The 144179-nt window shown below is 44.1% G+C and overlaps 5 protein-coding genes across 7 annotated transcripts in view; all 5 read right to left on the bottom strand.

Moving 5' to 3' along the window:
- Window positions 1-33220: 33220 nt before the first annotated feature.
- On the bottom strand, window positions 33221-50467 carry slc6a5 (solute carrier family 6 member 5). Its single transcript, XM_056412509.1, has 11 exons — window positions 50305-50467; window positions 49928-50060; window positions 48504-48638; window positions 48283-48386; window positions 47259-47383; window positions 47037-47149; window positions 40704-40835; window positions 40279-40378; window positions 37679-37779; window positions 35565-35732; window positions 33221-33403 (listed from the first exon to the last, which is right to left on the bottom strand). The coding sequence occupies exons 1-11, from the start codon at window positions 50382-50384 to the stop codon at window positions 33248-33250; spliced, it is 1347 nt and encodes a 448-aa protein (XP_056268484.1). The 5' UTR covers window positions 50385-50467; the 3' UTR covers window positions 33221-33247.
- An 11315-nt stretch (window positions 50468-61782) lies between these two features.
- Window positions 61783-111418, bottom strand: prmt3 (protein arginine methyltransferase 3). Its single transcript, XM_056412625.1, has 16 exons — window positions 111397-111418; window positions 111022-111160; window positions 110144-110226; window positions 109996-110045; window positions 109724-109829; window positions 108394-108553; window positions 107712-107853; window positions 104985-105050; window positions 103563-103684; window positions 100057-100156; window positions 88267-88345; window positions 81057-81244; window positions 79189-79275; window positions 70016-70066; window positions 69186-69273; window positions 61783-62066 (listed from the first exon to the last, which is right to left on the bottom strand). The coding sequence occupies exons 1-16, from the start codon at window positions 111416-111418 to the stop codon at window positions 61957-61959; spliced, it is 1593 nt and encodes a 530-aa protein (XP_056268600.1). The 3' UTR covers window positions 61783-61956.
- A 454-nt stretch (window positions 111419-111872) lies between these two features.
- On the bottom strand, window positions 111873-117060 carry htatip2 (HIV-1 Tat interactive protein 2). The gene is made up of 6 exons (XM_056412696.1): window positions 116862-117060; window positions 116036-116225; window positions 115828-115935; window positions 115259-115396; window positions 115094-115155; window positions 111873-113455 (listed from the first exon to the last, which is right to left on the bottom strand). Exons 1-6 carry the CDS (start codon window positions 116975-116977, stop codon window positions 113194-113196), a joined length of 876 nt encoding a protein of 291 aa, XP_056268671.1. The 5' UTR covers window positions 116978-117060; the 3' UTR covers window positions 111873-113193.
- Window positions 117061-128308: 11248 nt separating this feature from the next.
- On the bottom strand, window positions 128309-132298 carry LOC130192778 (RING finger protein 223-like). 3 transcript variants are annotated; one of them, XM_056412923.1, is made up of 2 exons: window positions 132050-132298; window positions 128309-130598 (listed from the first exon to the last, which is right to left on the bottom strand). In XM_056412923.1, exon 2 carries the CDS (start codon window positions 130458-130460, stop codon window positions 129729-129731), a length of 732 nt encoding a protein of 243 aa, XP_056268898.1. In that variant the 5' UTR covers window positions 130461-130598; window positions 132050-132298; the 3' UTR covers window positions 128309-129728. The 3 variants fall into 3 exon arrangements, with proteins under 3 accessions (XP_056268898.1, XP_056268899.1, XP_056268897.1); XM_056412924.1 differs by having other exon boundaries at window positions 128309-130460; XM_056412922.1 differs by lacking the exon at window positions 132050-132298 and adding an exon at window positions 131784-131961 and having other exon boundaries at window positions 128309-130460.
- Window positions 132299-136790: 4492 nt separating this feature from the next.
- The window catches only part of nav2a (neuron navigator 2a), a 100164-nt gene continuing 92775 nt past the window's right edge, over window positions 136791-144179 (bottom strand). The window contains exons 21-24 of the mRNA XM_056413684.1: window positions 138399-138469; window positions 137405-137990; window positions 137163-137346; window positions 136791-136836 (exon numbers count right to left, since the gene is read on the bottom strand). Coding sequence (XP_056269659.1) covers window positions 136791-136836; window positions 137163-137346; window positions 137405-137990; window positions 138399-138469 — 887 coding nt within the window. The remainder of the gene's footprint in view (window positions 136837-137162; window positions 137347-137404; window positions 137991-138398; window positions 138470-144179) is intronic.

The following is a 144179-nucleotide window of genomic DNA, read 5'->3' as shown; positions in this document are numbered from 1 at the left end:
CTTTCAGAAGACGCACTCGTCATAAAAGGTGCTCTTCGCATTCATAAATGTGCACTCGCAGTGGACACTCCATCATCATCATCATCATCATCATCATCATCACGGGGGCATACTGTACATAGCTCAGTGGGCACAGCAGTCTCTACTGTCTCAGCTGCTGACATTCAAACAAAGCTCCGCTCCTCTGCAGGACCCCCCCCCCCCTCCACACACACACACACACACACCCACCCCCCGATGAAAAACAACCACAAATGAATCACAGGCCACGGCAGCCCACTTTGCTCCCTTCACAGCATATAAAATGTCAATGCGCACAACAATCCCTTCCGCTGATGGATGGCTCGGAGCCGCGGCTCAGAACATAGAGTACAGACTACCTACACGTTTCACACCTCTTTGTAAATGCCACGAACATGTTTTCACCAACAGACGGCGTCTCATCGTTCACGAGGCGACTCGAGCCAAAGGCAACTAACTGCAGTGTGTAGCTTTCCAGCTGAACCCCAAACCGAAGAGGTGCCTCTCTGCATGATGGAGGTGGGGAAAAAACTAAAGTAAAACGAGACTTCCTATTTTCTGAACATACTCCTTTATTACCGTTTGCTCGCTGCTTTTTGTTAGGAAGTTCCATCTCTAATATCCATTTTACTTGTGATTTTGCGTGTATTTTATTCTATTTGAATGTTTTGTGCCATCCATTATCCATACCGCTTATCCTCATTAGGGTCGCGGGGCGCTGGAGCCGATCCCAGCTGGCAATGGGCGAAGGCAGGGAACACCCTGGACAGGTCGCCAGTCCATCCAGGATGTTTTGTACCTTGAGGCTGAAATACAAGTTTGATTGATAGATATGTCACAACAATCTTACGAAGAGTGGATAAAAAAAATAAACTTTTATTTTAGTTACAGATGCTGAAACCAGGCGAGCTCTTCAGTGGGACGTCTGAGTCATGTTTTTGATTATTATCTTTTCAATCAACTTTTTTTCGTCACATTACAATTTAAAAGCACTATCGAGTCAACGCTTCTGGGTGTACACCGAGTTGTGTGGCGTTTCATAAACTACTGTATGCATATACTTCTGCTCAGATTGAACTAAATGGATGTGAGACATCGACAGTGGGATAACGTATCAGTGTGTTTCTTTCATTTCAATTCAAACCTTGTAAATAAAGTAACAACACACGGCCGAATTATCTAAGATGCTTTTTTGTAGTCCTTCGTAACGTTGTAGTTTCACCACTGCAGACCGACGTCACAAGCATCATGATTACGTATCTTAGTGAGGGAGTCGCGTCGTCTTTTCCTAACTCCTTCACAGTTAGGAAAAGTGGTTAGAAGTATACAAAATATTTGGACTATGATTAGTTAATAATTGTTTGGACTTAAGTCCATAACAATAATAAATAAATATAACAATACAAAATAAAAATAAATAAATAAATAATAAAAACATAATTAGTTAAGATTTTGGACTATGCAACCAGAGCCAGGCCGTGACAATCTTTTTGATATTGTTGTGACAAACAACTAAAGTTTCTCACTAAAAAACTACATTTTATAAGATGCCATTTGATCAAATAACATAATTTACTTTCGTCTAATACTAATTGTGGCAGCTGTGGGGGTGGGGCCTCCAATTGGCCTCAGCTGCTGGCTGGTTGGCAATCAGCCAGCAGTCGACGCTGCTCCCGAAAAGGAGCAGTAGAGAGAGGGGTGAGGGAGAGTGGAGGTGAGCAGAGGCGCAGTCTTGCGGTCTGCTGTGAAGCAAATAAAGCATGTTACCTCACAGAACCTCGTTGGTGCTGGCTAGTCCTGGCTGCTTGAGGGGGAAACCTACGGGTGACGGCCCGGAAGCCGTTACGCTAAAGTTTACTGAATAGCACCTGAATGCATCATAGTGTAACTCAATGGCAGCTCCCGTTAGCGACATAACTGATTTCGACAGCTGATATGAGCAAACTCTCGTCCTGCCGTTTCCAGCGTTCATTTGATGCGTTGTATACGGTGCGTGCGCCTCCTGGACGCATCTACAGTGAGTGTCCTGCGTCTTACAAACATCTTTTATTGTCTCTGGGACGACGTTAATCTGACGCCCTGGCGTTACGGTGCTGTAGAAAAACGAGTACCGTCACGTCGTCAAGATTTTTGGCTTTGACTCGACACCCGGCTATCAGTTCTCGTGACACCCCTTCCAGCAGTTCCCTTTCGTTTAAAGAAAGATGAGCGCTTCTCCACAACGCCGCGAGCAGGAGCTACGGGGGCCGAGGCAATCGGCCGGCTCCAAGCGCGCTTGCGGGCGCCCACAAATCAATCAAATCGATAAATGGCAAAACAAACTTCAAGCTGCAAACAAGAAACAGCTTCCCACAGACATTACAACTTTAGGTACCTTTGTGGCAGGATTGTTCAGTTGCCATCAATCCACATGGAGCTTTTTCACAATGAGAGGAATGATTAAGATGGAAAATGAGGGAAAAGGGAAAAAAACTAAATCCTGTGTTTCTTCTTCACAGTAGAAAATGTATATGGGGATTTATAGTCACGTGTTTGGTATTCTTCTCGTTATGGGGTGTTTTTCAGGGGGAATGCTGTGTATGGTTCAGGACGTGGACCCAAAAGCAGCAAAAAGGTTTATTTCCTAGGAAAAAAAACGATCCGACAAAGAAGAAGCAGTAGACAGACTAAACAGCTATTATATCAAAATGTTTATCTGTTTCACTCATGGGGACTTGTAGCATTACCATTGTTTAGAAAATGCCACAGGGGTATAATCCAATACCCCTAAACAACCCCAAGCCATGCTTACTTACATATGCACACAGATGCCACTCCATATAATTACATTATTATAATTTGTTTGTCTATCTTATGCATTTTTCATTTTATGTTTGTAATTTTGTAAAATATTATATAGGTGGAGGCTTAAAATAATCCCAGTTGGCTTGTTGTCTCTTGCTGCACAGTGATATTCATTTATCTCTGTTGTGATTTTCATTTTCGTTTTATTGTTTGAATTGTGCAAAAATAAATAAATAAATATACCGGGGAACGAGACACAGGTCGAAACATTGGGGGCGGGGCTAGCAATCACACAGGAGGAACCAGTCAGGAAAAAGGCAGACAATCACAGGGACAGGAAGTGCGGGGAAACAGAGGACACGAGAGAGGGACTTTCAAAATAAGACAGGACAAGACAAGAAACAAGACACAAAAACTCCGGATCATGACAGAGGGACATCCAGAAGGACCTGAGGGAGACGCTCGTTTGGTTTTGGTCAGTGGTCATCAACCCGTCCTCTCCTCTACCTTCTCCACACAAACAGCAGGTCCTCCAAACCGAGCAGTGACATGACTCGTCTGTCATCGCTCTGCAACGTGGTCGATATGACCGTTGGTGGCTCTGTCAGCAGGACAGCGTCGTTATCAGAGCCTTCCAACACTGTTACAAATGACCAGTCGAAAAAAACTAATATTTAGCTATTTTCTTATCTTTTAGCTCCAAGATCACTATTTTCAACTCGATTTAATTTGTGTCGACCAAAATCACAAATTAGCCTCTAGCTTTACACCCTGGACACACACTCCATCCTGTGTCCTCACATATGTCGTGACTACTTTGTTCAGGCTAGGGGACCATGTGATCATCGTCATAAGTAATTGCCATCTTTTTGTTTTATATTGTTGTCGCTTCTATTTTTTTGTCTTTATTTTGTAAAAGTGTCTTGAGTACCTTTTAAAAGCGCTATAAGAATACCATTTATTATTATAAGAAAAAACAGGATGGAAACAGTCTCCAGTGTTTTTTATTGAAAGATCTATTCTCCCTCCTGTTCATTATTGTGAATCTGTATATTAGTGAGTATTTGCTCAACAGTCAACTTTGACATGGATTCGAACCATCACACAAAGAAATAAATTGTATTGTTTTCAGTATACACTTCCCAGCTTAGTGTTGTTCCTGAGGCTTGGTCTGCGTAATAAACTGTGTTCTCGTATGAGCAGACAAGGCGAGCTCGTTGTTGCAAATATATTCGTTAAAAAACGAAGTATCAGCTACAGTCAGCAGCCCTCGAGTGAGAGCCTTCGGGAGGAAAAAAAGACAATTGTGCCGAGTCCCTCATCACAAGACAGGTCGAACATGCTAGTTATGCTAGTATATGCTAGTTTTAAGCTGAGCTATTTGGTTTACAGGGTCCGAACCTGCAAATGGTCCGCTGATGAATATACAAGAGTCAAATGCAGAGGACTTTTATTTTGGAAAACAGAGGGGATGTCACAGGGAACGGTCAATGACAATGGGGCAGCAGACAAACAGGGTGTCAAGACAGGAGGATTCAATGATGGAGAAGGCAGGAAGTGAAGGGAACAGAGGACATGAGAGACAGGGAAATCCAAAATAAAAGAGGAAACCAAAACCAAGAATCGTGACTACAGTTTAACATTTTCTTGTGATGTTTTTTTTGTTTTTATCAGCAGGAAATGAGAAGACGTGTCGTGGGGCTGCAGGGCATCGCCCATCATTCTGTAGGAAATTTAAGAAAGAAAAAAAAAGCACATGCCCTTGAAAATTTGTCACACTAATCACATCACGCTCTTATAGTCTGGAATGAACGGTGACCTGGGGTCACTTCCTCACATTCATCTTCGGCTAAGCAGCAAAACTTCGAAAGTAAAAAAAAAAAAAAAGGTGCAATGTGTAATATATGGACAGAAAACCATTTTAAAATTCATATTATCAACAAAAGTTGTCACAGTGTTGACGTGACATCAAAATCGTGTATTCATTGTGCGGCAGAGATGTCGACAGGACCCTCCGGGAGGATGGCAGGCATAATGTAAGCATGCATGGAAAAATAATCAGCTCCATTCTATTGTGTTAAATATGTAGCGCGAGGAATTAAAACCAGTCGGTGGCCCTGACCTTTAGAAAATGTATAGACACACTACGAAGGCATTTATCTCTTTTTTTTATTAAGTTACGTGGCAAAGGCCCGTCTTGTGTGCTTATAAAGTCTGTCTCCATCAGTATGGAATTATTACAACCCATGTTTAAATTAATGAAAATATGACCCATGTGTCAGAGCTAATATATCAAACAGAACATGCCATAGTCTCAGACAAAGAACGAGGGGGCGTTCGCTTGGAAATAACATGAAGGGAGAAAAGAGCTTTATTTTTGGCCTGCGTTGACTGGATTACACCGGCTGTAAAATGTGTAATTGACTTTTACAGAAAGCTCTTGGGATTTTCTTTTGTTTAAATGAATAGTTAAAAGAGGAAGAGCAACAGTGCACTGGCAGAAATTATAATAATAATAATAATAATAATAATAATAATAAATATTGCTCCCTTGTTTTTCCTGTTTGTTTTTAAATTAAAATGACTTTTTTATTTTTTATTTCTGGAAAAATTGGGCGCACATTTTTTCTGCCAGACCGCGTGTCCACTAAGGGTCTTGGAGGATGCAGTAGCTGGATGTATCAGTATTAATGATGTCATTTATTTTGTATGTTGTTGTGTCTGGTCAGTTGTGTTGCCACATCATCGTTCATGTTTTCAGATCCCTGACGGCGGCGCCTGCCTCCCACACGCCATTCATTCCATAAATCTGAGAATGAAATCCAATTAGTATGCAATCTGCTTTTTAAAATATATTTCGCTGATAAGTGAAACCTAAAACATAATTTGTTCCCATCAAAAAATCTCCAACTGTGGCATCTACATTTGTTGGTGTGTTCACTCGTGCTCATCTGTGGGGCCATATGATTCACTTCAAAACTGGGATTTGTTGTTGTTGTTGTCAATGTACCAGCCCTTGTTGGCAGCACACAACGGCCACTTGTAACATGCTGGGCATGAAAACACCGGCACCTATTGCAATGTTGGTCGACACACCAGCACACATGCCCCGGTTCTGTTCCCAAGCATCAACGTGAAGTTGCATCACATTCACCCAGTAAACTGTTTTCTTTTTGCACTCTCCCCAAACTCAAATTTAAAAAGAGGTCTGAAAACCACCGCTGGTGTCTTTGTCACACCAAAATTGCTGTTCAATCAGACCCCCCCTCCAAAAAAAATGACTTTGTGGAGTTTCATTGTTAACTGGCACAGACCTCAGGGTTAATGGGCCGGTGCGTTCGCTGGAGCAGAGGGATTGTGGGTAAGAGGCGCTGAATCCTGCAGGTGCAGAGATAATAAGTGCAATTGAAAATGATTTAGACATTTCACACAACGTCACCAAATTGTCGGCAATGTTAGCGTTTAGCTCCGAGCACTGATGTTTTTTTAAGTACAGATTATTTAAACATTTTTAAAAAAGGTCGGCCATCAAAACTAGCTGAAAGAGGAGTTGCCATTTCATACTTCTGATGAGCACATTGAATCAATAATTCAATAACTAGAGTGAGCACCTACAGTTTTTTTTCTTCCTTCTTTCTATTTTTCTTATACCTGCATCAACGTTCATCTGTTCCAATATTATGAAAGCATTAACCTCCCACGCACAAGTCATTTTTCAGCATGGATCCTGATGTTCCAGCAAAAAAACCCCATCTTTTGCAAACATGCGGCGGAGCGGCGATCCCCCTCGTGCCGCCATTTAGAGCCGGCGTTCAGCAAAACCACATGGAAGACATTCATTGTTACACTTCAAGAGCCACGACTTTATTTATTTGTACGGTTTTCTTCTCTTGCTCAAACAATGCAAACGTCACTGCGTCACTCTCCCATAAGACGTTTAACCGATTTCTGTAGGAACTAGAACGGGCACTCGGTAGAGCGCATACCTTCGCAGCAGCCACATTTTGGCATTATTTGCATGCCAATTGGAAAAAAATTGACTGCGCGATGGTAAAAAGAAGATTTTTACCTTTTCATGACCTTGACCTTGACCTTTGACCCGATCGATCCCAAAATATAAGCAAATGGTCCACGGATAATAACCAATCATCCCACTAAATTTCATGTGATTCGGTTTAATACTTTTTGAGTTATGCGAATAACACGCAAACACGCACACACACATACAAATAAATTCACAGCAATCAAAACATAACCTTCCGCATTTTCAATGCAAAGGTAATAAGTGACGTTTCACCGAGAGGACACTTTCAATGAAATGGAGACGGTCTTCTATAGTTTGTGGCTTATTCTCCAAAAAGCTTTGATACAGAATATATATTATTTGACTAATTTGCTTTGGCTAAAATTTGCGAATATACTTGATCCGATACAGCCGAGCATCACGGTATTCACATTACATTTCATGTAGCTGACGCTTTAATCCAAAAGGACTTGCATATATAACCGTGCACACAGTTACGGGGAGCAATTCAGGGTTAAGTGTCTTGCTCAAGGGGTGGCAGAGCCGGGGATCGAACCACCGATCCTCCGATTGAAAGACGGGCCTGCTAAGCACCGACACAGTTGCCCACCGGGAACGTGGCGTCACGCGGCGCTCCTCGTCTTCCCGGCCTGTGGAACTCGCGGTACCGCTATCTGCCTCGTGGCCTTGCGTACACCTTGCGCAACACCCCTGGATTAGTTTGCCGCATTAAATCAGCCGAGTCGGTTTGTTGACTCGCATACAGCAACACATTAATGAGGCAATTTCCCTCGACAGCTCACTCTTTTTGATTTCCCTGACAAAAACAGACTGATGCCGCCACCGCCTGACACTGTGGATCGTCTTGCGACTACAATGCCGTCTCCGACTTTGTGAGATGAGCAGACAGACTGCAGCGCAGACAACAGGATCACCACGCGCACACTGGCAGGATTTAGTCCTCAAATCTTTTGCATCCAACTCTCTCTATCTAGCTTCTCATTGAGAGCTGCAGGAACGAGTCCGAAAACCCGTCGCAGAGTCGATATCGGCTTTGATCGATAAGCTGAAGAGATTTTAACGCTTTGTTATGCGACATAAAATACATTAATTAGTACTAGTACCCCTCTCTCGTGATTTTTAAACTTTTACGCGTCTTGAGAAAAGGCCGTTGCTAACGAGAAGCTAAATGAGACGACTAAAGTAATGTGACTGTGGAGTCTTTGCAATTGTAATTACGATTTAAAGATTGTAAAAAGTGTTTTTGTAAATATTATCAGTCAGTATCCTGAACTTTTGTTTGCCACAGAGTTTATTTTCTTCAACGATCCCAAACCCCATCGGCCTTTTTGTCGAGGGAACCATTGCGTGACGACCAAAGGGCGTCGTCCCTGCAGCACTTAATTTGGTGCTGGTCCGGTAGTGCACGGCTATCAGAACTTGTTTGCTGAAAAACAGCCTCAGCTGGGAGGGGCGTCACGACGAGCGCACCGAGACTGAACTGTTGAGGAAAATTGCTGCACAGAAAATACAATTTGTTAAAAAACAAAAAAAGGTTTAAAAGTTCCGAAGAGCTGCAGAGTTACTGATATTTCTGACATTACTGTGAAAATATATATATACTGTATATATATACATATACTGTATATATATATATGTATATGTATATACAGGCACGTACACAGACATTTTGGGGGGCAGGTGCTCAAACCAAAAAAAATTCTGACAGAGTTGAAGCATAAGCAGCAATACACTGATGATGCTGTCCTCAACCTGCGTCTCCTCTGGCAGCATCAGACCGCTAGCTTACATTTTCTTTATGAATAAAGATGAATTATTATATAGCAACAACAGTACAAGCGTTCTGATTGGCTAATGGGTCGTCATGCCAGCCACGTATCGCCCTCCTCGCTGGTCTGATACAGATCCGTATCGCCCTCTTACGTCATTTTCAAAATGAGCGATATTGATAGACATCAACAGCCAAGAGCAGTGGTCCTCAAACTAAGGCCCGCGGGCCAGATACGGCCCGCCTCCACATTTGGCCCGGCCCTCTGAACAAAGGCTGTATGATTTTTTTTCAGTCTGGCCACGCAAATCCTAGACGAGCCCCTGTTGAATAGAACGGAATAAGAATTCTCTCTCTCTCTCTCTTTCTCTCTCTCTCCTCTCTCTCTCTCTCTCTCTTCCTTTTCTCTTGAATTCTCTCTCTTCTCTCTCTTCTCTAAACATAACTAACGTCAGTAAACAGCTGGACGAGGCTTTGAAATCACGGAATTTTAGTTTTTTATTTTTTTAGGAAACGTCGGACCAGTTGTGACGTCATGTTTTCAGCAGCGCTAATGTTGTGGTTGATTTATCACAAAACAACGTCAGGGGACAAACACCGTCAGGACCTGTGTGTCTGATGCGCGCGGGTCAGAGGAGAAGGAGGTGCATCCGTTCGGTGGCGCGAGGAGCACTGCGCGGAGGAGGAAGTGGAGGAGGAGGAGGGAGGGGCGCGGCGGGGGGGGGCTCGTGAGCGCCGCGGAGCGGGTCCAGGCGAAATTCTCACAAGAACTCAAATAAATACCCCGTCGGATATTAAAACACATTTGGGGGGGACTTGATGACAGAAAGAGTAACTTTTATTCTTAAATACGGATGAATTAAAAAAAAGTGTCTCCAGCAAAAAGGGCACTTTACTCATCCAGGGCAAAGGGGCTGGTGCTTGAGCACCACAAGGGCTCTATCTGTGCACGTGCCTGTGTATATATATATACACTGTATATATAAAAACATATATATATATACTGTATCTGTACACACAAATTTAAAAACAGTGTCTTTCAAATATAAAATGTTATTTCCACAAAGTTTTGATCCAACAGTGCGTTTAACTGAAAATGTCTTTGAGGCAACTATTATAATCTTGTTATGAAATCACCTTTCCTCCATTCTACACTGCAGATTTGGGCTTTTTTTCTCTCTCCAGTTAATTAATCTCATGAAACTTCAGGAGAATGTGGATTCCGTCATCCTGTGTGTGTGTGTGTGTGTGTTGTTGCGCATCATTTGTTCATGCATGCGTGTGCACCCGCGTCTGCAGAATATGAAACGGAGAAGAGAGAGGAAGACTTCCTCCCCCTCCTCACTGCAGTGCCTCAACTCTCGGGCCTGATCTCTGAAAGCAGAGGCTAACGGCGAGCCAATTAGACCGGTAATCTAGCTGACATTTGTGTTCACTGCTCTGGGGCACAGACGGCATCAGCGTCTCAATTTTCCGGACTCTGAAGTGGAGGGGTTGATTTACACCTCTATGAATGAGGGCAAAGAAAAAAGGGAGAAAAAGAAATAGCAGCCATGATGAGACGGGAAGGGAGGAAGAAGAAACGGCCAATAATGCTCTCCCGACTCAAGAGATGCAACCGGCAACACAATAGAGAACTGATTTTCTTGTGTTCCTCCCCACTGGCTTTCTGTTCAGCCTCTGCACGGCGGGGTTACATCGTCTCATATCATTCAGAAGGGTTCTGCGTAATGAGACAGAGACGCGGCAAGACGAGCGAAAAGATTCTGACATTTCAGGGAAAACGAGCGAGTGAGTGTCTCACCGGGAATTGGATGAGAGGGCAAATATCAATTCTGTAATATCTCTCTTTTCTGTAGAGAATATGTTAAGCTTCCATGATGGCACCTCACTCATTGCTGGAAAAACTTTCTACGGCTTTTGGTTCACACGTCTCAACCAGACATCCTGTGATGCAGCTTTTAACGAGTCATTTCAAAGAGTTTGCGATGCTCAGAAACGTGTATTCGACATTTTACAGCTGTTCCTTTTGTCATAAATGCGCGCGTGTGTGTGTGGCGCTACAATACAACTTTCATCTCAGTCTCTGAAAGAAAGCAGACACGCTTCCTGGAGTACTCTGTGAACTTGTTCAGAGAAACAACTGTTCAAAAGGTCAACGTTGCATAGAAAGACATCTCCAGTGATCATATCGTTTGGGTTATTAATTACTGGAGTGATTGAATGGATTTAATTAATGTATGACAACTGCAGATGCAGCAGATGGACCGGTTTTGAGAAACTTTTCTAAAATGAGGCGAACTTATTTAAGCTTGGCATTTACAGTTGAAAAACTGATATTCAGTTAATTGGGAAAAAGTCTCCGTTGGACTAAAATGTATATTTAATTGACGGATGGATGGAAACAGGTTGCTCAAATGTGCTCTAGTCATTTGTTTTCATAGACTACGTATATTAAATAACTTACTCGTGGCATCAGATATTTATTCATTGCAGTTAATAATAAAGGATGGAAATGTGTTTCTAAAATCTAATAAAGCAAGGTTAGCCTACTGGGGAATATGTAACTAATGCTGCGTTCACACTAAAAGTTTAAATATTTCAACTTTGGCGAATGAGGCTAATTTCTCGGTTTGTTTTATTTACGGAATTCGCGCCGTCCGTCGAAAAGGTGCGTCATTTGCGTCGGATGTAATTCGCAACGCTTTTGGTGTGAACGCAGCTTGAGAATGCAATGGTTTGAAATAAAACCAGGAGAGTAGTATTAAATGGTTTAAAGATCACAAACTGGAAATGAAAAATGATCCGTTTCCACCTCTTGCACAAAGTGTTGCGGATCATGGACTGTATAAAATGGTATCTCTGCAGTTCACTGGTGCGTTATGTTTTGTTCCGTATTTATGTGCGGATGAATTCATAATTCGGGATGGAAAAACCTCATGGGGAAAAAAAATTGTAAAAGAAAAAGAAGAAAACATGGAAATGTTTCTCAGGTTGCTCCAGAAGTCAAAAGAGGAAAATATAATTTTTAACATATTTTAAAAATTGATGAATATTCCAGAGTCAGGAAGCGAAGAGACGAGCGTCAGAAACAAGTGACACAGGCACAACAAAAAGAAAAGGAAATGAAGATCTCCGCTGAAGGAAAGCCACGTCGGGCACTTTGAAACATGACGATGGCGCCCGATGCCACTCATCAACCTCCAGCAGAGGAGCCGACACCGAATGGATTCACGCGTCTCCATCCAACCCCGATAATGCATCAGCAGATCTCATGAATAACATAATAAAGTGCGAGAATGCAGAGGATCACACACACACACACACACACACAGGGAGAACAAAGGGTGCTGTCCCTGAACACTGGAAGTTCAAAGTATTCATAATACCACGTGATGTCGATCGTAACGATAAATAATTATTTGCGGCTGACAGAATAATCGAGAGAACACAGGAGGGAGGGGCGGGGGGGCAAAGGGGATTTTATGAGAGAACGGAGCTTCCTGCATCCACGAGTAAATACATGTTTAGATGGCAACACGCTCTCCCTTCCTAACGAGGTGGAAGAACCCCCTGCAGTATTTTGTAGACTTTAATTGTGTACACAATATTACTTTGATGAAATCGCTTTCCCTCTCGCAGCAGTTGCTCCTATAAATATGATTAAGTGTATCGGATGCTCCCGCTTTGCCTCGAGAGGTGCATCCGATCCACACGGAGGACTCCTCCGGGCCTCTCTTGAAATGAATACCATGTGGGTGACTGGCGCCTGTCCATCAAAAAGTGGGGAGAAGAGTGAAAACATCCTTTCCATCCTGCAAAGAGAACCTTGTGCTCTTCTTTCAAAGAAGACGACCTCCATTTCTGACAGCACCGATGCTACGCTACCGTGTTTTGAACGAACGGCTACGTCACGTCCTCAGAAAGCAGGAGCTCCTCACGTTACTTAAAGCCTGACGAGTTTTGTTTTTTTAATGAAATCTATCGCGAGAATTAATTGTTAGCGCACGTTAATGCGTGTCCCGCTGGCTAGCTACTCGCCGCTACACTGCACAGCGATCACACGGTGGATAGAGCCGACGATGTCGCCCCCCGGTGGAAAGACTGCGTCGTTGCGCACCCTCCTATTTCACCTTATAGGATACAATCGTTCGCCTTTTGTTTGTCCCGGTGAGAGTCCCCGTCGTTGGATCACAGCCGGAGTCATTTGTTTCTGTAGCAGTTTGCTGTGTGGAACCACGAGGCGCGACGGCCCATCTGGACCGGGCACAAATCAAAGAGCCCCAATAATACAGCAGACAGATGTTGTCCCCTGTCGCCCCCCCCCTCGACAAATATTTCGATTCCATTCACATAATCAGTCTGTGATGGCGAGAAATTACGGACCGAGACAAGGTGACAAATTACAATGTAATTAGCACATTTCACACAGTACACTGTGTACACTTTGTGCGAAATGTGCACAGAATGTCCACACACACCATTTCCCTTCAGGGATACAGCGATCAAATTAAAATGATGCATAATCCAAATTCTACAGAGGGCTTTTTAGGGGCAAGCAAAACTTCCGGGCAATCTGAAAGTCCTTCTGTAAACCGCACACGAGCAGCTGATTCTACTCGGTTAACGTAACTTTTATTTAGCATTTAATTAATATAGATCAAATCCATTTTCGCAATGGCCATCTGGCCAAGAGGGTAAGCAAAGTTAAACATTAAATGCACAGCGATTTCATACACACAACTAAACTATAAACATATGGTTAACATCTGTACCCAACCAATTATTTTCCCGTCTGTTTTGACGGTTACTTTTCGGCATCGTGCTTCTCGAGCCGTACAATGGCGCTCGAGCGGCGACGTGGCGGTAAAGACGAGGCCGATCCAACTTATTCAGTCCCGCGACAGAAAGGACTTTGGAGTTTGGTCTCGGGAGTCCAGACCCCATGAGGACGGAGGACGGTCTTTCTGCGATTGGAACAGCAGCTGACTTGATGTCACCACATCAGCTGTTCTTGCTCATGATTTTAATTATTCACTACAAAGTACTTTTACAGTCAAACAATATAAGACAACCCTGATTTTTTCATTATCCTTTAAATAAAATTATTTTATTTTGAATTGTGTGTGGGTATATATATATTGTTTAGAAATATATATATATACACATGTATACATGTTATATATACATACATATTTGTTTATATATATATTTATATTACACATGTAATTGCAAACAATACGGTAAAAAGTAAAAAGACACCGCTATAGTTCAACGTTAAAGTTTAATTAAAATATTAAGTTATGAATCTTAACCCTCAGTCAAACTGATTTAACGTTATCTGTGAACAAATAAAGTCTTTGTGCTCGTTAGGTCCTCCAAAACCCAATTAATATTTCTCATGTGTAACCGCTATGGAGACATCAGAGCCAGCATCTGCAGCCACACTGAGCGCCAGCGCTGCGGAGCTAACCAGCAAAACCTCAAATCTCCGGTGCAGATCTTTATTAGGCTGAAACATAACAAACCGACCAAAGATTAGATTTTCAAACTATTAACTTCTTGCCTGAAAACATCTATGTGTGTGTGTGTGTGTGTGTGTGTGTGTGTGTGTTCAAGCCACATGTTCACCTGAATCTGAAAACATCAATGACATAAACCCGCCATGCGACCAGACACTCCATGTATGCAGGCTATTAAGCTACTACAGACAGCTTTTCCTAATCCGATTGGTGACAGCAAACTTCCCAAAGATCAGAGGCCAGAGGATCCTGAGGACCTCTCCTTCAGACTGATTTCATTTGGCTGGTGTTTCTGTCCAGTTAAAGCCCCCACGGGAACCGGGAAACCGAGAGCGAATAAACTAAAAAGCGGCACATCAACTGCCAATTTCTTTGTCAGGAATGTCTAATTTTTCAACAAGAAATAAAAACAGATTAACAGAAAAATCTCAGAAGATGCTGTAATGTTGATGTTAATGCCATTTCAGGTAAACACTTTTATAATTTGGTCGAAACATATTCAGAAGCAAAGGCATCATGTGTGTCCATGTTTACTAAAAAGCTAAATGTGTACAGTCACCGAGGTCGTGTGGCAATAGCTACGTAACCCGACCTCTGTAAAGCTGGTGCTCTCAGAATATGGCTTTTGTGCGAGACAAAATGATGGAGACCATGAGGTTCAAAGGTCGGCTGCGTCTTAACCATGTCTCCACCGGCTGTAATTCTATTTGATCCACCTCTGTGATCTGATGAATGAACTGGCTAACCCACTTCTTTCACGGGGGCAAGAAGGTCATTGATTTCTCCTGCTCTGTTGTTGCAGCTCAGCACCGCACCGTAATACACGGGTGATAATTCCAAGGGAAAGGCACACACACACACACACACACACCTCGGCAAAGCCCCGGGCCAGAGGGAATTGGATATTGGATGTTATCTGCCTCAGCCCTGGACCACACGGTGACAGATGAAGGCTTTCACTCTGCTGTAACCAGAAAGTCGAGCACCACACAGCTCCCATCAACGCGTGTACAAATCGCTTTGGACGCCAATATTTCTTCATCAAAAGTGCATCTGCTGCCATTTCCCCGATAATGAAGTGGAAGTAAACATTGTTTCGGATGAGGCGTCTCTCACCATATGGCAAAAGTATACTGTTAATTATTTGCTAATCTGGGACAATGCTTTTCAGCACAGGGACATGTGCCAGAAAATTGATTAAGAAGTCTAGGAAAAAAAAATTCATTAAAAAGAAAAACTGACAAACAGATGAAGAGATGTTCTAGCATGAGGTTGATGGCACAAAGTGAAGCGCCGCATCTCAAGAGGTCACGTGATACGTAAACCCACAAATTAAACCCACAAGCTCGCGAAAATGAGAGACAGACGGGGCCTTAAACGTACGTTTCAGACAACACGCCGGTTTTCTGGATTACAATCAAGGCAGAATATCCTAAAATCGTCAAAAAAACAATGAAACCCTGCGTCTATTTCCAACATCCTACCTTTGTGAAGCGGGTTTACTGCAGTGACAGCGACCAAAACTAAGTTCTGGAGTAGACTGGACATAAAGAACACACTTCAGGTGTCATTGTCTCCCATCACCCTGAGACTCAGGGCTTCAATGCGTACACTGGAGTCCGGAACCAAGACCAAGCTCACTTTACTTCTTCCTTCAACCTGGACAAAAGGCAGCGCAGACCAGATCTACTCCTTCCCTTCTTACCTTTCACAATAAGTCAAGACAAAATTCCTTTAGAGAATATCGCCAAAAGCAAACTCAATAAAGTAGCGTATAGTAGCTCAGGCTAAACAGCAATCCACCCGAGCTAGCCCGACTGGGTGAATAGCATCTGGGTTGGTCCTCTGCCTTCGCAGGTCTCTTTGAACCATCTATTGAAAAAGTGGTGAAAGAGTAGTTTGCATTTCCGAGTCGATAATCGCCACGCCCCCCATTGTGCGAAGGCCAATCCTCTGTTGCTGAGTCGTTTCCTAACAACGATACAGACCACTGTGTGTTAATGAACTGTTGTTTATTTTTATAAATACAAGCATTTTCTAGCACACTGCCAAGGAAAATTGTCAGTTCCAGAGAGGGAACATTCTTGTTTTGCCAAGGCAATTTATTTTGAAAGGCTCATGAATGGATAACATTGTTATTTTCCCTGGCATATTACTTCCAAACACCCCTGGCTCGGCTGTACAACCATAAATCATCATTCCCTTGGAAGTGTGCATGGAAAAACATATGAATTCACAGGATGCAACCGGCAATTTATCTGACCAGAAAAATGTCAAGTGTACGATGTTTATGTCGTGTGTTTCCATTGTACTTCACTTGCAGACGGAAAAAGGGTTTTAAAGGGCTCGGAAACAAAAGGATTTATTGTTGTTTTTATAAAATACAAAAAAACACCCTTGTAAAAAAGAAGCCTTTATAAAACTTAAGAAAAGAAGTGACAAGAACTCAGACTAATATCATTGAAATTACTAGAGGAGAAGGAAGCCTAAGGTGGGACATCATCTTTTATTTTCAGCAGCTTGTACTTCATGCTTCATGATTAAATGCCCCATGCGTCAGCAGCCACAGGAGAAGTTCAAATTCTTCCATTTAAACTAAATGACTTGTTCTGGTGTCGGCAGAGGAGCTCGCTGATCGCCGTAGGAGTCCTACGGTCTATTTGGCTCACATGATAACACACAAAAATCCCCCAAAACACGTTTTGCATGCTTGTGGTCTAGACTACTGGGCAATTATGGATCATATTCACGCAATCGAGCATTACGGCACCGGCACGTCCACATAGGTCGGACGAAGCCGTTGCCAAGCGGGGGTCAAATATGGGCCAACTACTCATGAGCAAAATCACAGAGTAACCAATCGCACAGCTTCCGTCTCGCTGGCTCGAAGGTGTGAACAACGGCACACAGCCTCCTCCCTATCCCCGCCCCCAGCTCCACGAGCCAATGGTAGCCAGGCCTACCGACACCCTGTTCCATTGTGTGTAAAGATTCGATTACGGCCTGATTTAACGAGCGACATTATCGCAAATCGGGATAAAGAGGGGCACTGCGGAAAGATCAGGTACTCGCAAAACAGAGGGATTCATTGTTGAGATATTGTCATTATGGGATGTGCTACGAAATACAGTCGTAGCCCATTTGCAAGAGAAACATGAACGTAACAAAGCTAAACGTGCATTCCTGTCGGATTTTAAAAATTTACTTGCTTCATAAGGAATGTAAGCAGAGGCAACAAAACAAATTCTATAGGCGAATTAATATGGGCGACATTATTTAGCATTCAAAATTCGACATCGGGAAAACATTGCACATCGACTATGTCTCGTTAGAAAGGATGACGGCGCATTAATGTCTTCTCTGGAACTACAGCTTGTGAACTACAGCTTGTGAACTACAGCGTGATGTCCACACATCCGTCACTAATGATTGTGACTTCATGCTGTGACTGATTCACAACCTGAAGACAAGGTCAGGCTGCAAACAAGCGACGTGGAATGGAAGTTCAGTCTATTCATCACGCCGATGTCGACCTTCCTACACGTCTTCACAGTTGTGCAGTATTCAGATACAACGCTGTGACTGAGGTTACGGTCGTGTTATTGATATTTAAAAGACTTATAGACGATCCTTTGTGGTTTCAACATAAAGATGTAGAAACATCTCTTTCTCCTGGGCTTTATTCTTGTCTAAACCCTCTCAGGGGACAAATCTGGACTGCTTCAAAACTAATCATTATCAACTTCATGAAACCAGGGCTGGATAGGCCATCTGGCATACCGGGCAAATGCCCGCTGGGCCGCGGTAGTTTTGGGCCGAGCGGGCCGAAAATATCGCGGCCCGGCCGAAAGCTACCATCGAATGGCCCATAAATCGGGGACAGCGGCCCATTGGTCCATTTTCTATACAGACACAGGGCTGGCCCAATCAACAGAGAGAGAGGTTGGGGGGGGGGTTTACGCACGGTGCTGAGCCTGGATACTTGAGAGATGGAGGGGGAAAAAGCACACAAAAACGGAAGGGAGGCTGGGAAAAAATTATAGAGAAAAGAAAAGAGACTCGAGGCAGATGCTGCCAAATGTGTCAACATTAGGGACATGTTTGCTGCTGCTGCTCCCACAAGTTTAATGTTAACGTTACCACAGCAGCAACAGGTTGAAGAGGAGGCTGGCAGAGAGGAGCAGGAGCAGCAGGGTACAGATACAGAGGAAGCAGGGCCGAGTCAGCCTCTAACTTTAGTTGATCCGGTAAGGAAAATATAGCTACAGACTATAGCTACAGCTGGCTGACGTTACTACACAGCTACACTTGGCATTTTTTTAATGAAAAACTCGCGCTTTTCAGGTAGAAAAGACGCTGGCAACATTTGTTACAAAAAGCCGAGGCGTCGAGCTTTTTGTTGTCATAACAATGTTACTACAACATTTTCGCGATAGTACAAAACGTTAAACAGGTGAATAAGCTAACTACCCAAGACAACAACACTGTCAACATGTTTGAATTCATGCACATATCAATAATCAGTTGATGTGTTTGTCGTAATGCACTTGATGACAATATAATTAGCTAGCTAGCCAACCACACAAGCTAGCCAACCTTTGCTACGCTAGCTACCTTTAGCTTTTCAGGACAGGTCTTGCTTGTGATTGGTCAGCTGTCAAAAGTGCTTGAGGGCGTTTTTCTCTGAGAAGTTTAACTTTTCAACTGGAAAGACGCTCTGAGCTGCAGAAAAAACGCTACCGATGGTGGAGAAAAAAAGGCTCAGCACGGTCTACTCCATAGGATTATAGTAAAACGGACGCTGGCAGCTTTAAAAAATACCCATAGTGTGCACACACTGTTGTTGGGTGTCACATTTTCATATATGTTGAATGTTGTTTGTTTTAATGTGCGGAACTCAGGAAGAATAGCTGTCACCAAGATGGCAAATAAGTTAATGGGGATCCAATTCAACAAATAATCATCTTAGAGGGCTTATAAAGATGTCGATGTGTGATGCATGATGACTCCAGTGATGTCATTCAGTGACCTACAGTATGGCAACAAGAACAAAAAGCTGCATTATTATTATTATTATTATTGCAAAACTAACAAACATACAAAGAGAATAGAACATGTATAGCCTACAAAGAGCCAATGTATACAGACAGCCACTATGTCAAATACAGTAGTACAAAGTAGGAGCAGATACTTATAGTTTTAATAGCTTTCTTATTGTTTTGGACCTTGTTAAGTTAAAGTTAGGCCTACTTGTAATCATCTCTCCTTGACTCTGTATGTCCAGGCAAGTCAAGCTGCAGTTGGAGTGGAGGCTAGAGGCGGAGCAGTGGAGGATAAAAACAATGAGGAAGAACAGGGTGTAGATTACTTTGCCCGTCCTGACCCTTCATTGAGGCAGGCTTTTAAACTACCATCCCAAACAAGAGGCTAAAAGCCCTGTTGTGAGGAAGGTGTTCACCAGAGATGGAAGTTGCAGGAAGTGGCTGACATACAGTGACGGACGTCACAGTTTGTTTTGTTTTGTATGTCTCTCTCAAAGGCTGCCGTCATTTGTTTGAAGAGAAGAAATTTCACTGGAGTGGACTTCACACTTTCTTTTTTGTTTAGCAGTGAGATTACAGTATGCTGTATTTATTACTAGTACTAAATTATTTGAATTTATTATTTAATATAATAAAACATTTGAAATTATTCTTTGACTTCTGGTGCTTTTTATTTGATAACATTTTACTTCTACTGTACTTGAGTCAAGTATGGAGATTGTACCCCATGGCCACCACCGCCAGTCAAGAGTGAGTGAGTACACTGGTCTATTTGCACTGGTACCATTGCTTACTGCATGTAGTCATTTTTGTAGTGGTTTGGGGGAATACTGTATATATATATGACTGTACAGCACGTTATATAAGACGAGTATATAAGGCGAGTATTTTTGTGCTGGTGGGTGTGGTCCGACCGATTGGGGTGGGCCTGTCTGGGCCAAAAATGCCAGAGCCTAATTGTTGTCCCAGTCCAGCCCTGCATGAAACCGTAATGCTTTAAATCTGAGTAAATTCCCACCGTCGTCGCCAATGATTGGAGCTCTGCCAGTCAATTGGAAGGACGCCTCGGCTCGTATAATTTGATTTCGCCCGGCGAAAGCACTCGTTAAATTTGCGCTTGGATCAAGAATGTGTTCAGAAATGTTCCGAATATTGCCGGAAAAATACTAAACGCGTTAGTTGCCAAGAAACAATGTGGCGTAGTCTGACATTTCTGGAGCTGCCTGGCTTCGAGACACAGGAGACCGTCTTTATCTCCGCTCGCGGTTCAGAAAACAACAGCAGCGTGAAGCACAGCGCTGACCTCGAGCGCAGCGGGAGACGGGCACATCTGCACCGCTGTTCTGGTTACGATGGGAGATTTTACTTGAGATTGAATATACTCCCGTCAGCAGACCATGTGCAGTCTGTTAAAGGGCTGTAATACACACAGCGGCAGACCTCAGATGTCTGTCTTGCTCTATTGGATCAGTGGCAAACACGTATTTTTAGATATCCGAGGCGCTCTGCTTTCTCTAGGTCTCTTTAAGCTGCTCACAGATGGAACAAAATATGGATGATAGAAGTCGGCCCGAAAGGTGTTTTTGAAATGTTGAACTGGCTGCCTGCATTAGCAGTCACGCCATTTTCCATTCGACAGAACACAATGTGATGCTGCTTTAATAGAGCTCACTTTCTACAGCTCACTGTCTGCACTGAAGCTCCACTTCCACACACATATTGTCAATATGAGAAAGGATTCAAATAAATGAATTATCATCGCATCAGTCTGAAAATACAAATTTCAGGTGAAACAGGAGGCTTAATCCCTTAGCAGTCAGGTCCCAATGCCACGTGCACTACAGATTAAGGGCCCGTGTCCACACAGCGTCTTTTTTACGGAGCTAAAGTGTCTCTTTTCCCCCAAATGTATTCAAATGATGAGTATGGAGCCCTAAATCCAGGCTAGTAGTTTTGATCATTTGAAAATTCAAGTTTTAGTCTTGAATTTTGAAAAATTCAATACTCTTCTGTTGATAACTATAATGTCGTGTTTTTTATCACTTCCATTTACAGAGCCTTCCCTGAAGACACCCGCCTCACACGTTTGAAACCTCTGGGATCCAGTTTATAGCATATAGATATCAATGCTGTTGCTGATTGACTTTTAGTCTACATATAATTACCCTATAGGCTGTACATTATATCTGTATATAATTGTGTCCAGTACTCTGCAATTTACTGCTTTTGTCACATCTGGTTAGACGCTGTACTGCACTACTTATTTACCTATAATTTATTGTCTTAGTTCTTATCATTTTAATGAACATTCTCTATCTGGTACAATTTTTCTGGGAATTTAATTAAATAATGGCATCGTTTTTAAGTTGCATACTTTTTTGAGTGTTATGGCTTTCGCTGCTGCACGTCAATGGTTGCTTATCACTCTGTAGATACTAAACACTGGGGCTTATATTCTGTAGAGCTTACTACAACATGATCCAGATACACTTTTGAAATCCAAAAGATAGATGTGAATAGAAAATGTATCAGAAATATGTTACGTTCTGTTAAGAAATAAACAAAGAAGCATGACTGATGCCCCCCACCGAGACCAGACAACATCACTGCCTTCAGAGCAAGAAAACCTCCTTCTCAACCACATTGGCATTTGTAATAATACAAATGACTAAAAATCCTGACGCATGACAGATTATTTTGTTCTCTGTGCCATGTTCTTCCTTCCATTTGAATGAATCTTCAACAACCTCTGTTTTTACTGTCCTTTAACAACCCATTTCCCACAAGGCCAAGGCAGAATGAAGCCAGTCGATTGGCTGAGGCTAGTCCTGATACAACTTTAACAATAACCCAGAGGGCGAATAGCGAGAAAAAAAATATCTTAATTTACACTGTGGAGATTATATCTATAAGTAGAAGAGACTGTGGGTACATGTTATGGGAGAAACCACAGTGATGTATTCCACGTGCTGCCAGATACCTTTCCAACCCAAGCCGCTCTCTAAAATGTGTGATGTTGTGAATAACTTTGACTAAAGAGCAACTTTTTTTATTCTTGAGACATACTGTACATTTCACAGTTTAGGAACATTTTGAAGAAATCTCATGTCAGGTGCTCTTACACTGTTTAATATGTGATGTTCACTGGACTCTAGCATTCAGGCTACTTTGTGGTCCTGTGTGTCATACAGTGTGTTTACTCATCTTTACCCACTGCCATCTACCCGGTCTACTTCTGCTTCAGTTCAGAGTTTCTTAAATGCAGCCTCCAGGTTCCCAAAGAAAGGGGCACGATGCATTCAGCTGCAGGGATGATTTATATTTGTAGACACAACTCGAGAAGAACTGGTTCCCCTCGACAAAAATACAAAGGGATTTTGTTTTTATTGGGTTTTGCATTGTTGCAGTAAAAAAAAAAAAGAGAAGCTCTCCGGCAAAAGGTTAATGCTTATATATTTTGTTCAGCTAGATAATCTTCAAAAATCGACACCGCTTTTATGATTTTTTTTAATCGGGTAAAAAGGTACAAAGTTGTGCCTGAGAGCGAATATAAACAACAAGGCTGTGAAAGCGGATTGCTGGTCTAATTTTGTCACTTGTTTAGCACCGTCTCTTTCAAGACACGTAAAGGCTTGGAAATTAGCAGGTGGGGTATTATCTGATATATTTATATCGTAGAAAGAAAACTTTCAAATCTCTCATGCTTCTGTTAACCACAGATCTTTAACTGGAGCATCAAAGCAAACAAAAAAGGTTTAAAAATGGCATTACCTTCGAGACAAGGAAATTAGAAGTGAAGAAATTCTAACTAATTTGGGGGTTTTAGGACTCATTCCTGCTGCACTCTATTCACATGTGTTGCTTAAATGCAACTTTTGTGATGTTATGTTCTCAGGCTTTTGGGTTTGGCACTCTGGGGCCAAAAGGAAAACCTTAATGCCGCGGCACACGTTTATCCTTTTGTTTGGGGAATGTCCTTTCTTGACTGAATAAATTGTGTAAAAAGAACTTGGCTGGCCTGCACCGATCCCCGATCTCACCCCCAACAAACACCATCAGGATGAGCTGGAAGTACAAGCCTGGCCTTTTCAACGGAGACAAAAGTGCCCAACCTCGGGAACCTGTGGTTAAAATCCCCGCAGCCAGGTTCCAAAATCTTTTCTAAAAGCCTTCCCAGGAGAGTGGAGGCTGTGATGACAGCAGAATGTGGGTGGCGCAGACAAAAAGATGGGTTCAAACAGGTGAGTGTCTGGGACTCAGACAGAGAAACAGAGTGCAGCCTCCCTGAAATACAATAGTTCCGTGGCTTTGATTTTGCCTTTAGCTTTAAAAGTGAGACAGAACCTGTGATCATTGTATCCAAACACCAGGAAAGCTTTTTACTCTCCACACAGGGCCTAGGTTATCACAGCCGGAGGGCTACACGTTCGATAAAGTGATCACTCAGCACATTCAATGCAGCTGCCATTAGAAGTAGTTTAAGGTGCTAAACATCGAGAAAATCGATTGCCTTTAGTCGACAGCTGAGCTAGCGGCTGGAAGCTAACTGTACTAAAATAGCCAACAGTGGAAAAACAGCAACAGTGGTCCGCACTGTTGCTGTTTTTTCCACTGTTAGCCTTTAGTAGTCGATAGCTGAGCTAGCGGCAAGAAGCTAACGGTACTAAAGTAGCTAACAGTGGAAAGAACAGCAACAGTGCTGACGTAGTTCGTGTTTTCCTAAAGGGGGAGCAGGAAGTGGGCGCTATCAACTGCATCAGCTTATGGGCGCAGGAGAGAGCGGTGGCGGTGAGCTAGCCAGTGGTGAACGCTCACAGGCTAACATGCACTAAAAGGCGCACATGGTCGGCTCGGCGATGTCAACAAAGCCCAACGAAGCTGTAATTACAACACAGACGGAGGGAGAAGGACTTCAATCTCGGCTCAGACATTACGCCAACGTCTCTGGTCAGCTGTATAGTTGTTGCTGCTGTATTATTGATTAGAGGACATTTAACCTCAGAAAAGGACCACGTATAGTAACAAAACAAGAATTTTAATAAGTGACTCATATGTAGGTCTCTCCAAAATCTATCACAATAAAGCATCTTTACTAGTAATTTAAGAAAATAAATAGTCTATATGCAATAATCAAATGGTGAAGGATACATTTCTGTGTGATTAAAAAACTCATAAAAATGAAAATTATGATTCAGCTGGAAGACAATAAATGTGCATATTCACTGAAAGCAGCTATGATGTGAACAAGTTATTCACTGAGCCTTGTCAAATGTGTTTGCTTACTGACTTTGTGAGAAACTTGATACATTTCTGGGAGTTCAGTGTCTGGCACAAGACATCAACGGGATGCCAGATGCCATTTTTTGTGACTGACATGCGAGAGAGAGAAAAGGGACATGTATAATATAGTGATGTGCAGCTGCACAGCAATATTGACAAAGTCATCATACAATCATTTTCTTTCGGCAGAACTTCAGTGTGACGAAACGTTACAGTATATGAGTCAAGTAAATACCATAATTATGTAAGAAAACATGGGTGTGCAGTGTGGTGAGTTGTCATGATAGATTTATTTTCCTCAGATTGACACACCACTGAGGGTTTACAACTCAAACAGCCAAACAGAAACAAAAAGGGGAATTAAATGTGTGTACGCCTGTCGCTGAATCTAACAATGGTGCAAATTAAAGCAATGTTCCCACAGTGGGTCTCATGAATAATGGCCTCAAGTCAAGGAGAAATAATGAACTCAACACTGGCTGTAAAGTGTCTTTAGACAGTATTCTCCAATTAATTGCTGTTTAATTACTGAGCATATGTTTTAGGAGCAAAACGTCAAATAAATACACAAATAAATAAAATTTTACAAGTGCAGGCACATGCTAAACATGCAGCAACAGATTTATCCACGAGCCGAAAGCCTATGGTAACAACTTGAAGCTGAAACAAAACTCAACTCCAACTAAAGGAGCACACACATGGTGCATTGATAATTACAACAACAATTTTTCAATGCATTGTATCTACTGATAAGTGACAACGCATGTCCCTTGTAGGGCCTTAAACATAAAATAAATATAAAACATTAGGACATTTTGTTGTCATTAAAGTAGTACTACTTGCCGACATACTCATATATACACATACGGATACATGCACTGCGTACACGTACCTAACTGCCCCGAATGATGGAGTGCATGTGGTCAAATGCGTTATCTTTTCTTTGAATGGGAACATTATGGACGTCTGATTGACAGTTGCATTTAGATTCAATTCATACCTGACATTTAAATGTAATTAAATGGCACAGATGGTACCCAAATGGCCAATTTGAAGAGTGGCTCTCCAACTGTGCTCCGCTTCACTTTGTTATCATCAGTCTGAGCTCAGGTGATATTCAGATTCTGTGGTTTTGGACCGCGACTGCATCATTTCAAATAGACTTTCACTCTAAAAAGTGCACAGTTTTGTTCGTCAGAGATAACATCTTTAATGTCTGCTGTGTTCCATCTCCATTTACCCAGTGACATATTTTCTGATGTGTACAAACCTCGACAGAAATCTCACAAGTGTCACCGTAAGCACGACACCAAGATCATTCAAATAGTAAATAAGAAGTGATGTAGTATTGGACATCATGCTGTATTGAAACTAACGACTGAGACCATAAACTCATGTTTTCAGTGTTCACTGAGGTAATAAATCAAGAGAGAAGGAGGGTCATTTTCTCAAGGACTTCCATCCCATCAGACTTCTTTTTGCAATCAGAGAGTCGCCCCCTGCTGGACGTTAGAGAGAGAGACAACCAGAGAACATGTACTATTTAAAGCAGTACTGAAAGCATTTTAGCACCTACCGTTTGATCATGCCACGGCGTTGGTCTCTGCAGCATTCTCATTGGTCCTCGTAACACAGATGGGATGATTTAAAAGCGTGCGAGAATATCTAATCTGAGGGGTTCTGCTCCTCAAGGTCAGTCACTTCCTGCCTTATCTCATCAGCTGATGAGATTAATCACAAAGGATTTTCCTGTCAGCCGAATACAGGCAGGAAAACTGCGAGCAGGGGTCTTGTGTCATCGAGCCGGGGGCCCGGCAACTTTTAACCGATGGTGAAAGTAAACAAACAAGGCCGCTGGGGCGAGAGGCGGTCAGCATGATAAATGTCTGAATGTCACCACCTGCGAAAAAAGGGAGACAGAGTGTTCTCAAACACGGCAAACTTTATTTTTCACTCCCGCAGAGATATTAGATCTGACATTAGCAGGCTGAGAAGAGAAGGAGGGGCTGACGGGGCTGACAGCAGCACTTTTCCACAACAAAACCCTCTGAGTGCGCTCAACAGATGGTAAATGAGGCTCCATCTTCAAACCAAGAGAAGTGCCCCTCTGGACTCTCATCATTTACACAGGTGTGTCGTCCTCTGGATCTTGTGTGAATATCCCTTCCCATGTTAATATGGGTAAATTGCACCATCTGAGTAAATTGTGTAAATTGTGTAAATAACACAACTTTGTTCATGTTACCATCATATTGAATTATAGCTTAGTTTTACCTTCGCATTGAAAATGCGGAAGGTTATGTTTTGATCGCCGTGTATTTATTTATTTATTTATTTATTTGTATGCGTGTTATTCACTTAACAAAAAAAGTTGTAAACCGAATCGCATGAAATTTGGTGGGATGATTGGTTATTATCCGGGGACCATTTGATTAGATTTTGGGATCAATCGGGTCAAAGGTCAAGGTCAATGTTATTGGAAAGGTCAAAATCTTCTTTTTACCATAGCGCGGTAAATTTGTATCCAATTGGCATGCAACTAATGCCAACATGTTCATAATTCAATGCCCAATCTTGTGATATGCAAAGGTATGCGCTCTACCGAGTGCCCGTTCTAGTTCTGTGTGTTTTAGCACTTTCTGGGTAAAAACAGCTGAAGTGGACATTTCTCGGTGTATGTATATCCAGGACTCATCGAGCGACTCGGAATGATACTCCTTTGGTGAACAAGCTACAGCAGCTACGATAAAATAATAAGATGGATGATATACCAGTGCAGCGTAATTACTGCTCTGTTGTAAAATCTCACGCTTACCGCTTTAGTTGAGACGTCGTCCTGGCGCCCTGAGACAAGAGTCTCTTTGCTCCTGGAGATTTCAGGGAGGGTAAGGCCACATATGAGTGGAACAGGTTTCAGGCTGTCACCAGTAGGTTTCCCCCTTAAGCACCAAAGGATCAGCAACCAGAGGGGTATTTGGCAATATCTTGTATTATTCCAGCCCGCAGACTGTGTCTCTGCTCTCCACCACCTCGCTCCACAGATTGTCCTCAGCTCAGCCCAGCTGAGGTCAATCAGACACCGTTCCCTGAACCACACCCCCGCTCCACCCACCACTCTGCAGCCGAGCCTCAACACATCCCCGCTGCCACAATGAGGGAGAAGTTTTTTTTAGTTCTTCTTCACGCTCAACAGTCGATACATCAAAGAAAAAATGTGATGGAGTCGTAACGCTGTGCGTGAGCAGAAAAGAAGAAGAAGAGAAAAAGAGTGTGAGAATGACACCACGGCGGTTACCTTCAGGATTGTGGACTGACATGGGTGTGAGGTGTGAGGCGTCTCTTTTGCGCAGATAACTATCAAGATGTGCCACAGCAGGATAATAAGTGTGTGTGAAGGTTTTTTATTTCAATCAAAAGCTACACAAAGGGATTCATGAGCGACTCCTCAGAGATGGCTGAGTGGAGATTTAACTCAAGCCGTTAACTACAATACAATTAGGTAGGAACCTGTGAAGAGAATTTAGTTTCAAATACATCAGAAACATCTCAAAAAACAGATGGATGGATGCCTTTACATCCTTGTGTGTGCAGATATTCATGGTCCCCAGATACCTGACCATCGTCTGCATTACCAGATAAAAACTAATGTAATTGATTACTCATGTAATTAATTACTAGTGCTAATTAGTAAGCGTGAACGTGCCAACAGACTTAACTTCAACCCGGTAAATACTTCCTATTTACCACTTTAACGTTAGCATATTAGCTTCTACCACCTCTGTTCCTAATTACAGCTTCACACAGCTGCTCAGCTTCAATATTGTTTTAAATGATGTGCAAATCAAATGTGTGTTTTGAATTATATTCATCCCAAAGAAGGAACAAGTGGTGGTATCAAGATTAAATAGTTAGATTGCTCATTTCAGAAGATATCTCTGCAACACAATACATATAACCTCGTCACAATTCTGTCCAGATCTTATACGCAATATGCTTAAATGCAATTTTAAAAAAACGTGTTTGCGACTAAATACCATACGCTTGTGCCAATATCAGTATTGGCAATATTAAATCAAATGCACCCATGGCATCATCTGTAGAATCTATGTATTTTACTGTTTTATTTACTTTATTTTACTTGGCTTTTTTCCACAACAAACCAATAAGCTTTGATGCCACAGAGGCACCGAATTCAATTCTTTCCCAGCATTGTTGAGGGACTTATTACCCGTGCGCATGATGTACTGTACAAACCGGCGTGCTACACGCAAATTAATTTAAATTGCAAATGAGTTTGACATGAAATATGCAGACTTGTCTGATACAGTCGGTGGTGTTCGGCAGCAGCGCACGACACCGACCGACAAACAACACGCCTGCGGGAGCTTTTCAATCCTCTTTCTCTTCAATCTCTTCCGCTTTGATCCTGATTTTCATGCATGCAACAAGCAGTGTGGAACATTTTCAAACAGCCGCCATGCCTTCAGTCGTTTAGCGGCTCAATGCAAACGTTGATTGACAGGTCAGAGACGGGACTTATTGTCTTCACACAATATTTTTGGCGTCATTGTTTATCGCTCCTCTTACAGAGCAGGAGGCTCATATAGAAGACACTGACAACCAAGAAAACAATAACAGTTATTTATTAATTCATAGGTTATACATTTCATGATATAATAGCGATATATTATTATTGGCAAAGATAATATAATCCAATTGCATTTCTATACATAAATACAAAATCTGAGGTAGGGCCTCAAAGATTGATGACACTGAAAATAAATAAATGCATTTCACATATATGATATATATTTCCTTTTCTTTTTTTAACATATCACACCGATTTTAAAACATATTTGTTTTATATATATATATATATGTATATATATATCTACTCTCTATTTTTCAAATCAAAAAGATGTGGTTGGCTGTTGGAGGCACATATCTATATCCATAGGCAGCAGTACCTCACGTAGAACACGCAGAAATATATGACATTACTCAAGTAATTAGAAATGTAACCTATGCATTCATAGGTCAGACAATAAAGTGCCAAAAAGACACAACAGACATAACAATAGGAATACTTGTACCATATGAGACAGACGATAAGCTATTCTGTGGCGTTATTTTTGAAATACATACAATATGATACCATTGGAGGACATCTATAAGGCCAATGGTTACCTGAAGATGTTCTGTAACGTATTGGCAAACATCGAGGAACACTACATGGGATATGAATGGCAGTATCTCAACCTCCTGTACGCAGATGACACACTCCTTTTTTCTTCTAACGTTTCTTTTCTGTTTTCACTACAATCCTAGTTAAAGTACTCTTTCTTTGGTTACATATACTGCCCAAAGTTGACTTGCAGGAAAAGCAAATTGACAGTTTTTTTTCTCTGTAAGAGGGACAACTCTATGTTTCTTAACATTATGTTGAACGGAAAGCTCCCTGACGAAAACATGCACCGACTTATACTATTGAGAGAGAAAGGAGAAGGATTACTGGACATTACAGCAACACAAACTGCACATGCAAGCTCTTCAGTGTTATATATTATGACGCAATGTGGGTTTAACTGAACCCGAAGCTGTTTTCATGTTTGTTTGTTTTCCTAGAAACAAAAGCTTTTCTGCTTTTATTGCGAGGAAAAAGGAAATTCAGAATTAAGTCTTACTCCAAAGCGCATTCTGTCCACTGCATCTGACACATATGCCAGCCTGCTCTTTTGGCCCTGCTCTCAGGTAAATGGTTTCAATAGGATTGATTTTCTTCTCGTTTTTTATTCATGTTTTAGAGCATATCGGCATTAACATTGTTACCCATTTCACAATTAGTGGTCTAAGATCCTCACGTCCATCTCTAAAGAGAAAGGGGAGCATCGGGTGGAGGCGGTCAAGGAAAAGAAAACACTGTAAATCTCCTCCGGGTTCTTTCAGTGAGACTGACCATGCAAACATCTGATTGACAGTTAAGTGGAGTTCAGAAAAAACTAATACACACACACACACACACAAGCATACACACACACACTGTTATTACGTTTGAACAAACAGAGCTAGACACACACACTAAGTCTTAACAAAAGCAACACTGTGGAGCGAGCAAGCTATTTAATAACAGGGCTTTTGTGCTCATTAATAGATAACGCTTTCTTTACAACCTCTAGAATAATATAGCCGCGCTATCTTCATGTCGAGATCACGAAAAAGGACACGGCTTCGAGAAATGCTTCGGGAGACCCTTAAACCTCTGAGCTGAGCTGTAATTGCAACCTCCTCTCGAACCACTCGACATCGTCAAGTGAACGCCTGCAGTGTTAAAAGCATAATAAAGCCAATCGGGACTTTGTGTCAACATGAAAATGCATATCCGACCGGTCAGAGCGTGCAAAGGACTAATTGCTTCTGAGTGGCAACATGGTGTTACTGTGCAGGTAATTGGTTGGCAGCCCACGGAGTAAAAGTTGGCTGCCTGTCATGTCACATTTAAAGAGGCTGCAAAGCCACTCGGAAGCCCGCTGAGCTGCACCGGTTACATCTGGAGATTACTTTTTAACCCACACACACACCCACAGCGATTGGGCCCCTTGACAGCACAACTTAAAGGAACATTATCTTCTAAATTACAATCATATTTATATTCGAATGAAAGCCTTTCATTTTCTGCACTTATAGAATAAAAGTGTGCCCATTTAAATTGAAAGATTATTTCAAGGCATTAGAAAAGCGATTTTTTGTCCTCTTTTTTTTGTCTTCTTCATCTAGTAATGTTAGACAAAACCAAGAGACTTGATTCAGCACCGGTCCGCACACAGTTGGTCAAAATGGATAGTCACTTTCACAATCATGAAGAGGCGCGTTTAAGCAACAGCAAGCAACAACAACAAAAAGCGACCCTGCAGCGAGGTCATCGGGAACGTGGCATCTGGATCCTGCTCCTCGGCAACACACTCGCACACTGCTTCCAATCACGTGTAGCATTAGAATGGCTCTGCTCTGTGTTTCCTATGCACTGAATGCTACTGTTCCTGCAACTACCAGGGGTAGTCGGATGGAATCGAGTATACCTGAGACCCTGTTTTTCACGTGGACATACAGAGAAGCGAGAGGCTTGAGTCTGAAATGGCAAAGAGGTCTCCGGAGGTCTACCACAAACAACAAGAGACAAAGTACACTTGCAGGAAAGAAGGAGGCCATTGTCTAGTCTAATCTTCATCTAGTCACACATAGCAGCTGCTCCTAACATCGTGAGGACGCGACAACACACACACACTTACTACTTGAAGAGGGGTTTTTTTTCTGATTCTTTTTTCTTTTTTTTTAAAGAAGTGTACATTCCCCTTGGGGATTAATAAAGTATATATCTATCTTTCTATCTATATTACACAACTAGCGAGAGAAAGAGTTCAGAGAGACACAAACACACACAAACACACTCACGCTCTCAATCTCTTATTGTTGTAGTTCCCTCCTGTGCTGATGGCTATTTATATATATATCTGTATATGTCATTATTTATATATATATATTTAATACTGTTACTCTACTGATGTGATGCACATTGTAAAGATGGTTTTCACAGATGGCTGGACAAGTTCACAACACAGACGGAGATAAATACGGCGTCTAACGAATATGCACAGTGACTCGGGAATTAAAAAGGTTCAATGGCCACGTCGCTAGAGGAAGGAGAGACGACTCGAGTGATTTCCTACGTTAGGAATGTATCCTTTACATGTACATGAAGGTATCCTAGGATAATACAATAGAGGAGTATACGAGGAGGAATACGACTTACTAAATAGACAAAGAGGGGGTATCACAAATGGTCAATCGGACTCGAGAGAGGAAAAAATAGATCCAAGCTTCCGTCATACTGCAGAGTCATCCAGGCCAAAGGGAATCTGCTGAAAGTGGTAATTAGGAGGCATTCGCTGCTCTACCGGGAGGCACACGTTGCATATTTTGTCATCTATTTTTGACAAAGCAAGAGCGACTGAGCAGTAGCTAGAGTGAATATACATATATGCTTCTTTTTTTTCCGCTTCTTTTATTTTGTTTTTCTTTCCCCCGAGGCAGTTGGATATTATTTGTATTGCCGTTGGAAATGTTATACACAGATGGAACAAAACACCCCGCCGAGCTCGTTTAACCGCCGCTTCTCTGTCGCTCCGTTTTTTTTCTTTCTTCCTCCTGTGTCTGCTCGCACCGAGATGATTCATTATCTCTGCACTCAAATATGAGGGCCCACACACACACACACACACACACACACACACAGACACACAAAAACACACACATACACGACTCCATAGGGAGCAGCCATGGTGCGTCTGATATTGCAAGTGCAGTCTGAGCTGTGTCACTTTGTGACACCATTTTCTCTTGGAATAAAGATCCCGTGGAAGGGTTCTGAAGTAATCAGTGGTCATGTGTGGGGGGCAATGATAGCCCGTTAACCGAGGACGAAGCAGCAGCGGAGGAGTAGACTCCACTCCGTCGTGAGAGAAGAGAGGAAGTGGTGAAGAAGAAGAGGAGGAGGAGGAGGAGGAAGAGGAGGAGGGAAAGGGGGGGCGGCTGTCTCCACAACCTCGATACAGGGGGAGGGAGGGGACAGGGAGCAAAGAGGGTGAAGTACGGATGGGAGAAAGAGAGAGAGGAGGAGGAGAAAGAGGAAGGATAGGAGGGAGAACAAGAGGTGGAGGTTGACCCCCCCCCCCTCCCGGTGCTCCCTGCGGGGGTTGGAGAAGGTGGTGCGGCGCTGCACCGCCGGCTGCTACTGGTAGGCCTCGAGCTGGAAGTCCTTGGGCGGCAGCTTGAGGCCCAGGGAGCTGGTTCCCAGAGGGTCGGTCATGTTCTTGTAGCGTTCCCCGCGGTGCTTCAACAGGAACGGACCCCAGTCCGGCTGAGGGGAGCACACCAGCTTCAGGCGCTGCGGGAGGAGAGGCGACACACAGGGAGGGGGGGGGGCATCGAATCAGACCTGAACCTGGGGGGCGGAGCCACAGAATAGTTGTCTCTCACTTGGTGGTTGAAGCTCCTGATGTAAAAACTGATTTAAAGCCTCTTCTAAAAAATCAGTAAGATTTGGTGCAATTTGGGCACGTGACACTTAATATTATTCAACTTTGAATGGACAAGCGAGCGGCACACATGACACTTAAACACACACACTTACAGTGCCTTGGCTACAGCACTTGTATCTGTGTGCACTTTTTTTTTTTAGCGTATACCATTGTAAATGTCGTGTTTAAATTATTGCACTATGTTGACTGTTGTTTGTTGTTGTTTTGTTTGTCTTATGTACACACCAGCCGCCAAGTCAAATTCTCCGTGTGTCTAACACACGCATCATAAGTAACGGGTAATGGGGACAAGTTTTTTTTGTTTTTGTTTTGTTGATTGTTTTATGTATATGTAGGTATGTGTATTTATGTGTGTGTATATATGTTTATATGGGTGTGTGAATTTGTATGCATGTGTATATGTTTATATGTATATGTAGGTATATGTATATGGTTCTCTAAAATAAGTATTTTCATCAAAACATAGGTTAGGGCACTTATAAGCTTGATAGCTTCAGCCTTGACCCTTTCGGTCAGCCACTTTCTTCTTTTGTTGAAATTTTGATTTTTGTATATTATTGCTGATCGAAATAAACTAAACTAAACTAAACACGTAGCGAATACATGTTTCTGATTCTGAAATTGTTCTGAAGTACACTACTACCTACATTTCATCACTGCATGGACATGATAGCATGTATTACATTTACCCTAAGCTGTACTTGTATTAGAAAAGATGTGTGCGGTAAAATAAACACTTCCACGCAATGTGATACAGTGACGTGTGAAAGGAGGCACAATGAAAGCACAGGGATTATTTTCCGCCATGACATCCTGGTGAGCTGCATGAGATAAGTCTTTGTTCTGGAGGTGCTTGAGCCTGGAGCTCTGCAGCAGGATCTATCTCTTTTAAAGACTGGAAATATGTTTGGACTTTTTATACTGTGACATTCAGAGATAATATATGTCGTTACGGGAAACCCGGCCGACGCTGACTGAATCATAGATGTGCTCCGAAGTCCTTTTTAGAGCTTATTTAACAGTAAAAGTGAAAGAGAGGCATCAGCAGCATAAAGATCCTAAACGTTCTTAAATGGCATGAAGTACTTGCTTGTTTTTATTGTTTTTATTGTTTATATCGTGCGTTTCTTGTGTAATCTTTGAAGCACTTTGGGTTGCCTCTGGGTTTGAAATGTGCAATATAAATAGATTTACTTCCATAAATAACTTAACGTCTGTTGAAAGTAGAGCTTTCAATTCCAACATCATGCCGGACAGACGTATGAACAACACAATTCATAATGCGACGCTTTTCAACAGCACTTGTACTTTTAATTACATCAAACATCACCGGGCCGATTTGGATTCATCATGGCAGACGGTGATGATCACAGTCGACGATGTTTTTTTAATGATTTTATGATGAGGCCTGTATTTGATCGTAACCTGTATGTTTACTGCTTTTTATGATGTTTCTGTGATGACCTTTTTCTCCATTAGTGAAGGCTTGTAATATCTGGCCACATGGACTACGGTTGAAAATGTAGCCTTAGCTAAGACGGACACATTTACCCCTGGGTTGATTGATGTGTACTAATAAATAAATAAATAAATGAAATGACATATTTACACCCAGTGTACTCTTTTCATTAAGTCATGTTTCTTTTTCTTTGTTTCTATTTTTTGCAAAAAAGTTTTGGGCAAAAACTTCCGACTGAGAAACCTCTTTCCTAATGTATGAGTGGAAACTATGATGATTATGTATTTCTTCCAGTCGAAGAAAAGTAAAAGTGCCTGTGACTGCTGTGAGAGCTGCTGGGGGAACAGAGCCCGTTGGGAAAGAAAGCCACGCTCATCATCCTCCATTAATCAGAGCTTTTAAAAAAGACCTATCGGAATCTCAGATGAAAAAATTGTCAAATTAATACTCAGCGAGCAGTCCACCTCGCCCTGCTAATGAGTGAAGGGTGAGAATATAGATTTGTGTGTGTGTGTGTGTGTACGTGACGTCTCCATCTCCATTATTACCTCCCTGAAGGTGCCGGGCGCCAGGTACATCTTAATGAAGAACATGATGGGGATCCAGATGACGGAGCAGACGACCATGAGCCAGCCCATCACCATGGACCAGTTGGGGTAGGTGTAGTCCTCGTACGTCATCCCCTTCCACTGGTACAGGCTCAGTCCCAGGATGCCCTGCTCAGGCCAGAGGACACAGGAAACGTGCGTTAGGTCAGATACCTTCAAGAACCCGTCCTCGAGCTTCAGCTAATGCTTCAGTGGCCACGACTACAAGGCTGTGGTTGTACTGCTCAGGCATAATATATCAATATTATAAAGTGTATATGAATATATATAGAGAGAGAGGGAGTATTATACTATTCATTACTGGTGTGAGGCTGTAACTCTGTGCATGCTGTGCTCATCGACTGTAAATAAGAAGTGGACGTAGTCGTCGTGACGTCACCCGGCGGTTTCGAAGCCTCGAGTTTGGTGTTTTTGGGCGTCGCCATTATTTTTTTTTGCAACCAGTTGAAGGGAAGGGATCGTATTTGCGATGCGGTGGAGCGACGTAGAGAAGCCATGTACGTCTCTGGTTGGGGTAGCAACCTATCAATCACAGTAAGCCTGCCCCTAAAGCATACCCCGCTTTATGATCTATTTTACTCTAAATAAACTATGACTACTGTAAACTATTAATTACTAAATGAATATCATGCTGTGTTGAAGACTTGAAACGAGAGATTGAGACCATGAACCAATATTTACATTGTTTACTGAGGAATTTAATCAATAGAGATGTACGATAGTTTTCTCATAGATTCTATACGATAGGACCTCAGAGGAGTCGCCCCCTGCTGGCCATTAGAAATAATGTAAGTTTAAGGCCCCTCGCCAGTGGCTTCACTTGCATAATTCTATAGTTTTAGCTATTTTGTAACTCCTCTCAAGATTTTAAAAGACATCAAATGAAACCACTAGTTTCCTTGGGAACATTAACGGACATTTGGACAGTTTCGTCCCACAGAAACATCTTGTAGGTTCTTTATCTGAAGGTCACAGTCGAGCTGTAGAGAGTCAGAAAACCCCCAAATCCTTCAAGGTGACAAATCACTACAAAAGCAGATTTGAGTGATTACTTCTGCAATTTATGACTAAATAACTTGCCATTTCAATTGTTTTGCTAATCCTTATTGGTAAGACTAAAACATATCTGTATATCTTAAAGTAATAGCCAACATGTGTGGACTTCTGTGGCATTAAACAAGGACTGTACAGTAGAGTTTTTCCCATTTAACTGTACCGAACTCCGTCAGGACGCACAGAGAGAGCCGTGTCCACTGGTCCATATCAATAAGAGGCTGCATGACAGCGTAAACGAGACCTTCCTTTTCTCTATATGTGCAGTGGGTACAAAGGAAAAGGGACAGGGACAAATATACCTCCTATCTAGCACATTTGTCTGAAAAGGAAGAGAATAAGTGGAAGAAAATGAAAACAAACAGAAAAAGGGGAAGGCAGACAGAAATAGATTAGCTTGGGGTTGTGCTTCAATGGGCTGTTCGAGGAAACCTGAGAGAGAGAGAGAGAGAGAGAGAGAGAGAGAGAGAGAGAGCAGCAAGGTGTCCAGCCGGCCCGACTGCTCCTCCATTTGTCATCATCCCCTCTGCTTTAGAGCTACACTGGTTTCCATTACAATTACTAACATGAAAGCCGCTGAATCCATTTGCATTCGAATGCACCGCGTGCACGACGGCGAGCGAGCATTTTACTGAACATTCGCGTTCTCTCCTCGACATCACACCGAGTTACAGTTTTTGAAAAACAAAAAAACAACTTGAGACTCGCCGACGTGACAGGAATGGGAAAGGAAGAAAATGGCAATTTCTCCTCTGTTTCGTTCCGACTGCGAATCAATGAAGTTGGAAAGGCGGCAGCGGAGATGGAAACATTTCAGGCCGAGCGTGACTAAGCGAGGGTCGAAGAAAGGGACTCAGGGTGTCGTATTGTACGGAAGCACCCCTCAGGCAAATCTGTGGTTTGTTATATTGGGGGGGGGACATATAAATAAAACTGTCTTGACTTTTCAATATGTGCTTTGTGTGTGTGTTGGTGTGTAAAAAGAGCTAAAAGAAATGTACCGTCAGAATGGTCGGCGTCACAAAGGCCCAGCAGACTCTCCAGAACCGGTTTGGCTGGAAACCAACCATCATTTCAATGTCTTCGCAGAACCTCTGCAGACCTGCATGGAATAAAAGAACATGGGACACCGTCGAAAGAGGTTCTCCAAAGAGTGACCTGGGTTTAATTAGGTCCATTAAAAAGGACGAGAGAGAGAGAGAGAGTACCACTTCCTGTATTCTGATATGCTCATTGTTAATGAGAGCCGGGGAGCAGATGGCTTCATCCCTCTCTTCTGACTTTATTGACGGATAACATTGAGTGACATGAAGAGCCAGAAGTCACACAATCATTTCAACCGGTGTCCTCGTATTGTATTTTATATATTGTTGTTGTATTTGTGTTTGTTGTTTTATGGACCCATGAGTCTGGAATAAAGATATATATAATATGTCACCTGAACACACCCGAGGAGAGCCAATCGCTTTGCTCCTTGGTAAACGGCCTTCTTCTGCCTTTGTGTGTGACTTATACATTACAACAGAGACCCCTTGTGGTGACAGCTGGAATAACACGTTGTACTTTTTAGACGTATAGAGCGTATTCACTCACGTGACCACAACAAACTCTGGCGGCCATCTTGGGGTCCCACCACGGCATTGTTTTGCTTGCTTGTATGCCGCTCTTCCCTGAGAAATGACTATTATATCCTGAAAGAGACACGATTTCAGTTCAAAGCGGTGTGCCTTGTGCCTCATTGTTGGATGTGGGACTAATGATTCAGAATATGGGTTTATCAGCTCAACAAGAGGCTATTACTTCAACTTGTCATGCATCTACTTCGGCTTCACTCGGCATATGAGCGTTAGGACTGTTCTCATGTGTTTCTGTTGATACATCGGGTTGTGGGCACGTTTCCATTGACACACTCTCGTCAATAATCTCTTTTTGCTTTTTTCGCCGAGCGAAAATCAATGTCTTTCACTTGCGCAAAAGGAACTGTGGATGGAAACTTGGGAGGAAGCCATGAACATGGCAACTCCGTCGGGCGATGTCTGCCTTTACTCTGTGATTCATTTCAAGGTAAAATAAAACACTGGCTCCATGGGAACAGCATCAGCACGGCCAGCCAAACAGTCACTGCTGGTCCTGAAGGAGCTGGAAGCGGCTTCATCCAGACACTCGTCCTGGAGGCGGAGCTGTGACTACGGATCATATATGAACCCAGACACGGGGCGCTTGATGTTCCGACATTTGTGGTATTTCCACAACAAGTATAACGCAGAAATAGTTGTTAATGTCCCATGGTCGATAGCGGAAATGAAAACTGTTTTACAGGAATGTGACCGGGCTATGTGCTGGTAACTAGCGAATTAACCACAAAGTGTTGAGCAAGTAAAATCAGGTAAAAAAGCGTTGCAAATATTCAATTCCAACCGCTGAAATCTTTCTTTGGTAATGCAGAAGGACATGAGGTTGCTGGGCTCTCGCATAATCAAACAGCGGACACGATAGCCAGGTCAACTTCTTCTGACATTTAATAAGTGGGACCCCAAGATGGCGCGATTGAGATTCTGACGTCACGTGAATACGCCCTATAGGCCCAGTCCGTCCAGGTCAGGGATGGGGGGTTGTCCCACTGAGGGCTCTCTGGCAGACATGTTGAGCACTTCTCGAAGTCTGCTTTTTAGGCAGACTTTACCCAAGAGAATTACCCACAATTCATGGCAACATGACGTCAAACACTGGAGCACGGAGACTTAAAAGAGGACGGCACAAGGGTGTTCAGCCTGGCAAATTACATTAACTCAGAAACATTAAGGGTTAAAGATGGAACAAAACAAAAAAATTATATATATATAGTAAACAGATTTATTTGTCAAACTATTTTATTTTGCCATTGAAGCTCTTTTGACAAAAACTAGGAGATAGATTATTTGAATGTACCTCTCATGCTGTGAGGAAAGAGGTGTTCAGATCAGACAGTAAAAAGTATAAAAACTCAGTTTTTTCGTGGTATTTTGTGACGTTGTCATGGTAACGTGACATGATGAAGCAGAGTGCTGTCCCATTCGTATTTTACCCCATTTCAAGCCCTCCCCGTCTCTCGTGGGGTCAGTAAGTCCCTGAGGGTTCAGGGTTTAAGGCCTTAGGGGGGACATTGGGATCGGGCCCTGTTTTTAAAAAAAATGATTCAACTGAAGACCATTTAAACCTCAAAATAATACTGTATTTAGTTTATATTTCAAAATAAAAAAGCCTCTGGGACAGCATTTAAAATATTAAAACTCTTCATTAAGTCCATAAGACTGACACAAATAACTTTAGGTTTAGCAAATCGTTAAAGGGTCACTCCACTGAGTGTACATGTTGAAGGCAGTTCACTAGTTATGAGGGGGACTGTCTGTGAAAACAGTTTTAAGATCGAGGTCATGACACCTGAGATCTCAAGAGATCTTTTTGACCTAGAAACAACAGAGTCTAAGGATGGAGACGAAGTTCGGTCCGTCCCTCCGACTGAGCCCGCCCACGCTCCTCAAAGACACAACAACAAAACGTACAGTGTCCCGTTGGTTCATTTCCACCTTATTATGGGATGTATCGCAGCAGCTCTACTCACCATAGAGGTAGGAAATCCCCAACAGCTCGCAGATCGCAATGATGACCAAAGAGTAGGAGGCTGCGAACGTGTCCACCAACTGCAGCATATACAGCCCGTTCTGTCACAAACACAAAGAAAAAACTAATATTCAAGGCTCGAACCCGCTCTGACTCGACCATGGCCATCACTTTTTTAACACTGACTTGAAGCACATCAAAAGAAACGACATGAATCATAACTTAAGGCTGGATTTGGCCCTCAGAAGCTGTCTGGTGGGGATTTTAATAAGACTCAGCCTCTCTTGTTCCACTCACTGAGCCCGTCCTCATGCAGAAACCTGTCTGGCTTATTCAAAGACAGGGTCGCAGCTCGGGCCCCCAAAAGTGTCCCCGAAGGCGTGCGTGTGTGTGTGTGTGTGTGTGTGTGTGTGTGTGGCGCCGTACCTCTGTGATCATGGGGAAGCCCAGGAAGAAGAAGCAGAGGCAGCAGATCATGGTGAAGAAGGGCTTGTTCTTCCTCAAGTACTTGGGGAACTCGTCGGACACGGAGGTCACGATGGTCTCGATGGTGGCAAACTGGGATGGAGTGGGAGGAAGAAGAGAGGGGGGGGGGGGGAATGTGCCCGAAGAAAAAGAGAAGAGGGGATAAGGGAGGGGAAAAGTATGTGTTTAATCACATGTAGGATTAAAGATGTTTAATGAAGGCGTAACTCGAACTGATTTTGCCTGAGAAATACGATGACTTAAGTCAACTCTAAATAAATCAATAAAAACTTCTCCAGATCCTGATTGGCCGTCTCCAATGCAGAAGAATGTCCCAGTTTGCAGCAACGTTTCAACCGAAAAGCCTCCAGTCAGCAGGTTGGCCTCATTTCAATCAGGAGCAGGAGAAAACTCAGCATCCCGTGTTGTGAGCCTTCCTTCCGTCTTCTCTTCGTTCAATAAAAAAAATTCTCCTTTCTCTTCTTTAAACCGTAAATTTATTTTATTTCCAAAACAAATAGAGTACATTATCCTAATCCTTTAGGAGGAGTGGATTTCATCAGCAGACGTAGCGTGATGGTTAAATGGGATCCGAACCCAGAGGACAGTGGTTGGATGGATATATAAGTGTGTGTGTGTGTGTGTGTCCTCCCATCATCGACTTCCACCTGAGGTCCCAAAACTAATTTCCCGCCAATTTCCCAAGCCCATTACCGCCGAGCTGCTTTCATCCACAAAGCCCCCCCCCGGAGCTGCCACTGCCAGGGCAAAGCAGCACCATCATTACTATGACTGTTGACTTGAGTCTTAATGCGCCGATGGGCCCTCGGCTCCTCGGCTCCTCGGCTCCTCGGCTCGGGCCCAGGAGCATCGCGGTGCACTTGAAGGAGTCGCTGTTGTATCTGTTTGGACTTATCTGGAGCTGGTCCGGACTTCGGAAAAATCCCGGAGACCGAAGTTCGTCTGTTCACTGAAGTTAAATCAGGAATCCATCGTGACACATTTACATTGTTTGTTTGTTTTAAACTTAGAAGTGTAGCAGAGCATCGATGTATTTAATAGACGACTTGTTGGGCTACTTTTCAGCAACAACAAAAAAGACACAATATGAAGTTATCATGTAAAAATTGCTTATTTACAAATCCATCAGACACAAAGCAACGTTATTTCTCGTTTGAAGACATGTCAGCTTCGACCCCGTTGATGAGGCGTAACATCCACTCGCTCATTAGCTCCAATTTGGTCTCCACCTTCCCCCTGAGGGAAATATCTGGCTCTTTAGAAGCTAAATGTTATTCATTGGCTAATTGCTAATTATCTCATTAAAGCCTGCATGCTGCTGAAAAAATACTAAAATAAACGTAAAGTTTAAAGCATTTAACACACGCTAAGCACTGGGCTGCTGTAAAATTGGGCGTTTCGGGTCCCCGCTTTGACATGTGGACAGGAAGAAAAGGGATTCGAAGCAACGACCTTGTGATGAAGGAACACTTGTTCTTTCCCCTGAGCCCCAAAAACACAGACGGGGCTGAAAGACACGAAAACGATCTGGAGAGCTGGAGGCAGCAGCAGAGTAGGGTGAGGATTCACTATGAGGGAAATAATTCACATTACACAATATAAAAAAACAAAAAACCTAGTTAGTGCAGTTTTAAAAGTGCATGAAATTCGGGTTTTCAATACATTTTAAAGTAAAAGATAAGATAGTAAACAGTATTCCTCTATAGGGAATAAACATGTTGTGATTCCAAATTTAAAGACAGGATAAGGAAACAAAATTAATTTGTATATTTAATGAAATTGAGTTTCGTAATGTATCTATTCCATTATCCCCAAAATAATAATAATGGAGTTTCGTAATGTATCATTCACAGGGCCAGTGTGTAGAATTTGCTGGGCTCTCTAAACTGAAATGTTATGTAATATAATTGTTTTATGTGGTCATTACATTCACCTGAAACTAAGAACTGTCGTGTTTTCGCGAGCTCAAAACGAGCAGTTCATATCTCGAGAGCGGCTCCTCTTCACGTAGTCCGCCATGTTTCTACCGCCATGTTTCTACCGCCATGTTTCCACCGCCATGTATCTGCCGCCATGTTTCTACCGCCATGTTTCCACCGCAGCCCTGAGCGGACTAACCAGTCACCCACTCTCATGAGAGTCTTTCGCCCCCAGATCCTACACCCCGTTTACCTCTGAATCCACTTTAATAATACATTTGTACAAAAGCTTTTGTCAGATTAATTAATTCATTAAAATTTAAAAAATCTCTAAATACTCTGGTGTCCGACTCGAGGCTCCGTGCCCGCTTCCAGAATCATTAAACCAAAAACGGAATAAAGCAGTTTGTTATTATTTAGTCGGCAGTGTCAGAAAATCCTTTAATTGAATTTCAACTTATATTTACGTCAGTGCTGTTGACTTTTAAGGTCAACTTAATTTCATTCACTCCAATCACACAAGACCCCCTTCTGCTCAAGAACCCGGAGAGTCGGAGCGCTTGAGCTGAAATCAGTCCCAGCGGGTTAGTGTTCGGGTAATTAGTTTAATTGGGTCAATGTGTGCAGCGTTTAAACGTGGCTGGGTGCCGCTGCCAAAGTTGAGTGTTTACTTAAGAAAACTCTTCTCTTGACATGCAGGTTGCTGATGTTTCTAAACAGTTTGGAGTCGAAAAGCCACTCGTGAAACTGTTTTCTCACAAACCGAGCTTTAAAAAAAAGAAAAGTGAACTAAAGCACCCTCTTGATTCCTTCATCGTATGATATCGATAAAGACATTAAATCAACTGGTACATAATCTGAGGGGATTATCCACGACTCTGCAACTTCACTGCGGTTTTTTACCCTTTGTTAGCCGATTAATTGGGTTGTACCGCTTCCCACAGTAGAAGGAAGCTGTTTTTTTTAATGTCCTGAACGACCAGCTGTACACGACCGAATCGGCACCAAACAACAGAACCAAACTAATGTTCCACTGGACGCTCCGGTGGAACATTAGCAGCTGCAGTGTTGCTCTGTGTTGATTGACACACTTCTTCTGCTCTTAAGTGGGCAATAAAAGTCTCTATTGTGAGAAGCGGGTTTGTTTTTTTGTCTTGCAATCGGATGAGAAGATTAAACTTGTGCGTGTGTGTGTGTGTGTGTGTGTGTGTGTCAACTATAATTGGAGGTCCAGGAAGTAGCCTACGGTGTGTTTCGCCTAGCTTAAAACAAATATTAAGAAGAGCTTTGCTAGCTTCTAAGAACACGACTTCCAACATCAACGACAACAAAAACTGTCTTGCGACTTCTCTGTTGTTCTTTTAGCGTGTCGAAAGAAGACGCGGTGGATGACAAACAGCCTCTGGACACGTTAACGATACTGTACTTATATAATTAGCACGTTAGCATGCACAAAACCCATTGTACATTTGGATGCATTAGCGGCTAGCTCGGCAGCTAACAACACAACACGTGGTAAATAAACGTAACAGCGTAAAAGAGTTTTTATTTATTCACACACAGCTAAGCTGTTATTAAACCTCTCCTGAAGAAGCCCACTCTGGATCCAGAGGTGTTGGCTAACTACAGACCGATCTCTAACCTCCCCTTCCTCTCCAAGATCCTTGAGAATGTGGTCGCAAATCAGTTGTGCGACTTTCTACATCATAATAGTTTATTTGAGAAATTTCAATCAGGATTTAGAAAACACCACAGCACCGAGACGGCACTGGTGAAAATTACAAATGACCTCTTAATGGCAGCAGATAAAGGACTCCTCTCTGTCCTGGTCTTGTTAGACCTTAGTGCTGCATTCGACACCATTGACCATGACATCCTGTTACAGAGACTGGAGCAGTCGATTGGCATTTCAGGCACGGCACTAATTTGGTTTAAATCCTATTTATCAGATCGATCTCAGTTTGTATTTGTAAACGATGACGCCTCGATAACCACCAACGTTAATCACGGAGTTCCACAAGGTTCTGTGCTTGGACCAATTTTATTTACCTTATACATGCTTCCTTTGGGCAATATTATCAGGAAACACTCCATAAACTTTCATTGTTATGCAGATGATACTCAACTATATTTATCGATAAAACCAGAGGAGAGCAACCAACTCTGTAAAATTCAAGCATGTCTTAAAGACATAAAACATGGATGACCTGCAACTTCTTGATGTTAAACTCAGACAAAACCAAGTAATTTTAATCGGCCCTGAGCACCTCAGAGATCAATTATCTGGTGATGTGGATTCTGTAGACGGCATTGCCCTGGCATCCAACACCACTGTAAAGAATCTTGGCGTTATCTTTGATCGGGACTTGTCCTTTAACTCCCACGTAAAGCAAATCTCAAGGACTGCATTCTTTCATCTACGTAATATTTCAAAAATCAGGCACATCTTGTCTCAAAAGATGCAGAAAAATTGGTTCACGCGTTCGTTACTTGAGACTGGATTACTGCAACTCCTTATTATCAGGCTGCTCTAATAAATCTCTTAGGTCCCTCCAGTTGATCCAGAATGCTGCAGCTCGTGTTCTCACTAAAACTAAGAAAAGAGATCACATCACTCCTGCACTAGCTGCTCTGCACTGGCTCCCAGTAAAATCAAGAATCACTTTTAAAATTCTTCTCTTAACCTACAAAGCCTTGATTGGTGATGCTCCATCATATCTTAAGGAGCTTGTAGTACCATATTGCCCCACTAGAGAGCTACGCTCACTAAATGCGGGACTACTTGTAGTTCCTAGAGTCTTAAAAAGTAGAATGGGAGCCAGAGCCTTTAGTTATCAAGCTCCTCTTTTATGGAACCAGCTTCCAATTTCAGTCTGGGAGGCAGACACAGTCACCTCGTTTAAGAGTAGAATGAAGACCTTCCTCTTTGACAGAGCTTATAGTTAGGGCTGAATCAGGTTCACCTGGTCCAGCCCCTTGATATGCTGCTATAGGCTTATAGCTGCCGGGGGACGTTTTAGGATGCACTGAGTACCTATCTCCTCTTTTTTCTCTCCTTAAGGATGAATTTTCATCTCTCAATCACACCTTACTAACTCTGCTTTCTCCCGGAGTCCTTTTGACTTCACGTCTCATGGGGTCATCGGACCCTATGAGACGGCATAGATCTATCTGCCTGATGGATCGTCTGGGTCGTGGAATTCCTGCTCATGACTACGCCACTGTCCTGTTGAGACTCCGCCCACTGTTGAGACTCCGCCCACTCCTCCTCCCCACCGCCATCTGCCTGATGGATCGTGGAGGTCTCCATCGTGGAATATGCCTACTATGAACTATTCATACACTCTGTCATATTCATTGAATGTATTTTAACTCTAAATCTGTCCTTCTGTACACATTACATCTATTGCATCTGTCCATCCTAGGAGAGGGATCCTCCTCTGTTGCTCTCCTCCAGGTTTCTTCCCTTTTTTTCCCCCCCTGAAGGGTTATTTGGGAGTTTTTCCTGGTCCGATGTGAGGTTTTGGGGCAGGGATGTCTATGTGTACAGATTGTAAAGCACTCCGAGACAAATTTGTAATTTGTGAAATTGGGCTATACAAATAAACTGAAACTGAAACTGAAACTAAGCTAACGTTGTCGTTAAGGGAAAACCACCACGCAGTCGTTCTCCTTCTACTTCATAGGAACTATCTGTTATAAAACCACACCTGTTTTATCAAGACAAGTTGCATAAACCACTTTCTTATGAATCTAAATTCAAACTCATATGATGATGTTCTCCAACACTTCCCTGTACTTCAAGTCTTTGTGCTAAATGAGGCTAATCTTATCCTGGATGTAGGTTTTTTTCTCACCTTAAAGCTTATTTAATTATACAGCGCAAAACAACTTATACATAATGATAATTATGGATATCAATAGATCATAATGGACATGAACAACGACTGGAGGTCAGCACTCAAGGCCATCAAGCCAGCAGCTTGTGGACATGTGCGTCCGGATGTAAAAATAATTGTAATTTTTTTTTTTAAAGCTTCTTAAATGGATAGTTGCATGTTGGAGTGTCCTTGTGCAAGACCCTGAACCCCCAGTTGCCCCCCGGGCACTTCACTGCAGCCTAATAACCAAGGATGGGTTAAATGCAGAGAAGAATTTCAATTAAATGTACATTAAAAATGAAAAATTACCCAGGCTAATTCCTAAAGCTCAGAGAGTGACTTTGAAGCTGACACACAATTAGAAGTGAAGAACCCTCAGTTATCCTCTAGAAGATTGTCCTCGTCTTTATTGTGACGACATAGGAGCCATATAAAACAACACACACACACACATATTGAGGGAGCGTGGTTACCATGGTATCCAGGCCAAGAGTCAGGAGCATGAGGAAGAAGATGATCGCCCAGAAAGGAGACAGAGGAAGTCTGGTCAGAGCTTCTGGATACACCACGAACGCTAGGCCTGGACCTGACACACACACACACACACACACACACATGTAAATGACGATGCACACACACATTCTCCAGCGGACATCATAAGATGAAACTTCTCGCCTGCTGCTTTGGTGTCTTACCTTCATCTGCCACCTCCTCTATCGGCACTTTCAACTCATGTGCCATGAAACCGATGACCGAGAAGATGACAAACCCGGCAAATATACTGGTGGCACTGTTTATACATGTCACAATAATAGTATCACTGCAGGGAGAGCGAGAGAGAGAGGGAGAGAGAGAGAGAGAGAGAGAGAGAGAGAGAGAGAGAGAGGAGAGAGAGAAACAGAGGTCTAATAAGCAAACACATAAGCTTTAGTGAATGAAAACACGGTACGTATAACAAGTAATATATAAGAAGAGAAAGCCGTTTTTTGTTTATATATACAGCACATCGTTGTGTTGGGTACACACCGATAAGAGGCGCAATGGTGCCCTCTGGTGGCAGGAATACATATTGCATACAGGGGTCTCTAAACGCTTTTGGGGATGGTGTGTATTGCTAATTATTGTAAATTGTCAAGTGAAAATAATTCATTTATATATATGTATTTATGCAGGCTGTTGAATGAGGCGTGTGTGTGTAATAGTTGGTGTGTAATAATGGGTGCTATATTTATAATATTTCAGGGTGGAATTTGGTATGTACACATACGATAATTATCTATATATATATATATATATATGTATCAGATCCTTCATTTGCTGAGTTGTGTTTACATAAAACAAATTATAATAATGAACCAAACCACAACAACTTACAATTTTCTTTCAATTTGTTAGCTCACAGCATTTCAAATTGTTTTTATCTGATTTAAACACACAAAAGATGATATGTTTTGTGCATTTAGGTGTTTCCAAAAATCAAAAAAATATTTGTATATGTTTTGAACCGAGGGAGAGATGTGTGTATGAATAAAACACACCAATATTTGGGGGGGGCGGGGATTCAGCTGAGAGGGAACAAAGGAAACACTGAACTGCTGGCTGCAAAGAGTGACATTTATTATTGACATTTATTCTTGACATTTCTATCACACATACAGCGTCTACGGAGACAGTTTGAATGCGTCTGCCAGAAGCTTGGTTTACCTTTTCTGTGTTTACCTGTAGCAGTTATTGTGGAACTTATTGTAGGAAGAGAGAGTGATGAGGCCTCCCCAAGCCGCCGACAGAGAGAAGAAGATCTGAGTGGCTGCGTCTTTCCACACCTGACAAGAGGAAGAGAGGGGAAGGGGGGCTGCAGGTAAAGAGCATGGAGAGGACGGAGAGAAGCGTGCACAGTCACAGTTTTAAATGAAAGCGTGCGGGCACCGGGTACCGGGTACCTTTGCATCGATCAGCTTCTCCCACTTCGGCGTGATGAAGTAGAGGATGCCATCGAAGGCCCCGGGGAGGGTGATCCCTCTGATCAGCAGGATGACCAGCACCACGTAGGGAAACGTGGCTGTGAAATACACCACCTGAGCACAGGAGGAGGAGGAGGAGGAGGAGGAGGAGGAGGAGGAGGAGGGACAAAGAGACAATAAGTGTCTGAACTGGTCTCCTTAAGCGTTACGTATTTTACATTGACATGTATGACTTATTAGTTTTTTTGTAGTCATCATAGCTGCAGATTTAAACGTGATCCAGCTGTCACAATAATACCCTCCAATCAAAAGGTGGCCAGGTGCCCCCCCCCCCCCCCCCCAAACGACAGAAGATGCAAATCTATTGGTGCAGTCTAAAAGTGGCCACAGTGTGTGTCTCATCTATGACCACTAGAGGGCGCCATTACATAATAATTCAGATCTGAATAAACTGTCGAACGTTTCCTTCTGCGTGTTGCCTGTCTGTCTGAGGGAAATAGATCCTCACGTTTCCTTTTTCTTTTACTTTAAACATAATAGTATGACGTTGTTGCATCCAGTGACGTGGTGCACACAGATGTTGTATTAAAGGTGACGGTCTGCTGCATTGTGGAGGTGCAACAATAGGGTTTGGGTTTTGTTTGCAAATGATTTAACTGAATCCAACCCCAAACGTGCTCATTGAATCTGAAATGTTCTAGAAACCACCATCAGAATTATACATGTGTGGGGGTTTTTCTCTTCTTATTTTAATGATAATTATTTTCAGGTCTTGAACAACTTTAAACTGAACGCGGTGGAGCATGTACGGGGATCTCTTTGGCATGAATGTAATATAATATAAAAATAAGAATCGCTGCGGTGTCGTTAACGACGAGCCGTTTTATACACCGGCGGCCATGTTTCTACAGTAGCCCAGAACGGACAAACCAAACACTCTAGGATCAAGTGTTCAAGTCGACCATGAGTTCTTCTGCACGCTTGGCACACAAGGATGACACCAAGTCCTAAACCCATTGGTAGAGCCATATATATTAAGTAACAAGAGTCATAGACACGAAACTCAAAGGCCGACAGTGAACCAATACCGAGTTCAGATGACATCTCCCAGATCGACTCCAAAGAGAAAGACAATCGGGTTCACGGATCACGGCCTTCAGTCTGATCTCAACTCAAGATGTGTGACGTGTAAACACAAAGACGCGCCGATCTAAAACACAACGTGCTGAGCTCAACTTCAAGAGCTGCCCAATACAAACACGAGTGCCTCCCTATGTGGACCCTGCAGGGCTCCCTTCGCAAATGGGCCACTTTTCATTTGTGAGGGTGAAGGAAAGCCCCCCCCCCCCCATCAGGTTGTATCTTCTACACCTGACCAAAAGGTGCAATGAGTGTTCCGTTACCTTCCCTGACGACTTGATTCCTTTGGCTAGCGAGCAGTAGACGATGATCCAGGCCAGCAGCAGACATCCCGCCAGAGGCCAGCGGATGTCTCCCGGGAATTCGATTCCTTTGGAGATGTGCAACACGTTGTACCTGCAGGTGTGACGCAAACAAGAGAAACACATCTCAGCACACTGAAACACAAGAGGATGCCTTTTTCGCCCGCGTGCAACACAAATCAACTCATCCACTACTGAAGAGGAACGGGAAAAATATCTGGCTTCATGTCTCTATCGGTGGATATTTAAAGAACAATGAAAATGTGACTTGTCAGGTCATTTTTTGTTGTTCCTCATTCCAGCTTTAAAAGGCTGTTTCTCATCCCTCCAGAACCCACTTGAAGTACTCCTCGCTGGGGCTGACGTAGATCTTGTTGCTGTCCACGGTCATGTTCACCAGCCTCGTCAGGTTTCCCATGTTGTTGGCGGACAGACAGAACGAGGAGTTCTTGATGGAGGTGATGTTTCTGTCCCGCAGGATGCACGTGTCTGTTCCAATCAGAAACCAACACACGTCAACCGGGAGAGACACGGCAGAGTCGACATACTGTCCGCTCAGCTGTTCACGCTGAGAGCAAAGCCAGTGTGTGAAGGGGGGGGGGGGGGTATGACAGGAGGCCTATAGCTACCCGCATGCAGCCAGATGTGGAGAAATGATTATTCTGAATGTGCGCCTCTTTTCAGATGCTCCGAGATGAGATAAGAATAACCTGTTTTTCTTTTGGCTGCACCATTTTTCATGCAGACACTTTCAGAGTGTGGAGAGAGCTTTTATTATTTATTTATTTTTAATTGAAAACAAAAGAAAACACCTCTGCATATTATCTTTTTTTTTTTAAACAATGACTCAACCACTCAGAGGCCGAGAAAAACAGAGCATAGTGTCACTAAATGGTGAGAAATATTGAACAAAATAGGAGAATATGGCCTAAAAACATTACAACTTCATCACCATCTTTTTGACACTACATTTTTGAACATTTAAAATAAATTAAACATAGTATTTATGGATATTCTTTGCGAGGGCTGTTGTGCAGATTGTAAAGATCCATCATATAATGACGTCCCCCCTAGACACGAACACATGTGATGTGGATGTATTGACATATCACATCTTGCGTAATAACTTTATGTCTCATATTTATTAAATTAATCTGACTTATTGCTCATATTTCCCATTCACAAGTTATTTCCCTTCATGAGGCTGAAAGAGAGTGGGAGAGAAAGAGTGAATGAACAGGCGGCCTGCAGTTCGTGTCGCGGCCAGCAGGGGTCAGTCTCGGGCTCACTGCAGCACTGCAGCAGCTGCACACTGTACAGTAAATTTGTCAAGCAAGCAGTTTCTTTTTTGTGCTGAATTCACAGAATCGCTCAGATTAAATATTACACGAAAAGAAGAGAACTTCGATATTTATTCGACGCGGTTCGACATCAGAGCTCTTTGCCCGCACATTTTCATTACAGTGAAAGCTTGATTTAATCTTTAAAAAATTAAACATTAAAAAAGGCAAATACGACAGCTGTGCACTGCAGATGAAAAATCACAACAACAAAAAGAATCGAAAGTGTATTAAAATGTTCTCTAAGTTGAATATGTCACACTCCTTATGGCCCACATCAAAAATAAATGACGTGCCCTGGATTCAAAATGGGTTATTTATTTTTTGAAATGGGGGGGGACACTGCAGAGATCACAGGTCATGATTCATTATACTGCAGGACACCTCAGCTGAGGGACTCGTGACGCATTGCGCATTGTGGAGAGAGAGCGGGGTGCTTTTAGTGTGTGTGTGTGTGTGTGTGTGTGTGTGTGTGTGTGTGTGTGTGTGTGTGTGTGTGTGTGTGTGTGTGTGTGTGTGTGTGTGTGTGTGTGTGTGTGTGTAGGTGTGCATCTTACCTAACAGCAGCATGTCTTTGTCCTTACATTCCACCGTGTTCCACTCATTCCTACAGTTAGCCCATGGCAGTGAGCCCTTCAACGAAGCGAACAGGTAGTACAGTGTCCAGCACATTATAATATTATAGTATATGGCTATCAAGACAGATATTATCAACATGGCAATCCCGCAACCTAAAATAAATAAACGAGACGAAATATATAAATTACTCTTAAGAAAAAGTGGAGAACTCGTGTTGATAAGAAAAGAGGTGTATTTTTGAATGTTCGTTCATTTTTATTTTATTTATTTTTGTGGCAGTTTACCTTGCAGAGCCGGGATGCACTTCCACACTGACACGGGCCCCTGGCTGGCAAACTGGCCCAGGGACACCTCCATCAGAAAGATCGGGATGCCGGCGAGGCACAGCATAGTCAGGTAGGGGATCAAAAAGGCTCCTAGGAAAGGAAACAAGCGGCTGACTTGAAGCACACTTGAAGAGCAAGAAAAGACTGAAACATCAGCGCATGTATCACAATAAGTTTAACAAAAGATGCTCGTGCTCTGCGTCTCATCTGTTTGTATTTAAACAAACGCCCACAGTGGATGATTAGCTCCATTCATTAATGATTAAGAAACATGAATTAGGTGTAAACGGCTTCAAGATAATTATTATTACACTAAAGCTAAGGATAATAATGATTGTTGAAACACATCTAAGTGGATTTATTATTAAATGCTTAATATTAGAAATATTATGCACCTACCTGATTATTGTTGGTCCATTTGTCGTTATTTTATTTATTTATTTCCATATGGAAATAATCACTTTACAAAATCTCACCTGTACAATCGATTTTTTTATTATTATTACTATTATATGTTTTATTTATTCAGTCATATTTCCTCCTGGTTGAAGGCCTACAGTTGGAGGAAACATCCCAAACACAATCATTCAAACGCTCACTTTTAAAATCAGGCACAATTCTCATTTTCTGAGCTCATTGTTTTTCGTTTGTTGGAGGATTTAGAAGACCTGGAAGTCTTACCTCCACCATTCTGGAAGGCCAGATAAGGGAACCTCCACACGTTCCCCAGTCCCACCGCGTAGCCAACCATGGACAGAATAAAATCCATCTTATTGGTCCAGTTTCCTCTGGCCTTATTCTCATCTCCCTCATCGTCATCATCTTCAGCCTAAGAGGAAACACAGAAGTGTATTCTCTAAATAAAACCCACAGCCTTATCACATATACTCAGAGTTTAACCATGGAACAAATACTAATAAAACCACACAGCTGGGTCTGAACGGCGGGATTTAATAAAGGAAAATAAACATAATCTTTCGTCAGCAACCAACTTTTTTTTTAAGCACACATGCATTTTTACTAACATTAAAAATACTCTTTTCTTTTTTTTAAACACACAAAAAATTGCCATTAAAGAATACAGAAACGTATTGGGGGGAAGTTTCCTTTGTTTGTTTTTGTACCAAATATCAAATGTGTTTTTCTCCATAACGATAATTTCGTTCTCGCAGGCCCATTACTGCCACAAAAACGCTTTAAAGAACCTCCTACATCTAAGTTATAATGATTTTTTTTTAAAACTGCTAATGTGAGCAAATACTAACAGAAATGCGCAATTAGCCCACAGCTGCTCCGCGGGATCTGAGCAGATTCATAAAAGAAACCGCATGAATATTCAGATGCATAAACAACAGCATGCATGGGAATGTGTGCGCGTGTACGTGTGTGTGTGTGTGTGTGTGTGTGTGTGTGTGTGTGTGTGTGTGTGTGTGTGTGTGTGTGTGTGTGTGTGTGTGTGTGTGTGTGTGTGTGTGAGGGGGGGGGGGCTCCCCTCGCGGGGATTGGAAAACATTCCGCAGTCTCATGTAATACAGTGCCGTCTATCTGCCGGGTAACACCTGGGCTTCTGGGCCGTACCAAGTGTGTCTGCTTGGCGCGGGGGGGTTGAGGGGGACACACGGAAAATACCGCGAGAGTGTAATTGATTCCCGTTTATCACAAATCGTGCTCCGATTGGAGCGGTGATCAAAAATCAGGCAGAACAAAAAACACACACACACACAGACACACACTAGTCCGGTTCCCACAATCTGATCATCCATCACGGGAATCCATATGCCCCAATATTGAGCTGACATAAGCGGGTTTGAAAGTTTTGATGCCTGCATGATCAGAATGGTGCAGAGGGATCGGGACGGGACGCCAAATCGCTCGGCATCCACCCACATGTCCTGCTGGGCATGCATGCGTTCAGCTTTTACGCACCACTGCACAATGATCTGCAGCCCCATTAAATCAGCTGTGGACCTATATGGGGGTCTCAACACAGCCTGAACATATAGATACGGTATAGTGTCTTTACGGATTGTTAAATACAAAATAAAAACTTGTTTTGTGTTTAAACATCATTCTGTGGCCTCGTGGTTGATCCGAATTTGTCGAGCTGCATCACTTTTTTAAAGCACATCTGCAGTGAAACAAAAATAAACTCACGCTAGATACACATTACAACTCAGCACATCTGGATTTCCCTCTTTCACTCCATCACACAGCCAGCAGCCCTGATCTACTTTAACCCTGCGCCGCGGTGCAAGAGCCCCGAGGGGTGGAGGGGTGGAGGGAAGGGGGGTTGGCACCATCCCCTGGTTTTTTTGGGTTAATCCAGTGAGTGGCGCAAACATCCGCACCTGCCTCCTCCGGGGCCGCTGCGCTCTCTCCAGTCGCTCTTCCTTAGGGGGAAACGCTTCATGCTGACTTACCCCCGCCGCCGCTACGGCCTGAACAGACGTGATCCCATCTGTCCCCAGTATGATGGTGGTCTGGCTCATAGTCGTCCAGTTGCCCGCGGTGTTGTTCTGCTCCGCCCGGAGCGGGTCGACGCACTGTCCGGAGCCGACGCGGGCCGAACCGACGGAATCCATCCCGAGGGCCGAGTTACCGGCCACGGGTTCTGGGGCCGCCGGCGCGGCGTTTTTAAACGTCCCGTACGCTCTACTGCTGTCCAGCTCTCCCGGTTTATTTTCCGTGTTCGAAAAAGTTTTGCCCTCGTTGCCGCTGCACGGGGGCGGCGGCGCCGGGCGGTGGTGGAGGTGGTGGATGGGGGAGTCCGCCGCAGCCTCAGCAGCAGCAGCCGCGTTGTCCGGTGTGCTTGCTGTAAATCCCGAAGCTCCGTCGGGCTGTTGAGCCGGGACGGAGCTGCCGCCGGCCGGCTGTTTGGCCATTTCTCTCTGGTCAGACAAATCCTGGAACATGGGAGAGACAGATCAGCGAGACAGAGGGCAGCGGAGCGGCCGGCACCATGACGCCTCGAGGCGGCTGCAGCCCACCTCTGCTATGGGACTACAACATGAATCAATTCTCTCTTTTGTTTTGTTCCTGCAGCATGTTCTGGCTCTGGCTGCTCTATAGTTTCAGTTTACAGTCTACCGGGTGTGTTGGTGTGTGTGTGTGTTGTGTGTCTGTGTGTGTTGGATGGAGGGAGGAGGGTGGGGTGGGGGCTTTTCTGCAAGATTCTTTAATTTTACGCCCCATTTCCCCCCTCATGTCATTCAGCCACACACATCCACAGATTTTATGGGCAATACACAAGCTGCTGCGGGTCTCTCTGCGGCTCCGCTCTCCCCCCGGCAGGCATGCACGATCACCGGCGTTACAGCAGTGAGCGGACCCGGGGCGGTGGAAATTACAAATGACTCCCTGAAATTGTCGCTGTGACGGGGGGCGGGAAACAGACCGGAAAGGCATCCAGGTTGTAACAAAAGAAAAAAAATTAAAAAGTGGCGTGTGGGTTTACAAAAAAAACAAACAAAAACATCTTGATTGATTAATGCTTAATTGTTTTGAGAAGAAAAAATAAATAACTACACCTGGTTGTTATCGCTTATCCTTAAATGGAGAATAAATATCCGGAAACGTGTTGCAAAATGCAACATTTGTTCCCAGCTAAGACTTTAAAAAAACATCTGAATGCAGATAGTTTTTTTAAAAACAGGCTGTTTTGGTAACATAATCTCGTGGGGAAAAGAAAAAAGTTTTAAATGTTGAGCCGCAACTGCATTTCAGCACCACGGAGAGCTCAAGAACCGCAACGTGCCAAACTGCTAAATAAAGAAGGAAGACAAAAGAATGTCATATTAACATGAAATCAGCTCAGAACAAATCCATTAAAGAGATGAAACTCTATGGGGGAAAAGCACTGAAAGTGTTTTGGGACACTTACCATTATGTTGTTGTTGCAGGTGTCTGCTGGCAGGATGGAAACAGCTGTGAGGAGACGCAGAGAGGACTGAAGGCTGGACTGGTTGTCGCCGCGCAAAAGCACCAAGTGCAAAGCTCTTCTATAGCTCCGTGGGAAAGACGGGAGTTTGCGTCAATGCAGCGCAAGGTGCCCTTCGCGTGACATTTTCTTGATAATAGGAGTTTGATAAATCATTGGCCTCGGATTCGGATTTTTAAAGGGACAACCTGAGCCAAGACGACGGGGGCGCGTGTTGTGCGTGGATCGTGTGCGTTGCGGTTACGCACGGCATGCGTGAGCGCTGGACTAGCTGATTAATACACTTGTCTCTGGGGATGTGTGCAGGATACTTTACGCACACACACACGTACGCGGACGCGTCCCACGCGAGTACGCATGCACAGCTCGTTTCGGATAAAAAAATTCCATGGTTTGAGTTTTTATTGGAGAAGATCTAATGCATCAGGGTGCATGCATGCGTCTAAATAATGTTTGCACTGTGCTGCTGAGTCGGGTTTCTCTGGTACAGTAACGATTACAGTAGCCACTCATGGGAAAGAGGCATTTGCAGTGCACACCATTCTTTGGTTGCATGCAGGAAACATTTTTATTTTTTTATTTTTTACCTTTTAGACATACAACATGTATCAAATAAAGTATGAAAGCAAAGGGTGCTTTCGTTGGAAACGTGTTTATTCAAGTTTTAATACATCAAAGAATTATTAATTATTATTTGTAAATATTATTATATATATGATTTATTATAATATATATACAGACAATAAATATGCGTAAACCGATTCACGTTTTTAGAAGTAAAATAGACGTTTAAAAGACAATGTGCTTTAAATGGTGTGAACTATACATATTACTTTTACACTTGGAGGGTTTTACGCACGTCGGGCACGCGCTCCAGGCTCCTTACGTCCCTTTCTTTGTGCGTCACCCGATAGGAGCATTGATCAAGTTATTAAAAAAATAAAAAATAAGGGTGGGCGAGGTCTTTATGAAGCTACTCATTTGTTAAAGTCTTACGCAAGAGACAAGGCCTCTTTCTTTTTTTCTTCTTTTTTTCTATAATCACGTGTCAGGGCAAACCAGTGGAGCTGGACTGGAAGCAGTGTGACAGCGGTAGAAGAAGAAGAAGAAGAAGAAGAAGAAGAAGAAGAAGAAGAAGAAGAAGAAGAAAAAAGGTGCCATAGATTCTAAAACACTGCATTGCGCATATACCATCCTGCACGTCTCCCCCTTTGAACGGATATGAAAGTCCTGAGTGTGATTTGCCCAAATACTACAGAAGACGCCTCGCGACCTCGCTTGTCTCATCAATTAAGGAACACTTTAAATACGGTCGTTAAAAACCGTCACGCGGCCTCGGCGAGGAAGACCGTCACACATGCTATAGTGCACCCAGAGTTTATCGACCAAACACACACACACAAGCACACACAAGCCTGCATAAAACACACACACACACACACACACACATGGGAAGGGAAATATATTTAGTATCCAGTGTTTCATCCCCCCCCCCCCCCCTCTATTACAGCAACGTTACAATATTTGTTTTAATGCGAAATCTCCACGGCCGTCTCTGATTGGCTGAGTCAACATAATGGACGCCAATCTCAGACCTGACAGTCCAATTATAGGCTCGTTAGTTGCTTAGCAACCACGTTGTTTCGCTAGCTAATTTTACACAGGGCAAAGCAAACAAATACCAAAAAATAATTTGTGGAATGTCTCGATTTTTGTAATAATGTTTTACCATTGGATTATGTTCTTGGTGTTTTCATATTTATTATCTAAAATAATGCCACACTGACATTAAACAGCACATTAAATAACGATACCATTTAAAAAACGTCTCTAACATATGGTTAGCTGTATTTATTATTTTTAGTAAACAAAATAAAAAAATAACGTTCAACTTAAATAACATTACTATAGGCTCATCTTTCATTCAAATACTCATTGCATTTTTCTACAGGCTCATTGAAATAAAGTGGCCAATGCAGCAGTGGGCTGCTACTGGATACCTGTTTTTGTTTTGTTTTTTTAACTGCGCGGATTTTACGACAGCCCATGGCGGTTTGAGGCAGTCCCCCCGTGGGACCAGCTGTGGTTACACCGGGACACGAGAGTCCCCTGCGGGGCCGTCGGTCACCCACTCCGCGCCGCCGCGCTCCCTCCGCCTGTAAATCTCCCTCCGCGCCAGATAAGAGTGTGACGCGGGAGTATTAGCCGCCGCCTTGAGTTTAATTACATTGTCAACAGAGAATAATTGTAATTGATTTCTGCTCGTCTTCAATAGTCCCCTGAACACGCGCGCCTGCGCACGCACGCGCGCACACACATGGACGTCTCGTTTAGCTTATCATGAGGATTGGAAGTGTTTGGAAGCAACAGAACATGGTTTAGCAGAGCTTTGCGCACGTGCAGCCAAACAAAGCTCACGTGTCGGGCTCTGCAGCGGAAAGTCCAAATAAAAAATAAAAAGCTTTACTGGTGTCTCGATTTTAGTTTTCCCATTTTTAATATTTGATTTATTTGTATGTGCACGGAGACTTAAGCTCTGATCAGGAAGCTGAAATAATGTGGAGGGGTTTCTCCTCGTGCTCGTTATTTACACGAGCTCAGGTAATTAATTGATCATGCACTGCCTGTCACCGACTGATAAGAAGCCGCATCCATCTGAAGCACAGTGAGGAGGTCACCCAGGGGCCCCTCATCATCATCATCATCATCACTCCTGGCTGATGGGGCCTCACACTTTTAGTTTATTTTGTTTTAAACAAGAATATGAAGCAAGTTCCTGTTGTTGAAAAAAAAAAATATTCACAAAAAATGTAGTATAAGCTCATATGTTCCACCCCGAAGATCATAAACAAAGTGTGAAAAACAGAAAGAAGAAATCTATATATTTAGACTTTTTATAGAATAATAAATGTCTATATGTGAATAAACAAAAATCGACTATTCATGAAAATAGACAAAAAGATAGTCTTTCACTAAGGGCCTCAGGAAATGGAGGGCTGCCTGTTAGACAATAAACATAAATGGCATCTGCTGAACAAGGGCAGCTTCTTAAAAGCACTTTAAAAAGCTTAAAAACACCACATCAAAATAAACGTTGCAACATTTCTCATGACATAAGAGAACAGAGTTCCTGTAAGACGTCGCCCTATTTGTTCTCAGACCAGACTACTCGTATAACAGCAGAGAGGACACGGGAGCTGTGGACATACATCACAGGAGGCGACTGTAAAATCACCAATAAGACAGTCAGCCCATCTCCTCCTCCTCCTCCTCCTCACAGGATTCATCATCTCAGACAGAGGAGGAAGAACTAAAGAAAAAAACCTTTAATTGTCACCCGAGCTGCTTGATGAAGGATGTAAAGAGGCTTCAGTCGGCCCTTTTAAAACTTAAAAGTTATCTCGCATGATCCCAGTAAACTCATGGAAGACGGACGACGTCTCACGCAGCTCAAAGTAGGACGATATGGAGGGACATTAAGAGGAATACTGCACACAATCACTATAACTGGAGAGCTGCCAGCCAGTTCCTTTAATAATATTTTTATTTTTCTGTTGTTGGGACATTTTGATCAGATGAGCGTCGAGGTGCATGATGAACGTGATCTGAACCACGAGGTAAAGGTGTTTTTTGTATTTTCTTTAATTTAATGAGAAAATTGGGCTCACCGTGGAATTAAAAGGACTTTTAGACATCTAGGGCACATTATGTGGCATATATATATATTAGGGCTGTCAATCGATAATAATAAAAAACCTAATTAATCGCACATTTTGAAATTCATTAATCGCGATTAAAAGTTTGTTTTTCTTCTAAAGACTAAATCTTCTAAATGAACGAGTAATCACTTCAGACAGCATGTATTTTAGACACTTGTTTAATTGTATTCTTTTTTAAAGACAAAACTTCACACAGAGCTGTGTTTTCAAAGAGGCTCCGACCGATAAAGTGCCAGCGAGGTATTTAATATCGTGGATGATAAATTGTTTCTTCAGTGAAACATCAGATTAGTAAACAAAGGTGTATTTGAGACCCCATTGGTCCTGTCATCTTTAACATTCAACAACAGCAGAACAAGTGGCCTGGTAAACTGACAAATATGTAATGTTAACCCTCTGGAGTCTGGGCTCATGTTCTCGATATTACAACAACAACAAAATTCACCTTTTAAAGTCTTTTGCATATGACACATCCCAGTGTTTCCCCCACTATTCTATCAGGGTGAGGCCCCGCCCCCCTGACATGTTCTCTATAGCGCCAGATTACAGCAGAAGTAATGTAAGGTTCTTTTCTTCAAGACGTCTTTGTTATTTTATTCAACTAAACGTCTGTTATTGATCGTCTCTACAGCAGCATGTCATTCTGTCTCGACGTGTCGGTCACTCTTCTCGGCTCTCCGTCCCGCGCGCCGCAGAGCTCCATGCCGGCGCGTCTGCGCGCGCATCGGGCGGAGCAAAGAAAAAAGTCACCTGCACCTTCCGCCCCGCGTCACCGACACGTCGCCCTCTGCTTCTCTGTGAATATCGAGGAGCAGACGGGAGGAAGGAGGCGGACTGCCGCGGTTTGACACTCAGAGGAGTGCAACAACTTCAACGCACACCGGAAGTAAACAAAGTTGCGTTAATCGCGGCCAAATTAATCGCATAGATTAACACGTTAACGCTGACAGCCCTAACATATATACATAAAAATATATATATATATGTAATAATATATGTATTATATATACTATATCTAATAATATCTAATAACAGTATACTACATAAACATTGGGTGACATATAATATATGAATTATAATATATCATGTCTAATAAAAAATAATAATACTGTAGCGACCCTGTGAAGTGGCTGTCAATCACAGTGTGGCACCGTGCATGCTTGTCGAGGGGGCGTGCCTGTGATTGGCGGAGTAGAGGGGAGGCGGGGTTAACCTGTCGGAAAACGGGAGTTAAGGGTGGTTGACGGGAAGCGTTGTTGTTGACGTTCGAGCTGCTGAGCTGAGAGGAGCACGCCAGTGGCGTCCCTAGGCTAAAATTAGCCCTGAATGTTAATAAAAAAAATAAAAAATAAAGATTTGGCACACAAGTGGTTATCACCTCCAGGTCGCACGTGACGTCATTCACCCATAACAGCGGAGTCAGACTGGCAGCAGGCGCACGTAACAGCAAGCTCCGCGCACCCAGGTGAGCACACTCACTAGAAAAACTCACTAGCACCCCCCCCCCCCAAATTAATGCTTCAAATATTAATCATTATTTCTAACCTTGTCAATGTCTTGACTATATTTTCTATTCAATTTTCAATTCATTTGATAAATAAAAGTGAGTTTTCATGGAAGACACGAAATTGTCTGGATGACCCCAAACTTTTGAACGGTAGTGTATATATATATATATATATTAGCAAGAAAAGATGCGGTTGTGTTCGGTACAGATTGTAAAACCCACAGAGGTAAATTAATGATTTGTGGTATTGGGCGTTTTAGATTAAATTAACTGCATTTCAACAAAGTGCTTGACATTATAATGGGACTGCCTTTGAAACAAGGAGTACATGTAACTTACACATCTATAATTGATTGTTTTCAGGTTGATTCATGTTCAATTACGCTTCATTCAAACAGTCAGAAGAACAGAGTTTAAAATTTCTTTTTTAATTCTTTATTACAAGGCACAGAAATAATCCTAACATTCCAAACATCAAAATCAAGCGTTGAACTTCCTTCTGTCTCGAGAACACAGGACAGGTCCATTAAAAAGCGGGGTATGTTTCCTGGATGTTTTATTTCACCCATGCGACGGGGGTCGTTATTGCAGGTTGTAGGTATGCTTCCCGTCTGGGAGGTCAAAGGTGACCCACAGTGCGCGGGGGTCCTTCTTGTTCTTACACACGCTGATCTTTCCTTGGAGCTCCTCCCCTGAAGAAAGGATAAATACCAACATCAGTGCACAGTTTCCTCCACGGTGGATACGGGAGAGCCCGCCCTCCTCTGTGTGAGAAGGTGTGATGATGAAACATGAAACTCATCAGTCATCTCAGCTTCTGTGTCTACTTGTTCACTCAACTTCCAGCTAGAGGTCGTCACCGCTTTCCCTGTAAGGTCAAAGGTCACGTAGAGTTCAATCTCACGCCAAAGTTCAGCGCCCGCGCGACAGGAAGTGACTCTCCACACCAGCAGGTGGCGGATATACAAGATGCTGTTCATGTGCCCTCTGGTCTCAAGTCACTGGCTCCTTTTCTTAGCCAATCAGAGCGATGTCCTTCACTGACAGGTGTATATATATAAATAATACATACATATATATATATACATATATATATATATATATATACATATATATAAATATATATATATGTATATATATATAAATATATATGTATATACATATATATATATACATATATATATATATCCATACATATATATAAATAATGGGTTAAACGAGTGAAACATTGGGGACTATTTTCACCTGGGAATGAAGACATATGCTGTGTGAATGAGTATTTAAGGTGGCAATATATATAGTTTTCTATATACATGTTACTTGATATTTATAGTGGGATGGACTCCCAAATAAACTTACTGATAGCTGTTTTTCTCTCCTTGGAAACAGTTACATTTGTCTTGTGATGCAGAGAAAGGTCAAGTAAATAAAACTGTTATTCATTTGATTTCCGTCTGATAACCAACCTCCTCGGTATATACAGTATGTATATATCATGAGCGTAACGTCTTCCCTTTTATATCAGACTCTTCAAAACAAAAAACGAAAAAAACAAGGCAAACAAGCTTGTTCAGCAGTTTCATAACAAAAGAGAAAATGAATAACTGCTCATGAAAAAAAAAAATGATCTGTTCGCGACGCCCTGCGGCAGTGCAGCGCTGCTGAGCCCGGGCCTCTGCAGCACCGGCTCACGCTCACCGGCGCTTCTAGAAATGATGAAGAGCGTGAAGAAAATGTGGTTTAATGTATGTTAATAAGCGAGATGGGGCGCGAGGGGAGGGTGCAGATGCGCGGAAACCTCCAGATGGCGGCGAGAGAGGAAGCGCATCTACAGGAGGACGCGCGAGCATAAGGGGAGGCCGGGAAGAGGACGCTGATGATTGTGACGCGTAATCACTCTGATTAACTTCACGTTTGACTGCTGGAGGTAAATGAATGTTTACCCACACGGCAAACAAGCCCCCTCTCTCCATCGCTGTAGTTTAGGGGAGGAGAGGAAATGCTGACTGTGGCGCTTTCTCCGCCGAAGCGTTTCGCCATCGCTGCTGTCGCGTATCGCTCGTTACCATGCCAACGTGGCTGTCACCCGAGTCTTTTGCCGCTGGCGGCGCTCGCGCCGCGGGTAGCCTCAGCCCAAACCAGAGTGTAACAAATGAGCAAGGAGGTGAAACACAACAGATCTTGGGTGCTGAACATAACGTCCTTGGAGGTGCCACAAACTGACAAAAGACCGTCAATCTTTCTCAAATATTATGACAGCGCTGCACAGCATTTAAAGGGAACTAGAAACCCATCCACACACACACCGTACGACAAACACTCTCTCTGTACTTTAGTAAAAAAAAATATCTTGGGCATGGATGATAATATTAGAGAGGACGAGAATACCAGCTTCAAGGCTCCATGATTTAGTCCTCATTCTGGACTTTGGAAGTTTAGAGGGACCCAAATATCTCCGGCTGGGATGTGCCTCAAAGAAAGGAGAATAAGGAAAACATCACAGTGAATCCTGAAGCACGCAGTTGAGTGTAAAGATGATCAAGAGGCGAGGAGCTCTTCTTCTTCAGGTCGGAAACCCCCCAAAAAAATCTATTTCTCTTCCACTGAGGAAAAGCACAACACAAACGATTTGAGAATGCTGGGGGACATATCATGCTCACTTATATTCTTGTCATTTGGGTTTCTTCAAGAACACATTCACGTTCCTTAATAGAGAAACAAAGTAATTCTGTCTCTCAATAAACCAGTATTCACTGTGTTTGAAACACCTTATTTTAGCGTCCGTCTCTTTAACCCTTGTGTTGCCTTCGGGTCAATTTGACCCGATTCAATGTTTCACACGCCCTTCGGTCAATATGATATTCAATGTTTCAACCCTTTCCTCCCTTTTATATTTTATATTTACTTTTCCTTACCCTTGATATGAATATGACTGCTAAAAGCTATTAAAATAAATTATTAGAATTAATATTAAAGTTTGTTTTGTGAGGTGAGTGATTTACTTTTGTGTTTGAAAGAAAGAACGAAGAACATTGATTAAACATTGAATCGGGTCAAATTGACCCGAAGGCGACAGGAGGGTTAAATATTGAATCGAGTCAAAATGACCCGAAGGCAACACAAGGGTTAAGCCTGACAAATCCTGTTAAATCTTATGTTTTCTGATCCCATAATTTTGTTTTTACTAGGTTATCATATTTAAAAGTGTGTAGATACTCCAGACAGTCAAATATATGTGCACAAGCGCTGAAAATAAAGTGTCTTGAGTCCTGATTGATTTCTGTATAATTCTTGTATAACCAGCCAAACACGTTCTGAGCCTCGACCGGACGCGAATGACAGAAATGTTGCCGGTAAAAGACGCCGCCGCCTGACCTCCACGACCCGACTGCAAGAGAAAAGGTCACGTGCACTGGTGATGTCAAGGACGCCCCAACAAAAACTAACAATATTTCATGTAGAAGACACAAGGAGGCTTCGCACTAGCTACAGCAACGGAGCCTAGGAGGTGGTTGGAAGTTGGAAAAAATAAGGCTGATAAAAAGGTTAAAGGAATAATTGCTTGACCTTTGAAAAAAGAAAAGAGGTTTGGGACCAAAGACGTTTACCCTCACAGTCGCTTCACAGAGCAAAACTGTCCGACTGTCTCACAGCAACGTGTCGTCTGCTCAGACTGCGGCAGCTCGGCTGTAATCAGTCAGACCAAACTCCCCGCGGAGGAGGCTTCAGTAAACCGGCCACTCGGATGCCGGAGAGAGAGAGAGAGAGAGAGAGAGAGTTAACCATGTGTGGAAATGAGCCGGGGAACGGAGCCGGGCCGCGATGTCGTACATCAACATGCCAGTGTCATTAGGCACAGCCGGGCCGGCAGAAAAACAGCCCAACGCGGACTCTGCCCCCTGAAATTACACGAGGAATACACGGCTCGCATTAGTGGTTCATTTAAACTGTTGCCAGCTACATTTTCACCATTTACCTCACGCTCCGACGGCATGCGCAGCTCAAGTGTGGCCCCGGCTGATGCACTTCAATCCTGACCGATTCATTCAACGGAATCATCCCAGTTTCTCTAATGTGTTTTTGCCGTCACGAGGCGGCATGGAGGCGTGTTAACATCAGACGCAGTTCCTTCAAGACGCTCTCTGGGACCCTCTCTGGTATCAAAAGCATTCGGGTGAGACACTGCAGCGCCGGCACTGCAGCGACAGTGTCGGCCACATTTCTTTGACATCCCTCCCTCTTTTTTTTTTTTACACTTTTCACACGTCTCAGGCCTTTCGTGTTCGGTGCAGGGCTGAGGAAGCAGAGCCGATTTGGGGCGCCGTGTCCCGGGCGCCGGTGTGCTGATTTACAGCTGAAGGTTCTGAAGGTTGGCTCGGCCGATGGGAGCGAGCCTGGACCGGTGAGGGCGGGGAGACGAGGAGATCTAGAACAGCTCCGGCACCGCTCGGGTCGGAGGCGGCGACCCACGAAAGTGGGCGGGAACAAGAAAAAAAAAGAAGAAAAAAACACCCCTTTGTCCAATGAGAGTCCTGATGGGAACAAACGCCCCGTGATGAATCACCGCGGACACAGTCGGCATTAAAAAAAAAGAACCGCTGGATGTTTATGCCCCGGCCCTCACTGCAGCCGGTCATCAACGCTGAATTTGTGTCTCAGTCAACACGGGATGAGAGGTCACTGTGTGCGTGTGTGTGTGTGTGAGAGAAAGAGTTTTGTGATCTTCAAGGTGACTTTAGAAGTGTTCTCTTACAGCCAGAGGGGAGTTTAGTATAGAAGCATTCAAGTATTGTGAATGTGAGTGTGTAGGAACAGTGTGTGTGTGTGTGTGTGTGTGTGTTGTAAAGTACATCATAGGAGTCTAGCAACCGGAATGATGTTAAAAACCCAATATCTGGTTTACGGCCCCTCACTCTCTCACCTCGTACTCTTCCTCCTTCGTCTCGTTCTTCCTATGAACTTGTCCTCCTCTTGCTCGGCTCACATACGAAGCACGCACTGAGCGGACTGTCTCCAGACTCGACGTCGGTTTAAGCCTCGACTTGGTCGTGTCCCTCGGCTAATGCCGCCCCCCCCCCCCGAGAGCCCAGACGCTCCGCTGACTGTAAGATGAGGCACACGGGTCAAAGAGACGGAGGAGAAATCCGTTTTAAATTGTGTGTGCGTGTTGCACGAGTCTGTAAGACGGCGTATGCAGGGGACCGAAGCCGATGGCAGCGATCATCGGGTCGGCGGTGGAGCGCGGCGAGACAGTCCACCAAAGGCCGAGCGGCAGTTTAGTGTTTCCAGTCCACCTGACCCGAATATCTCAGGGAACCGTCGGGGATCACGAGCGGCCAGAATACCTGCAAAGCCCCGGGTCAGGGACAGAATATAGAATCGAGGTCTCTGAACAAGTACTGGGGGAATGAACGCCCTTCTTCCCTTGGTGTCATGGTGACGCCGTGTAACACGTTGGGCCAACATCACCCACGAGGGAGGTGGGCGGGGCTTCAGCCGTGTTCCTCTGCTGTGCATTGGGACCGTGAAGGCCGCAGCATACGATTCCCTTTCATTTCCATCACGCCATCCAGTGGCCCCTCGAGGCCCGCATGCATCAGCGTTCATTCGGTCCCTCCGCTCCACCGCCAGTGAAACGGGGGGGAAGGGAGCGCGGCGTGCTGCGCCAGCGACAACCAAATGAAAATCCGCGTCTCTACTTCTTCTGCGTTCACTCGCGGTCGGCTCTCACGCTCGACCGCGTTTATCTGACCCGGTGGAGCGAGGAGCCGGCGAGGAGCGCCGTCAGAAGGCTGTCGGCTGTTTCTTATCGCCAGCGGCCGAGCGCGGATCGGGCGCCGCCGGACATCGAGCGCCTCCGCTGGCCATTTGTTAACGTGCACTCCATCTAATATCTGGTCAGCAAGTGGACAGCCGCTCCCCGGGATCATCCATCTCCACATCTGCAGACACATCTGCGATTCCCATTATGATAACGGCCACGAGCGAACAGCAGCAATGCACACAGTCTCTCACAACATATATATATATATAATACAATATATATATAATATATATATATATAATATATATATAGAATATATATATATTATATATATATATATATTCCATTATCCATACTGTTTATCCTCATTAGGGTCGCTGGAGCCGATCCCAGCTGACATAGGGCGAAGGCAGGGTACACCCTGGACAGGTCGCCAGTATATATATATAAATAATATATATATATATATATATATATACACCATGACTAAGCATGTTGGTAACACAGAGAAAGTGATCATTATACACGGTTGCCGCGTCATTACATCAGTACCAATGACAACAGTGTTTTGTCCGGTTTCTAGTTTATGACCTTTGACCTTTTCTGATCTAAAAACCACTGAGACTGGTCCTGCCACAAAGGCTCCGACACACACAGGAAGTGATGCATTGATGAGGAGAAAAGGTTTCCGAGGTGAAAAGTCAGGACGAGATCCAGATGTGACTTTTTATTTCGCCTCCTAGTTATTGCGTCTGTTTGTTGTACTTCCTAAACGGTAAATGCTTAAAGCAAAGTGTAACAGTAAGACAAGTTGAGAAGACTCTGTGACGTCAGTTAAATAGTCGTAATGTGTTAGCCTCCATGAGTTAGAAGTCCTTCAAGAACGAGTGAAACCCGTTTCATGCTTCTCGCGGGTGATATTGCGCAACCGCGGACGTCCAGAAAAAGGGAGGTTCGTTAGCTTTTGTTCGCAATGAGCATCGAACAACCCGACGTTTACGGTGACCACGGCACCCGTTATGAGCGTGAAATAGGTTTGATGATGTGGCAGCAAAACCTCAGTGTATAAAATTAAATTGTATTAATATTGGTAAGTGGAATAAAGCAATTCCTCCTTTTAACCCTCCTGTCGCCCGATTAAATATTTAACCCTCCTGTCGCCTTCGGGTCATTTTGACCCGATTCAATGTTTCACCCTCCTGTTACCTTTATATTTACTAACATATTTTACCCTTTGGGTTCAATTTGACCCCAGCAATAAAAACCTCCAGAAAATTATTAGAATTAATATTGTTTTCCAAGTTTAAGTGTGAGGCACTTTATGTTTGTTTGTTGACTACCGAAAGAACACCGACATTAAACATTGAATGGGGTCAAATTAATCCTAAGGCGACACAAGGGTTAAAAGTAACAGTGTGCTAGACATCGACTGGAGAACTTTATTAGATGCTTCACGATAGTATGTCACTATCGTAAAAAGGTTTGGGTTTTTTGTTGATTGGATTTGTCGGGTCGTACTTGTCATGTTGGCAAAGCCACAGCTAACAACTATTTGTTTACTACAGTAAAAAAAAAGTTTCCACTTTCACTTATTTGACGACGTTTTCACTCCAGAGCAACAACAAAATTGACACGTGCTCCGTCGTGTTACGTCAAAGAACATCCCCACTGCTGCGCGTCACGGCAGAAATAATGACATCTGCTGACGCGTCGATTCCACTCATGTTTCACTGGCCAGTTACAAAGCGGCGCTGTGGTGGCGCGTCATGACTCAGCGGCCTGCAACCGCGCTATCAGATGAAGCTTTACACGCCGTCTCTTGATGGCCGAGTGCGATTCGTTTTTGATCCATCGCTGTCTTCGCGGGTGACAGATAACGGGTGTCAGCCGGCCCCGACGACATCTCCACCGCAGACGGATTACCTGTCCGCGGCTCGCCACGACACGCCGCCACGGAGGCAAATGAAACCACGAGAGAAAATAGACCCGGGCGACGCTGAACCTCGTGGAAACACCCGGCGGAACTTAAGCACGCGAGTGTCATCACCTGCTTGGACGTTGAAAGGCTTCTCCAGGAGGAAGACCGTCTGCTTCCAGTGCGTCTTTGTGACCCGGGGACTCGTGGAGAACATCACCTGGTCATACGGGAAGAGAAAAAGAGAAAAAGAGCATAAACATCACAAACTGGTGCTCCTTACAGCAACTAAACAACTTTGAACATACATTATATTTCGTGAAATTATAATCATAAAACAAATACAAAAGTAATGAGCCGATATGGGGAAACCATGCTATTCACACGCACGTGGTTTTATGAGAGTCCTTGCGCTCTAGTCATGGTAAAAAAGCAATAAAGTTGAAATCAATTAACCTTGAAACGTCTCAAAACACAAGTGTTACATTCTCGAAAGCTTACTCGAGGTTCTGTACGAGTGTTTGGATTCAAATAAAGCTGCGCAAGGACTTGGAACCTTCTATTTCATTCTTTCTATGGGGGTCAAACCACTCCGAAACTGAAACATTTACAGCCGAGTCGGCATTACGAAGGAAGCCTAATTGCACTGTGCTTCACACCATGTTACGTTGCTCCAGCCTCAGCTGCTGGTGGAGTTGGACATTTAGCGGACCGTCCACAGCGAGCAGTTTGAGTCTCAGGTCCAAGAGGAAGTGCAATCGGGAGGCATCTCTACGCTGCTCACAGAGCTCGGCAGTCGGCCGTTCCAACTGGCCGGCTCGGCTGGGTAAGTGCTTATATCAGCAGTCGGCTAGGACGCCCGTCGATTGCCAGCGGGCGCCTCGGGGGCGGGGGAACAAGCCAAAGCGTGAACATAATTGAGTTTCCGTTAAATGACTCGGCCGCCGCCGCCGCCCGCTTACCTTGTTGCCGCAGCCTTTGTCAAAGAAAATGTCAAAGTAGCCGACAAGTGCCTGCAATGAAATACGAGGGGCGTGTTAGAATGTGACAGAGCCATAAACCCCTGGATTTGTTTTGACGACGCTGCAGCCCCGAGAGAGGCGGGAGTCGGAAACAAAGTCTCAGGGCTTTCAATGAGCAAAAACAATGAATGAGTTGAGGGACGAGGCAGTAAAACCACACTGGGAACACATATTCAAATATTAACAGCTATCTTTACAGTACTTACCTAGCTTCGAGGAGGACAATGACTGAGATGAGTTTGCTTGCCATGCGTACCATGTCATTGTGTGTGTGTGTGTGTGTGTGTGTGGTCTGGCAACTGTCTGGGCTTCCCTGTTACAACCAACCAAGTGGGCTTCTCCTTGAGGCCGAGTCAACAACAGCTCCCATGTGCTCCCGCTCAACCTCATCGGGGAGACTTGTCATCGGACAAAGGAAAAAATAAATGGTGTCGCCGCCTCCAACGACACCGAGGCAATTTTGCTGACGATAAAAAAAAAAGAAAAGAAGAGAATTCCAGCTTTTTACATTAAAATTAGCAACGGGGGCTATTTCGGTGACAGCAAAGTGAAAACACTCAGCGCAGAGGAGGAAAGGGTACACAACAAATGAACCGGAAGGTGTGTGTTCATCTGAATAATGCCCACTAAGGGGAAAAAGGAAATTAGACCGCTACAAATATGTGCTCCCAGGGACACCATTGTTATGGAGATGGTAGTTTGGCAAACCAAAAGAAGAAACAACTAGCCAGTTGTTTTCCCCCCCGATATCGGGGTTCCCATTTCACAAAAGGCCCCCATGGAAACGTAGTCCGTTTTTAAAAACACACTCTGTGCTGATGTGGATTTACAGAGCTATAAACACAACGAAGAAAAAAAATTCACACAAAGTGAAGGGAGAGTCCCGGGTCCAGAGTGCCTGTAGGTGACCGCTGTCAGATATGTGGAGGTAAAAAACCCACCCCCCAGGTTTGTTTTCCTCCCACACACCCCCCTCACCCCCACCGGAGGAAGAGAGAGGCAGTCTATCAATCTCAGGAGCGCACTTGTAGTGGCAATGATGCAGAACTAATAGCTTTTAATCCTGACGCAGCTGACAACTTGGAGGCCAGCTCCCTGAGACAAAGAAGAGCCGAATCAATGGAAGAGGGAGGGGGGGGGGGGGCACAGAGAGAGACACGGATAGGAAAACAGAGGGACAGAAGAGAGGAAAGAAGAGCGGTAGAGACAGGAAAACAAACAGACAGGACGTCGGAAAGGAGGGAAGGAACAGGAAAAGGGAAAGAGTCTGATATAATGTGAAAGCTTGGAGAAAAATTTACATAGGTGTTTTTTCTTTTTCTTTTCACAGCTTCTGTAAAAGCCTCCCAAATAGTATTAAAATCATTTCTGTAAAGTACAAAAAACTGTCCAAGAGCGATGATTTTTCTCATAATGCATCTTCTACACACATGCAGACACACACACACACACACACATGCAGACTCAGATTATCCGGATGGCGTCGTAAAGCCGTGTCCAACACACTCCGCCGACACACAGAGGCTTCAATCAACCTTTATCGACTCAGACAGGCAGGGGCGGAACGCTAGCTCACAACTAAACCGCCACGAAAAGAAGTGGATAAAAGAGCATGTCAACCCCGACGCAATTATGGCTTTTAATGAACGGAGACGCTCGTACCGAGGTAATTAGGAAATTAGCCGTAATTACTCGGCAGGCAGAGCTGGAGTCACCCCTTCCGAGCCGGGGAGGCAGAGATCATCCTCGACGCGCCTCGCCGGTGACGACGCCTCGTAAGCGAGATTGATTGTCACTTCGGCGTCTGTGCAACGTTCACACTGCAGCGAGACGGGCAATTTAAAATTTAGGCCACCGAGTGAAACTTGCAAAGAACAACAAAAAAAGAAAAAGAAAAAGACGGGAGAAGAAGTAATGCAACTGCCTGATGTATAAAACACGAAAGATGTGGAAGTGTCAGCAATAAGCAATAAAGACCTTGATGACGGACTGGACCGAGCCGATAGCTGATCACCGGCTTTTAATGCTCTCCGATTTAAACGGGCCTGAAGGAAAAAGAGTTTTTCAAACTTCTCGGGGCCCTTTGATGGAACTCAGTGATAGCTTCAAGACAGACAGTAAAACGGGCATATCAAGATTAAAACTTCCACTCCAGATGCAATCTAAAAACAGCAGAAGGGGCTTCAAGCTGCAGCCGTCTTCACTTGGTACGATTTAAAAAACACCTTTTTAAAAACACTATGTCATGCCCTATGTTGTTTCTGACTTTTGGTTAATTGCTAAGAAGAGAGGCGAATGACGAGGAATCTCCCTTTGTTCTTCCTGTGGGTGTTTTTATGGGAATGTGGATCTTTCAGAGCAATTTGAGGGGGGGTGGGGGGGTCTAGACAACAGCACTTTCACATTACACAACGTCATTTGATTTTAAACCCAAACACATGTTTCCGGTTATCGTCCTGCGCGAGAGTTATCAGAATAATTTACATTTAAAACACAGTCCGACTCCTCACAGACTTACGCTACCGTTCATAAGTTTGGGGTCATTTAGAAATGTAATTTTTCAAAGAAAAGCAGTTTTTTTCAAGGGAAATAACATTAAATTAATCATAAATACACTCTCTACATTGTTAATGTGGTAAATGACTATTCAAGGTGGAAGTGTCTGGTTTCTAATGAAATATCTCGATAGGTGTATAGAGGCCCATTTCCATCAACTATCACTCCAGTGTTCTAATGGTACATTGTGTTTGCTAATCGCCTTAGAAGACTAATATCTGATTAGAAAACCCTTGTGCAATTATGTTAGCACAGCTGAAAACAGTTATGCTGGTGATATAAGCTATACAACTGGCCTTCCTTTGAGCTTGAAGTTATTAATCATTATTTCTAACCTTGTCAATGTCTTGACTATATTTTCTTTTCAATTTTCAATTCATTTGATAAATAAAAGTGAGTTTTCATGGAAGACACGAAATTGTCTGGATGACCCCAAACTTTTGAACGGTAGTGTATGTTCAAAATGTATGTTCCATTTAATTTATGATCATTTTAACAATTCCGTTGAGTTGTATCTGAGAACTCTTTGCAATCCCCTGACAGAGCATAAGGGAGGGAGGTGTAAAGAGGCGAGAGAGACAAACAGAGAGTGCAAGAAGGAAAAGAGAAGGTAAACTTAAGACACACACACACACACACACACACACACACACACACTCAGAATGAGCGCTTTTCATTTTCATCAGCGCTTAGCCTTGGGCCCCGGCTGTCTGTGATAAGTGATGGCAGTGGGCTTCCTGACGGCCCACGGAGGAAGGAGGCTCCGCAACACTGGAGCTCTCCGGCCCCCATTCTCTGGGAAGAGCGGGGATGGGAAGAGGGGGAGGGGGGGGGATTAATAATTATCATCATGGATAACACCAACAGGGGAGCAATTCATCATCGCTCCCGTTTCGCCCGGCTGTGTGTCAGCGAGCTGCGTGGCCCGGCCAGATACTATTATACGACGTAGGGGGCGTGGGGGAAGGGGGTTAAGGGGAGGGAAAGGGAGGGAGGGGGGGAAAGGGAGGGCTAATGCGCTTTTGATGGGGTTTATCCAGGCGTGGAGGCTTCCAGCACGACCACCTCACGGGCGGGTTTGGTGTGAATCCCCCCCCCCTCCAACATCTCCTCTCAGCCTCTCCACCCGACTGCTGCCACTCCAGGGAGGTGGAGCACGGATCGGACACGGACGCAGCGCACCTCCAGTCGGCGTTCCTTACTCTTGAACACACGAAAACAACTGAACCGTGTCGGTCCGGATTCACGCCGACTGTGGTCAGCTGAGCTTTGCTCACATTTTTCCCGGGAACAAAAGCAACGGACACAGTGGAGGAGGAAGTGGGCGTTTCGTTCCCCCACTTTATGACGAGTGGTCATATTAACTTGTTTTCTGTTCTAGAGACATTTCCTCACGTTGGAGGATAGGGTGATAATGAAATATGTTTTTCTTTAGTTGAGATGTTGCCGTTCTTGCCGAGATGCGTGTTTAGACACGCGTTTAGTCCTGTGCTTCTTCTGTGATGGACCTGTGACTGCATTTGATTTGCTCGAAAGGTGCTATGTAAATAAAACTTGATCGATCGATTGACGATCTTAGGCTGCAGTTCAACTAGTGGCCACTTGGCTCCTAAAAAGAATGTCAACATCATATTTGGAAACTCCTGCTAGCAGTACTGTGGTGGTGCGTTCCTGCGGGTCGCTGGATTAGTGGACAGTTAAGTTACCACGTCACCAACCACAAGCTGGATAACAGAAAACAAGGAGGTGAAAGAATCTCCATAGGACGGCTTTTAAAAACAAATAAAAATGTATGAATGCCGCAGAACCAAAAACCTGGCATCGACATTACCCACAATGCAATTTAACTGCAGACAGCTTGGTAGCACCTCTAGCACCTTGTTAATGTTACTGAGGGAAAACTAATTTCAAACAAATCCGCACCACCATTCAATACATTTCAGGAACTAGTGCTCACTTTTACTCAAAGTGTAAACCGACTGAAGCCCAAAATCAGCGCATTTCCCCCTCCGGCTTCTAGGACGTTGACATAAATCAGGATGTAGAACATTTGTAGAGAGTCGACTGGAAATAGCCTCCCAATCCAATTCTTATTGGCTGTCAGATGATCAGCTAACTCTGAATGTACGTACTGTTGAGAGTTAAAGAGTGGATTCCTCCCATTAACATTCTCTTCTTAATGTGCTGAAAATTGTCCTTGAAGTTGACGATGTGCCTGCCCAGACACTCCAGAAGGCCATCGACCCCCCGCCCCCTCCCCGAGACACAATTTAAATGAGATGGAAAGCAGGTTAGAGATGGATTGCAGGGACGTATTCCCGTGAAGTGCTACATAACTACAGCAGCAGCGATGAGACCGCAGCGTTAACATTTATTACAGGCAGAAACTTATTCTCTCCTGTAACACCTTCAGCATGAACAATGTTCACCCTCAACGCCGGGACGGTTCCACGGTTCAGGTGAATGGATTATGGAGCATGGGGAGAGAAAAAAAGAAGCAAAAAATAGGATTATGGGTATTGATGCCCTGAGAGAATTTCGGATCCAAGTTTTAACGAAAGTTTTAGTGCATACATACATATATATACATATGTGTATCTATATATGTGTGTTTGTGTTTATATAATATATATATATATACATACACACATATGTGGATATATACACATATATATATATTATACACATATGTATGTATACTTATGTAAGTATATATGTATACATGTATGAATAAATATATATATATACATATATATATCCTGTACCAGGCATCACGGATTGCAAAAGCAGACATGAGAGCGTACAAGAGCATGTGAGGCAAAGGGAGGCAAAGAAAGGAGGGATTTTTCTACTTTTTAGAAAGAAGAAGAAAATAAATAGAAAGATAATTTGCTGTGAGTGTGTGTGTGTGTGTGTGTGTGTGTGTGAACGGCGCAGTCGCACAGGGTTGTGCTGTTCATTTAATGCAAGGTTAGGCAGGCCGGGCTGATGAATGGACTGTCGACAGGAGAACAAAAGCAGGCGCTCCATCACAGGACGGGAGGCGCAGCAGCTCTCCCTCACCGATCCACCGGAGCACTGGTCCAGGAGCGGTTTACCCTTCACACATCCTAACCTTACCAGCTACTGAGGGGCTGCAGCCGATACTGACGACAGATCAGTATCTTTACGGCAGCCCCGCACTAACTCCCGCAGGTCAATAACCCATCTGTAAACCCTGGGAGGAGGAGCGGGCTGGACAGGCAGGAGGCGGGCATCTGCAACGTGTACGAGTGATGCCCTCGAGGAATACGGGCATTCTAAAAAGCGAGAGACACTTGGATAAAACGAGTCCGATAGCGCGACTGAATAATAACTCATGTTACGCAGCAGCATACAGTGTGTCTATGCTGCTGTGTAACTGAGGATGATTGGTGGAAATGTGAAGAAGACGGGGAAAGAGTGGCGGTGTGCCCCAAAAAACGATTACAAAAACTAAAACTATAAAATCCCACCGCCGTAGGATCCCATCTGTTTTGCTGCAGGACCCCTAACACGACTGGACTCATACCCTAGATATAGAAACTGGATGTGTTCAATTACAGAGCACAAAAGTGACAGGAAAAATGAGAGTATGTTCACAGATCCCATTAAATCCACCGGCCTTACCCTGTGAGCAAGCGGGCCAGATGATAACCACCTATTGATTATCCATTAAACCGATACGCCAGACGGTGGTGGGAACACTGCAGCACAACAAAAAGCTGCTTCCACACAATGGGCTTCTTCTACAGACGGATCACTTCTCGCGGAGAGAGGCGGTAGTGAGACTGCGCCGCGGTCGGCTGGCACTGCAGAGAGAAATGTGGCTCAGGCGCTGGGAGACGTTCAGGGGAAGTGGGTTGGGATGGCCTGGGGAAGGAAGGAGGGGGGGGGGGCTAGCATCCACACCAAATAGACTCATAAACCATCATCCATGCTTTGGTGCCTGTAGCTGACCCTCACCGAGGACACGCGTTTCAATTTAGCGTTGCGGTCGTCGGTCAAACTGAAACCGAAAAGGTTGAGCGTGTCTCACACGGGACTTCTGATTTTTGAGGGGTATAAAAAGAAAGTGTCCACTGGTTTAATAGAGTTTTGATTTCGGACAGAGACGCGTGAATATGTTGGGGGTATTTTTAATGCCCCTTAACCCTCCTGTTATCTTAGGGTCAATTTGACCCCATTCAATGTTTAACCCTCCTGTTACCTTTACATTTACTGACATATTTTACCCATGGGGTCAATTTGACCCCAGCAATTAAAACCTCCAGAAAATTATTAGAATTAATATTGTTTTCCAAGTTTAAGTGTGAGGTACTTTATGTTTGTTTGTTGACCTAAATAGCCCTTTAACCCTTGTGTTGCCTTCGGGTAAATTTGACCCGATTCAATGTTTCACCCTCCTGTTACCTTTATATTTACTAACATATTTTACCCTTGAGGTCAATATGACCCCAGCTATTAAAATCTCCAGAAAATTATTAGAATTAATATTGTTTTCCAAGTTTAAGTATGAGGTACTTTATGTTTGTTTGTTGACTTCCGAAAGAACACCGACATTAAACATTGAATCGGGTCAAATTGACCCGAAGGCGACAGGAGGGTTAAATATTGAATCGGGTCAAAATGACCCGAAGGCAACACAAGGGTTAAATATATAAAAAAGTTGATATTTCTTATATGTTTGACACAGTGAAAAACAGCCTGGGGTCAATTTGACCCGAAAGAACACCGACATTAAACATTGAATGGGGTCAAATTGACACTGCGGTAACAGGAGGGTTAAACATATGTTAAAAACTTTCCACACTTTGTTCTGTTAATTTGTGCACACGCGTTATTAATTAAAACATCAAAAGCACTCAATACGGATACGTTGTGTATTATCAGATCATACGATTAATTCATCATATTCACAGTCGTCAAGATTATATTTGTTCGATGCCGAGACAATTACTAATTAGCCGTTAAGAAAATATAGCCAGGACGAACCTAATCCAAGTGTCACAGTTTTTAAGGTAACTGGATTACTTTCAATTACGTGAGGTTTACCTCAAAGAGGAGTTTTGCGAAAATGCTGACATCAAAAGGACTAGAATCATTTCGCACATCTGTGTTGCATGATTTGAACTCGGAGCAGTACCCATATACAATTTAAATTAACCTACATGCAAACTTGTCGTGCTACGTTGGCTGAAGCAGATATTTTCAGCGGTTCACTAATTTCCTCATGACTCGTTTTTTAAATTAATAATCTCGATGAAAAAAGAAGAAAAAGTGACGTCTCTTCAAGGTCACGAGACTCCGTACTCAATACTTTTACCTCCTGGTCAACAGCTGCCTCACTCGGTTGGTTGGTTTGTGCGATCGTGCGTCTCTGGTGTTTCAAAGGGTTTGTTCAGATTCACCGACGTCACACAACAACACAAACAAACTCACCAATCGAGGCAGCTGTAGACCAACAACTCACAGTATCCTGCGAGGAACAATGACGGGTTTTCTTCAAAGGAGGCTGGTGGCTTTTAAGAGACACTGGATAGAACCGGTTCAGTCTGAGGGCATGTTAAATCAGGGGAAATATCCTAAAATATAGCGTACACTTAGACTGATATTGATTTCTTATTTTTGCTGCCCCCGGTACATTGCCGTTACTCCTGTACTGGATATGGATCAAACAAATTAAATACATTCGCCTCATACTTAAAGGTACATACATAGGATTTGACCTCTAAGAGCGGTGGGCAGTAAAGCTTCAGGGTTCACCGTCCCACTCAAGGGCACTTTGACATGCAGTGGGAGCCGGGAATCAAACTGCCACCCTTGCGATTAAAGGACGGCCCTCTTTACCGCCCCGATGGGAATCTACAGCCAAGACAAACATGTGGGTTTTTTTTAAAGACGCACCGCGACCGGTTTCGGGCTCAAGCGTGAGAGGCGGCCTGCGAATCGTGTGAGCGAGTGTGTTTTCCAGAGAATGACGGGGCAAACAGGCTGTGAACATCCACCATGTTGTATGACATGTAATTCAAAGTCACATTAAGCCTCTCTGCTCTGATTCAATCTGAAACTCTATTAAATATCACACTGACAGACATCCTCTTAAATACAGGCCCACGATCCATCACCGTGAGCTGACTGATGTCTCTGCTGGTTGTCCTGCCGTGTTCCTTTCACACCGCCTCTCTGATGAATGATAGCGGGCGGGCAAATGTTGGTTTCAGGTCATTTTTTGTGTGAAGTCCAGTGAGTCGGATTTTAATGTTTGACACTTGGACTGCATTTAAAATCGGGTTCAAAGTTGCCTAAGTGAAGACATACAAGATCTCCTGAGTGTTTCTTATGGAAATGAATATTGAGTATGACATGCTTATGAAATAGTTCACACAATTAAGTCCTTTTCGTTTCATTCTATCAGATAAATATAGTTCAAATATTATCATTTAAACATAGATTTAGCAAACTCTTTATCAACTTTACAATATGACAAATGGCACCGTGGGCGGCGCAGTCGGCAGTGACTGCATGCGTGTACTTACTGTGCATTCTGTGGTGTTTGTCATCTTCAGGCTGAAATCTGACGCAAACTCCAGCTCAGACAGACACACTTTGTTACAGTCGAACGTCTGGAGGAAAGACAGAAATAAACACAGCATATGATGCACAACTAAAAAAAGATAAATAGGGGTGACAATATGAACGGTGATCAAACAAACTATGAAGAAGAAGAAGAACGAGAAGAAGAAGAACGAGAAGAAGAAGAATGTTTTAACTCCGCGTCCATCGACATGGGACGGGTTCTGCTCCGGTTCGTGCACCACATTTCTGAACTACTCGGATAAACTATTTGTTTCACAACCCGAAAAGTTGGTTCCCAGCTGCAACTAAACTGTAAAGCGTGACGGAAAAAAAGGATGGAGGTCTTGCACGTAATAGTCTTCTACATATTCCTACCGTCAATAGTTCCGTGTTTGTTTTTTGGGATTAAAAACAAATATTGCAAAGGATTGCAGGTAATCGATGCAACCCATCGACCTTTCCAGCCAAGCCTAAACACTTTTAGATATTTAAAATGCTGTGGGTACTTTACACTTTTTTATGTGACAATTTAAGAAATGGAATTGCACTTTTTTTTCCATCAGACTCTGGAAAAAAAAAAGGAAACGAAAGATGGTTGCCAAGTACAGGCAACAGAACACCCGATTAAAACCTACAGTCGGGGGCAGAAAATACATGCTGGTTTCTAATTTGTTAAAATGATGACTGAGAACATTAAACTTGTTATACAAGGCAGGTTTAAAGCTGCTGCAGATAGGTGCAAGTTAAACATTCATCATATTGAACATTTGTATCCGTTCGCATTGAGAGAAAAAGAAAAAGAAAACTCATTTGTTTTGGAGGAATTTATAATTCCATTGAAGGGCTCTCAATTTTACGCAGTAGCAGCCAGCCTTAATGGAATGGTATTGGATCGTATCAGCGGGAGGCAATAGATGAGAGTCCATGTAATTTGGGCAGCGGGGGCTGTCTATTTGTCACTGGAGGGGAGAAACTATCGATTAGAGGATTCAAATTCCATTACATCAAGTTCTCCCCTCGTTCATCACGTCCACAGATGGGTGCAGGACGTGCTGCTTAGCAAGCGGGCCAACAGGCGAAGAATCACGTGAGTAGCGTGTGAGACGCGAGGAAGAGCATCCTGACACGGAAAGATACAGAAGGGGTATCTGTGCTCTTATATGTTGGACTGTGTGTGTGTATGTGTGTGTGTGTGTGTGTGTTTGTTTTTTCTCTGTGTGTTATGTGTGCGCTCTCCCGTCAGTAAGAACTGTCTATCCACAGGGGGCTGAGAGTAATGTAGTTTCCTTAAGGGGAACTTAAACAAGGATTAGACAGATCAATCACCCAGTGCTACAACATCACACACACACACACACACACACACACACACACACACACACACACACACACACACACACACACACACACACACACACACACAGACACACACACAGACACACACACACACACACACATCTCCAGGGCCTTATCTCCATCTTCACAGCTAACTCCTGTTCTCATTCCCTGGCTGTGGGCACACACACTCTGATTTGGAGATTTAGAGCAAGTTTGTCGTATTATTTCCAACACCAGTAATCATCTTATGACCCCTCAAAAGGGTCCTGACCCCCAAGTTTGGAACAAATACTCAATCAATATTAAAAAACCAAAAAAAACACCTCGGCAGAACTGTTCATCAGAAGGCTAAATAGACTCTAGAACTCTAGGTGACTGAATATCAGTAAAACATTTGTGGTTGCAAATAACAGTATTAATTAGTAGACCTCCAAATCCCCCACGTTGCAGGTTGAATGTTGAAGTGCATCACCTGTGAACTTGCGTTTACCTGTATGACTGCAGGTTCAGAGATGAGTGTGTCTTCTTTCACCATCTCCACCATAGCCTCAGGCACCACAGCCTGCTTCATGCACGCCATGTTGAAGCCATACACGTCGTCCCAGAATGCAATGTGGTCTCGGTGCTTCTGTGCGTCTCCAACTGCAGCCAGGCTGAGGTTACAAAGGTCTGGATAGACTGCGGAGGGGAAAAAGAGAGAGGAGCGATGGGAGTCGAGGACTGATCGTCAAACACACACAAACACATCATAAGTATAGGAATCAGCCTCAAGTCTTTGCGTCCAGGCCCCGGGGTCATTACCGAAACAACATTCTCTGCACTGCATTCACCTGGGTGACTTCACGCTGCTCACGTCACAAACATAGATTTATTTAAGAAAACAGTTTATCCGTTTGCTCCGATGTGCTGGCAGTGTGATGAAAAGGCCTCATTTCACCATCTAATGACCTCGACAAGAGGAACCAGATAGAAGAGGAAATTGGAACGTGGAGTCGAGAGAGAGAGAGAGAGCGATAGAGAGAGAGAGAGAAGGGGGAGACCACCTGCAACATGCTACAATAGCTCCTCTGGTGCTGCTCACTCTTGGCACTGCCGTTAGCGATGTTAGCCGGCCGGCAGCCAGAGGGAGGACCCTGGAAACCGACCATCAAAGAGGGCCTCAGCCAAGAAAATGAATACAATCAAATCCAGGACCAGCAGAGAGGCTTCTGCTCAGAGCTGGTGGCAGTCGGACTTATTACCAGCCATGTGGCTGCCTGGTTGGTCGTGTTTTCACCTGGTGAGTCTTTTGTGTGTGCGGGTCATCGTGGCCAAACGTGGTCCTGGAGTCACCCTCTGCAGCGGTAGCTACCATAGAAACAGTTTTGAGTACTTGTTGTTTGCGGAGTAGATTTTGAGCGTGCAAGAAGCAGTCATGAGACTTTACTAACCAAAATGTGGTTTATGCCCCTTTTTGGCATCGTGGCAGGTGTGATCCTGTTCCAAGATGGTCTCTAGTCTATTTCTGCACTTGGGCTCCATCTACCAGCCATTTAAGGAGATAAAAACTGTCACTTTTATTGTTAGTTCTTGAATTATCTGTTGGAATAAAAAAACTGTTAACCAAGGTCTATTGACAATGCACTTAAATTGAACCTGACTATTGCTTAAACCTCCTAAGAATGCACTACACATTCAACAGAAACCCCTCACAATGTATCGCAGTCCATATTTCTGGAGGTTTGTTGCTGCGGGCGATAACAAGGCCGCCTGGTCAGCAAAGAGTGAATCCCTTTGGGGGATGCGTTTTCCACGAAACTAAAAGATCATTAATCATGGGAAATTCTGCTCCCATAAACTTCTACTCCCAGTGCGGAGACAAGTTAAATATCAACAAATTGAATGGCTTGAAAACCATTCACCAAATTCAATCGGAGAACGCCTTAACATCTTGTGGGTGTGGAGCTTTGCATTAATTCCATGAGGCTGCCGTAATGACAGCATCCATCACGTTTACACAAAACAGGCCCGATGGCCATCTTGTCCCACTTTAATACTTCATACTTTACACGAGATGGCACCAAAATATTACCATCTGTGATTGTTAAAAGATCTCGTTGTCCCATGAGCACCGGGCTCACGTAATATAAACAGCACTCCTAAAAAAGGTCCAGAGTGTAGGATTTAGTGGCGTCTAGCGCTGAGGTTGGAGATTGCTCACCCCTCCCTTTCCGAGCGTGTTGGCGAGCTTCGGTGCACCAGGCCAGACATGTTCTTTCACACGACACCGGGGTGGAACCGTTTCTTAATGGGCTTGGAGTTGCACATGGTGGTCATGTTCATGTTGAAACAGGAAAAGTCCTTTAACCCTCCTGTTACCTTCACATTTACGAACATATTTTACCCTCGGGGTCAATTTGACCCCAGCAATTAAAGCCTCCAGAAAATTATTAGAATTAATATTGTTTCCCAAGTTTAAGTGTGAGGTACTTTATGTTTGTTTGTTGACTACCTAAATAGCCCTTTAAATATATAAAAAAGTTGATATTTCTTATATGTTTGACAGTGAAAAACAGCCTGGGGTCAAATTGACCCCAAAGAACACCGACATTAAACATTGAATGGGGTCAAAATGACCCTAAAGGTAACAGGAGGGTCAAAAAAAAGATTATGTCTTGTATGACTTACTTTTAATGGTTTTTATTACTTACTTTTAAAAGCATGTATTACCTAATTTTAATGTGCTGTACTGTATCTTCGCATTGTGTGCATTTTGTTTTCTTCTTACCACATATACTGTTGAAGTGTGTCTTATCCTGGACTGTTTGTTATTGTTTTAGGTTTGTTATTGTCCGTCAAGGGACTACAGATGCAAATCAGCTGTATAGCTACAATCTGGTACAATGCATCACATGGTGACGTTTGTCTTCTAACTGTACATGGTCCTTTTGAAATAAAGATAATAATATATATATGAATGCATCTCGTGCATTTCCAATGGGATGGTCATGCCAGGCAGGTGTGCGTCTTAATACTATGAGCCTTAAGTGGCCTTTTGAGAGACTTCACCGGCACTGGAAGGTCGTGAAGCTTGTGCCAGTGGCCAGAACACTTAACCACGGGGTTTACCAGCTGACAGCGTCTCCATCACCTCAGAGAAATGACTGCTGCTGAAAATCACCCTGTGTTTCTGAACCCGCAGCTTCAGAAACACAATCTTTCTCATAAAAATGTCAGTCAGCCACTGGGGGAACTGTGTGTCTAGTTTCATTTGTCAAAGCTTTGAAGACAGCCGAGTATCGGCAGTAATTATTGTCGCTCCTTATATTACACACTGTAATATTGTCTTTTGAATAAACATCATCCGTGTCTTAAATGAGCATTAAACGTGAGCTTTAATGTCCTTCTCATTGTGTTCTCACATCCGAATAGATGGATTTGTATGGGGTATAATATGCTTGGTGATTAAGCCAGAGCTGAAGCCATTGGTACCCCTACTGTGAAGTTACATTAGCCAACTCAGAGGCCTCGGGCCTAAACTAGAGTTCAGAATACACTCAGGATATATCAAACTTAATATTTGAACATACAACTTGCTAATATTGCTACTCGTGGGCAGTAATGGAAGAGTAGATGTTCACAACAGGAGAGTCAGAAAGAGAAACCATGCATTGTTATCCATGGCTATGGCGTCGTGATAACTTCTAATGAGACTAGAATGACCACCTGGAGGTCGTATGTCTGCGCCAACCGGTCACGATGAAGTTTACGTCCATGTCTGTCCACAATGTCATTGTTTAATCCTGATAGACATTTGTGTGAAAATGTCATAATTCGATGTTTTCTCATACAACGTTTTTTATGTAATCTTACGAAAAAAGGTTTTCCCGAAAACATCTAATCGGTTCAACCTCGAGTCCAATTGGACGTTTGTGCCACATTTACAAAAAAATCCACTCAATGCACTTGAGACATCGAGTACAGTGCAAAATGGCTTTATAATTCATATCCAAGATGATGCTAGGATGGTTAAAATATCGGTATCACGTTAAATATGAGTATATGACAGAAATGATGACTATAGTAGAAACAAGCGTTGGCTTTAGCGGATAGCTGGTAGAGTTAGCATAAGCTTTAGCGACAGGAAACATTAGCACCAGCACTGCTTTTATTAACCCTTGTGTTGCCTTCGGGTCAATTTGACCCGATTCAATGTTTCACCCTCCTGTCGCCTTCGGGTCAATATGACCCGATTCAATGTTTAACCCTCCTGTTACCTTTATATTTACTAACATATTTTACCCTTGAGGTCAATATGACCCCAGCTATTAAAATCTCCAGAAAATTATTAGAATTAATATTGTTTTCCAAGTTTAAGTGTGAGGTACTTTATGTTTGTTTGTTGGCTCCCGAAAGAACACCGACATTAAACATTGAATGGGGTCAAATTGACCCGAAGGCGACAGGAGGGTTAAATATTGAATCGGGTCAAAATGACCCGAAGGCAACACAAGGGTTAAGCAGTTTTTTTCAGAAGTTTCTAAGAACATTTAGCCGTTTCCAGCCATAACAAAGGTTAATAAACTTAATTTATCCTCCATTTTTTTAATGACAAGAACTATTTAAGTGTTTTACGGGAAGAAGAAAAGGGGAAAGAGAAGGATAGAAGAAACAAAGAACAGTCCAGAGAATTTAAATCCATTCAAACTGCTGCAGAAACCGAGCTATCCCAAACCTTTTGTTCTCCATCGGGAGGAAAATAGTTTAAAAAAATATATAGTTTTGAAGAATACAAGCCTTTCCTGTGAGCACGTTTTATAAGTTTTACCTGGCATGTGTGTTGGTGCTCAGTCACCTTAACACATCGGACCATAGAACGAATGGATGGCGACGGCTCAGTGACGGGCAACTCATGGCCCTGTCAATATTAGCCGAATCCTGCTCGTGACCGTGAGTGTCACCGTACCTGATGACTGTGCACACACACACACACACACACGTTCACACGTATTCACACACACATGCAAACAGCATGTCACTCCACTTTACTCTGATTACTGAACCGAATGAGTAACCACGGGGGACCAGGTGAGAGGAGTGGGTGGGTGGGGGGGGGAGCAGAATGCCGATTGGGCAGAATCGGGACAGGCCCGTCTGAGACACACACACACACACTGAAAAGGAAATGGAGACGGAGAGGGGGGTGCTGCGTTGTGGATGGAGAAAGACGAAAAGGAGGGAGAGGGGTGGGGGGGTACACGGGCGTCCCCAGATTCATGGCTTTGACATCTGCGTCCTTCTCGACTCGCTGCTCCCAGCCCGTTTGTCATACCCCCCCCCCCACCCTTCTATCTCCATCTACCCCATTGGTTGGCTGTGAAAGAGGGAAAAGACGGTGTGTGTGTGTGGGTGGGTCAAAACAGAACCCTTTTCCCTGGACGCTGTGCTGTGCCAGGCATGCAGGGACACATTTAAGGATGGAAGGGGAGGTTAATGTAGTGGGGAGAATGAGCAGGCCGCTGTAACTCTCTGCTAATGTAACACACACACACACACACACACGCACACGCAGCCGGCCAATGTTCACTCAAAATCGGAAAATAAACTACAGTAAAGAAGTTGATAAATCTAATGTGACTCTAATGTGACAGTAATTACTTTAAGATCAACACTCAATAAATTAAAACAAGGGTTGTAACATCGGCTGCACCGAAATGAAGGAATATTTGCTTAACAGATTTGCACATAAATAATGCTTCCAGTGTTTACTTCTGAAGAGAAATCAACACGGAGGAGCTTCCACTGGTAGTATCGACGCAGGTAACTAACCCGCCACCGTGCATGCTCAATGAGACATGGGGAATACTCTGAATTTATCAAATTAATGAAACTATGAATCTCTTACTGACGTAAATTTATGAATTTTCAGAATAGAATTGTCTCAATTTCATATAATTTCACTGACAACAACCAATGAAAGCTAGAATATTTAGCTGGCCAGACTAGTTTATCTGGATAAACTTTTGACCAACATAATAAGTAAAAACAAGTTTTATCTAAAAGTAGTTATCGTAACATAAATGACGATTCTGGGAATTTTTCCCCCCGGCCACGTGCGTGGCATTCGATCCGGAGGGAGCAACCGCTTCTGGGAGCGTCAGGGTGAAAGGCTCATGACGAACCATACGGCGCCCCCTGACCTGTCACTCTGGTCACACGCCCGTCTGTCCAATCCCCGTCACTAACACATCCGTCTCTATAGGGGGGGGTCATTCCATGGGGTTTGTGTGAGAGTGTGACCTCTCCCTCGAGTCCCAAGGAGCCACTAAAAGCAGTGTGCTGGAACCGTTCCTTAGTTTGGGTCACATTTGGCACAAGCCGTTAAATCCGGTTGGTGGTATGTATGGGATGACACACACACACACACACACACACACACACACTCTCTACTGCACGCTGGAATTCCAAGCTGCACATGAGGTCGTATCGATGTCACCATGCTTTAAGCCAAACTGCTAGTGAGGCAAAAAGTGCAACGGCAACACCCAGACTCAGCTTCTGTGTGTAAGTAACCCCCCGACCCCCCTTCAGCCCACCCTGCAGGCCAGCCACACAGGAGACAAGTCGTCTTTAAAGCAGCCATCGGGGTGAGGTGAGCTGCTGAGCCTCAGCTGTTTGTCAACCCTCCTCCGAGTGTTGCTCGGCTTAGACGTCCCGAAACCTCTTTTCCATGTTCAAGTTGTATACAATTTAAATTACACAACTCAAATACATTTTAAGAGAAATATATTTACATTCTCGCCTCTATGTTTCTGGCTTTTCTTCTGTGCATATATGTGCAAACACTGTATCACTGCAGTGTTTGCCGCTTGAATTGACACTCCCAGTGGGAAATCCAAGATGATCTGTGTCATCACTCCAACGTGTTACTTGTAATAAGCACAGGGGGCTGGCATGAGCAGTTTCTCCCTGCTGACATATCAAAATGTCAGTAAATCTGACCTCAGTATCACACGCCAGCTTTTCAATGGCAGCAGAAACAGCCTACAAATGATATTTTTACAACATTTTAAAATTTGCAGAGAAAAACTCACATGTTCGTACTTTTGGAAATTAACCAATGTTGAGAAATGTGATCATACCGAAGATTGTCAGAAGCTGTGCTCCATTTGTTTGAGCCGGGCTGCTGCTTGTTACACTGTGACAGGGAAACCCACTTCAATGGAGTGCATATGGCGACAGGTCTGGTGTTGAATCTCCATCAGATGATAATTAAACAGCAGCAGGTAATGGAGATGCCATGGTAAGTAAATGTAGCCTTTTTACAGCTTTATGTTGTGTACGAAGAGATAATATAAAAAACTTTTCCGGACGGATTCAGATATTGCAAGCCTTGATCGATTTGAAGTTGGCGGCAGTGGGTTTTAGAGAGCACCCATCGTAGTGCCGACCTACTGTAAAAAAAAAAGGTGGCTTTGTGTGTCTGTGTCACTTTAGTGTTAATAAAGCACAGAAACGCCCCGTGACTCTCCTCCCACTTTGAACATGTGTAGGTCACAGGGACACTATTCAAATTCGGTTATTGAGTTATGGGGAAATGAAATGACAATGCCAGGAGAAAATTTTTTTTTTTTAACGTGGCATATAGACAATCGCCCACTTTGATGGAACAACCCGTTGTGCGACCCTCGAGTTTGTGGTGAAGAGAAGATGTGACCTACCTGAGCCGCCGTCCGCCAGGTAGCGGTCTCTGGCGTACAGGACGGAGTCCAACATGGACTCAAACAGCAGGAAGTAACCCTAAAAAAAGAAGAAGAAAGCAAAACCACATTACTGTCAAAGTATCTTCTGGGGAAAAAGTTGACTTGACAGTTCAGGGCAGGTAATAAATGTGTGCGGAGGAGAAGACTCCGGAACCACTGGACAATCCAATTACCTTTTTTAATTCAAGATCACTATGGCGGAAATCTGAATTAGCTGCGACTGTGAATTGAGTGATGTGGCCCCACGTGGTCTGCCACCCAGCAGCCAATGGTCTGACCCTGGGTTGACCTCCTGTTCTGCTCCAGTAGACGGCACATCAACCGTGCGATTATTCCATTAATGCTGAAATTGAGTTCTGTCCACATCTTGTTGGCTTCGACCCGAGTGGCACGTATTGCTGACAAATGGCTTTTTCAACCTCCGATACCCCTCCAACCAATCGGATAAGCCCGAGCTGCAACGCTGGCCCCTTCAATGCGGTGTTCATGTGCAATGCATGTGGGGCGGGTTCAAGCGTACGGGCGGGCACGTCTCCATCTGGGACAAGGGGGTGGAGCCAAAATCACTGCATGTACATGTGTCCTGTAACTGATGACCCATATCAGTTATTTCAACACTGATTTCAGGAACACAAACACCCATCGATGCTTACAGATCGGTGTTTTACGATCAAGGCAAGAGCTCTGGGAGCAAAATGTCGAAAGTACAACCCCTTCACATTTCAACCTGGACATTTTGGTTCCCATCATTTCCTTTCACAATGATAAATGTGTCCGCATGTTCACCGTGGATCCATGAAGCCGTACATGGCTTGATATGGATTTCTGGTGCCGTTCTGATGGGATGTCTGACATTAACATTCCTCCTGGAGAAAATCACATTCGTGCGTAATCCGCAGGTTTATCCACGGCCTGACAACTTTTATTATTTCGTATTTTGTACAGCTTTACAGGTCCAGCATGGAGGATATAAGAGGCCCTATTATAAACGAGATGGATTTTATTATCACCGTTGGTTCTATCGCTTCTGATGAAGCACCTACCAAACATCTCAGAACATGGAAACAGCTCTTAAAACAAGTTACAAAAAGCAACTTAATTTTTTTAATACAGGCATCAATCAATCGTGGACATGTTCAAAGTGTACATTATAGTGTACAACAACACGGAGGCTCCGTGGCCTGGACCAAGAAGCGAAACTTCCCCCCTTTCCACATTGACAAAAGCAGCGCAGACCATATCCACTACTTCCGTTGTTAGCCTTCACAATAAAAGCCCTAGATATATACAGTTCACTGCGTTCCTGTTTACAAGAGGGAGCTCGTAGTCAATCCGAGCGTTTTGCGAAAGAGAAACTCAGTAAAGCGGCTTACAGTATCTGAGGATATACAACAATACGCCAGATGTTGCTCTGGGTTAATAGGATCCCAGCAGCTGGTCCTCCGTTTGAACCGTATCCCGTTAAAGTGCTGCAACGAGTGAAAAGAAAGAAAACAGAATGGCCTGAGTTATGTTTCAGATTCCAATACCTCCACTTTCTCTTCAGCTGTGGGTCGACGTAGGAACAAGGAGAGGTGAAGGCCAGGACAAAAGATACAAACTGAATGAGGGAATGGGGGGGGTGTATGATTAAGGGTAAGTAGAAGGGGAGGAGAGAGGAAGAGCAAGACAGAGTGATATAGAGAGGATGCAGTGGCCAGCAGAATAGTAATTCCCTGAGATAAGAAGCGTATTATTCAAATTAAAGACAACCTTCCATTGGAAAACCGGAGAGGAGAGCATGACACACCAGGGGAACGGCCTTGATTTATAACCGACTCCCAAAATCGTCAGCATCTCTGTTGTGGGCCCGAGCTGATAATCATGACAGCGATGAAGCCGATAGAACCGGCTCATCCTCCGCGAGGCGATAAAAAGGAGACGCACTCCCTCCGTCTGTCGACAGCGGACTGGTCTCGAACCGAAGACGGGGCCCGCAAATATTCTGCTGCCGACGTGTCGAGGTCCAGCCGATGTCCTTAGCAGTCGAGCGGGTCGTTCGTTTTCTTTTTAAACCCTCACACGGAGAACACTGGCCTCGTAATTTAGATCCCAATTTCACGGCACACTGCTTCTCTTGAAGGGAAGAGGATATGAGAGCGAGAGAGAGAGATGCCCAAAAGCATAGTTGCACCTCACTTTTATCGTCAACAATGCTCCAGGATTACTGCCCCCCCCTCCCCCCTCCCTGCTGCCTTCAATGCCCCCCCCCCCCCCCAAAACATATACATCTGCCATTTTTATTACCCAGAAAACAGTCTGTGCCATTAGAATGGAATGCGACGGGGGCTGGAAATAAACCTCAAGTACTTAAGTTTGTCCGAGTTCTGATTAGATCTTGCCAAAATACTTTAACCTTGACATGAAACTATTTTTTTAAATCTGCAGTAACAATCCAACAGTGGTCATATTGTCACTCGTGATCGACGCAGGTCGTCACTAAAAGTCGAATCTTCGGCTTCGGCCTTCGGGCCGCATCAGTGCCGATGTTCTAATTACGAGAGCAGGGCGCTCAAATGTAATATCCCTCAGAGTTTCATTAAACTCCGACCAACGGCGTCACAGCGTTTTAATTAAAAGTTCAAGTAAAAAAAATTCCGACCGATACGACACATTCAGAGCAAAATGCTGTCGGGCAACGTGAAGATGAGTCACCTCTTTATCCCCGTCTGACCGGTGAAGTTTGTCAAGTCTGGACTCAATTGTCGCACTAAATGAAAAAAGTACGGCTTTCCTGATGAGACGTTGGTGAAAATGACCTCCGCTAAGCCCCGCCCCCCTCTGCGGCTCAGTTGAGCTGTCAGAGCTACCAAGGAGCCCATACCGTCACTAACCTGACTCAATATTATCGATAAAGTTATTTCAGAGATACGCTGCCAGAGGGGTATACAAGTGTCTTTGAAGGATTCATCCAGGATGTGATGAGCAAATCAAATTGAAAACAAAAAATCGAAACACGTGCAGACTGCTTGGGAGGATGCGCTCCACACAGCTGACCTCTACACGACCACTGGCCGCACGAGTCAAAGGCATCCCGTGAAAGTTGCTCAGTGGTGCATTAATTAACCCAGAAAAAAATTTGACGTCGAAAATGTACGTCACACTGACTCCGGCGGAAACTGGCGCACTCCCCGACGTGGAAAGTAGAACTTTGGCTCGAGTGCGAGGACGCGGCTGAGCTTTACTGCCAGGCAGCTCGGCTGGTGCCGGCGCCGCGCCGCAGTATAGTCGCTGTGCATTTCCATAAAAAGAGACTAATGAAATCCTAATGAGAACGGGCTGGAGCAGCTTATACACATTAACAAAATTAGCATATAAAACACATTCCCGAGTTGGCTATCACACACACACACACACATCTATATATGCACCAAGACACACACACACACACACACACACACAATAAGAAAAACGGCAAATACACTTTTACAGCTGTGTTACTAATGCGCAGTGTCGTGGAGTTGTCCCTGCCCTTAACTTTACGCAAATGCTATTAAATTTAAATTGTATTTATAAAACTCCTCTGATAGAACTTTTATAATGTCCTGTCTTTATTCGCTGGAAGCAGAGTGAGAAAAAAAGAAAAGAAAAAAGGATTGGCGTGTCACAATTTACAGATGTAATGTAAAGCTGTCAATTATTTGATACCAAGAGGCATTTTGGAACAGAAACCTGCGTCAGCAGTTTACACTTCCCTCCGCCCTCCAGTACCTCCCCTCTCCTGCAGCCTTCGGCATACGTCTTCCTCAATTACTGCAGATCATCGTCACTTCCAGTCCCGCGAGGGGCCGTGGCAAAAAAAAAAGAGAAGATGGTGGTGTATTTCTGGGATCACTTCCACGCTTCTTTGAACACCGAAGGCCTCTTCGCCAAAGAGACCCTCCGATGCTAGTTTATGGTCAGGTGACTCCAAATCAGCATAAACATATCACACACACACACACACACACACACATCCGAGTAATAGATTTCGGTGGGTTAGCGCTCGGCGGGTGTACGTTGAGCGTGCTCCAATACCGGCCTAATTTCCATTTAAAAAGGCATGCAAATGAGAGATAAGAGGGGAAAGATTGTGTAACAGCAAAGCAATTTGCAGTATAGCTACAAGGTTATTACAAGCAGCGGCTCTTTGGAAATCAATGATAAGAACATTGTGTTTTTTTCCACATTTTTTAGAAGATGATACGACAATTAACTTGGCCCGGGAAAAACATTTCAATCATGTATGGAAAGGATTTGAAGACATGAAAGGTTTGAAGGGAAATGGGGAAATTTTCACTAATGCACATGTATCCATTATCTTTTTTTCGTTCAATTTCATGCTCCCAAATTTTTATTTCCCAAATTGTATCTTGTAAGACAGGCATCAGCGGTGCTCGGTGTCTCAAAGGTGCAGACTTCAAAACCTTCCAACGAGAGAAGTTACTCCTTAAGTTGAGCAGCAGAAGGACGTCATGCATTCATTTGTGCATTGGTAAATTTAGATAAATATAGCCCGACCTAATGAAAAGGTCTTGTTCGGTTTTACATTTTTTGTTTGGTGGCTGTAATGAGGAGGGAGACTCCATCACATCAGGACCGGATTGTGATGATGTGTATTTGAATACAGGTACACACCATTTAGTAATGTTTGGATTTTGTGTAAGGCACCTTTACATAAAAAAATATTTTTGTTTTAAGGTCAAAGTCAGAAGCATAACAACTTGAAACTAGAACGGGCACTCGGTAGAGCGCATACCTTCGCATATCACAAGATTGAGCATTGCATTATGAACATTTTGGCATTAGTTGCATGCCAATTGGATACAAATTTACTGCGGTAAAAATAAGATGTTGACCTTTTCATGACCTTGACCTTGACCTTTGACCCGATCGATCCCAAAATCTAATCAAATGGTCCCCGGATAATAACCAATCATCCCACCAAATTTCATGCGATTCGGTTTAATACTTTTTGACTTATGCGAATAACACGCACGCATACAAATACACGGCGATCAAAACATAACCTTCCGCATTTTCAATGCGAAGGTAATAAAAAAAATATCTTTGAATTGACACGTACCCTAATATATACTTGTATTCGGCAGGTGTACTTGCCCAAGCGTTCGCGAGCCGTTATTAGATTCATAATTTAGAGGGAACACAGAGGTCATTTCTCTTCACAAAAAAACGATGTTGGACCGAGCGGCGCAAGATTATGGGTGTTGGGTTTATGACAACGTCTGTTTGAGGGATATTTCAAGTCGTGAAGTTATGAAGGTCGTGTAGAATTTGTATTCAAACCAGAGAGCACTTGCTCTCTTCCGCCCAGATGAGTGAAATGCAACATTGCATTTTGGATACGTACAGTAAATATAATCTTGAACTGAATTGCGCTGCAGATCTTTATGTACCTCCGTGCTCGTTGTAATAAATGGCTTCCTGTATGCTTCACCAGGCGGGTGGGGCGAGAAATACAGAGGGGCGGTGCACCAAAAGGAAACGTGTCCCTTTGACTTGTTGTGCTTCGTCACGTTTACGAACAGGGAAGACGATGCGATGCGAGAGATGGACGACTGAGGATTTTAACGCAATGCTTGGGTAAAATTGGGATTTTAGTCCAGCAAGAGCTCTGTGCTTTAACCCGTTGTGTTTTCATTTACTCAAATTGCATAGTAAGTAAAGCATTTGCATTTTACTGACACGGCTGCCCGGTTTCACTAAACAGGAAGGCTGTGAGCTGTGCTTATTGCCCAATTTCCAATTAATTAATTAGAATAATAGCCCAATCTCAATAATCACAGAACCGCCCTCAACCTGAAGAGTGTCTTCTGATCACAAGGGGTTGAGAGGGGTGGTGAAAAACTTTGATAGTGTTCGACAAAGGAGAAGGACATTATGTTTTACATCCGCGGATAAGGTTGCCCGTGTTTTCAGAAGAAACCACACAACTAAACTGACATTTTCAGCGGATGAGACTCTGCCCAAGTCCAAAAAATTGTATTCTGATTAAATCCCTCGCACATTTTATCAGAGAACTTCATTTAGCGTCCGTGTCAGCAGTTGTGTTGCAATCTGTAATCTGAAGAAATACTGTGCATGCAACCGCAGTGAGCAACTTTTAGGAGTGTGTGGACATCTGTTTAAATTTACCCCCAAAAAACACTCACAGATAACCAATCTGAGGTACGCAGGCAGAAATCCACTTCCTGAGTCTTTCGAACTGTGTGTTGGAATGTGTGTGTGTGTGTGTGTGTGTGTGACTGACTGACTGAAGGACAGGATGACTGATGACTACCGACCTCTTCTTGGGCAGGTGAGTCTCCCAGCCAGATAATGAGGCTGAAGAGGAAGAGCCGCCATGAATTTAACTTCACACCTCTACCACACACACACACACAAGCATCTGGACTATGTGTTTTGTGTGTGTGTGTGTGTGTGTGTGACAAAGATACTTGTTTTGTAGTCAAACTATGTTCCCCTCCAGATAAAGTATCAGAGATGTGGGCACATAGAAATCCTCCTGCTCCTCCTCCTCTGGGGCAGCGGAGAAGTTCACTCGCCTTGTTCAGGGTTCTTCTCACATTTGAATGAAAATGTTGCTGAACACCAATTTGACCTTCTGGAAGAGTTTCTCCAAGGTGAGTTATCACATACCTCACGAGCCTGAGGGACACCGGCCTTCAACACCAAGTGGTTAACATAGTTTGTTTGTTTCTCTTCCAATGTAATGAATAAGTCTAGAGGCAATTTCACACGTGGACCAAATATTTCAGTTTATATTTCGCATTCTTCTAGCAGGGGGATTTATGTCTCGTATAACCCATGTAAGGTTTGATGGACAGCAGAACTAGAGAGAATGATAATCCAAAATGTGGCCAGGATTGCTTTGGGCCCAATATCGACATGTCGACGCTTCAAGCTTCTTTCACAAGTCGACATCAGACTCGCAGTGGCGCGGCTCGTTTTGGGGACAGCAATGGTAGTTTGATGCGGACTCAAACAACCGGCACAGAGAGGTGGTCTCGGACCTCAGCTCGGTTCGAAGAAGAAGAAAAAACACGGTGACATCTTGTACAGTAATAATTTGAGCTTGTGACCGCGGGACACACACACACACACACACCATTTCAGGCTTTAGTTCACAATGTGTCTTCTATTATCATGCACCTAAAGTTGGTTAAAGCCACCTCTCCTCCGACTGTCTTCGTCTTGTGTCGGCGCCATTAAACACAACCGAGCCAGCAGGCCCATCACCTGGGAATGATCTTGGAGTGACGGTCTTTATTTAGCCTTCTGCGGACTCAGCTCTCCTCCTCCCCCCCCCCACTCTCTTATCTGCTCTGGACGCGTTTTCTTTTCTTTCTCTCTCCGTGCGCTGAGAAAGAGAACCGATCAATATTGTGAGTTATGAAATGACAGCGGTGCCGCTGAAGGCAGTCTGTCAAACACCGCCACGACAGACAGACTCTCATTGTCCTCATTTCCATCCAGCACCACCACCATCAATACGAGACATCCATCACCCCTCTCTGCCCATTAGCCCTGTAAGCACCGTCATCACGTCGGTGATTTAATCCTTTGTCTCGCTTTCACCAACAGCATTAATTGTAAGATAAGTAACTTATTACTTCATGATTAAACTTGTACGGTTACGTCCATAAAGCTACAATTTGGTAAATGGATTGTTAAAGAAGTACTCTCCTCTCTTGACATTTTCTTATTACCTTTTTTGCACTATTTCGACCTCTGTTGTTTTGTTTTATCTAGTTTGGTTATGATGTTTAAACGCTGATATAAAATGCGAGTAATGTATGTGTCCATAACTACATACTAATATAAAACACCTCTTGCAATGTGGGGTTCAACTTCAACCCAGACGCAATACATTTAATTTGAAAAATATTCTTCATACAGAGATCATAATCTATCAGATGCAGCTCTATGGCTCCTGTATCCCCCCACCCCTCCTTTTTGTTATATATATATATATATATATATATATATATAAATTGCTGTGAAAAAACGTTGATGTTTTGTAACCTTTTAGGGTAATCCTTTCTTTACAATAAGGATATTAATTTGGTTGTACTGTTCAGGAATAAAATATTCTTAAAAACTAACTATTATATTGTTTTGCAGCCTAAAAAAAAATGCTGATATATTTTTTTCCACCTCACCCAACAAGCTCTTATTCTGTTCCAGTTATTTTCTATTTTTGAAATGACGTGCTGCATTTGTTTCACAGTCTCTCTGGAATGAATACCTTTCCAAAGTCCCAGACATTCGTCACTGCATTCCTTCCACTCAATACAGACGACTTTCCAGGCCAGAGAACAACATTTTCAATCACAACACACGTGATGATAGATTTTTTTCTTTTTTAAAGGAGTGATGCTTTTCCACAGTAAGCACGAGGCTCTCTCTCTCTCTTGATCCAGAGCATGGGTCTGTAGATCAATTCATTCTCAAAATTTCAGATTAATTACATTGTTCAGTGAGTGTTATAATGTATGACTACGGTCCTCAATTTTCAGTTCTGGTCTTCAGATTGAGTTTACACTTTTATTTTTTTCACGCCAATCTAATATTCTTTCAAACCAGAGGAAGGAATACAAAGCCAGCCACGTCTCTGCAGAGGAAATGCTGGATGCTAACCTATTCTTAGTTACAGAATTCCCTCGTGTGCATCCCAAAGACATTGCTTTGACCTAATTTGGCCATTCAACGTTGGAGGCCTTGGCAAGGCTCTCATCTGTATGTGTGTGTGTGTGTGTGTGTGTGTGTATTTTGAACAGGATTAGCTCAGCGGCATGCATTAAATCCATGTCAGGCCGAGGTATTAGACCCTGATCAAAGTCATAAAGACAAAACCCCTTGATGTTGGTGAAGTGGATCTTTGGGTTTATTGCAGGGAGGATCTGCCGCAACTGGGTGGGACAAGAATAATCAAAGTGACTTTAAAGTCCTGAGGATTCCAGTTCTGGTTGATTTGGCCACAACCGTAGTTACAGTGGTAATGGCAAGTGCTGTCGAACACTTACGTTTCTCGAAATTAGCGGGCAGCAAACACTAATTGAGAAGTGTTTTTTATTCGTATCCATTTACAGAGCAGCAGAACAATGTTGCATACGAATTGGACTTTTGAAAGTATTTCATGCTGCAGCTCACGGTGCCTGATCCTTCTCATTGTATCACTTCCTGTGATATTAAACTGACAGTCATTTAAAAAGAAAGAAAGAAATTTACACTTTTATTGATCCCCGTGGGGAAATTCTTCCCTGCATTTGACCCATCCTGAGTTATTAAGGAGCAGTGGGCTGCAGTGAAGCACCCTGGGAGCAACTGGGGGGTTCAGTGTCTTGCTAGAGGACACTTCAACATGGAACTATGGGGAGAGCGGGGAATCGAAACCGGCTACCTTGTGGTTACGGCACGACCAATCATCACCATGAGAACGCCCTTGCTGTAGCGAGTTCTTCTTTTGCGTTCACATTTTAGATGCCTCAACCCCAGTAACACTTTTGTATTTCCTGCGATTGCTTCACAATAAAAGCCAGTTGAGGGGCCGTAAATGTTCAGTTTGCATTTGCAGTCACTTAATAAGGCTGGGAGAAAAACTACCAGGCAGCTGTGAGGCTCATATGAACAACATCACATGACAACATAGTCACGCTGGATTATATGCATACTGTTTAGAGAAGAGAGAAACATTAAAAAAAGATTTCTCTGATAATTAACAGAGGTCAAATTGAAATGGTAAATCAGATTTAGTAATAAAAGGTCATTTTAGAGATTCAGTGGGTAATGAGGGATCAATCTTGTAACCCCACATGGGAAATTCCCATCAAACACTACCTGTATTTTATTTAGGGCTGTGAAACGAGTAAAAATTTTAATCAGGTTAATCACAGGTTTCTGTGGATTAATCATGATTAATCACATATATACATTTACAGGGCTCTCAAGACAGGCACGAGCTCCGAGAAGAGTTGTTGCCGGATTGGAAGCTCATTCTGCGCATGCGTTAAATGCGTTAAAAAAAACCAACTAATTAATCCTGTAATTTAATTAACTGAGTTAACGCGTTATTTTTCACAGCACTAATTTTATTATACAACATATATTTAGTATTTATTTGAAAAACCAAAACATTTTGTGATGTTTATGCGAGATTAAGTTATTGTGATAAGTCATCTATACAACAAGAAAATCAATAAATACAGAGCTATGGTATTTCCAATGGTAATAAGACACGACCTGCTATAAGACAAAGCCATATTTGTTTCATACAGTCTAAAGCCCGAAAGTCTACTCCAGTCACAGCTGTCAGTTTTATACAGGCAGATTGGCGGGCAGCTTTTAAAGTTCTGGCCACTCTGAGAAATGTCTGCCATTGCCGCCATGATGAGAAGTGACTGGGCGATTCTTAGATTTATTAGCGTTCCGTGAGCCGGTGTCATCGGAGATTACGGCCCCCATCCTTCACCGCTCCACCGACAAGTCAACCACCCAATTTCAATTTCCCCGGTGAGGGGATGGGAAGGCTCTGGCTGGCGACCACTGAGCGTGACCCTGGAATTTTTTTTTTCAAGATGGATGTGGGGGTGGGGGTGGGGGGGTGGAAGGGGACAGATATGGGATGCTCATGAATTAGGTATGACTTCAGTGGTGCGTTCAACTTTGGCCGTGCCGCCTGTATCGCCACGGAGGATCTCCCTGATAAATGGGCATCAAGGGGAAGGGAGACGTCTCTTCCTGGTTAGCTATTCAGGAGGAGCTCATGGTCGAGTTTAGCCCCGTTTAAAACATTTTTTAAAAACATGCATCACAGCTTGCTGGCACCTTGGGATCCTGCATGCTCATTGGCTGATAAGGGACCCATCTGAGAGTATAAGCTGAGCATTTTACATCTTGGGGTAAACGTCTGCATGTGTTCCAAGAGTTCAAAGACTGTTGGATGGAAAATGAGCTGACAAAAAAAAGTGACTTCCCACAGGATGACGAACAAGGTGAACAACGGCTACATTCCAGCTAGCATGCCGACGGGGACGCCTGAAAAGCGAGCCATCGTTAGTGTTATTACCTCCACCTGAGCTGCTCCCACCACAAGTAAAACGTCTCCTGTGAATTTCGATGCATTTGACTGAGAGGACATACGGTGACGATGTCCAAGCTTCAGTCACTATTAATAACTCTCCGCTATGAACATCCTAATTCACACGCCTGCTCTTACAAAGCGACCATTCATCCACTTGCTTTTTTTTGGGTGTTTTTTTGAAAGGTCTACCCACTCAACTCTCCAACTGTAACTAATAACGACATGCAGGTGGTTTGAGTCCTGACCTGAGCTGTCCACACCACTCGAGCTAGAACTGCATTTATTCGAGCGACCGTATGAGGTCCCGGAAAAACCCGCCGCATCCACGAAGCTGGTTGAACCCGCGTATTCAACGTATCCATTCACCTTCGATTAAAAACAGATAATCCCAAGTGGAAGCTCTTCTGATGTTGATTTTCTTGGAATTCGTGGAAGTCACACGGGATGGATTCAGACTCCAAATTTCAGTCAGCTGACTCGCGTTGACCGATCCCCGGTCCGCGGACATCAATGTGACTGAACATGCGTTTGAGTGGGAACTGAACTGGTTTCATGAGGCGGTGTGAGCGCGTTCCCGCAATCTGAACCGCCAGAGTGTGTACATGTGTGCGTGGATGTGCACTCACCATCCATTCTGAGATGATGATGTCCACCTTCTCCACTGGGAGCTTGATGTCTTCGATGCGGCCTTTGATCAGAGTGATCTTGTCCTCCAGCTGGTTGGACCTGTGGGAAACATGCAAGAGTCAGAGGACTGAAGGAAACACCTGACAATTCAATGGTTGGAGAGTGGGGCTGCTAGTTTTGCTGATGTGGTCACATTCAATAAAGTGGATACTGCAAATGAGAATGTTGGCAAATAATCATGATAAGAAGATAATTCAGTTTTTGAAGAACAACACAATACCGAGGTATTATCGCCTTATGGCGATGAAACGGTCAAATGGTCCGATACTGATCCGCAAACAGTCGCCCACGCAGATGGTTTTATATCCATTACAGTTTGGTCTCTTCTTTAGCTGCAAAAATGGCGTTTTGTGTTCACGAGCTGGTCGTCAACTGTGCCAGTCTACACTTGGTGCTCGGCAGGTAGCGTACAGCTGGTTTATCCGAGCATCTTCACAGAAAACAGCTGTATACTGGGAGTGGGAACCAATGAAAAACAGAAACGTTGCGTGTCATAAAACCCAGAAAGGCTAGCAAAAAAAGGAAAAAAAGATCAATCAATTTTCCAGACTTTTTCGGCAAAACTTTCAAACCTCTACATTATGCGTCCGGTCTTTCCTGAGCCGTGCGAAAGGGAGGGAAACTGTAACAGTGGCTCTGCAGAGGTGTCAGACTCAGGTGGGGACTGTAAGATCGGTGCAGCGGTTTAAATGATCCTTCCTTTCAGACCGGCCGGTCCGCGTATCAATCTCTGTGAATATTCCATTATCATGACAGCTAATGTTACCGAGGACAGAACAATTACTCACAGCGGCCCTGAGTGCATTGCTGTGGCAGCGATCCTTATCTTGAACCGTCTCTCCCCTCTCTGCTACCGCTCCTATCACCTCCTCACAGGATCCAACCCCCCCCCCCCACCCCTTTCACAAGAGGGAAACACTGTAATCTCATTATTGGGGTAATTTAGAGGACAATGTCAGGACTCTGGGGAGAGAGTCAGTATATGTGTGGCTTTGTGGTGCTGTGTGTGTGTGTGTGAGAGGATTCATTCATACAGCATGTTAAAAAGGGATGTTGCGTCGTTATTTTTCGATTTTGCCGTTCTGTATTAAAAAAAGGTAGGAACAGGGATTTTGGGGACAGAGTTGTTCCGCCGTTTAGCCGGCAGCGGAGTTTGTAAAAGAGTCGAATCGACATCCGTGTAACAGCACGCACGCGCACACTAGACGCGGACGTGTTACACTTTACGGCAACTCAAATTACACACCAGGGCAGAATAATGTCGGTGGCGTTTGGTTCAATCGTGACGGATCTCCTTTACGGCAGTATTGTCGAACATCTGTGTGAAAATGGGCGACCGAGGGAGAGCGAAGACGTTTCATCAGAGGAAGCCGCTGTCTTTTCAGGGTGACTTTATCATTCACGACATACAAATGAGTTGGTTTTTTTCATAATTCAGATGTTTATGTTCCGAAACATCATTGAAAAGGGTTTTTAATAATAAATATATCCATAAAACAAAATATGCAGGCAAACACACGTGACTGCGTGTATATATCGCTTCTTTACAGCACAAGAAATGCAATGTAAACATATAGTGGAGTAATGACACCCTGACCGGAGAATTAATCCGCCCTGCCTCTGTGTGTGTGAGCGTGGCCCTCTGGCTCGCCAATGGCCGACAACGCCGCGGCGCTCCACCCTCCGCGCGGTCAGCACCCTCGGCTCAGCCGTCCCCACGTTGAGACTCGTTGAAGTTTTGATTTTGGTCATGTTTGGGTTCATGTGAATTTGGGATAATGAACGACACAATCTTCAACACACGGGAGTTTGTCCTGAACCACGCGTCTTCGCGGGAGCCCCTGATCAGCTGCCTTTAACCAAAGTCAAACTGATAATCTGTCCTTTGGTTCACCATTAAAAAGTTGAATTTCATCAATCCATGTCAAATGTTTTTCCACTTTGTTGTCACAATTCAAAGCGTTCAATTGGATAATCCATCAATTCCAGCCATTTAAAAGAAGAAGAAAAAAACCCGATTCGGTCATTATCCATTAAGGAAGTGACTGTGAAGGAAAGAAGTCACGTCTGGCTTTTCATTTAAACTTCGCCGACGGAGTGAAGACGGGAGATGGATGCTCCTGCCCAACCAACAGGAGCCAATTTAATTACAATCCTGATATTAACATCGCAAGGAAGTGGCGGACACACACACACACACACGCGCGCGTCGCAAACCCAAGCGGACGGTCGCTTTAAAAGGGAGCCACGGGCAAGTGTGTGTGTGTCTGAATGCATGCGTGTGTTTGTGTGTGTACTGTGTACATGTGTGAGTGTGTAGGAGGGGAGGGGGCGGGTGTGTTACACGTCTTTTTTTAGCTGAATCTTCACCGCTGGCCAACCTGCGACGCAGCCAGCATGCCAACGCACTCTCCAACAGCGAGTCAGTGGGCTGTAAAATTAAAACGTCCTTTCCCTTCAGCAAACCCCGTCGTTTTGCTTATGCGACACTCTTCTTACATAACGGTAATAATAGCAGTCATAATGGCCCCTAACTCAAAGATGCATTTTAGAGGCAGGGGTGCGATGGAGGACGTGGTTGCAGGTAGATCTGGGGTGGGGGGGCAGTGGAGGCTCTGGTGGAGGTAAATGACTCTGACGCTGTGGAGAGGGAGCTGCTGGAAAACTGGAAACGCACACCACCTGAAATTGGACTGAGGACGATTAAAAAGGTACCAACAGGGGGTCATCTACATGTCTGTCTGTCTGTGTGTCTGTGTGTGTGTGTGTGTGTGTGTGTGTGTGTGTGTGTGTGTGTGTGAGACTGCAGGCCTCGGACCGAAGCCACATGCAGAGGAGAAGAGGCGAGTGGTGAATGAGTCAGGTGTAAATGATGTGCATTATGGCCACACGGCTGACAGCAGCTCTATTGAAGTCAACCAGCTGCAACAAATAAAAAGGTGGCTGGAGGTCACACGGACCTCCACTCCCACAATCCTCTGCTGCCGCACACAAAGGGAAAGAGGACCCGTCGGCTCCGCGGTTGCACAAGGAGACCCTGATAGAACGATGCTCATTACTATGAAAGTTGCTCGGTGGAGAATTCTATTTCCCAGGATATAATTCAATAAAATGACATGAACCTCCTGCATCCATGGGGCCCATAGAGCAAGAAAACTAGTGTTTCATTTAACCCCGTCTCCCATTCACATGAACGGAGGAAGGAACATTATTCTAGACGTGTTCATACTGGGAAGTTGCTTTAACTAAAAAAAAAAAAATATCCCAATGTAAGTCTGTGGGGGAAAGTCTGACAACGGAAGTTGTCATTATAATTCCACCGCTTGGCCACTATGTAAAATTAGCTTCTGCCTCTTCTTAGTCTACTCTCTCTACTCTTGAAGGACCGCTGTGGCGTGCAAGGCAAGGCTCACAACTATAGTGTGTGTGTGTGTGTGTGTCTCACCTGACTATGTCCATGGCCTTATAGATGATTTCTGATTGGTCGACCGCTATGACCTGCTTGGCCCCGGCTCTGGCGGCAAACATGGCCAGGATGCCGGTCCCACAGCCCACGTCGAGCACCACCTGCAGGATGGGAGGAGGAGGAGGAGGAGGAGGAGGAGATATTACATACTGGAGGGAGAAAAAAGCTTGCCTGACTAAAACTGCTCTAATTGATCCGGAAATTCAGGCGACTGAATCGTGACAATGAAATGGAACCGTTGGCTTCGTACGTTTCAGTGGGAACAAGGTTGCTGCTCAGATCTCCCTCACTTCTTTTTAAACACAGGTACAGGGGAAAGATTTTGTCGACGGACAGTTTGATAGGAAATTACAAAACGGCTAAAGATGTATGGGAAAGTGGCGTAGTCACATCTGGTTGTGAATCTTCGAACATTTAAATATCTTTTTTAAAAAGGAGGAGCTGCAACACTTGCAATGCAGAAGAAGAGAAATATGTTTAGGTGCTACGTTGGGGGAAGAAAAAAAAGGTCCTGCACTGCAAAACCCAAATATGTAGATGGCCAAGTAATGAAGTGATGAACAAAGCAGCAGCGACAACGGAGGCTGACAATGTTTATTTTGAAGGACTACATGAACTTCAACATCCAGGTGACCTCTAGCTGCTTCGGAATCAGCGTTTGTACAAACAAGTCATCAAAATTAATAGTCTGTATGTTTCACATGCTGTCTGCAGCACCTTAACTGCCCCCGCCCTCCGTTCTATTTCAGGTTCCCATAGGTTACAGTTAATTTGCTCATCTTCACCCCCGACTGGTGTTAAACGGCCGAGGCACAGCTGCAGTGACTATATGGCATTTATATGCATCACTATTTAGGGCGACTTTAACCTGCCTGCGAGCGTCCCGCTGCCTTTATGGGTTCACAGAGGGTCGCCGACACACTGCCGACACGACTCCTCTCTCTATTCTCCATCTTCTGTACTCTCTGTACTCTCTCTCTCTCTTTAACCGGACAGAAACAAAAAGATATCCCGTTTTGTTCTCCGTCCAGCACTTCCTGTAGAAGGTGACACTTCCCTCTCTGCGACAGGGATAATGTACGTTCCCATCAACACAACTTGCCTCCCCACTCTCCAGCCTCATCCCATCTAGCCGCCCATATAATGGATGGTCATGATACAGGCTACTGCTTTCTGCAGGGGGGGGTGAGTGGAGAAGGGGGGGGGGGGGGAGGTTCTGGGTTTGGTGGTGGATTGCATGCGGTTGTTATCAGCACTCTGCAGTCGACATTCAAGGAACTAATAAAGTGCACTCGCCTTTTCTTCTTCTTCCGTTAATAGACTTGGATGAAGAATTAAACCGGCTACCCGGCAAATACTGCATGTAATACACACATTAGAAACTGTATGCATTCGGCTCACCTTGTCTCTGAACACTTCGGGGTTGCTGTACATGAAGTCGCGGTAGCTCTCGGTGCGCACTTTATCCTGTGGAGAGAATCGGGGATCAATGTTAGTGTTTTTATTTTTTACACGGCCGGGCAACTTTAGAAATTGACTTGCCCCCATAGAAACAGCTAAATGTATTAGCAGTTCTAAAATTATTTTGAAAAACCCCACAAAGATTCAAGTTAATTGTCATGTTTTTAATCTTTATTTAAGTAAATTAATCTCTCACAGCTCTAGCCCGATAACAAGATGAATTTAATACGGATAATACGCCTATAATCTGTACCCGATCAGTACTGCGCAGGTGCAACTCTTAACAGAGGAAGCGAGAGAGCCATTTATTATTGTTGAGCCCTGAGAATATTCAGTCAAAGAATTAAAAAGACAGAATAAATGAATGTGAAACGCAGGCTTTCTAAAGGTTCGGGGAATCTGGCCTTTGAAAGATGATTTGAAAGATTTCTCCGACGTCTACGTTGCGATATACACGGCGGCCTTATTGTCAGCATGGCATGTCAAGCCTTTGCTTCAGAGATAACAGCAGATCAAAACAGACGGTGAGAGACTTCAGAGCAAATCATTGGAATAAATACAAAGGGAGGGACCCTGAAATGTGCACTGGAGGTCAGGTCAGGACCGGCTAATTAACCTGCCAATCAAATCTGCCCACAAACACCAGCACGTCCTCTCTGGAGGAGAAGCTACAGAAGCTACAGAAGCTACAGAAACTACATAAACTACAGAATCTACAGAAGCTACAGAAACTACAGAAACTGCATCAGCTACAGAAACTACAGAAACTGCAGAAACTACATAAGCTACATAAACTACAGAAGCTACATAAACTACAGAAACTACAGAAGCTACAGAAACTACAGAAGCTACAGAGGCTATAGAAACTACAGAAACTGCATAAGCTACAGAAGCTACATAAACTACAGAAACTACAGAAGCTACATAAACTAGAGAAGCTACAGAAACTACAGAAGCTACAGAGGCTATAGAAACTACAGAAGCTACAGAAACGACAGAAACTGCATAAGCTACAGAAACTACATAAACTACAGAAGCTACAGAAACTGCATAAGCTACAGAAGCTACAGAAACTACAGAAAATACAGAAACTACATAAATTACAGAAGCTACAGAAATTACAGAGGCTACATAAACTACAGAATCTACATAAGCTACAGAAACTACAGAAATACAGAAACTACAGAAGCTCCTGAGAGCGAGACACTGTGGAATTGAGGCGGTTCAATGCTAACATGCCCACTTTGAAAGAGTAATCGGTCACTCTAATTTAAAAGCTACAATGATTGATTGATTATTTGTTCACGATTACTATTTGATGATTAGTAATTGGTTTAGGTAATAATAAATCAATCAAATTTCTCTGATTTCAGCTTTTTAAATGTGAATAATGTTCTGGTCTCTTCACTCGTTAACTGGATGTCATTGAGGACGTCGTCGGGGAAACACTGATTGACATTTCCCTCCATTTCATAATTATTGAGACATCGAGATTTTTTTTATTCAATCAACAGATTCATAGACGATGACAATAATCATCGGCTGCAGCCCCACTCTAATTGTTCTCGCTGTCCATCCACCCTTTTGTATTTTAACAGAAGGTGTTTGGTTGCTATGGGACAGCAACACAAAGTAAAAGTCCAGAACTTTAGAGACATCTCAGTCTGCTGATGATTCAGAGAAACCTTTGAAGGCATCTTTGCAAAGAACAGATAACTTGTATTTTGTTTCTCACCACTTAAAGTCATGTTATAGTTATCGCGTGATGGAGGAAATATTACCAATCAACTCTTTCATTGTACATATCGTATATATTGCTTTTGTTTTTAATGGTTCATATTGTTTTCAATGGTGTGTAAAATGACGGCTAAAAATTCATATAAGAAGTTAAAGAGTAAAGATAATTCTTTCTCAGTTTCGACCACGAGGGGACACCAAAACTCTTCACTTTACCTAAACGTGAGCTCAAAAGCAAGCAGAAGATGAAGATATTCCGACCTCTTTCGTGTCTCAGGGACAACATTTAAAGTGGATTTATTGTAACAGAAGGGACGTCCGTTTGATCTGAGGACGCTCAGGAGTCGTGACGCCTCTTTCACGCGCTCTCTGAAACACGCGTCATAGATGATGCACTTCACGGCGACCTGTGCAAGAGTTGAACACTTTCTACCGCAAAGCCCCCCCCCCTCCCCTCATCACATGCTCTTTTGCCCTCCTGTGGTTTCGATGAGAGTTTATGGCCTGACGCAGGCACAAGTGACGCAAAACTTAACAGTGCTTGGGACCAATCAGGGCAGCCAACAGGAATATGTCTGAGCACTGCGGTAAGTAGAATAGGAAGGCAGGACACGGACACACACCCCAGCTTGCCGACACTCGAGAAGCGTAAAAAAATTATTTCCACGTTTCGAGCATCCGACACGGCTGGTGTGTCTCACATGAGAGCTCTGCGCTTATTGCTGATTTATCACTTTTGAGGAAAATGTCTTGTCCTCCGTATCAGTGTGTGCATAAAGATGATGATTTTTGTCTTTTTTATTCACGCGCTACATGGAAATCTCTCAGCCAAGACGTACGCTGATGAACCCACTTTTGCTCTGCGGGGACTGTAATGAGACCTGCAGGTCTGTGTCTGTGTGTGTGTGTGTGTGTTTGCACGACTCAGACCTTCAGCATCTCCTCGTGGATGCTATAATGGCCGTAGGAGCTGAAGTAGGCCTCGTCTTCGTCCTCGCGGAGGTCGGCCACGGCGCTCTGGTTAGCCGGTCTGCTCGTCTCTGCGTTCAGCACCAAACCCTGAGCCAGAAGTCTGAGCCGAGGCGGGACAGATCTGCGTTTAACTTCTCTTGTCGGGACAAAAGGCAGCGAGCAGAAAAGCACAGAGCACACACAACCTTCATGCAGGACGTAGCAGTAAACGGAGGAGACGGGAGGCATTAATCTTCCAAACTCTCTTTTCAACCCCCCCCCCCTACCTCACTCTTTCTGTAATTTTCCCTTTCTCTCCCCCCGCCCCCCCCCCCCCCCCCACGCTCTCATTTCCTACCTCCCCTCCTCACTTTAACCTCCATGCTGCAGTGGAATTTTCCTTTCCCTTTTTATATCCTTCTCTTCAAACTTCTTCAACAAGGTACTCTCGTTGATGCCGCTGCTGCAATACTGGGTTCACTGTGTCCCCCTGCTGGCCGCGGGGGGGTAGTGCAGAAGTAGAGCCGCAAGCTCTCTCAGGATCACGGAAAGGAGAACACAGATCTACCCAGGGTTGAAATAAACTAATAGGACACATATTACACATAGTAGTCATATAGAAAAAGTTGTTGTCAAAAATAAATGCAGAAACACCACTGACTTGAGTTTGTGCAGGTCGTCCATGGCTCTGGTCAGCGCCTGCTCTGAAGTACTGGCTCTCTCCTCAGCGGCATGGGTCCTCTGCTGCAGTGCATCATGGGACTGGGCCCCGGAGGACGAGCACACCGACAGGCTGGCGTCCTCACAGAGCTCCTCGGGGTCTGCCAGAAACACGAAGCGGAGATGTAAGACATAAAGGCTAACGACAGCCACCGACACTGGTTTTAATCAAAAACAATTTTTAATTATAATAATAGTATGCATTGTATATATTGGTTGTTTTTATGCCGCTGCATGTTTTCCATTGTATTTGAAATGGCTGTCACACAAAACATTTTCCTTGAAGGGACAGTTAAGTGATGTAAAAAAAAAATTTCAGAATCTGCTTACGTTCCGATTGTTCAGAGCCTCCAGCTGTTTTAAAGACCGCTCATAAAAAAACAAAAGCTCCATGCAAGAATCGGGCGTTGCTTTTACGGGACGGGCACAGAGGCCGGATTCTAGAGCCAGACTGCGGGTTGAATAAGGTAAATCTCATCGCGTTTTCTCAACCGGAATATCCATCACTCCACCCGAGCCCTCTGCACCTACACAGCATACTAAACCTGCCCCCCCCCCCTGTGAGGGGCTTTTCAGAGGGATTCTAGAGGGACAAATCATCGACTGCAGTGTCGGTAGAAAAAAAGAAAGAAGGGCCATTTATACCATCGCCTTGGTCTTCTCTGCGCAACCTGGCCTTCTCCATACTCTCAAGTGGGACCGTTCGGAAAACAATTGCGCAAACCATTCTGCCTTTTTACGTCAATTGGGGCGACACTAGTTAAATTGAATGTTACACCTCTCTCTCTCGCGTCACAACTGCAGAACCAGCACCGACATGCTGCACGGAGAGTTTTCGCGTTGGCGAGCGAGTAAAAAGCCAGTTCCACGTGGTGCGGTGACACACGTTGGAACTTCTTCTCATAACATCTGTTGACATATCGGATAAGGCTGTTCGTCAAACTCCGGACCATGGAAGCTGTGACTGAATTGTGACAGACCTGCTGTTTATGAGGTGAAAAGTTGGACAGGGACACAACTGTGTGTGTGTGTGTGTGTGTGTGTGTATGTGTGTGTGTGTGCGTGTGTCAGGTTCCAGGGTGCCGTGTTGACTTTTCTTGGCTTAGTCCGTGAAATCTTGGAGGCTATACTGCTCATCGAGGGCGAGTAAGACTTCAGCGTAACACTGCAGCACAGTGGAGGGAGGGAGGGTGGGGGTGGATTCCCCTCCCCTCCCCCCCTCCCTCCCTCCTCCCCAACTCCCACAAGGTATTTTTGCACACTGGCCACACCTGTCTGCAGCAGAGGGTCGTCCTGCAGGACGGGTAGCAGGAAGTCTTCGCTCTCCCAAGGTAAAGGGGCGTCTGGCAGTCCCGTCAGACCGGATGCATCACATTTCTATAAATGCAGATTTGTCCAAAAATCAATCATATACTTTTTTTCTTTTACGTTATTTTAGTTAAAATGAACACAAGGTGGGTGCAAAAATAAAAAATTCAACATTAAAAAAATGTAACAATATGATGTGGGTGTTAAATCCCATCTCATTACAGACACTACTTACTGTGGACCGGATGAAGTTGATCATCTTTATGTAACCGTAGTCATCTAAATCTATTGAATGGGAGAAGAAGAGTAGGGTGAGCCATTTCAACGACATCGAACGATCCTCTGGTTCTTCCTCGACACGGGGAGCATCTTCGTCGACTTACGGTGTCTTTGTATCACTTCCACGAGGTTGACCTGGTGATCGGCCGCGCAGTGCTGCAGGGTGGCAGGCACGGAGCTCAGCAACCTGACGACACACACAATATGAAACATTTAAAAGCTTCTCAGATGTCTTGCTTTATTGCACGTGTAAAAAGAGTAAAGTGCGGTCGTAACATTTCAAATGAAACCTTGAATTTGTATTGATAGTACTTCTTGAGGTTCTCGAGTATGGATATCCAAATAATTGCCTTCGCATTGGAAATGCGGAAGGTTATGTTTTGATCGCTGTGTATTTATTTATTTATTTGTATGCGTGTTACTCTCATAACTCAAAAAGTATTAAACCGAATCGCATGAAATTTGGTGGGATGATTGGTTATTATCCGGGGACCATTTGATTAGATTTTGGGATCGATCGGGTTAAAGGTCAAGGTCATTAAAAGGTCTACATCTTCTTTTTACCATAGCACGGTCATTTTTTATCCAATTGGCATGCAACTAATGCCAAAATGTTCATAATTCAATGCCCAATCTTGTGATATGCGAAGGTATGCGCTCTACCGAGTGCCCGTTCTAGTTATGTTATGGAGAACTGTTAGAGTCCCTTCCCTCTGGCAGGAGGCTGCGGTCCATCAGGACCAGGACTAAGACCACAAGCAGTTTCTTCCACTAACTCCTACACCCCAGGACAATTTCCTTCAACACCCCTTGCACATCTTTAAATCATTAAAAAATACACTTGCCACTTTTATTTCATAATATTTACTTGTTTTAAAAGTACTGTTATCTTTATATTTTGTTTGTTATAATAGAAACCGCCATTGAAGGGAAGAGACGGACAGGTGGGATTGTCTGTCCGAAGATGGAACCGCCACCTCACCTGTCACAGAACAGACATGTAACGGTCGCCGGCCGACTGTCCTCCTCATCCTCCTCCGCCCACTGCCACAGGTCTTCATCATTATCATCGTCGTCCCCGTCGGAGAGCTCCGGCATCTCCTCGGCAGGTGCATCGCCGCCTGTCAAAGCAAAGATAATAATAAAACGTGACGTTACGGTTTGTTTGAAAGGTTAGCATCGACGTCACAACGGTCCAAACGGCCGCTAACACGTCGTGTGACGTGAACTGAAGACACAACTAAATGGACCACACGCAGGAGAAATGTTCGCGAGACTAAAATTGAGCGCTGGTATTTTTAACAGATACAATTTCTGGGTTTTTTATTGTTGTAAATTCTTCTATTTACAAACTCACGTGGGTTTATGTATTCTGCCATGTTGCCGCCGCCTTGGTTACAGTGGACTTCCTGGTGACGTCGGGGGACGTAAAAAAGAGGGGAGGGGCCGGGCAGTGTCAGAAGAGACACTTACACATGACCGCCGCAAGATGGCGCCAGAGTTTAATTTATGAGACGCCAATGTCACTTTTAACACCTCGACATTAACACTAAACACTGTTTAACAGGGTTTATTCGTCACATATTAAACACCTGTATTGAAGATGGATTGATTGACTTTAGCTCTAAGCACAACCATGAACCGTCTGTCAATAAAAGATTCATTGCAAAGAAAATCTTTACAGCTCTGGAAGCTTGATGGGTAAAATATTGGAGAAATATATCTACATTAAAATACAAAATATTAATTATTTGGCTGAAAATATGTTTTCGGATAGCTGCTAAAGAGACAAACATTTGTGTATTTTGGTTAAGAAAATATGGACCCAGACTCTCAGGTGTCAATTCTTTATTTTTTACTGCATGTTTTTATCTTCATAAAAGAAGCCAAGTGTTTGGAGCCCAATGAGTGTTACCACATTCAGCCACAAGGGGGCGCTGCCAGATCAGAAAAGTTTATTTGAATATCTCTCAATGGCAAATAAAGGCAATTTGAAGTGCTTCACTTGGAGCAGTAACATTAAAAATAAATTTAAAAAGGAAATAAAGTCAATACAATTGTGTACAACAATGATATTTTTGAAGTCTGAAAAAAATGAAAGAAAACAAACTCAGAAGAAATAAGATCATGGGTTGAAATTCATCATCAAAAATAGCATTTATGTGGTGATTTGCATCCAATATATTACCCATGCTGCAGTGCACAGACGTAGGACAGCGCAGATAAAGACGCCGCACGAATTAAACACCCACACAGTAATATAATTATAATAACGTAATACAAATACATTCAGGACATCCAATATTTTAATGTAGTGAAGAATAAACTCAAGCGTTTACTTTAAGGCAGTCGTTTAGTGCGTTGACTTGGGAGCACAAATGGTGCACAATGGCGAAGGTTCCCTGATGACAAAATCACAATAGCATTCAAGACCAAAGAAATCAAACCCAAATACACCGTCAGCATTCTATATATTGGAGAGCTTTACGTTTTGTTTTCTCCATAAATAATCTAGCACATAAGTACATGTGTAGGAAACTACAGTCAAGTATTTATAGAAAGACCCTTTGGCTTTCTGACAATGGCTTCATGGATTCACCAATGTTTAAAAATAATTGTCCCCATTAATCCCTTAGACACATAAACAAAAGATCCAGGTTGAAAAACACCAAAGTTACACTTCAACTGTGCACAAGTACAGCTTTAGAGCAACAGGGATATGACTTGAAGTTTACTTCTTTGAGGGGGGTTGGGGGGGGCGGAGTTTATTCTAGAAATATTTACCCCCACAGGCAAAAAGAAACAGGCAAATTGCAGAATTATTACCTTGATTTGAAAGCTAAAAGCCTTCGTTTTGCCCCTGTAAATGAGAGTGATCACTCGAGTGGCACATTTTGAAGCCGACTTCATGGCGCAATTGGTCGAGATTTAAATCTGAGCCCCAAAATGTACCACCCAGCCATTTTTAATAAGAGCGTTATTTGTTCCGTTTGTGTGCAGTTGAAGAGTTTACTGGACAAGGGCCTTAACATTACGATGAAGATTATGCCCACCTGTTTGCGTGGTGCACCGCCTCTGTGTCCTCTAACGTAAATGGCTTGATATCAGAAATAGATTTCGAGGAGTTCAATTTATGCAAGTCCCGTACCAGGAATTATTGCTTGATTTTAAAATCAGTGGAAGTGGGTAACATTTCCCCACCTCCCCCTGCACTTTTCCCCAGATTGGTGATGTCCGAGTTCTCCAGGATCTCCGTCTTCTGCTCAGGTTGAAGCAGAGTGTTTGACGCCATCGCTTTAGCCACCGCTTGGATTGGGATGGACATGGACGTGGAACACACGGCCGAAAAGGCTCCGAAGAACTTCCTGATCATCCACTCGGCAGGCCGACTCTCCTGCCGGTCTACCAACAAAACCCTGTTGGAGGGAGAGAAGAAAAAAAAGAGCCACAAAAGGTATTGATTTAGAGATCGTCTTGGGTTTGATCGAGTCTGCTTCATTCAGCAGAATTGACATCTATGTTTTTTCTCCATCGGGGCAATTAACAACATTGATTCTCAATATGTCATCCAAGAATAACTAATCTAAATCAATACATTTGTATCATGTAAAAGTGTGCGATCGAATGTTTTTTCATGGTCTGCACCCCAGTAGCTTGTAATTGTTTATTTGGTACATTAAAAGGGATAGTTAGGTTATTTTGAATTGGATGAGGTCAATTGGATCCATAGTCAGTGTGGATGAAAGTCGGCCCAGTTTAGAGAAACAGACAAGAGGACCAGCGCAGAAGCAAAGAAACGCGCCGGTGTGAACGGGGGCAGCAGAAAGATTTTAATATTATAGCCACCTGCAAGAAAGGCTCATTAAAAAAAAAGTTTATATCCTTTTGAGTGTTATTCAGAAAATGTTCAGCGCTTTGCAGCCAAACAGCTTTTTCCAACATGGAAATATCCTGCAAGTAAAACTTAACAAATCTTTCTTCTAAGCCAACAGACTCGTCGCCTATTATTTTTCCAACAGGTTAGATATGTTGCAGGAAGAGATATGGCGTGCAGGAACAGATCATTTCCACAGCCGAACATCGTTTTGCATCAGTCCTGATTCTCCCCACTTCAAAACTATACCATTACAATGTTACACACACTATTATGATCCATCCATGACCGTAAAATATAGAGGATCCGATACCATGTTTTCTTTACCGATTCCGATACCCGATACATCCTGATTAACCTTTTACTTTGTTATTGTCAGCTCAGTGGTTATTTTAATTCAAGCGAAGAAGAAATTAATGTTTAATCCGGTTTGCATTAGTTGTTTTAATGATGCATTTATAAGATGCTTCGAGTGAGTTTCAGGAAGTGAAATATCTATTTTATATTGCTGTGAAAATATCTCACCTGGATTTTATTAAAGTTTTTCGCCAAAAACAAAATTTTACAAGATTCATTTTGAAAATGTCATGATAGCATTATACTTTAAATAAGTGTCAGCTAAATGACATGTAATATAATGTAATTTACCTCTGCCGAATACTTATTTTAACTGAATATAGCTTGAACGCATTATAATGTGACTCAATGCCACCTCCGTTAGCCGTTAGTTCTGTTGTTCATCCAGGAAGGACTGTGCTGCACACAGCTGCTAACAGCTGACTTCAACAAGCTCCTCCCACCGAGTTCAACACCAATTTGTCGGTCACAACGAAGCATCATCAGGAAATAAACAGGGTGCACACGCGTGTTTAACCACGTGTGTGTCGTAATAGTTTGCACACAAACATGTGCGGTATGAATTGGACATGATGTACGTGTTAATGTGTAAACAAGATGATACATTATATGATAACGTGACGAACGATCGGAGCGTAAAATCACATTTTAAACCTGGCAAACTTCCAAATTAGCAGCAGGGGAGGAGTTGAAAAGGGAGTTTGTGTCACTTCCTGTTCACACCAAGCCGAACAACATTTACTGCACGGTTTTTTTTTTGTAGGGGGGGGGGGGGTCACAAAGTGTAATGATGATTTTTAATCAATTAAATGAGAACACTCACCCTGGTCTGTAAATGGCATATCTGTCAAAACCCAACGCTTCAATCTCGGCTTCCACTTGTCCCTGTAAAAAAAGGGGGAAAAAATCAGTGATGTAATTGATTTAGTTGGGGAAAAAGAAGAAGACTTCAGTAAGTGACAGGCAGGAGAATAAGGAAATCAAATACTTTGACTTTGAGGTAGAGGAAGTTGCTGTTTTTATCGGCTCCTCTGGAGGACTCCAGGTGGAACTGGGTGCAGCCTCCGGTCTTGGCGAGCTCCGCTGATTTTAGGACGTAGTCGTGATCGACGCGGATGAATCCTTCCTATGAGTGAAAAAAAGAGAAAAAATCAAACCTCCGTACCATTCATCCGTAACTGAATAGCACTGGCCCTTTGTCTTTTAAATATATGGCATGAGAATAAAATATACTACTGGAGCAACTGCACATTCGCTTTTATTTTACCCAAAATAAGTGAGCGTCACACATAGGAAGCCGGAAAATATACCCCGACCGATGCTGACCTGTTTAAGGCAATATCATATCGATACTGGGGGGGGGGGTGGTTTAAATGATTAATCTTCTTTTACATAAACATGTATAATACGTACGGTGATGGCGATATTGCAAATATTGGCATATGTATCAGCCAAGTCTTGCACAGTCTTTGGTAACTTGTGCTACAGTTCCAAGAGTAAAAGGCTTAACTGATCCACCGGGTCAGTACCACTCCTGATTCATAATGTTTTACTTACAGTCCCTACTTTTGCCCTGGTTGTTCCCAGGCAGCAGTAGCCAACATCGTGGCCCTGGAAGGCTGCAGCATAATCTTCAAGCTTCTCAAAGTCCACCACCTCTTGAAGCTGGAGGCAAAGAAAACAGAAAATAAAATGTCACTCTCTACATAATACATCTCGCATGATGTGTGTGTGTGTAAACTGAGTCCAGCATGAACCCACTAACCAGGTTTTCATACGCTTTGTCCTCAAAGGTGAGCTGTCTCCTCCCGATGAGGGTGATCTTGGAGAAGATGTTGCGCCCCAGCAGGTCTCGGAGCAACTCCCGGCCCGTTTCCCCGGAGGCGCCGAGGATGAAACAGCTTTTATTGTGCTGCCGGAAGTTCCCCTCCAGAGTCTTCATGTCTTCGGCCATGCTGCAAAACAAAGTGGCTGCTCTTTAGCCCGAGTGCTGGTAATACAAATCAAACACATCGGGGTATATGCAGAAAATGTATGCAAATGTAGAAAAAAAATACATGCTGTGCGAGCATTGTTTGTTTACTGTCTTGGTATAAATAAACTCGTGTTTTCACATACTGATTCAATCAATAGGAAATACATTTTGCAGTTAGATAAACACTGTAATTGTATACGTTTCCTGAGAAGAACTGCTCAATTTAGTTTAAACTAATTCAAAATGGAGTCGACACGATTTTAGACGAATTTACGAGAGTATGCCTATAATTTAGAATCCAATCCTAGTTTTGTTTTACAATACGAGTATGTTTTACAAAAAGGTAAATTAACGTTGAATGCACACGTTTCCTAAAGGGGGTTTCGTGTGACGCTCGCGCTCCGATGACCCAATGGAGATCCTACATGGCGTCGCTTCCCTCTTTACGTTCACATGGGTGGTCCACAGGTACCGGACCATTGTAGGCCTATCTAACGCTATATTTTATGATCAATATTCACATTTAGCCGACGTGACGTTGCCTGTTACTGTTTCCTGGTGTTTCCAGCGTGCGGTTAGATCAAAGAGACGCTTCCCGGAGTGCCTCACACGTTACCTTGAGTATTTCACCGAAGCAGCGTCGTCGAAATAATGCAAAACAGCCGCGAAGACAATAATTACGACAGTTAAGAGCCCGGTTGCTTTTCCTACGGCGGTGTCCGGGAATTTCATAACAGACGTTGCCGGGGGAAGCGGTGGGCAGATTGCTGCAACACTTCCTGGTTGCTTCGTCTTCACGGACTGCGCGTGTGTCTTTCTGCTGCGTTGATAGGCCGAGGGGGGATATAAATAATACGTCAACGAGACACTGCACGAGTTTCACGACAATAATGTTAGTTGTGTATTTTATTTAGTAATGGAGTAAATGCCATCGAAAAGGAGGGATCTTTGGATATCTGTAAGATAGTCTCATCCTCATTTTCCACGACGATGCGCATGCGCACTTGTCATTTTAGAAAACCTTGCAAGAATATACAGTATATTCGATATAGATGATGTTCTTGCTTTAGGATGTTTTCTTAACCGGAGAAAACTACAATATTGTAAATTTTTCTGCTACTCTGATTTCGTGGCACATTACAACATAATTAGTGTCCATCTGTTGTACTAAATATTAGTATCGTATATTATTTGGCCAAAGTCATGAACTTAACAACAGCGCCGTTAAAATACAAATATTTTACATCTTCAAGCACATGAAGGAGCTTCAAACCCGAAAGAAAAATATTAGTCTCAATATTCATGTAAAAGTCATTGTAACCTGTTTCATCTCACAAAAAGCCCAAATGCAAGATGCTTTTCAGCCAGTTGTGGTGTCTTGTCAACTGGTCGGTTCCCACTCAAAATGGTTGGAAAAGAAGAGCTTCTTTTACATTAGAAATATCTACAAAAACATAAATGGAAAAAGCTGAAAATATGTCACATATAGTTAATATATATGTGGAAACAGGGTCTTGCAGGTGTGTAGAGAAAGGCTCTCCATCCTCACACTGATAAAAAAGCATTTACTCTTTCGGCACTGTACAAATTAATAATGAAAAGCTTTTAAAACATATGATATACATTGGACCTTTTCTTTCCTAAAGAAGTAGATAACTTCTCCCGGATGGCAGCGCTTGTGCGTAATTTGGTCAGGAAATCCGGCCTGGACCTGGAGTGCTAACCAAACCCGGAAAAAAACGTCTTTGCCTTTTGTCAGAGCATCAGGGGGTTTCATTAGCCAAAACCTCCACACAAAGAAAGCGAGTCCAGTCACATGCAATGAATTCATCAACACCCCATGTTTTCAACACCCCTGCCACTTTGAACACAAGACATCGACCCAATCTAATAGAATATGATGGAGCCGGGGATGAATCTGATCCTTTAAATGTGTCAGCAGTAAGAGACAGAAAGAAAGGAGGCTGAGGTTGAGAGAAGAGGCCTTTAACTGGCACTCTGCTGAAATGAAATGTCGCCTCTTTGTTCCTGAGCCGCGGGTGCTAATTGGGCCGAGCGGCGGGGAGGAAAGCTGCCGCTGGGCTCCTGTCTGTCGCACCTGTTGAGTCATTGTCTCTCGCATTGATCGGACAGGAAGTTGGAGTAAGAAGGCTTATGCCACAGTGGGTGCGTGGCAGAAACGTGGTTCAATTTCCTTTCAGAGCTCCGCTGCTGGAGGTGGAAATACCAATGGTGGTCAGTGGTCAATTACGTCCGTCCATTGATTAGCGCGCACTAAAGGACATATGGATCATAAAGAGTTGGTTTTCATTGGGTTTTTCGCTTTCTTTATTCCTCAATCACGCTACGTCTTGCATTTCCTCAGCATTGCATCATGTTTTTCCTTGTCACTGCTGTTCTGCCACACTTCACCTGAAGCCCTCATCAGGCATGATGAGCTTTTGGAACAGTGGTTGTGAAATAATGGCTCACACAGTACAGACTGACGCTGTGTGTCACACGGATGGATGTAGTTCTCTGGAAGTTTACGTTTTTCCACCTGCACTGGAGAACGCTGACACGTGTGATTGTACGATTTTTATGACAGAAGAAACAGGTAGACCAAAAATGATAATGCTCTTTAAAGTTGGTGTATGACGATAGTACACTAATGTATCCAGGCATTTGCTGATATTATTAGATTTTACACCCTGATTAGAGAGACCGTGGCAGAAAATGACACTAAAACTGGACCATGTGACCACGTTGAATTTCTGAAATAGAGACTGAAATGCACAAACATTGTTTTTATTCATAGACAAATGATCACATTTTTAATTGTGGCGATAATAGGTCCAATGATAATCTCGGACGTGTAGTGAGAGTGAGCTCAAAGTTCATACATGATATCAGGTTTACGCATTGACACCTTTCTGATATCTGGAACTAAATATGAATCAAACAAACTGACTGTACAAAAGTCCTTAATCTTTCCTCCTGAAATGTGCATTCATCCATCACTTATATTCCTTTGTGCAAAATGCAAATAAATACAGCTTTCAATGTGGAGATGAAGAGCAAACGTATGAACTTGGTTTACTGCAGTCGGCCGCAAAGTCCAATTTTAAACAAAACTGACTATTTCTGCTGGTTATTGTTTTAGTAATACACTTGTTGAGACCTCTGACTATACAGAGAGTTCATTCATGACACATGATTGCGTTCTTTGGCTTCTCAGGAGTCCCAAATCATCAGATTTAGTGAGAATTCCCATCATTGGCTTTGCGGCTTCATATCGATATGGACACATTTTAATTTTGTGACATATATTGTGCCACGTGAGTTATTGGATGTTATTTTTACTTTTAAAACTGATATAATTGGAAATTGAACGATATTTCCCAAATGAAACGCATGTATACACACACGCATGCCTGGTTATATCACACACAGACACACACACACACACACACACACACACACACACATGCTGTACAGAAACCTGGTTTACGGCTTAGGACTCTGACTCCACAGACTCTGGAGTGTGATGCTAATGATATAAATTAATGGAGCCCGACAGCACAATCTGCTGCCCATTGTCTCCCAATAAACAGCTTTACAGTCCACATGAGCCACAGAGGGGACGGGAGGTTTAAGCTGAGACGGGGAGAGCAGGAGACAGGCCGGGTGGAGGGTCAGACCTCGGGGGACGGAGCTGATCCTGAAGTGGGGATTAGCTCAATTAGAGAGGCAGTGTCTGATCAAGATGCAGGTTTTGGATGTGTGTGTGTGTGTGCGTGTGTGTGTGTTATAAGAGGAGTCTCCATCATCAGAGCCGACTGTTGCCATTATGTGTTGCTGTGTCTGCCGATGCAGCTGGTGCGAACAATAATCAAGATGATGACCTTCTGCTGAAATATCCATTTATCGTCATGCATTCTCAATGCTAATTAATCTCCAATGTGTTTTATCGTCCAAATTATAACAGATCTATGAATATTTCAATGTGCTTCTTGTCAACTTGTTACAGGTCAAGTTGTATTGGTACAAAAGCAACAAGAAGGTTTTTTTGGGGGGGGGGGGGATTTATTTTGCATAATTCTCAATTTGTCACTAATAATTTTGTTAACTTCAAGTTTTACACTTTCAAAATGTAATCTGATTTACAGGAAGGGTATGTAATGAGTATAACATACAGTATTTTTGGAAGAAGCAGATACAGAATATACTCAAAGCTCATATTTTTTACATTTATTTTTATAGATTTGTCACTGGAAACATTTTCAGATTTGAAATTAAATGACTTTTTAAAAATTATTAATTTTAATTTAACCTGGATATCACGTCCATGTCCACTAAAATGTATCTGTGTCCGCCCTCTAAAAAGACACTGATGGCTGTAGTTTACAGTAAATAACATCCTCTTTAAATGAACACAGATTAAGTGCCTATATATAAGAATTAAAAAAGATATAACCAGATAAACTGTAGTGGTCTTGTTTGCAAATTGTAATATTGTTTTAATCATCATATTTGTAATTGTGTTTTCAGTGGATTGTCACTCATTAAAAAAAAATATTATCTACATTAAAATGACACATAAACATAATAATAATAAAAAATGTAGTCCTGGTTCCTTTGAAATATCATCGTTTATGATTACAAAATACTTTCTTACAGTGTGGAAGCAGTTTTGTCCCAATTTAAATGACATTTGGGGGGAAACTTTCATATGTTTGAAGGGTTAAAAAGGCCATGCCAGCTGCCAGGTCCTGTGATCAGCGGCGGAGAAGAATAAAAAAGCGGTACAATAAAGTAACAGCGGCTCAGGGTCTTCCTCGGGCTCGGCTTTGTTGCAGGCTCAGACTGGAGGCTCAGACCATCACAATATGTGTCGCGGAGTATCGCTGGTGCTCAGAGCAGCTTTCCTGCTCAAAGAGCCGCAGCTAAGCAGCAGTGAGACCTGCTTTTCCTCCTCTGAGGAACAATGAACTCATTAAAGGAGCAAACAGATTATAACTGTTTTTCAATAGATGGACCTAAAAAAGAGTCTGGGGTCCCCGGCAGCTCCCAGCAGGTAGAGATAAGATGACACTTGCACATCTGGCCGACCTGCTGCTAACTATAACTACGTCTGTCAGGCCATCTGCATATCTGCCTATTTTAGTACATCCTTGTTCTGATGACTCTGAATTTTGTTTTTCCCCCCTCATAGACAACATTTAATTTAGAAAACATAAACAAAGTAAATGAAAACTTTAGAATAAACTGCAACAAACAAAAAAAGAATTGAAGGCAGGAGTCTGTGAGATGTTTTTGAGGGACTTCCGGTGATCAATTTGAAAGAACGGTATGTTTACTGTCATAAGTTGTTCACAAAATAGAAACAAATTGTGTTCTTCTTTTTTTTTAAATAGGAACAATCCACACCTTTTATGTATCAACTGCAAATGTTCTGGCTGTCCAGATAATAAGAGTGAAAAGGGGAGAACACTCACATAAGTCAACATGGTAAACACTGCAAACTCATTTTAAAAAGTCTCACAGAAGCCATTGTCATTCTGAGGTAAGTGGAAAAAGATGATTTGTATTTTTGTCTGATGCTCCAATGACAGTTTTTCCCTGTCTGTCTTTCCACTTTACTGCATTCACTGTATCTTAGTTCAAACAGACACATATTTCTTCCTGCTTTAACTCATGACTGATCCGATGTGAGGTCCTGGGACAGGGATGTCGCATGTGTAAAGATTGTAATGCCAAATGCCTTTAGTTATCAAGCTCCTCTTTTATGGAACCAGCTTCCAATTTCAGTCCGGGAGGCAGACACAGTCACCTCGTTTAAGAGTAGACTTAAGACCTTCCTCTTTGACAGAGCTTATAGTTAGGGCTGAATCAGGTTTGCCCTGGTCCAGCCCCTTGATATGCTGCTATAGGCTTATAGCTGCCGGGGGACGTTTTAGGATGCACTGAGTACCTATCTCCTCTTTTTTCTCTCCTTAAGGATGAATTTTCATCTCTCAATCACACGTTACTAACTCTGCTTTCTCCCGAAGTCCTTGACTTTACGTCTCATGGGGTCATCGGACCCTATGAGACGCATAGATCCTATCTGCCTGATGGATCGTCTGGGTCGTGGAATTCCTGCTCATGACTACGCCACTGTCCTGTTGAGACTCCGCCCACTCCTCCTCCCCACCGCCATCTGCCTGATGGATCGTGGAGGTCTCCATCGTGGAATATGCCTACTATGAACTATTCATACACTCTGTCATATTCATTGAATGTATTTTAACTCTAAATCTGTCCTTCTGTACACATTACATCTATTGCATCTGTCCATCCTAGGAGAGGGATCCTCCTCTGTTGCTCTCCTCCAGGTTTCTTCCCTTTTTTTCCCCCTGAAGGGTTATTTGGGAGTTTTTCCTGGTCCGATGTGAGGTTTTGGGGCAGGGATGTCTATGTGTACAGATTGTAAAGCACTCCGAGACAAATTTGTAATTTGTGAAATTGGGCTATACAAATAAACTGAATTGAATTGAATTGAAATGTATAATTTGTGATATTAAGGCTGTATAAAAATGAACTGAATTGAATTGAATGTCCAATGGAAGTCAGTGACAAGGGGCTGCAAATTGACGCTGAACAAGAGTTGGCCAACAGGAGGCTGATTTGCACCGGCACAAATCTGTCGAGTCAGACCAACGTCAAAGTGCAAGTGACCTGAATATCGCCACCTTTATGTATTTGCATGCGTAACCTTGAGAAAGTAGAACAAAAACAAAACCCTTTGGGGAAAAAAAAGATAACTCCGAAGCTGTAAAACCAAGCTTGCCTGTTTGACTGACTGCTCATCGATGAGCATATTGATCAATCGGCTATATGCCATGTAGACGGTGAGGATGAAGAATCCAGAAAGGGAGAAGGCCGCGTGAAATGTTCGACAAATTGTAGATGAGCTGCTTTGTCTTCTCACAGATATGTCCCTGTGTCTGTACCCAAGTCCCCACCAATATGCACTTGTGTCACCGCCACTAAAGTAACGCAGACTTTGTTCTGAATGGACGTCTATTGGCCCCCGAGTCCTTTTCATCGGCAGGCCTTTGTTAAAGTCAGTCGACTAATTGACTGGAGATTCCTTTTGCTCTGTCGTCGGAGGTTATGCTAACATTAGTCGAGGTTTACTCGCCATATTACATGCATTTCAGAAGATAGCCCATATGCTCTTTCAGTCAAATGCTATTTTTGCCACAGAGTTTTAGGAGCACATGAGATGTCAATATTGCCGATTGGTCGTTTTCCGCATTTCACTTTCGCTCGTGAGGTTGACATGAAATGGACAGATTATTAGCTCTGATGAGTTTCCCAGGGCAAAATTAAACTTGAAACAGTTAAATCTGTATGGTCCCGCGTGAGGTATAATATCAGCATAATACTCCAAAGCCTCTTAGTGGATATTTGTGTTTGGCTTTGAGTTTTCAGCATCAGATCTATTTGCTGTCTTAAATCTCCCCTTTGTGGGGAGGACCGGTGAAGCTTAATGACTCCTTTGAACTGCCGATATCCCCAGCGCAATGGCTTCGGGAATGTCAAGCAACTAACCTTTAGTCTCTTTCCCACATCCAGCAACAGCGTAGGGCACCTAATGCCCATCTTTCAATTCCCATATTCATTTTGTCCGTCACGCATGCAAACAGGGAGCACTTGTCGCTATAAACGGCGTGGAGCGCGGCGGACCTACCGCACTCTTCCCGTTTGGCGGAAAACATGTTACTTTGTTTCTCTGGTAGACCAAATGCAGAAATCCTCCGAATAACCGCAGTCATGATGCTTCTCGTGTCCTGAGAACAGTTTGCGACCCTGGTTTTCTCATACGTTGTTCTTAGAATGCGCTGCGATTTCGTATAAATCCCACAAAATCAATTTGTATAAAACCAAAAGTCAACTTTTTGTTGCGATTTATTCGTCACATGACGTTCACACTAAAGTAAAGCCATCTCATTTGAACCCAAACCAAAATCTTCTATCAGAGCTAGATGAAGTTGTTTCCTGTGAAGACTTGTAGTTTATTTACCGTATTTATAGCGTACATTCTCACACGTCATGCTGAGCATTCGTTGCATTAAAAATGAGGAACAACTTTTCGTAAGATATCATACAAACCGTTCAAAATGCAAATGATCAAACTTAAGTCCTTTTAGTGACATGTTGTCAGATAGAGGGATCAGAGGTTAGTGTAGATTCAAGCAGCTGATCGTCACACGCCAAAACAAGTAGAAGTACATCTTAAAATTAGAAAAATGACACTATAACACTGTAAGTAGGTCATTTATTCATTTCTGGACTTTAGGTGTAATAATGATATTGTGTCATATTTCAGTCATGAATGGAGGAACGGAAAGCAGTTGAACATCAATTTTAGAATTCTACTCATTTATAGGTCATTTTATTGGACACATTTCCCCTGTCTGGACATCTGTCTTCATCTAGTGCTTCATTTCATCTCATCAGGGTAAAGATAAACCATGTCATTTGTCATTTACATCATTTTCTGTCTTAATTGCCGAATGACTGAATGAGAGTTGATCATAAATGCTCCGAGCTAACCAAAGCTAATGGTCATTTCCTGGGCTGCTACATTGAGACCCACAATCACGTCGCACGCTTAAAGTTTTTTCCCACAATGAGACGTTGTTGGTGTTGGTTTCGTGTTCCGTGTCTCAGTGTGACGCCCCCCCCCCTCAGTTCCTCTGGCTCTTCTCTCTTGGATGGGCCCTGCTGTCCAGTGGCCCTATACAGTGAGAGTGAAAGAAGGAAGAAGGGAGATCATGTCGGATCATAACGGACCCACCACAGCACGGAGACCTCCCTGCCGATGAGCAAACACCGCTACAAATGGCAGAGCTGGCTGGACAATCACTCGGTGAATGGAAGCTAATTAGCTGGAGCCTAATACCAGTTTACTGACACCTGTATTAGCGTGCTCGCCCAGCAGGGAGTCAGGGCCGGCCAACAAGCGCTAATCCCTCATAAGCCCAAAGTACTCCTCCCAAGAACTGGCATTAGCATCTTCTGCTTCAGCCAGCTGTTGCCAACCTAAACCTGGAGGAGACGGGCTTCGACAGTGATGTGTTGGTGGAGAAGAGGAAGAGGAGGAGGAGGAGGAGTTTGTATTGGGTTACTGTTCCCATGTGCGTCAGGTTCCCAGAAGAGAGTCCGAGGGCTTTTTTTTCCCCGATTGCTTCCAAGCTCTAACTTCGTAAAAAGGTCCAAGCGCTCAAAGCCCCTGAAATGTGAACACGCCCAAACTTCCAGAATAAAATAAAACTAAAACTGAAATCCCACAACGTTAAGAGTTTAAAACCTGAGGACGAGGACAACCGCGACGAATCAAAAAATATTCGCAAGGGAAGGTTTCGGACGCCGAACGACGTCCCCCCCCCCCCCATCCCCCACCCCCTCATATTGCACGCCTCCAACATTTTCCAGGCCCCTGGGAACTCCAGCCTATGTTTACGTGTTCACTCTCCGCCTCATTCCTTTGCTCTCCCATCCTCTCCCACTGCCTGGGTGGTGGAGAGATTACCCCGGTAGCCGGGCGTGCATCAAGGCAAGTGCGAGGCCGCTGTGTGTGTAAGGGATTAGCCAGCTTTGGCATTAACATCATGACTGGACTGGCTACATTCCCTCGCTCTGCTAATAATTTGAGGGGAGGAGAAAGCGGCCGGTCCATTAGCTCAGTCTGTTTGCTCAGGAGTTGGCCGTCTCTGATCCCCTAATTTCTCTCACCGATTCCAAGAGGATCTCTCGCTTTTGTGACGGAGGGACGGGGAGGATAAAGGATGGGACCGAGGGCCACATTGATTCGGAGATCACCGTCCTCGGGACATTCTGTACACTTACGAAACTAATCAGTGTGTGTAAACACGGGGAGACATGTTGAGGGCTGCCGGCTAAAAGGCCGGGGTCTCCGGGGTCGATTGGGAAGAGCTGCCGATGGACCACACTCGGTGTCCGCCCGCTCTGATCCGCGGACCCCGTGCCGACAGACTCGCCTCGGCCCGCGCGTCGCTCCGTTGTGACTGACTGTGGGTGTTTTAGAGCGGCTCAGAGTGGGCCTCTGTTCTGGTCTCTGGTGGACCAGATCCATGAGCTCTTTTTTGCTGCTCCAATAGTGGCAGACACAACCTGTAACCGGTACGATGAGTGAACGCAAATGCAGGATTAGGGAGAAATAGACAGCAGGAAGATTACATTGGACCTTATTAGTATTTGCAGCTCTTGATACATGCAATATCTTAAGCATTTATGAAACTGAAGAAGCTTGATATGTGATCGACAAGGAATGAAAATTCAGTGGTGGGCGACTTGTCTCGGACCAGAAGCTGAGAGTAGAAAAGTGACTCTCTACCTCTTTCTGTTCCATGTACTGTCGAGGTCTGGATCGGGGTCCATGCCTACGACTAATTATTCATACATTTCTGTCATATTCATTTAATGTGTTAATGTAGCGCTGTTCATCTGGTCACATGACATCTATTGCTGTCCATCCTGGAGAGGGATCCTCCTCTGTTGCTCTCCTGAAGGTTTCTTCCATTATTTCCCTGTGAAAGGGTTTTTTCTATTTTTTGGGAGTTTTTTCCTGATCCGATGCGAGGTCAAAGGTCAGGCATCACAAATGTGTAATTTGTGATGTTGGGCTATATAAAATAAACTCAATTGAATTGAATAGTAAACCTGAATATGAACAAATATGTGTATCCACAGGTCAGGAAATAGATGAGTCCCCATACACCTGAAGAACTATGACTCTTCTGTCCAAGTATTTGGAGTGACACCAGAAGAGTCCAGGCTCTGTGTTAAGAGAAACAGTGTTTACATGTTTCACAGTCAGCAGAATTAAATTATTTTGAATACGAGTGCGTAAGATCTTTCTCTTTCATCCGCCGCACATTTGTCACAGCAATACGTTAATCCGTCTTTTATTTCTACACATTCAAAAAGCTGATTAAAAACCCAGCCAGCTGTTCAGTTCCATAAGCACATGTGTTTACCTTTTTCACAGGTCTGCTACATGTTCTCCCTGCAAGATGATACGGGCATGCAACCTCTTCGAAATAATTCACCCCCTTTTTTGTGGATGATCTTATTACCTTCGCATTGAAAATGCGGAAGGTTATGTTTTGATCGCCGTGTATTTATTTATTTATTTATTTATTTGTATGCGTGTTTCTCGCATAACACAAAAAGTATTAAACCGAATCGCATGAAATTTGGTGGGATGATTGGTTATTATCCGGGGACCATTTGATTAGATTTTGGGATCAATTGGGTCAAAGGTCAAGGTCATGAAAAGGTCAACATCTTCTTTTTACCATAGCACGGTAAATTTTTATCCAATTGGCATGCAACTAATGCCAAAATGTTCATAATTCAATGCCCAATTTTGTGATATGCGAAGGTATGCGCTCTACCGAGTGCCCATTCTAGTTATTTATGGTTTAAATTAGAGTGGTTCAGTTCTTCTAAAGTAAAACATGAGCTCCTCTTAAAGCAACACTATGTAACAATTGTACCTTAAAATAACAGCTTGAAAAAAATGGTGCCGCTACAATGACTTTTAATATGGTGATGTGCGCCTCCGCTATTGCCATCAGGGGTCTGTGGGGAAATAACTCCGCAATGTAAGATTCTGGAGCCGCCCGCTCCGGGGCGGATGTACTTCGACCTGCTTTCTGGCAGTGATTACGCAATGTCATATAGTGCCAGTCCACGCTCGCAGCTCCAGTATAAGGGTAGCTTTTTTATGTAGCTTTTTGGTGTTGTCAACAATATTGTATTCGATCACACGTACTCCACATTCAAACATTTAGAAAACAACGTATATAGGCTGAAAACGCAATCGGTATTTCATCTAAACTAAATGTTGTCATTCTTTTGGTTATGTTGTAACAATTCGCCCTTAGCAACTCAATCAAGGGGAAAAGGTACAATACGCACACAAAAAAAGGGAATGGGCGGATCTGCGAATTCTGGTGTTAAGTCTCTCTGCTCAAATGGTCGTAAAAGAAAAACACACAGTCGATATGCGGAAACCCAAATGTTATTATATTAAATCAAATTCAATGCATCGGCAAGCCCCCAAAATGAACACATACACTAAAAATCAAACCCACTCAAAACGAAGTATAATCCCCGGATCCCGACAGTCCCAAAGTCTTTGCAGTCCCCCAAAACAAAAGTAAATGACTGCACGCGCACACACACCCCCTCCCCCCAAAAGCCGGCAAACAGCTGACAGACCAGGCGGAAACATGGGCGTTCAATCCCCGCGCTCCTTCACCCTAGTCCGGTAGGTGCTGGGCCAGTTCACAGTGTTCCTGCGCAGTCTTCTATTAGTGATCCCGCCCGTTGGTATAAATCCAAAATAGAAACAGTCGCCGGATTGCTGCCGTTCTGAGTCCGCGCCTGTCAACGCGCTCCAAACAAAAAAACCCTCGCGTCACCTCCCCCTCGTCACCTTTTATAACCCGTGACACGTACAAATAATAATAATTATTATTATTATAATACAGGACAACACATGATCCCAACTCAATACAAGTGTCTGCGAGGCTGCGTCTATCGTAACTGGGTATTTGCGACACTGAAGTAAACGTTAAATACCTCAAAAACTGAAGGGGGCGCGAAAAGGGAAAAACTACATAATGGGGCTTTAACCACAAGAAGTCCCGCCTGTCGTCTGAACACGGCCTCCAGCTGCCCCCCCCCCCCCCCCCTTTGACTGTAAACTCATCTATGAAAATGTTCAGTTTTTATCATTTCTTTGTGGTTTAAATTAATAGTCTCGGGATCAAAACTATTGGTATCAACGAAAGTGGAAAAGCACGATTGTCGTCTGCTTTGCCTGTAGATTGTAAAAGTAGTTTGTAGGTATTACCGTTTCTTTTTCACCTTTTAATCATTGAAAGGAACATTTTAAAGCTATCACTCGGCCAACTTTTTAATTTTATTGTGGTTAACCGAACCATGTGGACCCAGGGCTCCAGGAAGTAGCACAGGTTTTTTCTTCGGCCACTCCTAAAGGATTAAACGGGAAACGGCTAATCGACCACGTGTCGTAAAGCGAGCCGCTTGGAAAACCCCTCTGAACTTTTCCTTTGTCTGACGCTCCCGCTCCAGGAATAAACACGGGGCGAAGGACGGCTCCCGGTTTCACCGTGCTGGGTTTACGGTTCAGACGGGGAGGAAATGACGAACGGCGGTCGGTAAACCGCGTCGTTGACCCCGTGACCGACGCGGTTTAATTTTGTGTTAGCTGCGTGTTATTTGAGGAGAATTGAAAACACCTGCTGGTCCAGAGGTTAAACTGATGCTGCAGTAAGTATGAACAGGACGGAGCACCATCCATCACCTCACTTTATTATTATTATTATTATTATTATTATTATAGTGCTGTAAACAATGACGTAAAAAAAATGCACAAATCACATGAAATGCACGAAGTTTAATTTTGCGGCGGCCCTCGTGGCGGGCGTCGTGGCGGGCGGCCATCGTGGCGGGCGGCCATCGTGGCGGGCGGCCCTCGTGGCGGGCCATCGTGGCGGGCGGCCTGGTGGGCCCGGATTACACCCAGAATAATGATGCCGAGGAAGAGCAGCATCAGGAGCGCCGCGTACACCGAGTAACACTTAACCACGATCAGCAGCTGGTCTTCAGTGATGGGCTGCGTTGGAATCGGAGCGTCGCCGGCCCTCGGCGTCCTGTCGGCCCCCGGCGTCCTGTCGGCCCCGATGTCGATGCAGATGCAGACCGCCTCGGGGCCCTCGGGGGCGCCCGCCGAGTCGGCGCTTTTGCAGCATAGCTTGTCGCCCTCCAGCCACACCGGCTCCTCCCGCCGCTGGGGGCCGGGCAGCTCGCGGAGGAGCTCGCGGCTGGTGGTCAGGGCCGGAGGGCCCCCCTCGGGCAGCGCGGTGGCGTTGCGGCAGAAGGGGCAGGAGAGGCGATCGCCCGTTCTGCCGTCAGCGGTGCCGCGAGTGACGGCCGCGAGGCGGGAGAGGCACTCCAGGCAGAAGGTGTGGCTGCACTCGAGCATCTTGGGTGTCTTGAAGACGTTGTCGTAGGCGTCGTAGCAGATGGAGCACTCCGGCCGGCGCGTGTCCGACGCCTCCTTCTTCGGCTCCTCGGTCACGGACCCGGAGCCGAGCCGCGTCGACCAAATCTGGGGCGACCGCTCCATCTTCGGGGAGGAAAAAAAGCCGATTTCAGGATTTCAGTCAATCGGTGCAAGTTGAAGGTTCACTTTGTACTTTGTTCGCCCACGCGGAGCCACTCGGGTGTTACTGCCAGGCCGACAGGGTTTCGGTCTGTCAGTGCGCTAAAAGAAAAGTACAATATGATGCTAAATGAGACAAATGAGTCAATCAGGGATTTACCAAAGCAACACCAATCAATTCTGTCAGATCTATGATAAGAATATGACATTGTTGGTATAACCGTTCTCACTCGTCCTGTGGGTTCGGGAGTCGACTGCGTGTTGGGGACTTGGGGATGATGGATAGTCTCTGTGCCCCGAGGGCCCGTCCTGCCCATCGAGACAAAGTCCCACCTTGTTCTCTCGTCTAATCGCTCCATCTACCCTTGAAATTCCTGCTCCGTCAGCGCTCTTCGTCTCTTCATCTCTTCGTCTCTTCGTCTCTCCTGAACTCAAACACGCGTGAGCCAGACGAGGACAGGTTCTTCTGTATAATTACACCTCTGTTTATCAGTTCTAAGCCTCCCCTCATCATTGAAATGATGTTATCAGTCTGGTGCAGTGGTTCTCCACTGGTGGTTCTCCACTGGTCTGGGGCAGTGGTTCTCCACTGGTAGTTCTCCACTGGTCTGGGGCCAGTGGTTCTCCACTGGTGGGGTGCAGTGGTTCTCCACTGGTGGTTCTCCACTGGTCTGGGGCCAGTGGTTCTCCACTGGTGGGCTGAGAGGCAGTTCGTGGAGAAGCTGTGTGCGGCTACGGATAATATATTTTTTTAAATGGACTCTACAAATAAACTGAATTGAATGAATATAATATTAATATAATATATAATATTAATATTTTTGAACCAAGACAATAGGACTTGCACGACATTAACAAACAGTAGTTATTTCTTCCATGGTGGACGGCGGTAATGAACTGTTTCCATGGCGATAAGCCACGCCTCCTGAAGGGAAGGATCAGGAAAAGTCCGGCGAGTAAAACAACGCGAGAGTTCGCTTCTATGTTGTTTGAACTCAGCATGAGCGGGATTACGCTGCGCGCTTCCATCATGTCCGGTCCTTTTATCGCGGTCAGTCGCGCGTGTGTTTACTCTCAGGTGACCCACTATTAACCCACTGGGAAACACATCTCAGCGTAGGTGACCGCACTGAAGGGTCATTTTCAAGCTTTCTTTTCCATTTGTTTGTTTGCCCTTCTTTCCAACCTCTCTGTGTGAGACGCAGCCGTTTGTCTCTTCCAACGGACGGATCCACAACGCGGACCCAACCTGTTGGCAGTTTGAAAAGCAAATAAAACTCAATCTACCTGCCGGTTGAGCTGCTGCTGACGGTTTAACTGAACGTGAGGCTGAGGGCAAATAGCAGACCTGATCGTGTACACGTAGCACATGTGGTAAAGAACAAAAACAAATATTAAATTGATTTTTAAATGTATGATTGTATCTCTTTAAAAAAAAAAAATGAATGTATGGTCTTCACATAAACAAAAATAACTGCCTCAATGACAACAAACAGCCGGCCACAAACTATATGGTGCAAGAACAACAAAGATTAGTTCAATGTTCCGTTTACCCGTCAGCTGGAGAAGTTCTCGGATTGTCGACTCCTCTCTGATCGGCGGGTCTCTTCTCGCTCCCACTGCGCTCTGCATTGCCATGGCAACAAAGTCAGTTGTCCTCTTGGATGCCCATTTCCCTGGCAACAAAGTCAACTGCCTTCCAAGCCAAGCTGCTCCTCTGTCACTGGACAGAGGGCTCTGCAGGTGGAGGTGTGTGCCGGGTGGCCCAGACGCTGCTGTGTCAGTGTCAGCTCTGGGTCCTCCTTCTGGGTCCTCCTCTTCTTCCTCTGCGACCGTTGGGCATAATCACCTGCGCAAAGCTCTGGCTGCACCCTTTATTTATGTTGGCACTTCGTGCAAATACGGTAGGACAGCTTTAAGGTGGGGGTGAAGGAGGGGAAGGGGGGGGGGGGCTAAAGTCCTCAAGGAGAGTAATACAAGTTCTTGCCCTCTCACCATCTTGTGTCTTTTCCTTCTCACCTCTTCCTCCTCTCCACCCTCACAGAGGCACACACTTTATGCAATCGCCGCCTAAACTCCAATATACAAACACATTCACTGTGATACAATTTTCCACTGACGGTGGCATTTAATTTGCTTATCAACAATTTCTCCCACTGCATTTCTCCCAACAGAGAAACTCTACATCACAGGTGTCAAACACAAGGCCCGCGGGCCAAATTCGGCCCGTCACACCATTTGATGTGGCCCCTGACGGCTTGAAAGACATATGGTCACTTTTTCTTAAAGACATTTAAGACAAATATCCTGTGCTTTTATTTTGAAAGTTTCAAATGAAATTGATTTATGTTATAATATTAGAGAAATGTTCTTGTGTACAAAATGTCTACACTCAAATAAACAATAATCAAATGCAAAGAGAGTTATTTAACAATATGTTTGAGTAGTTTATACCGTGTTACAGTTACAACCGGCCCTTTGAGGGCAGCCATGATGCTGGTGAGGCCCTCGGTGAAGATGAGTGTGACACCCCTGCTCTACATCAGGCATGAGAATCCCTCACCTTTCGGCAAAATTCGCCGTTTTGAAACCAAAATAGGTGACTTACGTGAATCTTGTAGATCCGAAGAGTTTTTGTTTTGGGGTAGGGGGGGGGGGGTCAATTGGCCGGCCGGCGTTTATGAGATTGGAGTGGGACACGGAGAAAATGTGGAGTGGTGCTCTTCGCAATAGAACATCTTTGATGTGACGTGTCGCGTCTCGGCCAATCAGCATCAAGATGTCTTCAGCGTTTGGTGGTTTAGGTTAGCTTGAATGTTAGCCTGCTACATCTGCTGCTGTCACGCTGCACGGTTTAGCGATGCTAACAAAGTACCCGTACTTTAAGAGCGATGTGATTTAGCATATTTTTAGTATAGATACTTCATTAAAAGAGCACGGGATCAGAGCTCACGCGCTGCTCCGTGTCAAGCTGTCTGCGCTCACAGCGCAGCGCTCACAGCGAGAGGCGTTAAGTGGCGGAATGTTCGGCTTTAAAAATAAAAATAAAAAAAGATGCCAGAAGTGAAATGTTTAAGTTCAGTCTGTAAAGTTCTGTAACTCTACAGCTGCTCATCCTGATGAACTCTGTATCATCTGGTCAGATACAGACTAAAGGCCTCATAGTGTATACTCAATGCTATGATGGCTCCATGTAATTTCATTCATATCTTGTTGTATTAATACTAGGGCTGGGCACGTTAACGCGTTAATCGTGCGTTAACGCAGCACTTAATTAACGCCGACAATTATTTTATCGCGCATTAACGCATGTTTAAAAAAAAAAAAAAAATTTAAATACAAATTTTTTTTTTAAATAACAAATTTTTTAGACAAAAGACAATACATAGACATAACACCTAGAGGACTATAAACAATGCAGACGACAAAACAATGGACATAACATCATAAAGTCAGAGTATTTGTGGGGGAAAAAGAATCTCAACAAATGACGGCAGGTATGAGACGCCCTCAAGACACACGTCACACGGAGAATACACGAGCTGGATGAAGAGGAGAGGACTGCAAAGCGACAGCTTCACAACGTGCTGTTGCTCTCACTGGGGACGACTGGACATCGGGTGACCAGACGTCCAGTTTTCCCCGGACATGTCCTGCTTTTGAGCCCTAAAAAATGCGTCCGGCAGGGATTCCAAAAACGTCCGGGATTTTGCTTCGTCGGATATTTGTTTTTCTCTGGGTTTTCATAAACTCGTATTTACCCCTGACAAGTTTTGGAAATGGTATCTCCCTTCTTACGTGAGCTCTGACGGTTTAGAGGACAGTCATTGGTCGACCGATCTCAGGGTTGCCAGATACACGATAATTATCCTCCAAATACAACCATTTTGAGCCTTTGGTACGATACTTCACCATCTCCAACCTGGCAACACGGAGCACCTTGCCGCCTCCACTAGTTCATTGTTGTTTGTGCGGCATGCTATAAACTACTACCAGCGCCGCCGCTCCCATAGCGCACTACGCGCTGTGCGGAGGGCACCACGTCCTGAGTGGGCTCCACAAAATAGGCAACTAAAAAATCCTCATAGTTATAATAATTATAATGCCGATATTATTTCAGTCTAGAAATATTAGGCACCTTTTAGGCATGTATATCACAAAACAGGCAGAACAAGAGAGATGTTTAATCTCAGGCCCCCCCCCCCCCCCAGACGAAGTGTCCTCTTTTTCACAAACTCAAATCTGGTCCCCCTACTGGACATCACTCTGTAACCACAATGACCTCGGAGTGACTGTGCATTATATTGATGAGAAGTGGGCGCTGCATTCACACGCCCTGACTGATGAAAACAGAGGAGACACATGATGCTGAAACGTGCGCGGGACACTTTACTGAAGTTGCACAGCAGTGGAATGTGACAAATAAAGTCACCACACTGAGCAGATAGAGCACCAGAGATGATCGCTGCTGCGAGACGACTGCCTTTGATCATGACCCTGCTTCAGTCTCCAGCGCTCTGTCACAGTGTCTCTGCATAACAGTGCATTTGACAATGTCCTGACAGATTTTATGGCACTTTAGTTCATATGGCAGAACATTTAAAATAAGTGTCAAGTTCTAGGAATTGACAAACTGCACTGAAAGTGTTTTCTGGTGTCTCTAACAGGGACAACACATGTTATGGCACTTTCATTCATATGGCAGAACATTTCAAATAGAAGTGCGCTATACACTACTTTTGAATGAATTATTGGATTTTGCGTATACAAATGCGATTAATCGCGATTAATCGCGATTAATCAGGGAAATCATGCGATTAATCGCGATTAAAAATTGTAATCGTTGCCCAGCCCTAATTAATACTAATAATACTGCCATTTGTTAAGTGTTGAAAAAGTGAACCATACAGATATTTTATTTAATACTATTATAGATAAATATACCAGTATCGTATTTATGGTATACTGTTTTTATGGTATTGTATCAGATGAGAACCACCTGCGGCTGAACGTGGCCAAGACCAGAGAGATGGTGGTGGACTTCAGGAGGAAGGCGACAGCTCCTCCCCCTCTGAGTGTCCTGGGAGTGGACGTGGACATGGTGGAGGAGTACAAGTACCTGGGCGTCTCCATCGACAGCCGACTGAACTGGAAGGCCAACATCAACGCTGTGTACAAGAAGAGGATGAGTCGACTCTTTTTCTTGAGAAAGCTCCGATCCTTCAACGTGTGCAGCAAGATGCTGGAGTTATTCTACCAGTCGTGACACCAGCCGTCTTAACAAACTGGTTAGGAAGGCTGGCTCCATCATCGGCTGCAAGCTGGAGCACCTGGAACAGGTGGTGGAGAGGAGGACGTTGAAGAAACTGCTGTCCATATTGGACAACCCGGACCACCCTCTCCACCTCCTCCTACAGGGACAGAGGAGGACTTTCTACAGACGTCTCCTCACGCTCCGCTGCCACAAGGACAGATACAGGAGAACATTCCTGCCGACGGCTATGAGGCTCTACAACAGATCACCTCTTGCCAGATCATAGTGCAATAACTGAATACTTACACTATGTTGATCTGCACTTCACACATCTCATTTGTTTGCACTACACACATACACACACATTTCATTTAATTTGCTCTGCACTCATACACACACTTTGCTTTTTGCACTCTGTCTATATTTAATATTTTTGTATTTGATTTGTCAGTGTTGTTGTGTGTTGTGTATGCATGTGTGTTGTATATTTACATATATATTTTGTTTTGTATTTTACTTTATTTTACTTGTATACTTCTATATCTTTCATCCCTGTTTCTTATATTTTGTGTTTTGTTTTTATTCTTGTGTGTTGCTGCTACTGTCACGACAAATTTCCCCTTGGGGATTAATAAAGTATATATCTATCTATCTATCTATCAGTATCATGATATTGTAGCGACCCTGGGTCAGGAACGCTACGAGACGTAGATGGTTGATAGGGTGTTTATTCAAGGAACATAGAACAGGCTACTGTTGGCCGTAGCCGACGCCAAAACGACAGCAAAACGCCGTGAAAGCCTCCCAACCAGCTTCACGTCTGCTCCGGGTCATAGCTCTGCTCCGAACGGGGCGTAACACAACACACAACACAACAACATCACTCGCTGTCCAATCACAGACACGCCTCACAGCTACCAGCTCATGAGACGTTCACTTACATCCTGAACATAACATTTACAACATAACATTTCCCTCAGTCCGTTACACTACCCTCCCCCCACAAAGTCCCTCGCCCCCGAGGGGGCAAACAAAGTCTCTCAGGTGGTCAGGGGGCCTGCGGTTCCTCTGAGGCTGCCGTCGGCGCTGGGGAGAAGGAAAAGGGGTTGAGGGGACGCTGGGACCAAGGGCAGGGGATGGGAAGGGAGGGGCGGGGCCAGGGACACTAAGAGTCTGTGAAGGGGCGGGCGAAAGGCTGGGCCCATTGGGAAGGGTTTGGGGGTCTGGGCTGAGTCCAGGGTGCCCCAGGCTCTTGTCCTGGTGGGGTGGATGTGCCCCGGTAGGGGGCCAGCCTGTCTCTATGCAGAGCGGCTTTCCTTCCTCGTGGTGGCAGTTGGACCCTGTACACCACCTCTCCAAGTCTCTCCAGGACTCGGCAGGGCCCCGCCCACTCACTATCGAGCTTTGGGCACCTGCCCTTCTTCCTCTGAGGGCTATACACCCAGACCAGCTCTCCGACTTCAAAATGTCGTCGTCTGACGTGCACATCGTAGTTCCTCTTTTGCCTTTCGCCCGCACTGCGCATCTGGTTCCTGGCAAACTCGTGGGCCGACTCCAAGCGGTCCTGGAGTTTCCGAGCATAGTCGAGTCCGGGACCTGAGGGCGTCGGGAGGTTTCCGCATCATCATCTCCCCTGGCGTCCGGATTTCCTTGCCGAGCATGAGAAGGGCAGGAGAGCAGGAAGTGGAGTCCTGCACCGCAGACCTGTAAGCCATCAGCACCAGAGGCACGTGGTCGTCCCAGTCACGCTGATGTTTAGCTGCCACTATGGCCAGCTGTTGTGCCAGCGTGCGGTTGAATCTCTCGACCAGCCCATCGCTCTGTGGATGGAGGGGTGTAGTGCGGGTCTTGTGGGATCCCAGTTTGTCACACATGGCGGCGAATACACGGGACTCAAAGTTTCTGCCCTGATCTGTGTGGATGACTTCAGGGGCCCCAAATCTGCTGAATATTCCCCCCACCAGAGCATCCACAATCGTCTCCGCCTCCTGGTTCGGCATGCAGTACGCTTCGGGCCACTTCGTAAAATAGTCCATGGCAGTGAGGATGTAACGGTTGCCCCTCTCTGAGTGAGGAAACGGTCCAAGAACATCAATCCCCACCCTCTCCATGGGACACCCAGCCGGAAACTGCTGGAGCTGGGCATGAGATCTGTCTGCAGGGCCTTTCTTCGCTGTGCAGCTGTCGCAGCGGCGGCAGCAGTCCTCCACATCCCGCCTATGTTGGCCCCAGTAGAATCCCTGGTGGAGGCGACGGAGGGTCTTCGTAACGCCGAAGTGACCAGATCCCGGAGCTCCATGCATTGCCCGGAGCACTGTCTCTCTCAGAGCCCTGGGCACCACCACTTGCCACCGTGTCTCTCCAGTCGCCGGCTCTTTCCACCCCCTCTGCAGTACACCATCACGCAGTCGCAGGGCTTGAAAAATTGACCAGAGTCCCTTTGTGGCTCGAGAACACATGGTAACCTCTCCCCAAGGTGGTCGCTGTTGGGATCCCACCCAAGCGAGCACTGGCCTTATGTCGACATCCTCTTCCTGTTTGCACCCCCACTCTGCTGCGTCCACAGCTGTCAGTCCATGGCCTGCTGGCGTGCCCACCGGTCCCACGGCAGCACATTTCACATCAGGTTGCAGCCTCTCTTTTCTCACAGTAGTTGCAGCCATCAGCGCTGCAAGGCCGGCGTGAAAGCGCGTCAGCATTTCCGTGGCGTGCCCCCGGTCTGTGGACCACAGTGAAATCATACGCCTGTAGCTCCTCAATCCAGCGTGCCAGCTGGCCTTCTGGCTCCTTAAAAGACATGAGCCACTGTAAGGCAGAGTGGTCGGTCCGGACTGTGAAGTGGAGGCCCCCAAGGTAATATCTGAAATGTCGGATGGCACAGACCATAGCAAGCAGCTCCCGTCTCGTGACACAGTAGCGGCGTTCAGCCTTGTTAAACTGTCTGCTGTGATACGCCACCACTCTCTTTCCTTCAGGAGTCACTTGGGCCAGCACAGCACCTGCGCCTGCATTACTGGCATCCGTGTCGAGGATAAAAGGCAGGGTGGGGTCAGGCGGTGAGAGGACTGGGGCCTCCACAAGGGCTCTCTGCAGTGAAGTGAACGCTGCATGGCACTCCTCTGTCCAATCAAACACCACCCCTTTTTGCAGCAGGCGGAACAGTGGTACAGCTATGCAGGAAAAAACCCTCACAAACTTCCTATAGTAGGAGGCCAGGCCCAGGAAGCTTTTCAGGTCCTGCACAGTGTTGGGGGTAGGCCAATCCTTCACCGTCTGCACTTTATCATCCGATCGGGTCAACGGTCAAGGTCAAAATCTTCTTGAATCGCATGAAATTTGGTGGGATGATTGGTTATTATCCGGGAACCATTTGATAGATTTTGGGATCAATCGGGTCAAAGGTCAAGGCCAAGGTCATGGAAAGGTCAACATCTTTTTTTTACCATAGCACGATACATTTTTGTCCAATTGGCATGAAACTAATGCCAAAATGTTCATAATTCAATGCCCAAGCTTGTGATATGCGAAGGTATGCGCTCTACCGAGTGCCCATTCTAGTTCAACAGTGTTATAGTGACAAATTCACATTTGTTGATTTTTATTTTCATTTTTTGGGAGGTTGTTTAAAAAGACGGTTGTGTATCATAAAAGCAATAAAGAAGTATAAACGTACCAAATGAGCCTGATTACGTCGCCCTATCAACCTCCCATTCAACGGCACTAAAGGTTGATGAAAGCGTGTAAAGCACTTCCAACCATAAACTAGAATAATTCCAAATCCACACACTCCAGATAAGCCGGCGGTGCAGAACGCGCCGAGTAAATGCCACCGGGCCCGAAGTCCAAAAAAAAACCCAAACAACCCCAAAGTTTTCACCACATACACAACACAAAATTAAAAATTCCCTTTCCAACCACCACAAGCCCAGAACCAAGTTACGAAAAACCTAAACACAGTAACCAACCAATTTCACACCATTTAACACAGGCTCATCCAGCCGTGCCGACACACACACTAACTGACACAAGCTACACAGCCGTAACTAACATGGTCCATTTCGGCAACAGGGGAGAGACGAACAAAATACAGCTCTAGATAAGAAGAGTCGAAAGCGCAGTCGCACAACCAGTAGCTTTGAACCCCGATTAGAACGGATATGGCATTAAAGCAACTCGAACGAGCTTTACCGCTTAGATACACCAAGCTGAAACCTCTCGATTACTTGCCCCGTACGTGCGGAATGCAACCCTAGTCACGCCCAGCGCGGAGCCCAGACAATCGATCGCAAAGACTGGACAGCTAGACCGCGCACTGAACAAAACTTCAGCACGTCCGACCCGAACGGACGCTGAAATGACAAATGGTGCAAGTCCGGGGACCCTCAACAGCACGTTCACTGCGCAACCTCAGGCTCCTGGGCGGACAGGCGACCGAATCAACTGGACAGCAGGGCCGTGATCAGGTCCACGGGGAAGCAACACAGCTCATCCGTCGCCTAGCACCGGCTAAAGTTCCCAAAAAGCCCCCTTCCGACTTTGAACTTTCTTCTCCTTCACTTGATGGCTTCCGGGGTCTGTATCCCAACCCCCTCGCTCACAGAGACTGTGTGTCGCCTGCTCCCCGGACGACACAGAACGCTGCGGCGCGAATGGTGACCAGGCGGAACCACAACTCGCGCGAGCAGCATTCACACTGAGCCAAAACTCACCCAAAGCCACCCACTCTGCCTCGCTCATTCCCTCAGTCACTCTCATGTCCTACTCTCCCGAACGTGAGGCAGCCTTGCGTCTCGTTCTCACTTGGTTCCCCGGCTGGTTGTAGGCTGCTGCTGAGACAGACTGCAACATGGTCCCGCAGTCACTCCTGCAGCACCGCTGCTAATAGACAGCCACGCATCCAACAAACACCGACCCGAAAGCATCACGCCAAAAAGCGGGCAAACAGTCAGAGCCACAGACAGCAACGGAGCGCCACGGAGATGCTTGCCCGATTTCCACAGTTGGCTTTTTGATTCTGATAGCTCACGCAAGTTTCAAGTCTACTATGAAGCGGGGTGAATGAGTTTTCAGCAGGGACGAGAGTTGACGGCCGACCGGAACGTCACCCCCCGAGGATTGAACACGGCCAGCGACTGCGTCCAGGAGGAAAGGTCAGACGCCAAAGGCCAAACTCTTCCGAACGAACCCTGCGACAGGTCAGTTCGAGTCATATCAACGAGAGCCTAAAGTTCAGAGCGTATGACCATGCGAGAAAAGAAGGGGCTAGGTTATGCAAGAGTAAGGTCCTAGAAGCTGCGCTAATCTGTGGCGTCGATTCTGACCGGCGGTTGCGGAGTCCTAATCCACTCGGGAAACCCTGGGGGCCAGTCCACAGCCAGAAAAGGCATGACGCATGGCAGCGTCCGAGGCCGCAGAATGAACAGTGCGGTACACAGGCGGCGACAAAGGAAGGGTTTCCTGCGTTGGGGGATCCTGTCCTACTGCCAGCTGGATCATTGAAAAAGCTCTGTCTCGTCACACAGACCGCGGAAGAGAGGTATCGGACACGCCCTGACAAAGCCCGGGTTGACCGGCACGTACGGCAAAGCCACAGGCTGCAGACAGCACGTAGCCTCAAGCCTGTTCGGTACGCGGATTTCACGATAGACATCGGCTTTCGGTTCCAATAAGCGGAAGCCCGACACGACATCAAACTAGGCTTGAATGCACTACGGTAGCGGCAGCTCCTTAGAACCCTGAAAGATGTGAAATATTTGATTCTCTCTCAGCGGAGGATCTTCGAGATCAAAGATCCGTATCCACATTTCAAACTAGCCACTCCAACGAGAATATTTATACGACAAAGCTTCAGTCACGCAAACTTCTCGCACAAGTGCAGATGTGTCGATCAAGAGATTCCTCATGACAAGATTCACATCAATGACTTGCTTCCAAACACAATGCTGCAAGGAAGGTATGGACTTGCAATTCTGCGAGGCATGATCACTTACACATAAATGCATCTAACAATCCCTCATAACAATCATGTTCAGAGGGGTCAGACTGCAATTGTAGGGATGTCTCTGTAAAATTGCCTATAATCTCACATGTTGCGGTCGTCACGCTCGCAGATAGAAAGAGGTACTTGCTGTTATTTTCCAGTTCGTTGGCTGCTGTAGTTATCATCTGTCACGCGCAAAAGGGCTCCGCTGGTTATTTCGGAAACTAGATCGGTATCCGCCCCTTTGAATCAGTTTGAGGCGGATTCATTGAAACGGGTTCCAATTAAGATGTTAATTAGCTGGATAATTGAATAACATGGATTATAGGTTATGAGGATGATTTTTGAAGAGCTTATTCTTTCAAAGTTTTACGCATACTGACATTATAATCATTCTGCACTCGATGCTTTATTTAGAATTAATATGCTCCACACCCATTTTTCTAAAACGAACCAAACCCTCAGATCAAACTATCCAATGCGGATTACCCCGAAGACAACACGCCCGTCTCGTCGGCGCTGCAAAAACACGCGCGTTTGGCCATCCGCAGACCAAAATACAAACATCTCGGAAGTGATGCGCGATGAAAATACAGGCGACGTCTCGACGGCAGATATCATACAAGCAATGTGCAACATAGCACGGAAGGAAACCAGTAACCATAGGAGGCGTCCAGAGTTACTTCAACGTGTATACTCTCAGAACATTCACCGGGATTTTCCGGAGTCTCATGGTTCACTGGTTAATGTTGAGTTTAAGATTGATTATATTGACTGACTATAGTGATTTGACTACATTAATTTGATTTTATTATAAGAGTTTAATATAACAAACTCTGAAATGGTAATAACATACACCAATGGGAAAAAAACATAAATCTCGCATTGTCAGATCGAATCTCGAATTGAGGTAGACAGAATCGTGTAAGGCATCAGGTGAGGAAGAGCGTGAAGGGGCCGGGCGGAATGCCAGCGGACGCGGTAACGAACACATGCCAGCGTACAAAATCAGGAAGGTCCCCGCGAAGCGTGGACCTCAGGAATCGCTCTCTCGTCTCATCCATGTCTGTCCCATGCTCCGGTTTGGAGGTCATCCCTCGGAAGATATTCGCACTGGATCCTCTGTGCCTGCTGTCCCACTGCTCCATTTCTCCGCTTTTGACGTCCTACTCTCGAATTTAAGCTACCCTGGTAAACTGGTCGCGACCCTTGCGGAGAACGAACCCACCGTGTGCAGGCAACATCGGTAAAACTACCGGGCCAGCGTCGTGACCCCACGTGGCCCATACACGACCAAACGTTGCTCAGCGTCGAAAAACCAAAGACATAACTCGCCTTACCGGCTGACAAAGCTGATTCGGAATGCAAAACGAGCTGTTACTGCATCTTCACAAGCAAGCTCTCAACTGGGTTCTAATCCCTGAAATAAACTTTGTTTCAGTTAGGTGTTCCATTAGGAAAGAATCATTGTCGGGGTGATGGTAACTTGTTCTTTATTTTTTGCTCTCAGTTCACGATGTGGTTAAATGAGAAAAAAATTTTGGGTAACAAACATGTCGCTGGACTGCTGTTGCTTCACAATTAAAGTATAAAAATCAAAACCAAATACGAAATAAATTGTCAAGATTACCAAACCAAATAATTGTACCAATATAAATTGTTAAAATATGTTAAATAATTATAAAGGCTGAAAACATGAAAAAATTGAACATATGGCAGTTTTATTTCATGACCACAAACTAAGCTGACGAATGAAGAATGAAATGGTGAACAAGAAAAATGTTGCCAAGGTACACAAATCAACATGGGCCTGCAGTACAATAAGAACCTGATAAACTCGATCTCTGCTCTAGACTTCCTCAGCTTCCACGCAGCTGACAACTTCCGATCACGACTCAGGCGGAAACGAACTACCAGTCGAGACGAGGATTCGCTAACTCCACGACGATCAGATCTCATATTATCTTGCATGCTTGTAAAATAACAGAGTTTTAAGTGTCTCTGTAGCTTTTTTCAGAACCTTGTGAAGAAAACTAAGCGTTCAAGGTTCAAGCACATGCACCCAGCTGATTCCCCCGAGGCGCATTTACGAAAACCAGTTTCAGCGCCACTGGATTTGCTCTCCGGCTCTTTGTCCGTCTCTCACGTCGCTCTTTCCTCTGTATTGATCCGTCTCCCCTTCACTCTATGAATCTGTGGCTTAACGTTTAACCTCAGTTACCAAATTACCTCTCCCAGAACATCTTTGGACAACCTTGAAATTCTGAATTATGATGAAAAAAAGAGCCGGGTGCATTTTAATTAATTGCAAATTATGTCTCGTGGCTGCGTTTATTGTTTATACTGCAGTTAACTGACATTTACAACCAACTGAGGCTGTGTCACATTATTAAAGTGTTTAAGGCTGAAACGTTTTCATTAAGGAAACCATGTTCAACACAACACCTCA

Source organism: Pseudoliparis swirei, chromosome 4 (genome assembly GCF_029220125.1).
Source record: "Pseudoliparis swirei isolate HS2019 ecotype Mariana Trench chromosome 4, NWPU_hadal_v1, whole genome shotgun sequence".
Lineage (NCBI taxonomy): Eukaryota > Metazoa > Chordata > Actinopteri > Perciformes > Liparidae > Pseudoliparis > Pseudoliparis swirei.
This window is presented reverse-complemented; position numbering and strand designations above follow the sequence as displayed.

What these genes read in the sequence shown, in the direction of transcription:
- slc6a5 (XM_056412509.1), bottom strand. Translation starts at nt 50,384, where the DNA reads ATGGGAAACCTGACGAGGCTGGTGAACATGACCGTGGACAGCAACAAG. An exon ending in AGAAGCTGATCGATGCAAAG is followed by an intron (nt 48,387 to 48,503) that starts GTACCCGGTACC and finishes TCCTCTTGTCAG; the next exon opens with GTGTGGAAAGACGCAGCCAC. An exon ending in TGACGCCGACCATTCTGACG is followed by an intron (nt 35,733 to 37,678) that starts GTACATTTCTTT and finishes TGGCCTGAGCAG; the next exon opens with GGCATCCTGGGACTGAGCCT.
- prmt3 (XM_056412625.1), bottom strand. Translation starts at nt 111,418, where the DNA reads ATGGCAGAATACATAAACCCAC. An exon ending in GGCAGAATACATAAACCCAC is followed by an intron (nt 111,161 to 111,396) that starts GTGAGTTTGTAA and finishes TTGCTTTGACAG; the next exon opens with GCGGCGATGCACCTGCCGAG. An exon ending in GACGACCTGCACAAACTCAA is followed by an intron (nt 107,854 to 108,393) that starts GTCAGTGGTGTT and finishes GCCTCGGCTCAG; the next exon opens with ACTTCTGGCTCAGGGTTTGG.
- htatip2 (XM_056412696.1), bottom strand. Translation starts at nt 116,977, where the DNA reads ATGAAATTCCCGGACACCGCCGTAGGAAAAGCAACCGGGCTCTTAACT. An exon ending in ACAAAGCGTATGAAAACCTG is followed by an intron (nt 115,936 to 116,035) that starts GTTAGTGGGTTC and finishes CTTTGCCTCCAG; the next exon opens with CTTCAAGAGGTGGTGGACTT. An exon ending in TATGCCATTTACAGACCAGG is followed by an intron (nt 113,456 to 115,093) that starts GTGAGTGTTCTC and finishes TCCCTCCAACAG; the next exon opens with GGTTTTGTTGGTAGACCGGC.
- LOC130192778 (XM_056412922.1), bottom strand. Translation starts at nt 131,867, where the DNA reads ATGTGCTACGTGTACACGATCAGGTCTGCTATTTGCCCTCAGCCTCAC. An exon ending in AGCAGCAGCTCAACCGGCAG is followed by an intron (nt 130,461 to 131,783) that starts GTAGATTGAGTT and finishes TCCTCCCCGAAG; the next exon opens with ATGGAGCGGTCGCCCCAGAT.